The 144,179-nt window shown below is 44.8% G+C and overlaps 4 protein-coding genes and 1 pseudogene across 5 annotated transcripts; 2 read left to right on the forward strand and 3 right to left on the reverse strand.

The window, feature by feature from the left end:
- Positions 1-8,345: 8,345 nt before the first annotated feature.
- On the forward strand, positions 8,346-16,251 carry LOC311181652 (intelectin-1-like; the record flags this gene model as incomplete). Its single annotated transcript, XM_084250095.1, has 6 exons — positions 8,346-8,403; positions 10,550-10,797; positions 11,108-11,266; positions 12,807-12,927; positions 14,887-14,990; positions 16,099-16,251. The coding sequence occupies 6 exons, from the start codon at positions 8,346-8,348 to the stop codon at positions 16,249-16,251; spliced, it is 843 nt and encodes a 280-aa protein (XP_084106221.1).
- LOC311180581 (protein kish-A-like) lies at positions 12,284-12,610 on the reverse strand (the record flags this gene model as incomplete). The annotated part of the gene is made up of 1 exon (XM_084248501.1): positions 12,284-12,610. One exon carries the CDS (start codon positions 12,608-12,610, stop codon positions 12,284-12,286), a length of 327 nt encoding a protein of 108 aa, XP_084104627.1.
- Positions 16,252-45,106: 28,855 nt separating the features above from the next.
- LOC311181653 (protein DEK-like) lies at positions 45,107-46,464 on the reverse strand (annotated as a pseudogene). The gene is made up of 2 exons: positions 45,866-46,464; positions 45,107-45,619 (listed from the first exon to the last, which is right to left on the reverse strand). The product of its transcript is annotated as a protein DEK-like (transcript).
- A 3,800-nt stretch (positions 46,465-50,264) lies between these two features.
- On the forward strand, positions 50,265-50,924 carry LOC311181654 (natural killer cell receptor 2B4-like; the record flags this gene model as incomplete). Its single annotated transcript, XM_084250096.1, has 2 exons — positions 50,265-50,514; positions 50,602-50,924. The coding sequence occupies 2 exons, from the start codon at positions 50,265-50,267 to the stop codon at positions 50,922-50,924; spliced, it is 573 nt and encodes a 190-aa protein (XP_084106222.1).
- A 1,267-nt stretch (positions 50,925-52,191) lies between these two features.
- On the reverse strand, positions 52,192-90,719 carry LY9 (lymphocyte antigen 9; the record flags this gene model as incomplete). The annotated part of the gene is made up of 7 exons (XM_084250097.1): positions 52,192-52,280; positions 80,535-80,801; positions 81,907-82,089; positions 82,710-82,791; positions 83,741-83,865; positions 86,082-86,411; positions 90,605-90,719. The coding sequence occupies 7 exons, from the start codon at positions 90,717-90,719 to the stop codon at positions 52,192-52,194; spliced, it is 1,191 nt and encodes a 396-aa protein (XP_084106223.1).
- Between the last annotated feature and the right edge of the window lie 53,460 nt (positions 90,720-144,179).

Raw genomic sequence — 144,179 nt, forward strand, 5'->3', positions numbered from 1 at the left:
AGTAATAAGATGCAGCTTTTTTGGCGTCCCCATAGTCATAGACCACTGGGACAGCTGGGCCGTTGTCATTGGAAGACCTCCCTATTCCATACTTCACTGGGTATCTCTGCAGGGACAGACAGAGGCTGTGTGAAGACCATGGTGACTTTGCACAGAGGGATGTGAGGGGTGGGGAACGAATCCCTCAGAGTCATGTTCAGAAGTCATAATATCAGTGATTTCTCTCTTCCCTGTACTTTGCCCCTCCCCCACTCTGCCTTGGGCCACTTTCCAGGCCTCACAGGGGTTCTTGAGGGAGGCAGCACATGAGGCCATCATGAAATAGCAGGGAGGAGAGATAGCCAGGTGCAGGGACCCTGTGGGACAGGGCCAGGCTGCCCCTTCTGCTTCTTTTATCTAGAGTCAGCAATGTGTCCCACAAGCGCCGGGTCCAGAGGTCAATGTTGGCAAGGTGGCCGCAGCTCTCAGGCCTGGTTTTAACAAGTCATGGTAGTGCTCGTGAAGTCTGCTGCCGTGGGGCTGCTCCGATGCCGAAGCTCTGTGTACTGCCCACGTCCTTAGCCCAATGTTGCATCTGTGAAATGGGTTCCTGGGTCTCTTTTTACCACCAGTGGATGTTTGTAGGCAGCACAAAGACTCATCAGTGCCACCAGAACTGCTTTCCTCTCTGGATAGGAGCAGGGTAGGCAGCCAGCAAGCGGAGGCAGTGTTGACACACGTGACAGCCTACTGCTGGGCATCAGGCCAGGGCTGGCCCAGTAATGTCCACCAGCCAGAGTGTCAGGGCACAGTCCTTGATCCGTGGAAGCAAAGGCTCTCTGGGGGTGGCCGCTAGAACAGACTGCATATTGTTTTCAAGCATTTTGGATTTTTTTTTCATGCTAGAGGTGAACCCTAGGCATGCGCAGTGGCCCACAAATTTTTTGGTCCTGCATGGAGTAAGTGCCTGTGAAGCCACCGAGCCACATTTTGTCCTGGGACTATCTCAAGACACAAGACCATTGTTAAGGAGTCTGCCTCATCGTTGCCTGGTGAGGCTAGTGGGGCTTGTCCTGTAACAGGGTAGACAGTTACCTGTTTTTTATGTCCTAGGTCCCACAGGTTTCTCCATGAGGCCTGTCTCTATAATGGCTGCATGACTCTCCACCTGTTCAGGTGTCAGGTATCAGGTGGAAATTTACAAAGTTAGGACCCTGTACACTACCCAACTGTCAGTGCAAACCACCAAAGGAAAGGTTTATTTAAAACATATATGTGCAGGGCCTCCCTGGTGGCGTAGGGGTTAAAGACAGCGCTATTAAGCTATCGCCAGCCCTTCAGCTCGAGTTCTTTCCCCGGCCAGGGAGCTAACCCACATGGCGCAGCAGACCTCTCCTGCCTCGCCCGCTGCTCTGCTCAGCAGTATATTTCAGTAGTTCTGCCTGTTCTGCTCCCCACTTTCTCTGGTGAAGCCTCTCACCCCCTGCACCTCTGGCTTACATCCCAGTTTTTGTATGCACAAATAAATAAATATTAAAAAAACCCCAAATATGCACAACACTCAGAGTTTATAAGGGTGCTGACCTTGTTTTGTCCCCGTCTTACACCAGATAGCGTTTGTCTTTAGGTGTTCAGCCACAGCTGTCCGAGATACTGGCTGGTCATGGCTGGAATCAGTGTCTGCCCCTCTTCATAAGGGCTGGTCTCCAGGATGGTTTTTTGTTGGCATATATTACAAAGCCAAGGATTTTGTGTAACTGCCTGCAGTGGGTTAATTGACACGTACTATAACAATGGAAAAGAAAGCACTAGCCAGACCAGTTACAAAGTGGTTTGTACCCAACTGTGGCTCAGAAGACCCATTTAGTCTGCCACTGAAGGCACTGCTGGACACAAACAGGGGACTACTGTGTTCAACTCATGGTAATCCACTGTCATATGCCAAGTGCCATCAGGCTTTTGCACTGGCCACACGGGCAAGTTGCAAAGGCTGTGGGCAGCATGCCCACCCTTTTTAACTCTGTTATTGTGCCTGTGATTTCTTTATGGCCACATGGCAGCTGATACTGCGGGCTCTTTGTCACTTGCCTACGGAATGGCAGCTGCATGTCTGGATGCTCAGCATGTCCTCAAAATGCTGTCTTTACCACGTGTACCCTAAGGGAGACTCTCTAGAGGGTCATGGTCTGCAGCCACAAGCCATGGAGTGCATGAGCTCTATCCAGCACATGCACCGCACTCTTTCTTGGGGTAATCATTTAAACTTCAGGGGTAGCTTTACCACCTTTACTTTGACACTGCTTTGTCTCAGTGGATGACTAGTTTCACGTGAGTCCTCTGGTCCCTGTCCATCCCTCCTGGACAGGACTTTTAGCCCCACTTTTAAAGCAAATAGAGCGTTTTTCCAGCTGGGTCAGGGTTTCTACCAAATGGTGCATGTGGCTGGAGGTTTTTACAACTTTCCTTCACAACAGTCTTCCCTTTAAGGAGTAAATCTTACTTCCCTTTAAGGGAGTAAATCTTGTTTCTCCCATCACTGTTGTCACAGATTTAATCGGTACACATTAGGCTTTCTGTTTACTTTAGCCTGGTCTATGACTGCCCCTAGCAAATTTACCCACCTCTGGTGCCTGTCACTTTAAGAGGTTTGCCGGCTTTTTTGGGTGTCCCTTTTTGGTTGCCTGGTAACTGCTTGAACACACTTGCCCTACTACAGTTTTTGGTCTTACCTAAACTGACTTTTTGATACATTTCCTGCATGGCTTTAGAGGGTCTGGTGGGGAATCCCTCCCTCACAGCACCCCAGGCGGCCCCACAGCTGTCTGTGGGGACGTCAACCTCCGGCCCAGCCTACCACGTCTCCCTGCTGCCTGAGGATGCTGCTCGCTGTGGTTACGAATGTCCCTTGACACACAAGGCTACTCCGGGGCACTGTGGACTGCTGGACACTCTTTGACCTCCGTCTCTTGGGGTGTGCAAAGGATCCCCTCCACTCCTAGGTCTCACAAATGTAACAGCCAAGCTTCTAAGATTCCTCTGTTTGTGATTCCAGTGTTTGTGCAGTGTCTCAGAGTTTACAGAATGCTACACATAAACCATCCTATTTGAACCTCACAATAGCCCTTTATAGTGCTGATAGCATTAACCTTAGATAAAAGAACAGCTGTGTTCATGCGCAGGCTGAAATGTGTTTATCTGGAAATAGCAGAGAAACACAGTTCAGGATACACAGATTTAGGCAGAACCTTAAGACTTGTCCCTAGAAGGGACCCAGGTTCGTGGCTCCTTATAGAAGGAGAGAGGATGAGGTAATAGATGAGATAAAAGTCAAATGAAATAGTCACTAAGTAAACTGGCAGGCGGAGGGATCACAAAATAAAACTAGGTAAAAGCCTTCTTGATCAGTCTTTCAAGTTGAATGTTCTTGCTCTTGATGGCTTCTTGGAATGTTGGCAGGTTGGTCCATTTCCAGGGTCAGATCCAATTTAAAGAAATCAAAAGTGATTTTCCACTCTGAGTTGCTTCCTCTGTTCATAATGCATTATGACTCCAGTGACATCATTTTTCACATTTCCCCCTTTTGTCAAGGTTTTTCTCTGAAAGCATCACTAAAATTTCAGATACTGGAAATAACTGTCGATTAGCATTGAGTCAAGTTTTCTTTTGTGTTTCATTTTCATCCCTTTACCATGAAGGATCATTTCTGTTATTCATATCCCACATCAGAGTGAAAGTGTTTTTTTTTTTTTCTGGTTGGGCCATGGGGGTGGGGGAGTAGGGGGGAAGGGCAGGGAGTAGGGGAAGGGAGCCTTTAGGCCACAGTTGTGCAACAAGAGCATTAGGGCAAAGAAAGACTTTACTGTCAAGTTCCTTTTAAGGGTCAGTATCTTCTGCATTTCCTTGAAGTTTCTCATGTGAAGGTTCATAAGCCTTGGTGATCATTTTAAAGCAAGGGATGATCACTGAATGATGTTCTTTTAACATTGAACTATGGGGTGGGGAAGGTAGGTAGTTGAACAACTACATTCCTGTAATAACAGCCAAAACGTTCAATCCTAATTAAAGAATAGATGTACACTTGAAGGCTGTGCCTGAGGATAGTCAGCCAAATAGATGAGAAACCAAATGAAGTCTCAGCAGATACCCTATTGCAACATTGGGTTTACTCCTGAATTTTGTCCAGTTCTGTCATATTTTGCCAGAGGCATTTAGCCAAGCACAACTAGAGGTATTTATAACAGAAATAACCTCACTGTTCAGCTAGGATATAATCAAGGGCATTTCTTTGATCTGTACTGCCAGATAAAGCCTGGTAGCTTCATTGGGTTGAACACCACCATGTGAGGAGCACTGTTGACAGTATTTGCAATCTGTTTATGAGGGTATTTTATTCTGTGGGGTAGAGTTAAGGATATGTCCCAAAGCTGAGTTTTTAACTGCTTGGAATAAACTAGTAATCCAGCTTTGCTAAGGGAATCTAGAAGAATTCATTGTCCATTCAGTTTAGACTAGTGGAAAATAAAGCCTTAAAGACAAGAACACTAGAATCTAATATCTACGAAAGTGCAAACATATTTTTTCCCTTTACAATTATTCTCACTTTTATCAATGATAATCATAGTAGAATTAATGAGTTGCTAAAATAAGTTTCAATAAACTTGTCTTGTTATTTGCATTAATATAGCAAGAGTAGTGATTAACCATACAGGCTGTTTTAAATCTACTGCTTATCATCAGATTTTACCTGTAATGTTCATACAAAGAGAACAGGTTTTATTGCTATGAAAGTAAGAATACAAGCTAAGTATTCCATATACTGGAGGAATTTCTGTTAGATCGGGAAAAAGTAAATGTTTCATCTTTGTTCACAAGTTATAGTTTACTGTATTGTTAAAAGCAAAAGAGGGCATCATTGCCATAGGGGTTAGGCAGACAAAAAAGAATCATGATCTAAAAATTTGAGATATGCAGTTTAGGAACAACTGGTTATAATTTTTATTGTAAAAGAAAGAATTTATGACATTCTGTAGCAAAATTGGGCAATTCTGATATTTATAAATTAATATACTTGTTTATCTTCAGTTGTATTCTATTCCAAATATTTTATTGCTGTGCGAACATTTGACATTTCAAAACAAAACCTTTTGGAATAAACTGTTGTTGTTAAACAGGTACTGCTTTTAAAAGAGTTTCTGAGTATATATACTTTGTATAAAAGCCAAGATACCTCTAAAAGTGGTAGATAATACTCATTAAGATAAGTAAATAAATTTACAAAGGAACACTATGACAACTAGATAACAAGAACCACCCTTTACTAGGGGATATGGAATAACATGCCCAAACAAAGATACTGTAGACTTTTATAATTTAAATAGTAAATAGCCTAATATAGATAACATTGATGTTCAATAACTTGTTTTTGACATAAATTGATGGTTTCCAATATATTATTTTAAAAAAGAATATGTCATTTTTCCAAGTATTAATTTGATTAGCTTTCTTTGACAAGACTTGAAATGTATGCAATGTGTACAACATTGGAAGAGTGTGTGCATGTGTGTACATTTATCTGTATGTCCATAAACAATAATCCCTGAAAAGGATCCAAATATCCTAGCTCAAGGAATTATGCTCAATGAAATAAGCCAGAAGGAAAAAGAAAAATATCAGATGGTTTCACTTATAACAGAAATATAGGGGAACCAAATAAGACATCAGTGTAAAAAAAATAATAACAGTACAAAGCACAACAAAGCAAAAACAGACAATTAGAAATCAGAGACTACTGCAGGGAGGAGGTGGGAGAGGGAGCAGAGGGAGGGAGGGAGGAGCACAGGGGACTGTGGTGATGGTGCACGGGTGACTTGGGGAGGGAAATTCTATGGGGACTCAATCTGAGGGGGTGGGGGAAGCAAATATTGTCTAAAAAAATTAAAAAATGATAAATGTTAAAGTAAAAAAAAAAGATTATATTCAGAAAACTGCTCAAGAAGCACTGAATGTTACCCATGGTGGGGCCATGACTCAAGTCTTGTTTTGAAGGGCTGAAGTTAGATGGGCAATAAATACTCTTCTCCAGAACAACAACAACAACAACAACAAATATCCTAGCTCAGATATCTCAAGGTCGTTTTGTATTTTAATAGTCATATATGATACTATTATGATCTCATTTTAGCTATGGTTCTGCTACACCTGATGTTATGAGAACCATGAATTCAAACTAGGAGGTAATTTCAAACTGAAAGCAAAGAAAATAATGAAATTTCAACAGTATTTAAAAAATTATAATCATTCTAGTTCATCTAGTTTCACATAATTAATTTTGTTCCATTTAAATCCAACTTTTCCTATACTCTGGAAATTCATACCCAGTTAGTTTCATTTCTGAGGTTATCATTTAGCATCACTTCCCACTCAACACACCAAATAAGTCTGATTTTTTTGGTCCTCTCTGTTTTATATATGCAGAGAGGGCAAATCCTTTTGCTGTGTTCTAGGCAAATGCAGAAAGAAACAGGGTTTAGTTCTCTTATTTTTAATATGTATGTATTTAATTTTTGATTTTACCTTTTTGTTGGAGGTTTTAGCTAACATTTTAATTTAGATCTTCGTTAACTTAGAATTGGGAACCAGACACCAGTCAGTGGCCAGCCTGTTAACACAAGATAGATCCTTTATAGGTCAAACCTCAGGTTTTTCTGGACACCTTGGCTTACCTGGGAATGCTGGAAACATGTGGTTAAAGGAATGCTGGTAGGGTGACAGGAATCTGGCAACAGTTGCCCTGTGGGCAATCATCTCTGTGCTTATCTCAGGATACACGCGCACAGTGATACTCTGTCCCCTTTGGGCTCCCTGCTATTGTGGCTGCACTTGCATTTTGCTCATCTCACTTTGGTCCTCATCAAACCCCTTCTCGAATGGACAGGTAGGAATAGTGCAGTGACCAGTCTAATTGCTAGTCAGCTAGAGGCAGGTGTGAGGAACTTCTCGGCTCCTCTTCCCAGTGCAACCAGCAAGTGGGGAGAGGGAACGAGCTGCAGTGATTCGTACCCTAGGGGAACAGAATGGGTTTTATTTCTTGAATTTGGGGGTCAATTTTGTAGTTTATTATAATTAGGATTTGCCACTTTTTGTCACAGATGAATAGATCAATCAGTAATCCTCGAATAGGATTGAAAACACATTTAGCAATAAATAGATTTGATTTAAACTTATTTGTATGCTTCAGGGCCTCCCCGGTGGCTCAGCTGTTGAGCGCTGGGTTGCGAAGCTGTCCAGCAGCCTCTGCAGCGCCGGTTCAATCCCCGGCTGCTCCCCGGCCACCGGAGGAGGGTCCCACATGGCACGCAGACCTCTCCTGCCGCCCGCTGCTCCCCTCAGCAGTGTACTTCTGTCCTTCTGCCTGCTCTGCTCCCCGCTCTGGCTCTGGTGAATTCTCTCACCCTCCCGTGCTTCTGACTGTACCCAGTCCTTGTATAAATTAAAAAAAAAAAATCTTTTAAAAGAAAAGAAAAGAAAAATCTTTTAAAAAATAAACTTATTTGTATGCTTCATTAATATGTTTTACTTCTTTTTCATGCTGCTATCACTTTAAGTTTAAGAAATATTTATAGTGTAGGGCAGCTCTATGAAATTGAATCCTGTTAAACGCTTTTGTTATAGAGAAGTTTCTCGAATATTGCATGTACTGACCATGATGTTGACAATGGTTGGAGGGAAACCACCTAAGGAACCAGTTGGTCATACCTGGAAGTGGGTGTTTGTGACATGCAAAGTAAATCTTGATTCAGAGCGGCTTCTCCAGATCCCATGTGATTTGGATCTGCTTTCATCCACCTCACCACCATTTGACACAAAAGGGATATTCAGGAGGGTTTCTTTGGGGTTCCTTTGATGTCATGTTATCTGGGGAGCAGGCAACATGGAGCAGATGGTACAACCCTATAAAGTCTTAGCGCTTCACATCTTCAGTACCCTCTGCAGAGGCGGCCACTCTGAGTCTGCACCTGCAGGGAACCCTCAGCTTCTGGCATCTGTGGGGAAGGAAGGAGAGAGTCTCTGGGCTGGTGAGAAGGACTTTCTGAGTCTGCACATGATCCCTGTGTATCTGGGGGGAGCACAGATGCCAGCTCAAGTCTGGTGGGGTCTTAGGGATGGGAGAGTCAGAGAAGGAACCCAGACCGCAGGTATTTGTAAAGTTGGACAGTGGTGGGTTGTTCCAGGAGGTTCCAGAATGCCCAGAGGCCCATCACTTTCCCTTGAGGTTTTCTGAGTCAGAAAGGTTGGGGGTAAGGATGGGAGAAGAGAAAGGAAGTTCATCCTGTGACCTTGTGCTTCTCATTTGCCCTTGGAGGACAATGGCCAGAATACGCTTCCTGCTGTTTCTCTCTGTGGCCACCAGAGGGTGGAGCACAGGTGAGTCCCTGGGGCAACAGCACCTTCAGCTCACCTGTGTGTGCAGTGCGGTTGGGGCAGAGAGGGGCAGGATGCCCAAGTCTTGGTCAGAGGGGAGTCAGGAGCTGTACGAGCCACACTGGCAGCTGCTAGAGCTGTGGCCTGGTGCTGACCCAGGTCTCCTGGGTTGGAGCTGAGGCAACAAGGGAGCCCTGGGGCTACTCTGGGACTCTGAGTGACTGGGAGGGGTTAAGGAGAGGGAAGGAGGGACTGTTTCCCCTGCCCGCTGCTGCTGCTTCTGTGTCCTAGGCCTCAGGACATCCGGGGGAGCTGTGGTCAGTCTGTACCAGGGGGCATCTAGTGCCCTTCCTTGCAGAAGCCACAAATGGTGATTGTGATTAGTTAGTGGAGAGGAGGAATCAGCCTGTACTGGCCAGTGGGTCAGACCCTGTAGCAGAGAGAATCCAGACCCTGAACCACAAGTCTGCTGAGCTGGTGAAGTAGATAGGACTGGGCGCTGCCAGCAGGAAGGATGGTGCCAAGTCACTAGATATTCATGAAAATACTCTCGTTGCTCTAGCAGCGGCCCCATTTCATGAGAACAAGACCTCTCCCCGGCACTCTTCCTACCCTAGAAGCTGCAAGGAAATCAGGCAGCGCTCCCCTGCAGCGCGAGGTGAGTCACAAACTGGTGCAGATTTGCTCCTTGAAGCCACTTTTTAAAAAAGATTTATTTTATTTATTTATGCATATAAGAACTGGGGTCTAGGCTAGAGGTGCAGGGGGGTGAGGGGACTCACCAGAGTCAGAGTGGGGAGCAGAACAGGCAGATTAACTGAATATACTGCTGAGGGGAGCAGCGGGTGAGATTAGTGAGGTCTACTGTGCCATGTGGGTAGCTCCTTGGCCGGGGATCGAACTCCTGTTGCAGCGGCTGCAGATAGCTTCATAGTGTTGATCTTAACCACTTGCGCCACCAGTGAAGCCACTTTTAACCAGACAGACCTGCATGGACATGAGAAAGGGCACTGGCACCAACAGTTCAGATTCAGCTCCCACATGTGAACACACCAGGGGAAATTCAGGGTGTGTGTATCTATCACCAGTCACAGCAGACTTGGCCTCTGCACCTGGGACACTCAGTTTTCCCGTGATATTTAAGGTGGTTTCGAGCGTTACGAGCTGTACAAGGTGTCCCAAATGTAAGCAGTGAGCCGCTGGCTCATGGATGAACACAGAGAGGCTCTGAACCTGAAACAAGAACTTTATATCCGGACAAATTCCAACAGGCTGATGTGAGAAGGCCAGGTTGCACCTGCTCATGCACTGGGCTTGACACACAGGCTGGCGGCGGACTAGACAGAAAGAGTTTTTAATATGCAGACAGTTTATTACATACACAGGTTTTAATTTATTGATCCCTTAAGTGACAGCTTAAAACAAAGGGTCAAGAGACAGGGCTAAATGCTGGAGGCTCTGTGTTGGGGACACACCGTGTCAACTGCGCAGTTTGGTCACTGCAGTTGCCTCCTCAGAGGTGAGGGAGGGGTCGGGGCTCAGCTCAGACCTCAGCCGAGCTGGGGCAGGGTCACACACCATCCTGACAGCTGAGTCAGCAGCTCCTGGAAGGGAGGGCAGGGATGAGAATGACCTGGCAGTGGCCGCACAACCTCCTATTTCCACGACTCGGGAGCACACGGCATCCCGAGGCTGAGGCAGTGTGATGGGTCAGCCTAGCCTCTGTGCCCATGTGGGGACATGCAGGGACCAGGGTGCTTTGAGAAGACTCTCCCCAGGCTGAGTACAGGGAAGAGCGTGGACAGAGGGAGCTGGCCCTGAGTGACAGCAGTGAGTGAGCCTACCCTGGGCTCTGATGCCACTCCAGATGTGGGCCACAGATGTGTGGCCTCTCCTGGCCACAGAGAAGCCCTAGCCAGGGGAGACACACAGCATCTCTGCCTCTCAGGCTGTTTGCTCTCCAAACTCTTGAGAGAACAGCCTGGAACCAGGGCACTCGCCTCTGCTCCCAGGTGAACCCTGGAGACTCCTCCTGACACGTGGCCAGGTGAGGGGCCCCAGCATCTACCAGGCCTCCCACGCCTTTCTGGTCGTAGGGTTGGATGGTCATGGCTCTCAGACAGGGCCTCTGGGCTGCCTCCCCCTGCAGATGGCCTCTATTTCCTCCGCACCGAGGATGGGGTTGTCTACCAGACCTTCTGTGACATGACCACTGATGGGGGCGGCTGGACCCTGGTGGCCAGTGTGCATGAGAACCACTTGGCCGGGAAGTGCACGGCGGGTGATCGCTGGTCCAGCCAGCAGGGCAACAGGAATGACTACCCAGAGGGCGATGGCAACTGGGCCAATTACAACACCTTTGGGTCAGCAGCAGGGGCCACCAGCGATGACTACAAGGTTGGTGCCACCCACCGCCCCCTGAGAGAGAGCAGAGGAGCGTGTTTGGCCCTTATCATGGCGAAGAGAGGGAGGGGGATGGGTTTTGGAGATCAGGCTGGAGAGAAGACTTACCTCCATGTCTTGTGTGATGGCTCCTCCAAACTAGGCTGCTAGGGACCCGACGATGGGGGTCCTCACCTGCGGGCTTTAGCTCTGAGCACTGCTTCCTCTGCCTCCTGAAGCTCAGGTCTCCCGCCCACTGCGGGCTGCATGTGGGGGTTTGCTTGTGGGAATCCTGCCTGGTGAGCCCCGTGTCTGTCCCTCCCAGAACCCCGGCTACTACGATATCCGGGCCAAGGACCTGGGCATCTGGCACGTGCCCAACAAGTCCCCACTTAAGAGATGGAGGAGCAGGGCCCTGCTCAGGTACCACACCAACACCGGCTTCTTCCAGAACCTGGGAAATAATCTGTTTGGCCTCTACCAGGTACGCAGGGTCTGTCTGGGGGGCATTTTCTTCAGGGAACAGGGAGGCAGTCCTGGGGCGGGGAGGAGTGGGCTCTGGTCCCTGTCCTGCAGGGCTGCTCTGGGCTGCTGCTCTTCTCTCTGCTTCATGGTGACCTGGTGCGCCGCCTCCCTCAGAGAAGCTGAGCCAGAAGGGAGAGAAAGTTGGGGAGGGAAATGGAGAAGGACTCGGTAGAGAGACGCCTCCAGGGGAGACAGGAATTACCGATATTATTATTTTTTTTGGGGTGGCCAATGAAGGTAAGTGTTTCATTTTTAAAACCTATCATTAAAAAGAATGACAAACACATATAGAATTATACTATAATTGTTTTATTTTGCTGTTTCATTCTAAGAATGTAATCTTTTTTCAGAGAACAGTTAGCTGGTCAAATTTTTACTTAAAACATTTGTTCATACTTGACCAGAGGTGTTTCATAGGCTACCATGTGAATTGGTAATTCTAAAGTCTTTTGTTAAATATAAACGTTTTCCTAATACTACTCTTAAAGTACATCTCATCTATCTTCCTCCTTAAGAACTGCACTGTTTTACTGTAAACAGTTTAAACACCTGCAGTAAAGTAGGAAGTTTGCTAAGCGTAGAGGTGCTGTGGTTAATGCTCAAAATAGTGTGGCCAGAAAAAAAAGCAAGCATTACATTAAATATGAATGCGATCCTTACAAACACAAATTGAAACTTTTTTCCAATTAAAAAACCTAGTCCAAAAAGTCTCATTCTATAAAGATTTATCATTTCCAAATCACAGTGAATGAAACTTGAGCTATTTACCAATTTTGTTTCTACTACGCGCTCTGAGATGCCTTACCAAAAGCTGGTATCTGACACAACAGAACGACATTTGCAGAAGGCAGTATTGTGGTGACAGTACTGAGGTTGTTACAGACATATTAAACTCTTCCGTATTAAATGGTTACATCCTAATTATTTATATAGATCATTGGTCCAATAACAAAAAATAGCTGGAAATTTATCTCATTCAGTGTTCCGAGATAAAAGGGTAAACCATTCTTTCCATTATTTTCTGTTGATAAATCCCTTTGTATATTGAAATCTGATCGCTATTAAAGTCTGGCATTTTGCCAGGCTGCTGTATGAAGAGGATGCTGAAGGCCGTCACTGTACAGCACACTGCTACATAAGGGCTCTTCCGTTCACCAATTCTGGCACACTTCCAAAATATACCCAACAATCCAGTTTTATTTCTGTCTAGGATGCTGGGTGCCAAAGATCGGATGTAAGCACAGGTACATATAAGCAGCAAGATTACAGTCAGAAGACTCTGAAAATTGAAAATGGTAGACATAGAGAGGCCGGCCAAGCCCCAGCTACATCACCCTTCCAGGCCTGGGGTGGAAGGAGCGTTCAAACCACCCCCTCGCAATCACCGATATTATGATGATTTCTGAATATGACTCTGGGGGATCCCCGCCCCCCAACCCTTACACCCCTCTGTGGCAAAGTCACCACCATCCTCACACAGCTTCTGTGTGTCCTTGCAGAGATACCCAGTGAAGTATGGAATAGGCAAGTGCTGGACGGACAACGGCCCTGCTATCCCCGTGGTCTATGACTATGGTGACGCCAAGAAAGCTGCATCTTATTACTCCCCACTTGGTCAGGGTGAGTGTTTGATCCTTAAGCTTGTTCCCCAACACTTCCACACATTCTTGGGGGAGGTGGTAAAGAACAACAATCATTACTGTGAACATATATGTGTTCATATTCAAACATTGTAAATGTGCTGAATTCTTTTCTAGGAACTTGAATATTTGTGTCACTTAATCACCATGGCTAAATGCAGTTAGAGGGGGCTTCCCCGGTGGCGCAGCGGTTGAGCGCTGGGTTGCGAAGCTGCCCGCGGCCTCTGCGGCGCCGGTTCGATCCCCGGCTGCTCCCGGCCACCTGGGGAGGGTCCCACATGGCGCGCAGACCTCTCCTGCCGCCCGCTGCTCCCCTCAGCAGTGTATTTCGGTCCTTCTGCCTGCTCTGCTCCCTGCTCTGGCTCTGGTGAATTCTCTCACCCTCCCGTGCTTCTGACTGTACCCGGTGCTTGTATGAAAAAACAAACAAACAAATAAATAAATAAAACATGCCTCTATTTAAAAAAAAAAAATAAATGCAGTTAGAAATATGATTATGTCCTTTTTATTTATTTATTTATTAAAGATTTATTTATTTATTCATACAACCATTGGGTACAGTCACAAGTGCGGGAGGGTGAAAGAGTTCACCAGAGCCAGAGAGGGGAACAGAACAGACAGAACGATGAGATACAATGCTAAGAGGAGCAGCAGGCACGGCAGGAGAGGTCTGAGCGCCATGTGGGACCCTCGCCGGGGGCCGGGGATTGAACTGGCGCTGCAGAGGCTGAGGGCAGCTTTGCAGCCCAGCGCTCAACTGCTGCGCCACCAGGGGAGGCCCTGATTATGTCCATTTTATAATATAGAAAGCCAGGCTGCTTCATCACTGTTTTGTTTGGTTTCATATAGTTATTTAGCTCACATAGGCTAATGTTCACAGGAAAGAACAACTAGCAAGACAATGAGAAAATTTCATTTCTTATGAATGAAATTTTAGCAAAAGAAAGTCACAGAAGTGGTCTTTTTTTAAGAAAATAAAATCTGGGGGCCTCCCTGGTGGTGCAAGGGGTTAAGTCTCAGCACTATGAAGTTATCTTGAGCCACTGCAGAACAAGTTCGAGCCCCATCCAGGGAGGTGACGCAGATGGCGCAACCGACCTCTCCTGTCTCACCCGTTGTTCTGCTCAGCAGTGTATTTCAGTAAATCCGCCTGTTCTGTTCCCACTGTCTCTGGTGAGTCCTCTCAAGCCCCGCCCCCCACCCCGGCACCTCTGGCCTGTACCCCAGTTCTTGTATGCATAAATAAATAAATCATCTATCGCTATTAACCCTTGATATTTTGTGGAAAACAGGTAATGATAGACAGGTGAGAAATGATAGACGGGGGTGGATAGCTGCACCCCCTGCTGGACCTTTGTGGGTCTTCTTTTATTATTTTTAAAGATTTATTTTATTTACTTATGCATACAAGAGCTGGGGTGTAGGCTACCGGTGTGGGGGGTGAGAGGATTCACCAGAGACAGAATGGGGAGCAGAACCAGCAAAATGACTGAAATACACTGCTGAAGGGAGCAGTGGGCAAGACAGAAGAGGTCTGCTGCACCTTGTGGGTTGGCTCCCTGGCAGGGGAGCCACTCCCAAGCTGCAGTGGCTGAGGATAGCTTGATAGTGCTGAGACTTAACCCCTTGTGCCACCAGGGAGGCCCCTCTGTGTCTTCTTGGTGATCTTTCTGAGTCTACTTTCCCGTGTAAGCCTTGGGCAGACAAGTGTTCTCTGTGAGCTCAGCCTTGACTTCTTGCCCCAGTAGGAGAGAGATGCCCCCCAAGCCCAGGTGAAGGCCAGGGGCACCAGCCACAGGCCCAGAGGTGCTGGCCCTCCCCTATGCTGCAGTGCTGGCTGCAGCCAGAACTGCCTGTCAGGGAATCCCTGCTAGGCACAGAAAGGTGGTTCTAGCTCCTTCTTTGACCTCCTGACCCTTTCTCTCTTCTTCCTTTCCAGAGGAATTTGTTGCTGGATTTGTCCAGTTCAGGGTGATTAATAGAGAGAGAGCAGCCAATGCCCTGTGTCCTGGGATGAGAGTTACTGGCTGCAACACTGAACATGTAGGTTTTGTGGACAGTGGCATTGTCTGTGTGTGTGTGTGTGTGTACTAGTCTTTTTATTCTCTTGATGGGCTCTTATTCATATTAACAAAAATCAGTTTGTCAACATTTTCCTGTATGATTCGTACATCAGTTTTGTTCATGAGGGCTTTCTCTTTCCTTCTGTTGAGATCATGAAGATATTCTCTAATGTTCATGTAACTTTCAGAAGTTTTATGTGTTGGCTTTTCAAGTCTTGTAGGAGAAAGTGGCATGGCTGGGTGACTGGACACTGCCCCGGGGGACATCTGAGGATGGGCTAGGAGGAGAGGGAGTCAGCCTCACAGAACAAGGGCATCTTCCACTCACCTGACTGTCCTTGACCTGATGTCACAGCTACATATTTTTTTAAAATATTTATTTATTTTTGCATACAAGGGCATAGGCCAGAGGTGCAGGGTGGTGAGATAATTCACCAGAGACAGAATGGGGAGGGCTGAACAGGAGGATTGACTGATATACACTGCTGAGGGGAGCAGTGGGTGAGACAGGAGAGGTCTGCTGTGCCACATGGGTTAGCTCCCTGGCCAGGGATCAAACTCAGGCTGTAGAGGTGATAGTGCTGAGATTTAACCCTTAGGTCACTGGGAAGTTCAGAGATCAGTGTTCTTAACAGGTTGAAAGAGCTTGCATGGACCAGGGACAGGAAGATGATGGGTCAACAATTCTTGACAACAGATGAACATGGGGGTTGGAAAGTGAAGGGGACCTTCAATTGTTTAGGGACTGGTGCCATCCATTTAGAAGTGATGAGGAACAGCTTAGGGGCATCAAGAGAGATGAATCTTTTGTTTGGGTCTGCAGAGGTGAGAAGGCTGGGAGGTATTGAGGTGGAGGCATCCAGGGAGGCTGTGAAGGGAGGTGAGTGGGGGCCCGGAATGGGAATGCTAATGAAAAGATCAAAAGGAACTCAGGACAGAGAATGACTTGTCTGTACCGGGCGAGGAGACTTTATGGGAGGGGGTGGTAAAGACAAGTATGACCAGGACCAAAGATTCCAGGATTCGCCCAAGAAGAGCTCACAGGCGTGGGCTGCAAATCTCTTACCATGTGTCTCCCTGCTTCCCAGCACTGCATCGGTGGAGGAGGCTTCTTCCCAGAGGACAGTCCCAGACAATGTGGGGACTTCTCCTCCTATGATTGGAGTGGATATGGAACCCAAGTTCACTGGAGCAGCAGCCGGAGCATAACGGAGGCGGCCGTGCTCCTGTTCTACCGGTGAGGGCTCTGTGCTGGGAGACTGACCCAGCTCCTCACCCCAGATGCTCAGAGATGGGAAAACTGAGTGTTAGCAAGGAGGAGAGGAGAATAAATTGCATCAGCATGTGACTCTGGATTTGTTTGAATTCTTCTCAAAATTGGGTGAGACCTTAAAGCACATTTTTATTTTATTTTTTAAAAGATTTTTTATTTATGCATACAAGAACTGGGGTATAGGCCAGAGGTGTGGGGGGTGAGAGGATTCACCAGAGACAGAGTGGGGAGTAGAACAGGTGGATCTACTGAATTACACTGCTGAGGGGAGCAGCGGGTGAGACAGGAGAGGTCTGCTGTGCCATGTGAAGTATTTCTCTTACCTATCTAATCAGGTCATAGTGCTACTGCTCAGAAAGGCAAACTCTGACACAGGATTAGTTCCTAAAAGGAGGCATTTATTAACCAGTGGTGCCATGTCAGGAGGACAACATAGACAGGGTTCAAGAAAAGGTTGCCCGCCGTAATGAGTTATATATTAGGTATGCAGGTATGTGGAGGAACAGATCAGTTCTATGATAGATGAAGGAAGGGCTTGAGAACTGAATATGACATTGGGACAGAAATGAGGGACCTCCTTGGTGGCGCAAGTGTTAAGATGCAATCTATGAAGCTGTCCACAGCCACTGAAGCACGAGTTCGATCCCCGGTCAGCCATGGAGCAACCCACATGGCGCAGGAGACGTCTCCTGTCTCTCCCTCTGCTCCCCTCAGCAGTGTATTTCAGTCAGTCTGCCTGTTCTGCTCCCCACTCTGTCTCTGGTGAATCCTCTCACCCCCACACATCTCTGGACTGTACCCCAGTTCTTGTATGCATAAATAAACAAATCTTTTAAAAAAAAGAAATGATAGGCTGTCCGAAGTATTCGAGGGGCTTTGTACATACTTCTTCTCAAATAGTTTCTGGACTGGTCAGTAATAAATTTTCAATAATTTGTGGTAAAGTGAGGAAATTTAGGATAAAGTAGTATTTTTGTATGAAACTAATTTATTTAAGGTAAAGATTTATATCCTGAGATGACCACCTTCTTATTTTGTTGTTCAAATTTCCTTTTTCTGTAAAATGAGGATAGTGGTAGATATTTACTTTTCAAAAAGTGTCTTAACTTTGCGAGAAAGAGACATACACAAAAATGCTAACAACACCCCTTATTGGTCTTCTGCTCATCTATTTTCTCTTTGGAAAGTGCATAGGTCCATGAAATCCACAATATGGGAACAATGCTAGTAGATGGCTTCTAAGATCTGTCTTTTAAAGCCTTTAATGTATTTATAGAGAATCTGCTCTTCGGCTTCCAAGGCTTTACTTCCTTTGGGCTGGGTTCCCACTGGCCTTTCTGCATAAAAGGTGTTCTCACCCCACATCAGGAGCCTCTGCAGCGAAAGCTCAGCTCCTGGCCCCCAGTGCCTGAGGAAGTCTGTGATGGAGAGCCAAAAGAAGTGTGGGGTTTAAGGCAAGGGGTCCTTGGCTTTTGAGTCTTTGTAGAACTGATAATGACGTGGGTGGGGCAGGGATGGTGATAACCTGCCCAACCGCTTCCTGCTGCTCCTCTTTGTGGCCACCAGTGGGCGCAGTGCAGGAGAGTTCCTTGTGGTTTCAGTCCCTCCTCCCACCTCGTGGGATCAGTAAGCAGAAGCAGGCTAGGGGTGGTGTCTCCTGCATCAGAGGGGATGTCTAAGGACAGAGGCCTTGTCTTGCTGAAAGCTGATTTCTGATCTCAGGTAGTATTTGGTCTGTACCAGTTAGGGTGTTTGGCTGAGGCATGTCCAGTGGCATGAGGGGCTTTGTGAAAAGTGTGTTCCCTCTGAGCCATGACCTGCTCCTGAGACCTTGGCCCTGGGATTTTCAGAGGAATTGCTTGGTCTGTTTTGTGCCCTCTTATAGTCTTCCTCACCACTACAAGAGTAAAAATGGCATTTAAGATCTATATTTCTTTCTTGTCTAGTTAAACAAAAACCATGTATTCCTAAATATCTCATGAAATCTTCATGAAATCACTCTTTGCTAGCTTCATTTTAGGTGTGAGGAAACCTAGGCTCGGATGTCAGTAATAATTCCAAGGGTACTCAAAGAGTAAGCGTTGAACTACTTATAATTTAATGCCTACAGCAACGCCTGGTATTTTCTCCATTGTTCTAGACTTTCAGAATTGTTTGCAAACTCCCGAAAGTTTGCAGCATTATACAGAGTTTTTCATTTTGTACCTACCCTACACCTTGGTTTTTTAGCCACATGATTCCCCTTACATTTCTTCAGCAGGGTGTGCTGTGCTCTATTTTTTTCCCCATCCTTTTGTACATGGTGGTCTCTCTATCTTGAGTTCTTTGTTTCTATTCATACGTTATTTTTATTCTCTCACAATAAACTAGGATGTCACACAACTCTCACACAACTAATGTCTAGTACCTAGAACATTAATGCCAGAGTTCAAGACTTGGTGTTTCCGTGAATGCGTTTCCTGAAGGAGGTGAAGCATCAAAAGAATGTCTTGTTCTGGTTGATTCTGTGTTAACAACTTCTATGCATGAAATGTTAGGCTTAGGAATATAGATAGAGAAACACCTATTCTCCTTCCTGGTAACTCTGAAAATAGCCAAAGGAATTAGGAGCACAGGGAAAGCATTTTATTCAAACATTTCCTAACATGCACAGGGATGGATACATTTGCATATCCTTAACCTGAGGACACTTTTCAAAAAATTGAAAAGGAAGAAACACTCCTTAACTTATTCTAGGAGGGCAGCACTGCTCTGATATCAGTCAGACAAAGGCACCACAAGAAAAGAAAGCTACCAATATCCCTAGTGAACATTGCTACAAAAATTCTCAACAAAATAATAGAAAATCAAATATATCAGCATATTAAAATAATTATGCAGGGCTTTCCTGGTGGTGCAGGGGTTAAAGTCTCAGTGCTATCAAGCTGTCACTAGCTGCTGTGGCCTGAGTTCTATCTGCTGAAGACCAGCTCTGGCAAAATGTAGGGTCAGATGTCCCTGGAAGGATGAGATGGCCTAGGCCAGTCCTGAGGGCTGAGGGGAAGGGGAGTGAGACAGACGCAGACACTCTTATATTGGTGCAAGTATCTCCTCCTGAGGGTCTCAGTGGGTCTTTATTTATACATTAAGGCAAGCGGTGGGATTACATCATTGTATGCATAGAAGCAAAACAGAAACAATCAGTGCATTCCTTTCCCATAGACATTTTGGTGCCTAGGTGTTTTGAGAAAAGAAGTAACCTTAAAAGTTAATAGATAATTAAAACGTAGGCTCATTAATTCAGCCTATACAACTACCTAGGACAACTAATAGTCCTTGGTATATCCCTATTGCCAAGGATACAATATCAGGAGACTCCTCTATCTATATGGCCTGCAGCAAGAGACCAGTTGCTTCCCAGTAATCAGTTATTGGAAATTTTTTCTGCCTAGAAACTCCTAGCATAATCAACTTTATGATTCATTACAAGGCTTCTTTATGGAACTTCCATGTAAGGAATATTGCGGCCAGCTCTGGGTTGCTTATCAGGCATGCCCTTGCACAATAATTATTTCCCATTGTCAAGTGGGCCAAATTATTCAGTGTTTAATTTTTAAGTAGGTAATTCTCCGTGCCATGTATTTACAATATTCTTATATGTATAATTTATTGCCCAATGTATTTACTGAGAAGTTCTTTCTTATTATGAACAAGAACAAAAAACAAAGGGATGTTTAATCTTTAGCCCCATGGTGTGAGGCACAAGGAATCTTCAGCCCCCCAGTGTGAGGCTCTTTGAGCTTTGGCCCCATGGTGTGAGGATTTTTTTCTTCAGCCCCACAGTGTGAGGCTCTTTGAGCTTTGGCCCCACGGTGTGAGGCCCTTTTCTGAGCTGCTTGCCAGTGTCTTACCTGGCTGGGGCAGCAAGGCCCCCTGCAGGATTTCCCCCCCCTTTTATTTTTGGCCATCATTTGCATAATTCTTAACTCAATTTGTAGTTGTCTAATAGCACCGAAAAGTAATTTGATAAACAATGGGAAGAGAAGTAGCATATGCATGGTGACAAGCAATATGATATCAATAGTAATAAATGATGGGAACCAGGCGGCCTTAGTGGTGTAGTGCTGCAAAGAAGCCAGGAAGGAATCAGCAACTTCGGCAGGAGTAGAAGAGGAGACATGAGATAAACTAATTGCCTTAATATCTACCTTCAAAGCAGTAAGGTCCAGGGAAACATATGTGTTATTCTAAATACCCAGCAAATGATTTTTGACATTATTCTAAGAAACAGAAGATGAGAGTAACACAAATTCATTTATAATCAGAGTGACATTTAGTGGTCAAGTGAGTTTTGATATGCTGAGTTTGATTACCAATATGCAAAAGTGTTTCCTTGAGAACATTTAAACAAGTCTTAAAATTTTTTTGTCTAAGAGCATAAATACCAAAATCATCATACCATGTTCTTCTAGATCTACAGGCAGTATAACATAAGGAGGTTGATAAACAATTACAAAGGCATTTGGTCCAATACAATTAGTTCATAAACATTCTGAACATGAGATGATCGCAAGCATAGTCATAAACATGTTTTCAGGGGTCACCGCAACACCTTGCCCCTCCACGATTCACTGTACTTGATTGGAGAGTTGTTTTAATTGTCCCCAAGTTGGCAGGTTGCTGCGCAGCGTGGCAGTAGTTGAAGATGCAGCAGGACTTGTTGGTGACTCCTCCAACCGCAGTTGGTGAAAAGGAGGAACCAAGGTGTCAGTGGCTTCTGGAGAATGGGTGGGACTATGCTTAAGAGGAATAGTTAGAGGAGGTAAAGGCCTATGTGATGGCGGGAGAGGAGGGAGCCTGTGAGACATGGTGTTGAATTCAGCATCCTGTGGAAAAACACAAGCATAGCCTCTCCCACAAGTTAAATGAATTAAAAAAAATTTTTTTGAAGGCAGAGGAGGTGTAAGCTCCTGTCTTATAGCCTTGGCTATAAGACATTATCTGTCTTAATAGCCTTGGCTTTTCTGCATAAGCAAAACAAAACATTAAATGTTGAGACACACCTTTAAAGGCTTCTCCCGTTCTAGCTATAGCCATAATCAAATGGGAGAAGGTGTCTACAGAGACATGCACATAACTTAATTTTTTAAAGCTGGGAACATAAAGTTTTAGGAGGAGCTGCAGCGTTAGGAGAATTAGTTTCTCTTGAAGCAATTTCTGATTTCTGAGGGCAATTTTTACTGAAATGGCCTGTGTGGCCACACGAAAGCAGGCTTCAGTATTAATTAGTCTTTTTTCCATCATATGAACAAATTGATCAAATAATGTAATACTGTCAAATTTCCAACACATATCATTGTTTCTCTTCAAACCCATTATTTGCAGGTTGTATAAACCAAGGCAAATAAAATTTACTTTCCCTCAAACCTTCTACAACTTACTACATATCCTCAATTTTAGCTTTTTCTCTATTTTTCCACATTCTGGCACAACCAGACATTTTAATTTTAATACAAAACTAGTCTCCCTTTCCTTCTTTTTTACTTACTATCAGTCATCAATTGCTTTTCCTCTTTTCTTCAGACACCACTAAAACTTTCAAAAAATCATGATGGTGGTTTCCTTTCAGTAGTCCAGAACACAAGGAGGTGCTTTGTGTGTTCGCCACCGCAAAATGCTACTTTAAACATTGCAGTTTTTAAAATTGGCTTAAAAACAGTGTGGCTTGGTTTCACTTGGTAAAGTTAATATGATAAAAAATTTACATATATAAGTATTAATATATACACACATTTTTAGTCAAGAAAGAAAAATACTTTAAAGATACATTTAAACAGAGTAGATTTTTTTTTTTTAAAGATTTATTTATCTATTTGATACAAGCACTGGGTATAGTCAGAAGTGCAGGAGGGTGAGAGAATTCACCAGAGCCAGAGCAGGGAGCAGAGCAGGCAGAAGGACCGAAATACACTGCTGAGGGGAGCAGCGGGCGGCAGGAGAGGTCTGCGTGCCATGTGGGACCCTCCTCTGGTGGCCGGGGAGCAGCATTGAACAGGCGCTGCAGAGGCTGCGGGCAGCTTCGCAACCCAGCACTCAACTGCTGCGCCACCAGGGAGGCCCCAGATTAGATTATTAATATTTAACATTATAACTTTAAGGCATATATGCTTTGAATTATATCATAAAATTTGAACTAGTTTCTGTATATCAAAAATTTTGGATCATGATCTCAAAATTTGTTTTTATGAGAACTTATATAGGCGCCATTTATAATTAATTTTCCGGAGATAAAAAACAAAACAAAAACACAAAAACAGATACAAACAGACACAGAGATCTCTTGATAGACATTTAAAATTTTGGCCATGTGTATATATTTTAAGAGGTAGTTATTTCACCAATATGTGTGAAGATACTGAGCTTTTTTAATGAGTTAAAGGCTAACATCTGTACAGAGAATAAGTGTCTAATCTTAATTATTACCAAAGACCTTGGGCTTGAGACCACAACAATCATGGCAGTTTTTACTAACTTTTTTAGGTAAGAAAATATTTTTCAAGTTTATATATTTTTAAGAAATGATTTTTTGGCTTTAGGTTGTCAACACTTGATCTCACTGAGAACGAGCATATTTTAAAACAAAAAAGAGCATTGTTATTTTGAGAACAGGAGAAGAGGTAAATTTTTACAGTCTGCCTGTTTTAGGCTTTTATCAAAACCTGAGGTTTAGAATTTAGCTCAAAAAAGTCTGTATTATTACTTTATATTCTACCAGGTAAATTAATTTTAACAAGAAACTTAACCTGTTACAGGTCCAATAAGTAAATTTATTTATTTATTTATTTTTTAAAAAGGAAAATTCTTTCTTTTTTTTTTAAAAGATTATTTATTTATTTATTTATACAAGCACTGGGTACAGTCAGAAGCGCGGGAGGGCGAGAGAATTCACCAGAGCCAGAGCGGGGAGCAGAGCAGGCAGAAGGACCGAAGTACACTGCTGAGAGGAGCAGCGGGCAGCAGGAGAGGTCTGCGCGCCATGTGGGAGCCTCGCCCGGTGGGTGGCTGGGGATCGAGCCGGCACTGCAGAGGCTGTGGACAGCTTCGCAACCCAGAGCTCAACCGCTGCGCCACCGGGGAGGCCCCCAATAAGTAAATTTAAAAGCTTTTATTTAACCAATAAGCATTTTGTATAGCTTGTTAATAAGTCCAAAGTAACTCATCAGTTTTTACCTCAGACAACTAGACTTTAAAATCAGAAAAACACAGGGAAATAGAACTTTTTAAAGTTTTTTAAGGTGGACAAAAGAAGAGTCCAATCCCCCACAGCAGGAAGGCAGTAGAGACCTGCCAGTGATCTCTACACCGTAGAAAAAAATCCAGGCAGCTGTTTGTTGAGACCAGGGGCAGCTCCCACCTATCTGCTGCAGTGGGTTTATGCTATTTTAATAAAAACCTTTTAGTCATATTATGGTCTTATAGTCTCATATAGTCATATTTAACCATTTTTTAAATCACTTTAACAATTGTGAATGAACTTTGAATACTATTATTTAGAAATACATTTTTTATTATATATATATTTTCTTAAAAAGAACAAATGGCAAAACTCTAGTGGGGGGAATCACTAGAGGGGGGAGCCTAGCTTCCTCCCCAAATAATTAACAGGAAAAGCTTGAAGCATTTCTTCTTCCATTTATAAGATCATGTTGCATTATCTCTTACTTGTTTTTGAGTTTTTATTTTTATCTCCTAGCAATTTTAGCCAAGTCCGGGATGGAAATTTGGGCTGGAAATTAGTTTGGATTTTGGAATGGTTTCATAATTAGGAGCTGATGCCCCCGCAAGGAGGTCAGTACTGGCTCTGGAATCAATTTTGACTTTTGAAAAACAATCATGTCATCTGAAGAATTCTGATCACTTTTCCTAACACTGCAGGCTATTTTTTTTTTTTTTTTTTACTTTCTCTTTCGCATCTTTTGTTTCGCCTCCAGCCAGGTTAAAACGATCTATCTGTTCAGGCAATTGTTTTGTTAGTATGGGGCTGTCAGCTGAGGACTCTTTGATGTCTTTTAAGGATACAGACAGCTGTGATTCTCTGAGTTTTTTATTTATCTTTTCTAATTCAGACCCTTGATCTAGAATGTCTTGTAGCAGCCCCCACAGTGAAAAGGCATCTATGGGGACCTTTTCAGGTCCATGGAGAGTGTAATAGGTTGTCATTTCCTCTCCCACTCTGGCCCAAGTTCTCACATCCAGAGTTCTGTCCCTCGAAAACCAAGGAGAATATATCTCAACAAAATTTAGAAAGCTAGCCAATTGTGCATGAGAGGTCTTAAGCCCTCTCTTAGCAAGTGTATACTTAACTATATCAATAAAAGAGTCCTCTTTCCCTAGACTTGATATGGCCCATAACTTCCCAAAATAAGACACCCACTCTCCTTATTGTTCTGAATTACTGCTCCTCTCTACCCTGCCTTCTCTACAGGGGGGCATGTGCCTTATCCACGAGCAGATCCTAGCCATCCCCAAAAGGAAAGAAAGATTACCTTTCAGGTCCCTGTTCCAGGAGCCACTTGCCGAAGACCAGCTTTCAGCAGAATGTTGGGTCAGGTGTCCCTGGAAGGATGAGACGGCCTAAGCCAAACCTGAGGGCTGAGGGGAAGGGGAGTGAGGCAGACACAGACACTCTTTTTTTTTTTTTTAAAGATTTATTTATTTATTTATACAAGATTGATTGATTGATTTATACAAGCACTGGGTACAGTCAGAAGCGCGGGAGGGTGAGAGAATTCACCAGAGCCAGAGCGGGGAGCAGAGCAGGCAGAAGGACCGAAGTACACTGCTGAGGGGAGCAGCGGGCGGCAGGAGAGGTCTGCGCGCCATGCGGGACCCTCCTCCGGTGGCCAGGGAGCAGCCAGGGATCGAACCGGCGCTGCAGAGGCAGCGGGCAGCTTCGCAACCCAGTGCTCAACCACTGCGCCACCAGGGAGGTCCAGACACAGACACTCTTATATTGGTGCAAGTATCTCCTCCTGAGGGTCTCAGCGGGTCTTTATTTATACATTTTTTTAATTTTTAAAATTTTATTTATTTATTTATTTATTTATTTATTTATTTTTTAAGGTAAATTACTTTATTAAAGAGAAAAATGGCTTCATGAACTTACTGTACATTCCAGTTTAGTAAAAGGCACTAACCCTAGGCACAGAGGAAAATACAAATGAAAGAAGACTCATGTCTTTTCTTGCCTTTCCTACCACAGTGGATATACAAGAATACAAACTACTTTTCAAGGCAGTTTTTTCCCTTTTAAAATACCATGTTTTCTTTATTTATATATTAAGGCAACAGTGGGATTACATCATTGTATGCATAGAAGCAAAACAGAAACAATCAGTACATCCTTTCCCATAGACATTTTGGTGCTTACGTGTTTTGAGAAAAGAAGCAACCTTAAAAGTTAATAGATAATTAAAACTTAGACTCATTATTTCAGCCTAAACAACTACCTACGACAGCTAATAGTCCTTGGTATATCCCTATTGCCAAGGCTACAATATCAGGAGACTCCTCTATCTATATGGCCTGCAGCAAGAGACCAGTTGCTTCCCGGTAATCAGTTATTAGAACATTTTTCTACCTAGAAACTCCTAGCATAATCAACTTTATGATTCATTACAAGGCTTCTTTACGGAACTTCCATATAAGGAATATTGTGGCCAGCTCTGGGTTGCTTATCAGGCATGCCCTTGCACAATAATTATTTTCCATTGTCAAGTGGGCCAAATTAGTCAGTGTTTAATTTTTTTTAAAGATTTATTTATTTATTTATACAAGCACTGGGTACAGTCAGAAGCATGGGAGGGTGAGAGAATTCACCAGAGCCAAAGTAGGGAACAGAACAGACAGGCTGACGAAATACACTGCTGAGGGGAGCAGTGGACACAGCAGGAGAGGTCTGTCGAGCCATGTGGAACCCTTGCTGGTGGCTGGGGATCAAACTGGTGGAACCCTTGTCGGTGGCTGGGGATCAAACTGGTGCGAAGCGGGCAGCTTCGCAGCCTGGTGCTCAACTGCTGTGCCACCAGGGGAGGTCCCAGTGTGTAATTTTTAAGTAGGTAATTCTCCGTGCCATGTATTTACAATATTCTTATACCTATAATTTATTGCCCAATGTATTTACTGAGTTCTTTCTTATTATGAACAAGAACAAAAAACAAAGGGATGTTTAATCTTCAGCCCCACGGTGTGAGGCACAAGGAATCTTCAGCCCTCTGGTGTGAGGCTCTTTAAAAGTCTTCAACCCCATGGTGTGAGGCCCTTTTCTTAGCTGCTTGCCAGTGTCTTACCTGGCTGGGGCAGCAAGGCCCCCTGCAGCATCTATCCTGGGCCAGGGAGCTAACCCACACTGTACAACAGACCTCTCCTGTCTTAATCGCTGATTCCCCTCAGCAGTGTATTTCAGTATATCTGCCTATTCTGCTCCCCACTCTGTCTGGTAAATCCTCTCACCCCTACACCTCTGGCCTACACCCCAGTTCTTTCATGCATAAATAAATACATTATTCACCATATCCAAGTGAACATTTCTAGATTGCAAATTTGATCAGTATAATACACCACATTAACAGAATAAAAGATAAAAACTACATTCTTCTCTCAATACAGATGATGTTCTGTAACACCCTTTCATGATAAAAACAAAATAGAAATAGAAAGAAATAACTTCAACATATATAAATCATGTTTGAAAAACCCAGAGTGAACATTCTATTCAGTGGTGAAAGATTGAAAACTTTTCCTCTAAGATCAGGAACAAGGCAAGGATGTCTGTTTTTGTATTTCTTTTCAGCAAAGTATAGGAAGTTCTAACCAGAAACTAAGCAAGCAAAAGAAAAAGAAGACATATGAGTTGGAAAGGAAGAAGTAAAATTTCTGTTCACAGATTATATGATCATATATGTATCATAAATGTAAAAGATTCCACAAAATATTGTCAGTAAGAAATGATTTTAGCAGAGAAACAAGATACAAAGTCAATACACAAAAATCAGTTGCAATTCTGTAGCTAACAATGAATAATCCAAAAGGAAAATTAAGTTATATTGTTAAGATATTAATAATTTCTCAAAATGATGTATAGATTCAATACAATCCCAACCAAAACTCTGATGATGTTTTATTCCCCTCAGAAATGAAAAAAACCCATCCTAAAATTCCTATAGACTCTCCAGGGACCCTGAGAAGCTAAAGCTGTTTAGAAGAGGAAAAAGCTGGAGAACTAACATTTACTGATTTCAGAACTTAACTACAAACTCATAGTAATCAAAGCAGTGTGGTTCTGGCATGAAGACAGCTATATACATATATATATATTCCATATATATGGAATAGACCAGGGAACCTAGAAATAAACCCTTGCAAATATGGTCAAATGATTTTTGACAAGGATAGCAAGACTATTCAGTTGGGAAAGAATAGTATTTTCAACAAGTGGTGTTGGGAAAGTGATATCCACTTGAACAAGAATGAACTCTCACCTTAATCCAAGTAAATAAAAATGAAACATTACCTAAATTTAAGACCTAAATCTATAAAACTCAGAAGAAGTCATAGGGCAAAAAGTTCTTGACTTTGGATTTGGTGAAGATTTTTTGGATATGACACCAAAGGCATAGACAACAAAAGAAAAAAGCATACTTCATGAACATTAAAAAAGATTGTACATCAAAAACTACCTACAGAATGGGAAAAAATATTTGCAAATCATTTATCTGATATGGGATTAAGATTCTATATATAGAATACTCCTAAAACTCAACATCAGCAATACAAGCCATTTCAAAAACTGGCAAAGGACTTGAATAGCCATTTCTCCAAAGAAGATATAATAATACCAATAAACACATGAAAAGATGTACAACACCACTAATCACTACTGAAATGCAAATTCAAATGACAGACTCTCTCATGCTCATTAGGATGGCCGTCATCAAAAACACAAAAAATAACAAGTGTTGGGTATGAAGAAAGTAGAACCCTTGTGCTCTCTTGGTGGGAATGTAAAAACGGCACAGCTGCTGTGGAAATAGTATAGCAATTCTTTTTTTTTTTTTAAGATTTATTTATTTATACAAGAACTGAGGTACAAGCCAGATGTGGGGGGGTGAGAGGATTCACCCGAGACAGAGTGGGGAACAGAAGAGGCAGACTGATGAAATACACTGCTGAGGGGAGCAGCAGGCGAGACAGGAGAGGTCTGCTGCACCATGTGTGATCCTTGTTGGCTGGCCGGGATTGAACCTGTACTGCAGAGGCTGCAGACAACTCCACAGTGCGGCACTCAACCTCTTGCACCACCCGGGAGGTCCAACAGTATTGCAATTCTTAAAAAAAACAAAAAACAAAAACAACAAATAGCATTACTTTATCATTCAGCATTTCTACTCTTGGGTGTAAACCCTAAAGAATAGAATTCATTTTTTTTTTCTTTTTTTTTTTTTTTTTTTTTAGGTATTTTGTTTTCCTCCATCAGGTTTATTATTTCATATTATACTTCACTCAGACTAAAATTTTTAAAATGTAACAGTTAAAGAATGAAGGGGTTCTGAAAGGTTTATAATGACAGCCCTGCCTCCCCATTCTTAACCCTCAGTTCTACTACTTAGAGGCTGCTGTTTTGAATTTCTTTTCTTTTTTTTAAAGATTTATTTATTTATTTATACAAGCACTGGGTACAGTCAGAAGCGTGGGAGGATGAGAGAATTCACCAAAGCCAGAGCAGGGAGCAGAGCAGGCAGAAGGACCGAAGTACTCTGCTGAGGGGAGCAGCGGGCGGCAGGAGAGGTCTGCGCGCCATGTGGGACCCTCCTCCGGGGGTCGGGAGCAGCTGGGGATCGAACCGGCGCTGCAGAGGCTGGGGGCAGCTTCGCAACCCAGCGCTCATGTGCTGCGCCACTGGGGAGGCCCTGGAAATGTAATTCTTAAAGAGATATTTGTATACATTGTTCATAGCAGCATTAGCTAAAAAGTGGAAAAGACCTGAGTGTGCATGGAAAAATAGATCAGCAAAATGTGATCTATATACAAGATGGAATAGTATGCAACTGTTAAAAAGGGAAAATTTTGACTTGTCATAACATAGATGAAACTTGAAGACATAAGTGAAATAAGTCAGTCACAAAAAGATAAATACAATATAATTCCACTCACATGAGGTATTTATAGCATTCAAAGTGAAAAGGCTTTCTCTGAGACATTTATTCAGTCCTTCAGCATCAACAATTTATAGCCCCATGAAGACCCAGCCAGGCTCTGGAACACTATGTTAAGGAGAGCGTGGACTTCTGTGTGAGCTCGGGGTCAGGTAGGGCAGCATGCAGAGCAAATTGCAGTTAGTGTGTGGAGAATCTGTGAAGGACTGCAGGACCTAGTGGAATGGCTGCTCCCAGGGGAGGGCAGATCCTCCGCATGCCCGGTGGGGAGAGAATGGAGCTGGCATTGGGAAAAAGAGGGTCCGGAAGCCAGGGCCTAATTCCTGTTGTTCTTTATTTACTTTCAACCTAGTTGGTCCTAGTTAGGAAATAGAAGTCCGTTGGACCTTATTTTCATCTTTTCAGGAGGACAGTCACCTTTCCTTTTTGCATTGTGTTGTGAGTTCCTCTTCTCAAGGTCGAGATTGTGGCCAGATCAATTCTGAGAAAACAGCCAGAGGTGAGGGCTTCCTCTTGGGAGGACACAAGGCAGAGGAGGGAAGACAACCTTTAGCTCAGCCGGAGAAAAGGGATGCAGGGCTAGGTAATAAACCAGAACAAGCCTCACCCCAGGCTCCCAGTGTTTTTCACGCATGCTCTCAGGGATTTTTTTAAAATTTGGTTCTGAAAACTGCCTGGTGTGGATGGGGTGCTGAGTACTGCTGACTCCACAGGCTCAGAAAGTAACTTGGTTAGGATCACACACATCCAGCGGAACAAGGACTCGGTCTGCAATTTTACCTCCTAATCTAGGCCCTGTGCAGAACAGCATGCCATCTCCACGGGTAACAGGGCAATCGGCTTCTTCCTCTGTGCAGCTTTGCTTAGGGTGACTGGAAACAGATCAAGGCTGGAGGAAGTCAAGCAGGGCTGACTGAGGGAACTGAAAGTATCTGCTGCAAAGGGGAAGATGAAAGAAAATGGCAGGGACCCCAGATGTGTGTTGTGAGGTAGGAGTCAGCATTTCTGCCCTTCCCGGGGCGAGGTGGATGGAGGAGGTCTGGCCTTCCAGGAGCTTGGAGTCAAAGTAGAGAGTACAGCAAAAATAGATCTCATCCTGCCTGGGTGAGAGAAGGCAAGAGTAGGAAGTTCCATAGGAAAGTTGAAAAAGAAAAAGCAGTAGAGATAGGAAGTTGGAGCAAAAGCAAATTCTGATGAAAATATTTTAATTTGCACCTGCTTCTACTTTGGAGTTAACTTCAACTTGCAAAAAATTCCCCAGCCTGTTGGGTTTTTTAGAGTCCCCAATCCTTGGGTGTCTTCCCTAGTGCCTCCTAGCTGCTCCATCCATCACCACCTATCCCACTAATCCAGGCACCACTTTCCAGTCCGCACACCTCACTCCTCTTCCCTCCACCCCACAATGTCTGCTGGGAGGGACAGTCCAGTATGAAGACTATTTGGTTCCCATGTAAGATTTTCCCTATTGTCAATAGGATGGAGAGAACTGGAAAATTCCTTGAATAAAGCTGCTTCCTTGAATAAAGGGGTAGAGGGAAGGACCAGACCTTGAAATGGTTTTATGAGTCAGTGAACCCGAAGCACACGCCTACTTACAACAGCTAGTGGTATTGTCAGATCAAGTTAGGGGGCCTGGTTTCCTCAGCTACCTCAAGTGAAGGAAGCTGTGACACTGAAATTTTGTTCTGGCCTCCTCACAACTGGTGGCTCTGTGCTGTGCATGTGTATTCCTGCCCTGTGAGGATGTTGGGCCAGGCCCTCCTCCTCAATATCCTCCTGTTCCTCAAGGCGGCCCAGAGCAGAGGTAAGGAGCCTGTGTGTAGTGGGACTGCTTGGACTGGGTCATGTGCTCTGGGCGGTCAGGACCCAGGATCCCAGATAGTGCTGCTTGAATTGTCAGACATGTGACTTCCACAGCTGATGACTCTGGACAGGCCAGCTGGGATGGGCAGCCTCGGGCAGAGTCCTCTCCAGGAACTTCAATCTGGCTTTCTGTGTCTTGAGGAGAATGTGTCCTCTCTGCTGACTGCAAGGAGGGCAAAGGAAGGGGCCTCAGACGGTGGTGTGACTGTGAGCAAGGAGGAGGAACAGGCCTGCGCTGGGAATCCCCAGGGAAGTCAGGTGGCTCTGAAGCTCACGGACAGCTCCCGGAGTCAGCCAGGCTGTGAGGGAAGCAGGGTCAACCCAATAGCAGAGGACACCCGACCGCCTCATCCCTCAGCAGCTCGGGTGGCCCAGGGACATGTTCGCTTTGGGAGGGTCCAGCAAGGAGACAAGACCAGGGAGCTCCACAGCAAACTGGAAAGGTGGTGCCGGGTCAGCCAAGGTTTACTTGAGCAGGTTCCCACTCTTTCTCAGACTCTGGAGTGTAGGGAACTGTGGCAATGAGAGCAGAGAACTCTGCGAGGCTGTGAGCCTGTGCTGGGAGGATCATGCCCCTCTCTCCCCCATCCCCCCGCCTGCCTGGCAGAATCACAGGGAGGGACAGACTTGGGAAATTTTCTCCCTCTAGCTAAGTCCTGTGTCTATGTAAACTGACCAAAACTGCTTTGCATGTCTTAGTTTGAAATGTCTTAGTGTGAAATAACTTCAGAGTTCCAGAGAAGTTGTAAGAAAAGTACAAATAATTCTTGTATTTCCTTCACAAGATTCGCCTTATTTCTCTTTCTTTCCATATAGACTATGTGTGTATAAATGTATAATAAGAATTGTTATTTTAAAATATTTTATTTTATATAATTCTCATGTCTTTTTTCATCTTTGCACAATGTATGCATTTTCATTTTGGTTATATTCCCCATACAATTGCATCTCCCCCCTTATTTTGACTCTAGTCCTTCCTTTCCCCGCCCCTCCCTCACCCTCCCAGTAATGTGTCTCTGGTTTATAGTTGCTTGTTGATTTCAATTTTTACTTTGTATTGATTAGTCTTTTTCCTGGTCTCTTATTTAGGTTTTCTAACCTGCTATGAGTGAGACCATCCAGTATTTTTCTTTTTCTTTCTGACTTATTTCGCTGAGCATGATCCCTTCCAGCTCCATCCATGTTGCTGCAAACTGCATGTGCTTATCTTTTTTGATTGCTGAGTAATATTCCATGGTGTATATGTACCACATCTTCTTGATCCAGTCATCTATTTTTGGGCATTTAGGTTGTTTCCAAAGCTTAGCTATTGTAAATAGTGCTGCTATAAACATAGGCATGCAGGGGTCCTTTGGAATTACTGTTTCTGTGTCATTTGGGTAAATACCTAAGAGTGGAATTGCTGGATCATATGGAAGCTCTATGTTTAGTAGGTCCAGAAATCGCCACACAGCTCTCCATAGTGGTTGGACCAGTTTGCACTCCCACCAACAGTGCAGGAGAGTTCCTTTTTCTCCACACCCTCGCCAACATTTGTTGTTGCTAGTTTTTTTAATATGTGCCATTCTCTCTGGTGTGAGATGGTATCTCATGGTAGTTTTGATTTGCATTTCCCTGATGACAAGTGATGTTGAGCATTTTTCATATGGCATTTTTTCAAATGCCATTTGCATTTCTTCTTCAGAGAAGTTTCTTTTTGGCTCTTCTGCCCATTTTTTGACTGGATTATTTTCTTTGTTTTTGTTGAGTCTCATCAGCTCTTTGTAGATTTTTGTGATCAGTCCTTTATCATTAGTGTTATGTGCAAAAATGTTCTCCCAGTTGGTGGGGTTTCTCTTTGTTTGGTTATTGTCTCTTTTGCTGTGCAGAAGCTCTTTAATTTGATGTAGTCCCAGCTGTTTATCTTTGCCTTCACTATCACTGCTTTGGGTGATGTGTCTGTAAAGATGTCTTTGATGTGCATATCATGTAGTGCTTCACCTATATTTCCTTCTATGTATTTTATGTTTTCAGGTCTTATGTCTAGTTCTTTAATCCGTTTTGAGTTGGTTTTTGTGCATGGTGTGTCGTAGTAGTCAAGCTTCATTCTTTTGCATGTAGCGACCCAGTTTTCCCAGCACCATTTATTGAACAAACTTTCTTTGCTCCAGCGTATTATAATAAGAATTGTTTTGCTGAACTATTTGAGAGTAAGTTGCAGACTCCATGTCCCTTTCCTCCTAAATTTTTTAGCACAAACCTAAGAACAAGGACATTCCTATATCATATGTCATATCATATCAGCACGATATTTAAACTTAGTAAATTCAATATTGACAGTTAAAAAACAGGAAGGACAGAACCAAATGGAATCCTTTGTTCATGCTACCCCCTCTTCCAGACTGAACACCTAACCTCATTGCAGTTTTAATCTCTCCCAAAAGTGTCATCATAAACTAAACAGTCTTTAAGGTCATCCATATTAAAAGATCCTCCCCAAACATTTTCTCCCACCCAAAGGAAGGTGGCATTACCTGAAGCAATCTTTTCTTTGAATAATAACCTTGTTCCATGCTTTTTCTCTCTATACATAGCCTCCATTTTGTGTAACCCTTTTCAGTATCTAGATGGCATGCTGCCCTAATTGTGAATCTTTTAAAAAAGCTGATTAGATCTCTAAATTTGTGAGTGTTGTTTTATAGCAATACAATCAAAAGTCCAGTTCATATTCAAGCTATCCGCAGCCTCTGCAGCATGAGTTCGATTCCCAGCCCACTGGCCAGGGAGCTACCCACATGATGCAGCAGACCTCTCCTCTCTTTCCCGCTGCTCCCCTCAGCAGTGTATTTCAGTTGATCTGCCTGTTCTGCTCCCCACTCTGTCTCTGGTGAATCCTCTCACCCCCCCCATCTCTGGCCTGTAGTCCAGTTATTGCATGCACAAATAAATAAATCTTAAAAAAAAGTCTAGTTCATATTCAAATGTTAATTGTCCCGATAATGGGCTGTAAGGCATTTCTCCCTAATTTAGAATCCAAGCTGGATGATGTCCAATACATCCAGTTGTCAGGTCTTCTTAGCCCCTTTCATGTACAACTATCCCTCACCTCCACCATCTTTCATAAGTTACAGTTTTTTTAAAAAAAGATTTATTTATTTATGCATGTAAGACTGGGGTACAGGTCAGAGGTGGAGGGGGTGAGAGGATTCACCAGAGACAGAGTGGGGAGCAGAACATGTGGATTGACTGAAATACACTGCTGAGGGGAGAAGCAGGCAAGTCAGAAGAGGTCTGCTGCACCGTGTGTGTACCTCCCTGGCTGGGGATCAAACTTGTGCTGCAGTGGCTGTGGATAGCTTCATAGGTTGCGTCTTAATGCTTGCGCCACCAGGGAGGCCCAAGAGTGACAGTTTTTTTTTTTTTTTTACATTTAAGGATGCAGTTTATTTACATGTTCCTGAGGAGGGTTAGTTTTTCTTCTTCTTTTTTTTTAATCATTTATTTTTATTTTTTACATCATTGTTCATTTTTAAACAATATTTGCTTCCCCACCCCCTCAGGTGTAGTCCCCATAGAGTTTCCTTCCCCAATGCACCCGTGCACCATCACCTCAGTCCCCTGTGCTCCTCCCTCCCTCCGATTCCTCTTCCTCCTCCTCCCCTGCAGTATGTCTCTGATTTATAATTGTCCGTTTTTGCTTTGTTGTGTTTTGTACTGTTATTATTTTTTTTACAATGTTGTCTTATTTGGTTCCCCTATATTCCTGCTATAAGTGAAATCACCTGATATTTTTCTTTTTCCTTCTGGCTTATTTCACTGAGCATTATTCCTTCTAGCTCCATCCATGTTGCTGTGAATGGCATGAGTTTATTTATTTTTTTGATTGCTGAATAATATTCCATTGTGTATATATGCCACATCTTCTTTTTCCAGTCATCTATTTTTGGGCATTTGGGGTATTTCCACGTTTTACCTATTGTAAATAGTGCTGCAATAAACATAGGGGCACAGGTGGTCTTTTGAATCAATGTTTTTGTGTCCTTTGGGTAGATCCCTAGTAGTGGAATTGCCAGGTCATATGGTAGCTCCATTTTTAGTAGACTGAGAAAACTCCAGACAGCTTTCTGTAGTGGTTGGATCAGTTTGCACTCCCGCCAGCAGTGTAGGAGAGTTCATTTTTCACCACATCCTCTCCAACATATGTTGTAGCTTGTTTTATTTTTGTTTTTGTTTTTTTTTTTTGATATACGCCATTCTCACTGGTGTAAAGTGGTATCTCAATGTGGTTTTGATTTGCTTTTCCCTGATGATAAGGGCTATTGAACATTTTTTCATATGCCTGTTGGCCATTTGCATTTCCTCTTTGGAGCAATGTCTTTTAAGTTCTTCTGCCCATTTCTTGACTGGATTGTTTATTTTGTTTTTGTTGAGTCATGTGAGTTCTTTGTTTATCTTTGTGATCAGTCCCTTATCAGTTGACTGGGGTGCAAAGATTTTTTCCCAATCAATCTCTCTGTTTTTGTTAATGTCTCTTTTGCTGTGCAGAAGCTTTTCAGTTTGATGTAATCCCAGGTTTTTATCTTTTCCTTGACTTTCTTTCCTTTGGGTGATGAGTTTTAAAGCTGTTATTGTGATGCATGTCTTGTAGTGCTTTACCTATATTTTCTTCTATATATTTTATAGTTTCAGGTCTTATGTCCAATTCTTTGATCCATTTTGAGTTGATTTTTGTGCACAGTGAAAGGTAGTGGTCTAGTTTCATTTTTTTGCATGAAGTGGTCCAGTTTTCCCAGCACCATTTATTGAACAAACTGTCCATGTTCCATTGCATGTTCTTTGCTCCTTTGTCACCGAGAGTGACAGTTTTGAAGAGAATATGTCAGTCATTTTGTGCAGGCTCTTCAACCTGGGTTTGCCTAATGTTTCCACCTACGATTCAAGCCATATATTTTTGGCAGGAATACCAAAAAATACTATGTATCTTACAGTGCATTCCATCAGCAGACAGGACATCAGCAGGGCATTTCTTTAAAAGCTTGGATTCTTGAAGAATTTAATATGTTAGAAGGTCATATCACTCTTCAACTTTGCAAAGTCCCCCAAAGTATTCTCACTTTTACCCTGAGCACAAACTATCATTTCACTACATCCCACATGACCTGCACTTCTGACCCCCTCTTCCTGTTTCTTGCTCCCTACCTGTTAGCTATACCAACCTGCAGACCTCCAGTGCTTCCACCTCAGGGCTTTGCATTCAGTTTTCTCCACCTGAAATGCTCCCCCACTTGCCACAAGTTGCTCCTTCAACCTTTCACTTCCAAGTGGTTCTTTTCCACTACAAATGTAAATTCTACCATCTTGCAGCTCTTGATCTCTCTCTCTCCACTTATGTTCGCCATCGAATTCACCTCCATTTTACATCATATACTGTTTTCCTATTTGTTTTCTCTCTTCTCAGTCTCTTTACCTCACTAGAATGTAGGGTCCTTGAAACTGGGGCTTTTATCTGTTTTGTTCACTATTGTGTCTTCAGCATCTAGAACAGTATTTGGCAGACAGTTACCCTCAAAAATAAATGCTTATTGAATGAATGAGTATTTTAAATAATGCATGTAATAAAGTGAGAACTTACTGTTTAATAGAGTTTCATGGGAGAAGAGGTAGTAGCCTGCTCTATTTCTTTGGCTTTGAGGAAGTTAACTTACCTCTTGCTTTTTTCTTTTCTTTTTTTCCTTTTTCTTTTTTTAGATTTATTTATTTATTTATACAAGCACTGGGTACAGTCAGAAGCGCGGGAGGGTGAGAGTACTCACCAGAGTCAGAGCGGAAAGCAGAGCAGGCAGACTGACAAAGTACACTGCTGAGGGGAGCAGCGGGCGGCAGGAGAGGTCTGCGCTCCATGTGGGACCCTTGCCCGGTGGCCGGGGATTGAACCAGTGCTGCAGAGGCTGCGGGCAGCTTCACAGCCCAGCGCCCAACCGCTGCGCCACCAGGGAGGCCCAACCTTTTACTTTTTTTCATCTGTAAAATGAAGTTAACAGTGTCATAGGGATGTGTGAAGAATGGGTGAGATAGAGTGTATGAAGTGCTCAGAAATGTTGAGCTGTAATCAGTGCTCCACATGGACCATCAAGTTACTCATCTCTGGAGGCAGGGCTTGTTTTGTGCTGGTTTCAAGCTGTCGATAACCAGTGTTGTGGTTGGACTTGCTTTTGTGGCTTTGATTATAGTTGCCGTATACTCTTTAGCAATAACCATCAGGAAATTTTGGAAAACTAAAGGCTTGTAACTCATAGAACTTGGAAATTACACACAGCACACCAGGGCCGCACAAGGTCATAGGGAGAGAAAGAGGAAAGGAGAGCAGAGAGAGAGGGAGGGTAGAAGGGAGGGAGAGTAGGAGAATGAGAGAGAGAGAAAGAATGGACCGTGGATACGAGGGTAAAAACCTAGTTTCAGGAGCTCATTCTTTATTGTTGAATGAGTAGTAAGAGTCAGAATTTAAAGGACTGGGAGAGAAAAAAACCCAAGAGGCTTAAATGGTCAGTTATTGAATCAACCAAGACCTCTAAAACAAAGGAGTCTTCATGGTGGGGAGGCTTGGGAAGGAGCCTGGCTCTGCTGAGTGTGCTGGCAAAGTGTTAATTCTTAATAGGATCTATCTTTGCATGAAAGCCTGGTCAATCAAAGCTTAATCAAAGTCAGGCACTTGCATTACAAAAAGAAAAAAAAATCAACTCTTGGGCTTATACTCCAAGCATATATTTCACTTTGCTTTGTAATCAGAGTCTAGAAAAGAGACTGTTCAGCAATCCCTTGTGGGTTTTAATTGAGTAGAAAGTGAGTTTGAGACTCCTGGCTAAAATTTAAAGTACAACCCTTTTTGAGTATTTCTCATTGTCATGAGGATCTTAGTGAGAACTCCATATTTCTTAACTTACAAGAACAATGTGGCATGTATACAGAAACGTGCTCAATATCACAGATGTACGTCTCAAAGAATTATTATTAAATGAATGTACATTCATATCTATCTAATGGTCTCTCCCTCTCATTACCCTCTTTCTGTTTCACATATACAACCCCTATTTTGACTTAGAGCATCGTAGGTTAGTTTTTTCTATAAATGTTAGAATAATAAGACATGTAATTTGTGTTTGACTTCTGTCGCTCAACATCCAGTGAGTTTTATCTGTGTTATTACTTGTAGTTGATCATTTTCATGCTGTCTATTATTTCACTTTAAGGCTATATAATAGTTAATTCTTCCATTTTACTATTGATAAACCTTTGAGATGTTTCTAGGGGTTTCTAATTTTGTTATAATGAAACTGCTGAGTTTTTGTACAAGCTTTTGGTTCACACATATCTTTAGGGGTAGAATCAAGAGGTGGGTGTATCCAGTGTGTCACCAGATAATGGGGATGCATTCTGAGAAATGTGTTCTTAGGTGATTTATTGTTGTATAAATGTCATAGAGTGTAGTAACACAAACCTAGATGGTATAGCCTTCGAGACACCTGAGCTACATGGTATAGCCTATTGGGACCACCATCGTACATGTGTCTGTCATTAGCTGAAACATCATTCATCAATGTGTGACTGTTGAATCTAGCAGTGCATTTGAGTTTTCTGTTCCTTCAGGGCCACTGGCTTTTTAATGTGAAAGATTATAAATGGAAAATGAAAGTCTAGATGGGTAGCCTACAAAGTCAAGGCCATAGGCAAGGAAACCACATGTCTGTGGCTTCTCTGGTGTTCTTCACAAAATTCCTACATTAGAACCATTTATGGAGTGAAGAGATGCATTTTTTATTTCAACTGATCAATTAATTGGTTAAGCAGCTTCATTAAGCCTTTACTATGTTCAAGGACCAAGCAAGATTTTGTGGGGGAAATAGATGAAAAAGATGTTGATTCTATCCTTAGGAATCTTTCAGAGGGCCTCCCTGGTGGCACAAGGGATTAAAACACAACCTATGGAGCTGTCGTAGCCACTGCAGCATGTATTTGATCCCCAGCTGGCCAGGGAGGTACCCACATGGCACAACAGACCTCTCCTGACTTGCCCGCTACTCCCCTCAGCAGTGTATTTTGGTCATTCTGCTGTTCTGTTCCCCACTCTGTTTCTGGTGGATCCTCTCGCCCCCCACACCTCTGACCCGTACCCTAGTTCTTGTATGCATAAATAACTAAATCTTTAAGAACAAAAAAGAATCTTTCAGACACTTGGTGGAAAATAGGCATGCATAATAACAGTTAGAAGGAAGAAAGTGCTCAATGTTACTGACAGGCAAGACACATTTAGAGTAGGAATGTTAGTGGGCAGAATACGGGGCATCCTAGGACCCCCAAATCTGCCTGCTTTAAGTGGGTTCTGCCAACCATCATATAAAGATAAAATATAGTATTGGTGTATGAGACCTTCAGCAGAAAAGAACTTTAATGGAATGTATGCAATAGAGAGAAGAGAAGGAATATGGGGGGGTTCCCATCCCCTCATGGTTGAATGTCCAGTCAAACAGGGTTGGCCCAAAGCAGGGCCACTGAGGCTTGAAAGCTTTCCACAAGTCTAAGGCACCTTCTGTCAGGGAACCATAGGAAAGTGGCAGAAGGGGTCAGACAAGTCTGGAAGGAAAAGAACAAAATCAAAATATAAGTCAAGATTAAGGCTGCTGTTGTCAACTTCTCCAAGGGTCTCTCATCTCTTCATAGTGTCTTTTTAAATTTTTATTTCTTTTTAAAATAGATTTATTTATTTATGCATACAAGAACTGGGGTACAGGCCAGAGGTATGGGGTGGGGGAAAGGATTCACCAGAGACAGAGCGGGAAACAGAACAGGCAGACTGACTGAAATACACTGCTGAGGGGAGCAGCAGGCGAGTCAGGAGAGGTCTGCTATGCCATATGGGTAGCTCCCTGGCTGGGGATTGAACTCATGCTGCAGTTGCTGTGGACAGCTTCATAGGTTACATCTTAACCACTTGCGCCACCGGGGAGGCCCTCTTATTAGTGTCTTCTTCCATGTTCCTAAGGCCCTTGTGCAAGTCCAAGGCAGAGAAGCGAGCATGGCTTTTTCTTCACATGTTTCTCTGTTCCATGTGCCTCCCCCATGTCTTCTTCCTAGTCTTTTTCTTCTCTTCCAAGTCCTTTTTCCAGTCTTCTCTAGCCACTCCCCACTGCTCAGCTCCACCCTTCCCTAGGTGGGATAGGGAAACTGGAACCTCCTCTTTCTATGGAGATTGTACTGTTACAGGGAATGCTTAGAGGATGGAAGTTCTTTCTATGTGGAGGTTCTGGGGACATGACCTTGAGAGAGAAATTGGAGCTCAGGAGAGAAAGACAGATACTGTATAATACCACATGTAGGTGGAATCAAAAGATAAATATTTAAGAAATTGAACTGAGAGACGAGGAGGTCAGAAAACTTGTGGTTACCAGAGGGGCAGGAAGGTAGCATTGAAAGAAGGTAGTCAAAAGGTACAAACTTCAAGCTGTAGGGTTAGTAAGTGCTAGGGATATACATTTCAAATTCTGAGAGCAAGTTCTGCTTTTTTTTTTTTTTAAAGATTTATTTATTTATGCATACAAGAGTGGGGTACAGGCTAGAGGTGTGTGTGTGTGTGTGGGGGTGGGAATATTCACGAGAGACACAGTGGGGAACAGAACAGGCAGATTGACCGAAGTACACAGCTGAGGGGAGCAGTGGGCAAGGCAGGAGAGGTCTGCTGCGCCATGTGGGGTGTTCCCTGGCTGGCCGGGGATTGAACTTGTGATGCAGAGGCTGTGAACAGCTTCATAGGTTGTGTCTTAACCCCTTGCACCACCAGGGAAGCTCTCTGAGGGCAATTTCTAATGTGGGGGAAGAGTTCCCCAAACCATCAACAAAGGGTTCTGACACTCTACCTGGAGATAACATCTGGTTCCGTGGGTGAGGGGCTCAGTCGCATGAGATGTCACCACTTCAGACATCTGTCACAAGCCCAGGCTGTGCCCTGTACTCTGGCTGGCTATATATCAGAGATTTCCAAGATCCTCCCAATTAATTCGCTAGAGTGTCTCACAGAACTCAGAGAACTATTTTACCTACTAGATCAATTGTTGTTATAAAAGGATGGAACTCAGGAGCAGTCAGATGGATGAGAGGCACACAGGGGCATGGAGCTTCCAAGGCCTCTCTGAACACACCTGAATTAGCAGTTTACCAATCTGGAGTTTCTTTGAATCCAGTCTTTTTGGGTTTGGAGGCTCCATAGTCATGGTTGAGTAAATCACTGGTCATTGATTCTACCTCCAGCCCCTCTCCCCTCCCTGGAAATAAGAGGGGTAGAGGTGAAAGATCTAAACCTCTAATCCCCTGGCAGGACATGTGGCATAATCTTTGTCTCAAGTCTTCAAAAGTCTGCTTTCAGAAAGCTGCTACAAGGGGCGGGACTTGCTAGGTAAGTGTGGTGGAAGCAAGGGCTTTGCATTGCATGTGGTGGGGAATAGGCCCTGAAGGATACCCTATCTACTCTACTGCTTTGCCTTGACTAGGGCTGGCCCTGCCTCCATGTCCTCCCAGCCCCCTTTTGGGATCTCATCAGATTCTATTCGCTCAGTCCCAGCAGGAACCTCCTCTGTGCCCTTCCCCTCAAGCCTTGTGACACACCCTCAGCTGAGAAAATCTCAATATCCTTTTTCTCTGAGGCTCTCCCTTGACCACTTCTGGCACTTACGCCTCACCCCTGTTCCCATAAGCAGATCCAGATTAGTGGACACTTCCTGTCTGGGAACTTGCAGTGTCCACACAGCAGGGCTCGGGGCTGAGAAGACCCACATAGTCTCCTTGACCACCCCGCTTACTTCTTTCTGAGGAGCAGCAGTTCACTACTGGTCCTATGACCTCTTTCTGCAGTTGCTATCTCATCCTGTCTGCTCTTTACCACCGGAAGTAGGGCCCCAAAGCTGCCGAGAAGTAGCAACAGTAGTGACTGCAACCCTACACATCTTCTGACCACCGGAATCTGCTGTGGCCTCTCTGAAGAACTGGCACTCACAGGGGGGGCCTCCTCCCCTCTCATCAAGCACATGAGAACATGTGTGCAAATTGTCTTTTCACACTGGTATTTCTTGTCTCTACATTTGGAGTATAAACCCTTTTGGAACAGGGACTGAAGTCTCTTCCTATCAGATGCAATACCCCATGCATAGTGCCTTGTGTACTTGTACTGTATTGACACCTTTTTTTTTTTTAAATCAAGATATTACTTATAACAAGGTGCACAAAATTTAAGTGAACAGTTGGGTGAACCAAAGCTAGAGGTTTTATGTATGTGTGGTTACAAATATGTGCATGTAACCACAACCCACATTGAGATGTGAAATATCTCTGGTGCTCCCATAGGCTCCTTTGTTTCCACTGCAACTTAATAATTACTCCAAAGTTAATCGATATTCTAAGCAATCTCACCATAGATTAATTTTTCCTTATTTTGAAATTCATATAAAGAACATTCACTATATACTTTTTTTGGTCTGGCTTCTTTACTTATTGCCATGTTGGTAACATCCATCCATATTTTTGCTTATGTAAGTAGTTTGTTCTTTTTCATTGCTGTGTAATATTCCATCGGGTGAATTTAACACAATTTATTCTTCTAATGACATTAGATATTTGGGTTGGTTTGTTTCCCACCTTGAAATATTATAACTGAAACTATTGTGAACATTATCATATATGTTTTCATTAACATAAACACTGGATTTTCCTGACTGTACAAATTTACCTGGCTCATAGGGCATTTGTAAGTTTAGTTTTAGAAGATACCACTAGACAATTTTCCAAAGTGGTTTTATCAATTTATACTTCCTCCAGAAATTAATGAGAATCTTGGTTGCTCCCCATTCCTGCTAACACTTGGAATTTTCAGGTCTTTAAATGTTCGCCATCTTGACAAGGATGTAGATGAATTTCATTATTTCCTGATAACTAATGATGTTGGATATCTTTTTCGCATGCTCATTGGTCATTTTGGTGTTCTTTTTGGGAACTACCTGCCCAAGACTTTTGTCACTTTTTGTTGTTGTTGCGTTGTCAATCTATTTCCTCTTCATTTGTAGGAATTCTTTAAATAGTCTAGATATGAATACTTTATTAAATATATACATTGCAAACATTTTTTCCCAGTCTATGACTAGCTTTTTCATTCTCTTAACATGTTTTTTTTTGTCAAAGAAAAGTTCTAAGTTTAAATAAAGTACAATTTACCAATCTTTTTTTTTGATTTATTACTTTTATTGACAAGGTTTATAGGAACAAATTATGTATTTAAAATCATAGGCCAATTCCTAGTTCTTTCTTAGTTGCTTAGTCCATTCACCTGTAATATGTATAACTCTAAGGTCTTAACTTTAAATCAAGAAACAAGTCAAACCTGTGAAAATATCTAACAGTTAACATTTATATCTCATTCTTGTGTTTCTGTTCTATGATGCAAAGATATTTTAAGCACCCAACTGGTTTATCAAAGGCCTAATATTCTCATAAGCTGTATGTTTTATTTTAAAATTCAGATTATTTAATAAACTGATTAAGACAATGTAAAAGACAGAATTATGCTCAGGAAGGAGTGGTCTGTATGTTGATCACTTAGAGTCCTGATTGGCCGTAATTTAAACCCCAACAGCCCCGATTCCAGAAACACACTAAATTTCTTTAATGTTACAAGTATATTATCATTTTTGAGACATATTTTGTCAGAGATACCCATTATTGCCCACATATCTTCTGCAATTACACTGGCTACTTTTATCATTACAAAGGTGGCCAAGTTTTCTATAAACATCAGCATTTTACACTGGCAAAAGCAGTTAATAAAAATCAATTCACTTCTCATAAGCCAAATGTGCTTGTTTTTAATCCCACTACAAAAACATGTACTTTTTGATGTGTTGATTTTGGTCTACCTTAAATACAAAATGTTATCTACAGACACTGTTGCAGAGTTATCACTAAAACTATAGATTGACACTTTCGAAGCAAAGCAGAGAACTGTTCTGTCAGTGTTTCCTTCACTGAATCCTGACTTGGCTGCTCTGTCACACCTTCTGGCTGAACACTGATATGTCATGGTTTATAACTGTAAAGGTGATTCTAGCTGTGAGTTTAAAAATTGATCTGCACAAAAGAAATTAAAAACTTTATATACAACAAATTTGTTTTTAAAAATATAAAAATAACATCTGTCACTTTTGACATGCTGACAATTTGACGTATATACACATGCAGGAGAAAAGTTCCGATTTAGTCATCTGGGCAGCTGAAGCCTGGCTATTTTAAACATGATGAACACACCGCCATTGAGTTTTACACTGACAGAGATGTGTATTCAAAATATTTCATATACTAAATACTGTGATAATCTCGGCATGTATAAATGCCAGGTTACAATAGTTTGTGTACTACTTGATTAAAAGTATGTCTTTAGCTAATATTAAGTGCACTAAAAACCACAACAGTTCAATAATCTATGACCTTATATAAAGAAATCCGAAATGTACAAAATATGACTATAAAAGCAAGGAACATTTACTGCCATGCAAAATTTTAAACTAAAAACTGCATAGAAATGCAATTTTAAAAGGCAAACTCAAATTTACATAACACTCAAGATAAAAAGGTCCGCAGTAAGTTCGACCAACACAATGCTTGCAAAGATTTAAAAAAGTAAATACATTCTCTCTGCTGGTGTAACGGTATAAATCAGATCCTTAAATCCATGGAACAAGTCATCTGTCCTCTCTCTCAAGAAATTAGCTCTTTAACAGTTGTTTTTATGAAATCTTTTCTTTCAGTTAAATCGTAAGCAGGATAATTTTCATAAACCTCTTTGCAAATCTGCTTCATTGTGACTTCCTTCAAGTTAGCATTGGCCAGTAATTTCTTTACTGTTTCTTTCAACTCTTCATCTGTAGGAGGTTTCTTCAATTTTCTAATTAAAGGCTCGTCATCTGAACTATCCTCAGCTTCGCTTTCTTTTTTGGAACTGTTTTGATTCTTCTTGGTGGTGCTGCTATCCGCCTTCTTTACATTAGCACTTTTTACAGATTTTTTACTTTTCGGAGTGGCTTTCTGTTTAGGTTTCTCCTTTTTAGATGTCTTTTTTGGTGGCTCCTCTTCACTTTCTTCATCTTCGTCATCTGAAGACTCTTCCTTGGTTTTCTTTTCATCTTCATCACTGCTAGATTCATCTGACGGAATTTCAGGACATTAGGTTCGTTTAGTTTTCCTTGCCATTCCAGAACTGTTCCGTTCCATTTTTTTTTTTTACACAGTAAGTAAACAGTATTTAATTTGCAGAAATATTACTTAACGACATGTATCTTTCTTAGCACCACATAGTATAGTACTCTTTACTCTAGTTTTTTTCTTTTTCTTTATATAAGTGTTATTTTATTTTTATTTTTTTAAATAATAAATTTTATTTTTATATTCCCCATACAATTGCAACCCCCCCATTCTGACCCCAATCCCTCCCCTCCCGCCCCCCACCCCCCTGTTCCGTTCCTTTTTGTTGCTTTTGCTAGAAGTTTTTTTTTAGATTTTGGTAATGGTTTGCCAGAAGGCTTTGGATGCATTAAGAAATTCAAGATCTTCTTCACCAATTCACTATTTACACCTGATCGCTCCAAATCAAGAACTTCGCAGATGCTCTTTAACATGGCATTTCTAAATTTTTTCAACATTTCTTCCTTCTTTTTATACTGGATACTTCCTTTTTCAAATGGAAAGCCACTGAACTGACCCACATTCTTCTTTAATGAGGACATTGTGCCCGGTCTGTTGTAAAGCAGTTTATGCAGATTTCTAAGTTCATCTGTTTTCTTTTTACTGAGAGAGAAATGTATCCTTTCAATTTCACAAAGTTTTTGCCCCTTTCCTTGTGCAATTGTAAATGGCTCTCTTCGTAAAGAAGAGACTTGCATTGTCAACCTTTCTACTTTCTTCTTTTCCCTCTTGCCTTCCACAATGAGACTCTTTTCTTTTCCTTCCTCCTCGTCGTCCTCACTTTCCGCTTCTGGGTCCGGCATTTCGGGCTCCTTGTCGGACGCGGGCTTCGCGGGGGCGCCCTCGCCCTCGGCTGCGGGGCCGGCGGCGGACATGCTGGGGGCCTGCGGGCGGGAGGAAGTCAGCCGTCCCGGGCCTCGCGCCGGGCGGGCGGGCGGGCGGGACGGGGCGCCCCCCCAACCCCCCCCAACCCGGGACTCGGCGGACACCCCCGGGCCCGGGGCGCGGCGGGAAACCCCACCTCGCGCCCGTTTCCTCCCGGCGGCCCCGGCCCGGTGCCCCTCCGCTCCGCGCCGTCCTTACCAATCTTCTTTGTTGTCCTATTAATTATTTGTCTACCTCAAGATATAGAAGATACTTTCCTATGCTTTCTTCTAGAAGTTTTTATAGTTTTAGCTTTCATTTTAGAATCTATTTTCTATTCTGGGCCTCCCCTGGTGGCGCAGCTGCCCGCAGCCTCTGCAGCGCCGGTTCAATCCCCGGCTGGTCCCCGGCCACCAGAGGAGGGTCCCGCATGGCGCGCAGACCTCTCCTGCCGCCCGCTGCTCCCCTCAGCAGTGTACTTCGGTCCTTCTGCCTGCTCTGCTCCCCGCTCTGGCTCTGGTGAATTCTCTCACCCTCCCGCGCTTCTGACTGTACCCAGTGCTTGTATAAATAAATAAATAAATCTTTAAAAAAAAAAATCTATTTTCTATTCTGAAGTAATCTTGACATCTAAGGGACATGTCAAAGCTTATTTTTTTCTGATGGATATTCAATTGACTCAAAACTGTATTAAAAAGACTATATGTGTGGCTCAATTTTAGACTATTGTATTCTTTTGATTCTTTTTATATTCTTTCAATAATGGCGTATTGCTTTAAGTTCTGAAGGTTTGTATTCAGTCTCGATATTCGGTAGTAAAAGTGTCCTAACCTTGTTGATATTCAAGATTGCATTCACTATCTTAGGTCCTTTACATTTCCATACAAATTTTAGAATTAACTTGCTCATTTCTAAAAAAATTGCAAGGATTTTTATTAGGATTCTAATAACTATGCAGATTAAGAAGAATTGATATCTTAATGATATTGTGTTCTAATAAAAGGTATAATACATTCCTCCATCTACTTAGCTCTTTCATTTTTTTCTCAGGATTCCTTTGTTGCATTACATCTATACAGGTCTTAAACATTTCTTGTTGAATTTATTTCTAAATATTTGATATCTTTTTAAAAAATTGTTTATTTTTTCAATGGTAAAGTACTTTAATACAATTGGTGTGTAATATAGAGAAGAGAAAGAGAAAGAATATAGTTTCCAAATCAAGCACCCAAAATCCCTTGTGGGTAAATGCTCAGCCAAATGGGATTGGCCCAAAACAGGATCATTGAGCCCCAAAAACTTGTCAAAAATTTAATGCACCTTCTGGTGGGGACCCACAGGAAAGGGCAGAAGGGGCCAGGCAAGTCTAGAAGGAAATAAATATTTGATATCTTTGTGCTGTTCTAAACAGTATTATTTTCAATTTCTACTTGTTTGTACTAATATAAATACAAATGAGTTTCTAATATTGACCTTATTTCCAACAATTTATCAAACTGACTTATTCAAATAAGTTTTCTTTTTTTTTTTTTTTAAGATTTATTTATTTATTTATTTATACAAGCACTGGGTACAGTCAGAGGCATGGGAGGGTAAGAGAATTCACCAGAGCCAGAGCGGAGAGTAGAACAGACAGAGTGACGAAGTACACTGCTGAGGGGAGCAGCGGGCAGCAGGAGAGGTCTGAGGGCCATGTGGGACCCTCGCCTGGTGGCCGGGGATCGAACCGGCGCTGCAGAGGCTGCGGACAGCTTCGCAACCCGCGCTCAACTGCTGCGCCACCGGGGAGGCCCTCAAGTAAGTTTTCACATATTGCTCTGGGTCTCCTATTCATACAATTATATCATTTGTGAATAATGGTAGTTTATTTAATCATTTCCAGTTTTTATCTGTGTCACTTAATTTTCTTGCTTTGTTGAACTAGCCATGATAACTAGTTCAGTGGTGACTAAAAGAGGTGACTACAGAGTTTTTTTCTTGTTCCTAAACTCAGGGTGAAACATTCTATTTTTTATCACTGAATATGTTTTTAATTTTAGGTTTTCGGTAGATATTGTCATATTTAGAAAGTTACCTTCATTCCTTTTGGTTGAAAAAAGTCATGAATGTTTTCGATTTTATTTTCTATTTTTCAATTGTATCAATATTATTTTTATTGAGCTTATGTGTCTAAAAATTTTAGAAATAATTAGTGTTTTGATTGGTTTATTTTCTTCCATCTATAGTTTATATTTACCTCTAGTTCATATCCAGGTTAGAAATACTAGCATTTCCAGACATTCTGATCCAATTCAGGTTGAAATAATGATTCTTCAGGACTCTGGTTGGGTCTCAGTGAGGACTCAGTAAAGAATGAATAATTGATGATGATAGTGTATGTCCTTTTTTTGTAGTTTTGGTAATTACTTTTTTATTTATCTTTGTTCTCAGGATAATGCTTAGTAGATTGACGTGTTTTGGTATATACAGTGCTAGGACAGTGGGAGACAAAGACACAGAAATTCACGCTATAGTCTCTGTCTTTGGTTGGTAATGAATGGCAAAGCCAGTTTAAGTCAAAGGAATATGAGTAGGAACCCCATGTGTTTTACTCCTAGGACTGCCAAGATCAAGGAAACAGATTCTATTGACCAAAGAGTGATTATGGATCCTTTAATTATTCACTCATTCTCTGGAGGAAAATATCAGGGTGAAGTGTTTGGAAGAAGTGCACTTATAATGCACATGGACATCTGAAACACCCTCTCTCCATCACACTGCTGTCAGTGTCCTCCCTTTGAACACCTCTGTTCGCGTAACTACCCCATCTCCTATTCTTTCCTCTAAATTCTCCACAATCTTCCCAACGCACCCACAGACGTTTTCATTTCCTGCATCCACTGGACCACAGTGACTTTTATTTTGCTTCATCTCTACAGTGGACTGCTCTTGGGTGCAACAACTCTGTCATATCTCGCATTTATTAGCTCCCATCATAGTCCTTAGAGAGGAAAGTGCTGTTTTATGTCTACTGGCATAGTTTTATTTTTCTCTTTCTAGTTATTTTCTAGGGACAAATCATTTTGGATACTTCCTAATGACTAAAAGTCAGCAAACATTAATGAGTGATGACCACCATCAGATGTGCCAAGCGCCACAGGAAGGGGACTATGAGTCTAGCTTTACGGGAGGGTGAGGAGGGACCACAAGTTGAGCTGGCAGGGCCAGTCTTACTGGGTCTGACCAGGTTTCTCGTGGCCACCACTGGTCACTAGCGGTGGGCTCAGCACTGCAGGGAGGGAGTCACATCAGACATGGTGTTGATAACATCATGATGAAGAATTCATCCTCTGAGATCAAATTGACTGGATTTTAAGCTCATCTTTTCCACTGTGTAACTTGAACTACTCACTAAATCCTTTCTAACTCAGTTTCCTCACTTCTAAAATGGGTATAAGACTCTCATGGGGCCATCATGAAGTGAAATATGTTAAAACATGTAAAGTATTTAGAACTTGCCTCCCCCATTGGGAGTACTCAATATTTTAGATTTTATCACTGGTTTGTGGGCTTCTTCAGACTAGGAGTACTGAGCCTGTACAGGAGGGGACAGATGTATACTTTTGGGTTCTCTGAGGCTCTAGGGGTCTTCATAATATGCCCCAAACTCTTGGCTTAAGGGAGTCACATCAACTGCCCACAGTGTGCAGGCTTGACACGCTTCCTGGCACCTCTAACAGGGTTCTCTTTCCTAGAATGTCCAAAGTCTGAGACCCACAACGTGGTTGGATTCTCAGGAGAGTCTCTCCAGTTGCAGCCCAACTGCACAGAGATGGAGATAAACGTTAGATGGCAGATTCGCTGGCCACATCAAGACTGGAGAGTTATACTGACTTCGAGAAATAAAACCCTGCAATATTATGACACTTCCAAACATTTCAACAGTAGACTTGATTTTAGGCCTGAGGGCTTTGCTCTTCTCATCAACAAGACGCAGAAGCAGGACACTGGCCTCTACCAACTGGAACTCACCTCAAGAAATGGGGATAAGAAGAACATTGAGTTCCAGGTTTCCATATTCGGTGAGTTCCCTGGCAGCCTGCTCTGTCCCTCTGACTCCCTCAGGGTTTGTATGTCCATATCTTTCTGACTAGAATCTCTGCTTACAGACAAGGTGGAGAAGCCCCAGCTGCAGGCCCAGACAGAGATCCTGCCTGGAGGGAAGTGCCGAGTGTTTCTGAACTGCTTGGTTTCTGGGGCTGACAATGTGAACTTTACTTGGCATAGCGGGAGAGAGCAGATCCAGGGATGGATAAAACAGACCTACCAGGAGGAGGTGGCTATCAACAGCTCGCTGGTGTATACTTGCAATGTCAGCAACGCAGTCAGCTGGGCAACCAGCACCCTCAACCTCACGCAAGACTGTCTGAGTAAGCGGAGACCCAAGAACTCTACCGGGGTGGAGGAGTTGGAGCACAAACCAGGCTTGTGAGCAAGAGCCTTGGGTGTGATGTCCTTTGGCTGCCTCCCCCAGGGCCTTGTAACCTTTCCTGGGGGTTCCTGGCCTCTCAGCACACAGTTCCTATAAAGCCTGACCTGTTAGGAAGAATGTGAGTCTATGTAGATGTCCTGGGAGCTGTGCTTTCCCTTCTCATAGCGTGTTGGTGAGCCACGGCCCTGCCATGGCCCTCTGAGACACCTGCTTCTTCCTCTGAGTGACAGCTCCCCAAGCCAGGTAGCTCCCCAAGCCAGGTAGCTCCCCAATCCAGGCAGGCTCCCCACATAGCAGTTCATAGGAGAATCAGGATAATCACAGGGAAATCTAGGAGAGTCCTGATTTATTGTATCCCATCCTGACGGCTACCCTGAGCTGTGTTTCTACCACTTTTTATTAGATAAGCAAAGAATTCATGCGCCACCAACATGGGCATTACAGGGACATTCCTGTCCTTAAAGGTCCAACAGCCAAATGGGGGAAGCAAACTTAGTAATATGAGAAAAATGAAGCAAACAAGCGGAAGCCATATGGAGTGACAAGGACACTGATTCAGGGGTCACACCAGTCACGGCTTCTCCATTTATTAGCTCTGTGATCCCAGGCTGGCTCATTACCCTCTCTGAACCACAACTTTTCTTTTGGGGATGATGATAATAAGAACCTCACAACCTGTTAAGATTGGGGAGATGTTTGCCGAGAGCCCAGTCAGCCAGCACCTGGACACTGTGCTCTTTCTTCCTCCCCTGTGGGTGGGCTTATGTGTCAGGCCGCCCGGGACCCAATTGCTAAATGTGGAGGTTTACACAAGGAAGAGCAGGGAAGTGAAATGGAAGACTTGCCTGGCATGGTACAAGTACAACACGTGTTTGTTCAGCTAAAACAAGGACTGGATAGATGAGACATTGGCTGTGCCAAGTGCTTTATGCACTATGATCTGGGGATGCCTCCTGGCTTTACAGTAACATCATATCCTTTTTGCAAGTTTGAAGAGAGACTCACAGGCATTAAGGAAGGTGCCCAGGTACACAGAATTTAGAGACTGAGAAAGGGATCCACATCTGTCAATACTAACTGCCATGCTCTCAGCATCACCCAAGGGCGGTCACCCAGCTGAGTGGAGAGACAGCCTTGATGGTGAGCTCACGGGGTGTGAGGGGACCGGCACACACGGAAGAATAGTGCGGGTTTGGGGCAGCCTTACTGCAGACAGGTGGGAAGCGGGGAGTGGGCTGAGTGCTAGGTCTTGTGCCTTTCAGATCCCTCAGTATTTGGCTCCCTGCCCCTTCTGATAACCTCCACGGTTGTCCCAGCCATACTTGCCACCCTCGTCGTTGTCTTCACTGTCTGCTTCTGTGTGCGGAAGAAGAAGATGAAGCAGTCAGGTAAGTGGATGGTCCAAGCAGATGCTGCCTCCTGGCCTGACACCGCAGCTCATGGTCTGGCGCTTAGCCCCTGCTTTTCCTGGGAAGGGCTGAGGTGCTTGTGTGCACGGCAGGGGGAGGGGAAGCAGGGGCTGCAGGTCTTTCCGCCCAGCTCCTGCTTTTTGATCCCCAATTTACCTGAGAGGAGTAGGGTGTGGCTGGGTTGGTGGGGGGCTGCCCGCAGAGTAAGAAGTTCAGGTAGTTACTGCTCCTGCCCTTTCTAGTATCCTGGGAAGACAATTGGCTTCCAGGCTGGAGTCTTTCTCCCTCTGGGATGGAGGCGGGATGGTGAGCAGCTGAAGCAGAGGAAGGGTACTCCCTGGCAGTCCTATAGCTCTGTGCTTTGCTTCCTTCCTCTCACAGACACCAGCCAACAGCAACATTTGACACCTTATGAATGTGTGAACTCTGTGCATACCAGGAGAAATCAAGTATGGTGCTTGTGGTGCTGGGGTTTCTCCAACTTGTCTGGAAGAGGGTCTTGGGAGAACAGCCAGATGGGGACAAGAGAGGAAGACCTTCTCAAAGCTATCCTTCGTCTTGCCATCTATCTCCATAGAACACCCTTCCCTCCCCAAGCTCTAGCTGTGGAGGGAAAGAGAAGAAGGGGACGGAGGAGTTGGAAGGAGGCAGAAGGCACATCTTGTGCAGAACAGGGCCTGCTGGGAGTTGGTGGGCGCAGCTGGCATAGCTGGGCTCAGTGGCAGACAACAGGATGCTGCTTCACCCCAGATGGCACCTGGTGCCCTTGTCTCTACCCAATTTCACCAGCTGGGCTGATCCCCAAGAAGAGCCCAACCTTGTTGTATTTGGTGTCTGAACATGAGTTTTCATATCCCCATAAGACCAAGCTGACCTTCCAGGGTCCCTCTGCTGGGGAAGGCTACGGGCGTGCCAGCTTGAGCAGCCAGGTGCTGTGGTTCTGTGGCTGTCTCTGTGTCTGTGCTCACAATGCCAGGAGCCAGAGACCAATCTGACTGAGGTGCTAGCGAGTAAACAGGTTGGTGCCAGGTGATATGCCAGATTGGCTCCCCCGAAGCTCTCAGGCCAGCTCTGCCTATCGAGGGGCTGGGGAGGGGCAGCTGCAGAGGGGCCTCAGGGCACCCCCCACTGTTCTGCCCTGAGCAGGGCGGGACATGGTGACAGTCATAGGGAAGGGCCCTGATCTCTCAGTTGACTTGAGTTGCCCGGTGGGAAGGGTGGGGGTGGGCAGGAGGATCCCCATCTCCCCCAGACCCATCCCGTCCTGGCTCTTGGCCCGGGGAGGGAGGTAGAAGCCACAGTGGTCACAGTGGCCGGCTCTTCCGCCCATCACATGTGTGAAGCCGCGGGAGACCTCAGAATAGAGAAGCAGCTTCCTTTAGGTCTGGGCTCTGTGGGCAGTCCCCCTTGTTAAAGGGATTACTCTGTTAGCCCTCATCTCTTTCCTCCCCATAGCAGCAGACTTTTGGGGGTGAAAAACAAAAGGAAACTCTTTCCACAATCACTATCAGACTCTGGTACAAGGCTGAGAGCAAGTGCATCTCCCTATAGCCACTGAGCCCAAATGCTTCCTGAAAGCACCCCAGCCCCATGACGACTTTTTTAAAAAAAATATTTTATTTTATATAATTCTTACATCTTTTTTCATCTTTGCACAATGTATGCATTTTCATTTTGGTTATATTCCCCATACAATTGCACCCCCCCCTTATTTTGACTCTAGTTCTTCCTCTCCCCGCCCCTCCCTCCTCCCCCATCCCCCATCCCCCCTGTAGTGTGTCTCTGGTGTCTAGTTGCTTGTTGATTTTGATTTTTACTTTGTATTGATTAGTCTTTTTCCTGGCATCTTATTTGGGTTTTCTAAATTCCTGCTATAAGTGAGACCATCCGGTATTTTTCTTTTTCTCTCTGGCTTATTTCGCTGAGCATGATCCCTTCCAGCGCCATCCATGTTGCTGCAAATTGCATGTGTTTATCTTTTTTGAATGCTGAGTAATATTCCATGGCGTATATGTACCACATCTTCTTGATCCAGTCATCTATTTTTGGGCATTTGGGTTGTTTCCATAGCTTAGCTGTTGTAAATAGTGCTGCTATAAATGTAGGTGTGCAGATGCTCTTTGGAATTACTGTTTCTGTGTCACTTGGGTAAATACCTAGGAGTGGAATTGCTGGATCATATGGAATCTCTATGTTTAGTAGGTCAAGAAATCTCCACACAGCTCTCCATAGTGGTTGGACCAGTTTGCACTCCCACCAACAGTGCAGAAGAGTTCCTTTTTCTCCACACCCTCGCCAACATTTGTTGTTGCTAGTTTTTTTAATATGTGCCATTCTCACTGGTGTAAGATGGTATCTCATGGTAGTTTTGATTTGCATTTCCCTGATTACAAGTGATGTTGAACATTTTTTCATATGTCTGTTGGCCATTTGCATTTCTTCTTTAGAGAAGTTTCTTTTTAGCTCTTCTGCCCATTTTTTGACTGGATTATTTTCTTTGTTTTTGTTGAGTCTCATCAGCTCTTTGAAGATTTTTGTGATCAGTCCTTTATCTTTAGTGTTATGTGCAAAAATGTTCTCTCAGTCGGTGGGGTTTCTCTTTGTTTTGGTTATTGTCTCTTTTGCTGTGCAGAAGCTCTGCCTTCACTATCACTGCTTTGGGTGATGTGTCTGTAAAGATGTCTTTGATATGCATAACATGTAGTGTTTCACCTATATTTCCTCCTATGTATTTTATGGTTTCAGATCTTATGTCTAGTTCTTTAATCCATTTTGAGTTGGTTTTGTGCATGGTGTTAGGTAGTAGTCAAGCTTCATTGTTTTGCATGTAGCGACCCAGTTTTCCCAGCACCATTTATTGAACAAACTTTCTTTGCTCCAGTGCATATTCTTTGCTCCTTTGTCAAAGATTAGTTGACCATAAATCTGTGGGTTTATTTCTGGATTTTCTATTCTATTTCATTGGTCTGTGTGTCTGTTCTTGTTCCAATACCATGCAGTTTTGATGATTATGGCATTGTAGTATAGTTTGAATTCTGGGAGTGTGATACCTCCATTCCCTTCTTTTTTTTCAGGAAAGCTTTGGCTATTTGGGGTTTTTGGTGCTTCCATATGAATTTCATCAATAATTGTTCTATCTCTTTGAAGAATGTCATTGAAATTTTTTTATTTAAATTTTTAATAAAATTTTATTTTTATATTCCCCATACAATTACAACCCCATTATTTTGACCCCAATCCCTTCTTTCCCCGCCCCTCATCCCCCATAGAGTGTCTCTGGTTCATAGTTGTTTGTTGATTTTGATATTTTTTTCCTTATAGTTATTCTTTTTCCTGGTCCCTTATTTAAGTTTTCTAGATTCCTGATATGAGTGAGACCATTCGGTATTTTTCTTTTTCTTTCTGGCTTATTTCGCTGAGCATGATCCCTTCTAGCTCCATCCATGTTGCTGCAAATTGCATGTGTTTATCTTTTTTGATTGCTGAGTAATATTCCATTGTGTGTATATACCACATCTTCTTGATCCAGTCATCTATTTTTTGGCATTTGGGTTGTTTCCAAAGCTTAGCTATTGTAAATAGTGCTGCTATAAACATAGGCATGCAGGGGCCCTTTGGAATTGATGTTTCTGTGTCATTTGGGTAAATACCTAGGAGAGGAATTGCTGGATCATATGGAAGCTCTATGTTTAGTAGGTCAAGAAATCTCCACACAGCTCTCCATAGTGGTTGGACCAGTTTGCACTCCCACCAACAGTGCAGGAGAGTTCCTTTTTCTCCACACCCTCACCAACATTTGTTGTTGCTAGTTTTTTTAATATGTGCCATTCTCACTGGTGTGAGATGGTATCTCATGGTAGTTTTGATTTGCATTTCCCTGATTACAAGTGATGTTGAACATTTTTTCATATGTCTGTTGGCCATTTGCATTTCCTCTTCAAAGAAGTTTCTTTTTAGCTCTTCTGCCCATTTTTTGACTGGATTATTTTCTTTGTTTTTGTTGAGTCTCATCGGCTCTTTGTAGATTTTTGTGATCAGTCCTTTATCTTTAGTGTTATGTGCAAAAATGTTCTTTCAGTCGGTGGGGCTTCTCTTTGTTTTGGTTATTGTCTGTTTTGCTGTGCTACTGGTTTTGGGGTTTTTTTTGTTGTTCTTTTTCTAGATCTTTGAGCTTCGAGATTAGGTTCTTTCTTTGAGTTCTTTCTTGTTTCTTGATGTGAGCCTCTATTGCTATATATTTTCCTCTTATTACTGCTTTTGCTGCATCCCATACATTTAGGAAATTGGCGTCCTCTTTGTCATTCAATTCAAAGAATTTTTTAATTTCTTCTTTGACCTCCTCATTAGTCCAGTGGTCTTCCAGTAGTGCGGGTTTCACCCATGACAACTCTTTTTGATTTGGTAAATAGAGGAGAATATAGAGAAAAATATCTATATTTAGAGCAACAGAATTCTCTTGGGGATTCAATCTGCTTTTGACTTTGGGGTGCCCCCTCACAGCCTCATCCCCCACCCCTGGTCTCTGCCTGCTATCTCCATGGTTCCCTTTGAAGGCTTAAATTTCAAGCCTCACATGGTCTCACTTTGGACCCAGCCTTGATCTTTCTGGAGAAACTTCACTCATGACTGGACAGGAGAGAAAAGCTACAGACTCCTGCTTCTTGACAGATGCTCATGACTCTCTAATGTCCAAGGATGCCAGGCCTTTCTCTGTTCCTCTTTATCTCTTTTTTGCTTTTGGGAGCTCAGTTTCTACCCTGCTGGACTCCACTGGCTCCTCCGACCAAGCCAACAGAGCCCTTTCCTGTGGTCAAGGTTAGGGTGGAGAGGCAGGAAGGGCATGTGCTCCTGCCTTTGGCCTTGCGTTCTGGGCTCTGCTCTGCACCACAGCTGCCCAGGGGTTGGCTTGAGGCTGACGACCAGCTGGCTCCTGAGGCCAGCTTTAAAGTGTTTAAAGTCTCTGAATGTCGGTGCCATGAGTTAAGGCTCAGTTCTCAGCCCATTATGAGTGATTAGGTGGTGCACGTAGCCTAGTAGTCAGCAAAGCAAGTGTCTAAGTTACCAAAGAGCAAGTGATGGGAGTCCCTGTGGGTGGGTCATGCCTGGGGAGCTTCTGCTATGGTGAGTTGGTTCTTTCTAGTGTCTCTCATCCTAGTGACCAGTGACCTCCTCCCTCTCTGCTTCTGGGAGTCTCTCTAGCTCTTGCTATCTCTCCCCACTCTGTCCAAGCCTGGGTAGGCACAGCTGTTGGAGCCTGTTGCCTCACATCCCTTTATTATTTCTCATGCAGAATCCAGAGCAGAGTCCTCCTGAAGATAGGAGCACCGTCTACTCAGTGGTCCAGCTCCAGGTACCTCTCAGGTTTCTCTCACCCATCCCATTCCTGTTTCTGGGGCTTCCATATGCACCCCAGAAACACATAACTTAAAGGTCCTGGTTGCTCCTGCAGTTTAGAGGGTGGCTTGGCTGCATCTGCTCTTAGTTGTTTGAAAAAGTCAGTATAGTTCTGGACTCACATTCCTGCTGAACAGAGCAGGAAAGTCGGGGGGTAGGCACCGTCCCCTTCCAGTCAGGCAGTGAGGCCAGGACAAGCTGTTGAAGGAGGAGATTTGCCGGGTACTCAACCTCTGTCCCTTCCCTGCTGCTTCCAGTCCAGGGGAACCTTGTGCTCTTATCCCCACACCCTATTATAATTGTTTTCAGAAAAGAATGGATCTGTGAGTCCTCTTACCTTACGGTGACCTAATGATAACACAGATGAAGTACTTATGTCCATTTTCTCAGTAAATCTCATATAACTGCTTCGAGTAGGTCCAAGAGAAACCCCACTTCACAATGAGCAAGCAGACTCAGAAGTGCTTGTGCTCCAGGTCACAGAACTGGGAGCTGGGAGAGCTGAGTACAGTGATCTTCTCTCCTCTTTCCCCACCAATCTCTAACATTCTGGGATTACAGAAATTCTCCCATGAACTGGAGAAGCTTCCTCTAGCACTGATGGCTAAGATGACAGTGTCGATGACTCAGGGTGAGACAGTTCTAAGGAAAATCTGTCTCCTGCTGTCCAGGGATGAAATTTTCCACAGAAATGACTTAAACCAAAACAAAACAAGAAAAGAATGATCAGCCACTTCAGCTTAGTGGTTGAACTGTGGGGCAAGAATATCCTTGGGGAAGAGTGATAGGCTTCAGAGAAAGATCAAGAAAAGGAGGAAGAGGTTGGCGCAAGGGCTTACGACTCACCTATAAATCAATCTGCAGCCACTGCAGCACAAGTTCGATCCCCAGCCAGGGAGGTGACCCACATGGTGCAGCAGACCTCTCCTCTCTCATCCGCTGCTCCCCTCAGCAGTGTCTTTCAGTCAGTCTGCCTGTTCTGTTCCCTGCTCTGTCTCTGGTGAATCCTCTTACCCCCTGCATCCTGGCCCATTCCCTAGCTCTAGCTCTTGTATGCATAAATAAATAAATAAATAAATATTTAAAAAAAAAAAAAGGAGCAGGAGGAGAAAGGAAGGGGAAGAGAAGAGAGAGGAAAGGTCGGGAAGGGAGGGAAGGCTAGTGGAGGAGAGGTGGGAAGTGATGGAAGAGGGTGCTCAACCACCCAGAGGTGCTCTGGATCCCCCGGTTGGGTGCCTCCCTTAAGACAGTGTGATAACTGATGGTGGGTCAAAGCCAAAGATTCCTGAAGATGCGGGAGTGACTACACCTGTCAGTTCTCTGGTTTAGCTACATTGAATTCCGAGGGGGATTTGTGTAAATGCAAGGAAGACCGCCCCTCAGAGTGGACTGTTGGTGAAATTGGCATTTCCCTTTGCGTCACCTTAAGAGGGGGTGGCTAGGGAAGGAGGGCATGCTGCCCTGGGAGGCACCAAGGTGTTGAGGAAAGAGCCCTGAAGAGTTTGGGGATTAAATTCTGCCTTCAACTGTGAACAGTCTGACTCAGGTTGTTTGCCTTTTTGGAGCCTCATCTGTAGAGTGGGGCAAATTACAGTCATCCCTATCTCACAGGAGCTGGGATTTGGGGGAGAACAAGTATACAGAATAAGTGCCCGAGAAAAGAGCAGCTTTTTAAATAAGAGCAGGATATCATTTAGATTTCTGGGTTCTTGTCACTGACTCATAAATCTGCAGTCTGGGCAGGTGAAAGGGGAGGGTTGGGTGGGGTAGAGGAGATGCCTCTCCCTTAGGGCTATTCTAGATCTCTGCTTCTAACATGGCTTTATCTCTTTTCTTACTAGTCTCCTGCTTCCAGACCACAAGAAAATGATAAAACTCTGTATTCAGTAGTGAACACTGGCCGGAAGGTGAGTCCCCTGGATGGGGTAGAGGAGATGCCTCTCCCTTAGGGCTATTCTTTTTTTTTTTTTTAAAGATTTTATTTTATTTTATTTATACAAGAACAGGGTACAGGCCAGATTTGAGGGAGGGTGAGAGGATTCACCAGAGACAGAGTGGGGAACAGAACAGGCAGACTGAGGAAATACACTGCTGAGGGGAGCAGCGGGCGAGACAGGAGAGGTCTGCCACGCCATATGGGACCCTCACCGGCCGGCTGGGATCGAACTGTCGCTGCAGAGGCTGCAAACAGCTTCACAGCACTGCACTCAACCACCTGCGTCACCAGGGGAGGCCCTCCCTAAGGGCTATTCCAGATTTCTGCTTCTAACATGGTTTTTTTTTTTTTTTAAAAGATTTATTTATTTATTTATACAAGCACTGGGTACAGTCAGAAGCGCGGGAGGGTGAGAGAATTCACCAGAGCCAGAGCGGGGAGCAGAGCAGGCAGACTGACGAAGTACACTGCTGAGGGGAGCAGCGGGCGGCAGGAGAGGTCTGCGCGCCATGCGGGACCCTCCTCCGGTGGCCGGGGAGCAGCCGGGAACTGAACTGGCGCTGCAGAGGCTGTGGGCAGCTTTGCAACCCAGCGCTCAACCGCTGTGCCACCGGGGAGGCCTTCTAACATGGTTTTATCTCTTTTCTTACTAGTCTTCTGCTTCCAGACCACAAGAAAATGATAAAACTCTGTATTCACTAGTGAACACTGGCCAGAAGGTGAGTCCCCTGGGGCGGAGGATGCAGATGTGTGTTTAGCATGTGCACGTACAGACACGCTTGCAGACTTGCATGCACTCTTCAGGTGTTGTCCTCCCCGTGTTAAATGGTTGCGTTTAAAAATTAACAGGTCAACTAGAAATGCCTTTCTGGTTCTGTTTGGAGAAAAACAACGTCTCTGAGACTAAGAGAACAGTGGATTAAAAAGGTTTGGGTCTGGGGGAGTTTCTGTGGAAGACGAGAGCAACCATGGAGTCCTTAGAAGGCCAGCAAGGTGATGACGGAGACCTGGGGAGGTTTCCAAAGCAGGGCCCACATCCCATACTGCAGGAGCGACTGGGTCTTTAGAGAAACAGTGTTCCCTTTCAGGAAGCCAGGCAAGGTTCGGGCCGGTAGCCTGCTGGTACGGCCTCCAGACTGCACAGCACCCCCTGGTCCCCTGAATCCTGCTCCAAGCTGAGCTCATAGCTCCCATGTGTACCTAGACTTGGGTATCCTGCTGCCTCTGTCATGTTGTCACCTTGCCTAAGAGGGGGTGGAACTATCACCAGACAAGGGGGCAGACCGGTGGCTCCCTCAGCTTGATCTCAACCTCCCCTGTAACAGGGGCCGATGAGCTGGGAGTGAATCAGCCACTATTCACTGCTTTACCTACTGGGAATCTGAGGGGTCCTGCTCCCGAGCTGGGAAAGGGATCTTGAGGTCCTCTGGTCAAGAATGCAAAGAGCCTCTATGTTTATAGCAGCACTATTTACAATAGCTAAGCTTTGGAAACAACCCAAATGCCCAAAAATGGATGACTGGATCAAGAAGATGTGGTACATATACACAATGGAATATTACTCAGCAATCAGAAAAGATAAACTCATGCCATTTGCAGCAATATGGATGGAGCTGGAAGGGATCATGCTCAGTGAAATAAGCCAGAAAGAAAAAGAAAAATATTGGATGCCTTCACCTCTATGAGGAATATAGAGGATCCAAATAAGGGATCAGGGAAAAAAAAGTAATTATAAAAAAAAAATCAAAATCAACAGCAACTATAAACCAGAGACATTCTGAAGGGAGGAGAAGGAAGTAGGATTAAAACAGGGGTGGGAAGGGCACAAGGAACTATGGTGATGGTACCCGGGTGATGGGGGAGTGGGAATTTCACCGGGTCTGTAACTGAGATGAAAAATGCATACATTGTACAAAAATGAATAATGATGTAAAAATATATATAAAATAAATAAATAATAATAAAAACGTTGCAAAGAGCACTCCACAGACACTGGCGAGGACAGACGAGCAGTCAGCATTTATTGATTAGCAAAAGACCAAGAGAAGAGGGCTCCAGCGAGATCTCTGGGCATGAGAGAATGCCCAGAGGTGCAGGGCTAGGGGCCTATAGAGCTTTTAAGACTGGGGCTTAAGAAAAGGAATTAAGCTTATTTTGGCTGAGGAAGCAAGGAGAGTGGACTTGGCTAACGTCCATATATTGTTGCTAGTTGTGGGCACCCATCAGCTACAGCTCGGGGGTTGTGCAGGCTTGTGGCCACCTCCAAGGTGAGCATCTCACGGATGCTGTGTACCTGCAGCTCCAGTGTGAACTGGTCTGGTCTCAAGGGCTGTGGTTCCCTTTCCTTCCGGGTCTGTAAGCCCCTTTCCTTCCCATAACGGCCAATTCGGTAAGCTCTGGAAGGATAGCTCAGAAGTGGCAAAGCAAAAACAAACAAACAAAAAAACCCCAATGAGCCAGGAGAATCATGGCAGCAGGTGTCTGGACCTGGAGCCCAGAGGTTTTTAACCTCTTGTTTACCAGTCCATGGGAACAGCAAAATTCTTGCACAATTTTTGCCTGAGTCTAGCCCTGTTCTTGTCCCAGGGAGAACAGCAGTTCCACAGCTGGAGCTGTCATCTGAAGATATAACCTTGGCTAAGAGGGCGGTGTGGGAAGCTGGGAGTCTACCACACCGTGCAAGTGTTGAGTGCATGCAGGTCAGCGATCACATGGACAGAGGGTTAGTCAGGATAGATTTTCAGATTTTTCATTCACCCTCTTACTAATAAGGCATTCAATCAACTTTAATTCCACCACAAGAGAGTTTTAAATTTAAATTATATGCAACAATATGTGGACATGTAGGTGGTCAGAGACACCAGGGACCCACATTTTGGTTTCTGTTATGAAGAGCCTGCAGATTACTGAGGGTGCTCCTGGACTTTAGTGTCTGCAGTTTCTCATCGTGTTCAGGGGGTGTGCGGGGTTGCTTCTCATGTGGGTGCCAGAAATGGGCTAAGAGCATGTGCTATGTGATAAAGAGGTGCATGGTTTGAGGCACTATTTGTATTAGGTTTGCATGTGTGCTGCAGGGAGTGTGTGCTTACGTGACTTGGCAGTTATGTGGTTGTGGGATTTTAAACTCTGACTTTGGTTCAGAAATGTGAAATTGTAGGCACGTATGCATCATGCCTTTTCTGGAAACTGTAAATGCAATCTTTTTCTCCTGGGGTAGGAGATTCAGTTCTTTTTTGTCTGGGGATACTCAGGGAACTTTTGGGCCCTGAATCTTTTTGGGGACCTCTCACATCACTTAGGCATAAGACATTTTTTGAGTTGAAGCTAAGCACTCTTTACCTCTGAATTTCCGGTCTGGATTCAGAAGAGGAACCACGACCCTTCTTACAACTGCACTGTCTACGAAGAGGTAAGAGCTCAACAAAACAAAAGCAGACAATTATAAACCAGAGACATCCTGCAGGGGAGGTGGAGGGAGAGGGATGAGAGGGAGGGAGGGAGGAGCACGGGGGACTGAGATGATGGTGCGCGGGTGCATTGGTGAAGGAAATTCTATGGGGACTACTCCTGGGTGGGGAAGGGGAATCAAATATTGTTTAAAAATGAACAATGATGTAAAAAATAAATCATTAAAAAAATAAAAAAATGCACAAATAAATTTAATAAACAAATAACAGTTACAATTTCATCCTACTGAAAACACTGTTTTCCATAAAATGCAATTAAAAAAAATTGAAGTTGATAAAAATTTAATATATTTGGTTATTCCAATAAAAATTTGAAAACCTTAAAAAATAAAAGAGGTAAGATTCTGGAACTCCTCCTGAATGGGTTTAGTGCCCATAACATTACCCCAAAGTCTTATGCTTGTGAAAAGTCATCCAGAGTCTCTCAGCATTGTAGGGAAGGTTAGGGACCTTCCAATCCAAATCTTCATTTTAGAGACCCAAAAACTGAGGCCCAAGGAGAGTGAGAGTCACACCAAGGTCATATCATGTATTGGGTTTGCTTCTTATTGGGGAGCTTGAGTTATACATTGGTGGGTCTCCCTGCTGTGGGTCACACAATGGACATCTCTTTCTTCTAATGGGTGTGTGCATGGTAGGGGGAGAGAGCTAGAGGGCAAAGAGGGGAGGACAAGTGAATCTAAATAATTTTCCAAAGTTAGCAAGTAATTGCAAGTAATTCCAGAACATAGGTGATGTTAGGTTGCTACTGTGATGGACACTGTACCAAGGTGACCTGAGGCTGGGGGCTGAATTGATTCCCCTCAGGTCACTTAGGGTGTGGAAAGTAGGGACAGGATTTATTGAGATTTATTATGTAAACAGTAGCTTGCCGGTGGCTTCAGGTGAATATCCCATTTAATCCCTGCAGAACAACAACATGAGGTGGGTATAATTGTGTTAGCTTATGACCGAGGGGTATCCAGGGATCCCACACTGTTAAGGGGTGCATGCTCTAAAAGGGTTCTGTCTATCTGCATGCACAAGGCAAAGAAAGCATACTCTTAGTATGCTTTAAATTTTTTTTTTCAAATATAATTGGTGTGTGGCAAGAGAGAGAAGAAAGGATATTCCTCATAAAACTCCAGAAATTACCCATCACCTCATGGGCAAATTCCCAAACAAGCTCAGCCTGAGAAAGCCACTGTGGCTTGAAATCTTCTTACAAGTGCCTTCTGTCAAAGAACCACAAACAAGGGGTTAGGCAGAAGGAGAGCTTGGGCTAGGACAGCAGGAGAGATTCAAAATTCAAAATATACGCCATAATAATCCACCACGAGATTAAGATAATAGTTACCATTGTCTCTGCCAAGCACAGGAGCAGCCTCCCCATGTGTCACCCACGTGTCTCTTCTCCAGAGACTCTCCAAGAGTCTCTGTGTGTCTCTCTTCCACATCTCTGCCCATCTCTGAATCTCCTCTGTGTCTCCCCTTTTTGCTTTACTCCCCCTCTCTTCATAATCCATCTTGCGATTTCCCATCTGCATCTCCCCCCCACCCCTACCCCACCCCCACTCCAGGAAGTCTTGTTCAGGGCATACTGGGACTTGCAACCCAACACAGTCAAATGTGAGTGGGGACAGGGACAATGGTACCCGTCCAGTCCTCCTCCCCCTTTTCATGGAGGTGTATCTGTAACAGTTATGCTTTCAGTTTATACCCCAAATGATTGAGGCATGGAGAACCCCTCTCCATGCATATTGCCATTGGACACAGGGAGAGAGTGGGTGGGCATTGCTGGGATTCCTGCCCTTTAGCTGGTACCCCACATGAAAGCCAGTGGACAGTGCAGGGTTGTAGAGAGCACTGTGGGCCAAAGGAATCTTGGGGAGTCATGAAGAAGAATGGTTAAAAAACATGAGAACTGGAACCAGACCTGAATTCAAACCGTCTCCCACTTTTACTTTTTCTAATTGTTGATCCCAAGTTATTTGTTGAGCTTTATTTTCTTAATCTGTAAATTGAGGATAATAATTCATACCCCCAGGTTGGTTATGATCTCCTAGTGGTAAGAGCTAAAGTTCTCCTTTTCTTCCACAGGTTGGAAACAGACAGCCCAAAGCCCACAACCCACTGAGCCGCAAGGAGCTGGAGAACTTTCGTATTTATTCCTAAGGGTGCAGCCCATCTCACTTCTTATGTGTCAGTGTCTGCGTTGGGAGTCTGCTTGGACATCACATGAGTCTCTACATGGTTCCCAGTCTCTAGAAGATTCCTAGTTTGGAGACGACATGGGTGTTCACTCGTGTTGTACTGTTGGTATTGGCAATGATTTTTAACAGCCATTATAAGAACAAAGCTCTTAAACGGTGTCTCTCGCTTACAGACCAAACAAGAGTGGTGGAGAAATTGGGTATTTCATGAAAGACCACACAGTAAATCCAAGTGCTGGAACTTTATTAAGTGCTGTGTAAATGTAGCGGTTGGGGGTGGGGGGCGGTTTATTAGCACCAAGGTTCCCATCCCCCGGTTCTCTAATCTATTCTTGTGTCCTCTCCTCTTTCACCTGGAGTGACTCCATTTCTGGACCCTCCCCTTGCCCAGACCATCTTCCAAAAAGGAAGGAAAGATAAAGGTGACCCCAAGGGAGGGAAACTGCTCCCTCTGTGCTTGTGGATCCATTAGTTGTGTCTCCAGTGGGGCAGACATGGACTTTACAGGACCCCTCCCCTCCCCATGTTAAACTCATAACTTCTGGCCTGTTGGTCGCGAGGCAGAGTTAGCAGAAGTAAAAGTAGTTGCTGTGAAGCAGCCCCATCTCTGAGTGGAAAAGTCGCCGGGAGCCCAGGCCCTACTGATCATAGGCCCAAGAGAGCAGTATTGTCTACAGATTCATGTTTAATTGACAACACAGCATTAGAGATCTGCTTTGACTTCTTCGAAAATTCTTCAAATTAGAAACGGCGTCTGAACCTGAGTCCTAGTGAGTTCTCCCCAGACACACACTGGAGGGTGGACTCAGGCCTCTGAGCACTTGGGAACTGAACCCCATGCTGGGCACCCACAGATCTCAGGCCAGCCCCTTCAGTAAGACTGTGAAGACCAAGCTGAGACTCTGGCTGAACCCAGGAAAGAGACACGGGTGAATGGAAGAGGCCCTACTCAGGGGGAACTGGTTCTTCAATGGCCCCGCCCTCTATTTAACTTGGAAATTAATATAAAGCTGTGGTTTTATTCAGAGTGTGTCTAATTTTTTTCCTGAATAAAATTTATGTCTTTTCCATAGTCTGTAATTTTCCCCTCTGTTACACCAAAGGGAATTTGGGGGCCACCAATAAACCCCTGCTGGAGGAGGTCTGGCCTGATGAGCTGTCAGTATCTCACACTGCAACAGCAGATTCCAGGCTTCCCAGACCCCAGGGTCATTTGGTCTAGTGTTGGGGGGCAGTGTGGATACTGCATGCACTTGCTTGTGCCCCACCCGATCCCTCTACCCCAGGGGCTGTGTGGTCAGGCAAACCTCCTGGGGACAAGTGTGGACAGACAACAGCCTGGGGAAAGCACCAAGAGTGAAAACCAGGGAAATACACGCACAGGGTCTCTGGGGGCCAGGGCACCTTCTGGGAGCTGAGCTGCAGAGCCAAGGAGTTTGGTGAGCAAAGGGAACAGGAAATGATGGGGGTTGGGAGAGCCCAGGCAAACAGAGAGCCACTGACCATTGGGTGTTGCTGGCCTCTCATGTGTCCTGGGTTGTGCAGATCTTGAAGAGACCAGATCTTCGTAAGGAGCAGAGGAGACCTTAAAGGCCTCGGGCTTGGGGGTGGGGGGGGCGGGCGGGATGGTCTATTCTGGAGTGGATTAAGGTAATTTTACAATGAGCACCAGTGAACAGGCAGTAATAAAGGTCCTGGTGGTTGTAGCATGGCCTGCCCCCTGGGGGTCCCTGCTGCAGGCCAAGAGTCACACTGACCTAGGGCCCACTTGCAGGAGAGCATCAGAGCAGAACAACTTTAAAGGACATCAAAGGGCTGCAAGGCAGGGAAGGACAGGGTGGTCAGAGCAGTCCAGGGGAATGCTGGAGAAACTGACCCATGCTGTGGCCTTTCACGTGGCGCTTGTCCTGGAACTTAAATACAGTGAATGTCATGAAGATCATCAGAGGCGGTGCAGGGACAGAGCTAAAGCTGCACTTTGGGGAAGAGGGGAGATACTTTGGCCATTCTGCCTCCAGACTAGATGAGGAGGAGGGATGTTCTTTTGAGTGAATAGAGGAAATTCAAATGAAGGAGGCATTTGAAGCACTTTGAAAAATATATCAAGAGAGTAATACACATTTAAAGGATATCAAAAGAGTGATATGTACATGTGGTCAAAAGAATTCAGCAGTGAAAAAAAGTATGCAGTAGAACAAAGCAACCTTCTCAATTGAGAGTACCGCTCCTTCCCTAGAACTGACAACTTTTTTGTATTGTATTTCCATTCAGAACTTTTCTTTTTTTTTTTTTTTTGATTTTGCTAATTATTATTATTATTATTTTTTTTTTATAAATTTTATTGTTATATTCCCCATACAATTGCAGCCCCCCATTCTGACCCCAATCCCTCCCCTCCCGCCCCCGCCCCCCTAAAAGTGTCTCTGGTTCATAGTTTTTTGTTGATTTTGATTTTCACTTTCTTATAGTTATTCATTTTCCTGGTCCCTTATTTAAGTTTTCTAGATTCCTGCTATGAGTGAGACCATCCGGTATTTTTCTTTTTCTTTTTGGCTTATTTCGCTGAGCATGATCCCTTCCAGCGCCATCCATGTTGCAGCAAATTGCATGTGTTTATCTTTTTTGAATGCTGAGTAATATTCCATGGTATATATGTACCACATCTTCTTGATCCAGTCATCTATTTTTGGGCATTTGGGTTGTTTCCAAAGCTTAGCTATTGTAAACAGTGCTGCTATAAACATAGGGGTGCAGGTGTTCTTTGGAATTGATGTTTCTGTGTCCTTTGGGTAAATACCTAGGAGTGGAATTGCTGGGTCATATGGAAGCTCTATGTTTAGTAGGTCCAGAAATCTCCACACAGCTTTCCACAGTGGTTGGACCAGTTTGCACTCCCACCAACAGTGCAGAAGAGTTCCTTTTTCTCCACACCCTCGCCAACATTTGTTGTTGCTAGTTTTTTTAATATGTGCCATTCTCACTGGTGTAAGATGGTATCTCATGGTAGTTTTGATTTGCATTTCCCTGATGACAAGTGATATTGAACATTTTTTCATATGCCTGTTGGCCATTTGCATTTCCTCTTCAGAGAAGTTTCTTTTAAGCTCTTCTGCCCATTTTTTGACTGGATTATTTTCTTTGTTGTTGTTGAGACTCATCAGCTCTTTGCAGATTTTTGTGATCAGTCCTTTATCATTAGTGTTGGGTGCAAAAATGTTCTCCCAGTTGGTGGGGTTTCTCTTTGTTTTTGTTATTGTCTCTTTTGCTGTGCAAAAGCTCTTTAATTTGATATAGTCCCAGCTGTTTATCTTTGCCTTCACTATCACTGCTTTGGGTGATGTGTCTGTAAAGATGTCTTTGATGTGCAAATCATGTAGTGTTTCGCCTATATTTCCTTCTATATATTTTATGGTTTCAGGTCTTATGTCTAGTTCTTTAATCCATTTTGAGTTGATTTTTGTGTATGGTGTGAGGTGGTGGTCAAGCTTCATTCTTTTGCATGTAGCGACCCAGTTTTCCCAGCACCATTTATTGAACAAACTTTCTTTGGTCCAATGCATATTCTTTGCTCCTTTGTCAAAGATTAGTTGACCATAAATCTGTGGGTTTATTTCTGGATTTTCTATTCGATTCCATTGGTCTGTATGTCTGTTCTTGTTCCAATACCATGCAGTTTTGATGATTATGGCTTTGTAGTATAGTTTGAAGTCTGGGAGTCTGATGCCTCCATTCCCTTCTTTTTTTTTCAGGAGAGCTTTGGCTATTCGGGGTTTTTTGTGATTCCATATGAATTTCATCAATAATTGTTCTATTTCTTTGAAGAATGACATTGAAATTTTGATTGGAATAGCATTGAATCTGTATATTGCTTTTGGAAGGATGGCCATTTTAATAATGTTTATTCTTCCAATCCATGAGCAGGGGATGTCTCTCCATTTCTTTGTGTCTTCTTCTATTTCTTTTAACAGTGTTTTATAGTTTTCTTTGTATAGGTCCTTTACCTCTTTTGTTAGATTTATTCCCAAATATTTGATTTTTTTTGTTTCAATAACAAAAGGGATGGTCTTTTTGATTTCTTCTTCTTCAGATTTATTGTTTGTGTATAGGAAGGCTACTGACTTTTGCGTGTTGATTTTGTATCCTGCCACTTTACTGAACTGATTGATGAGTTGAATTAGCTTTTCTGTGGAGTTTTTGGGGTTCTCTATGTATAATATCATATCGTCTGCAAATAGTGATAGTTTGACTTCTTCTTTTCCTATTTGGATTCCTTGGATGTCTTTCTCTTGTCTTATTGCCCTGGCTAGGACTTCCAGTATTATATTGAAAAGCAATGGTGAGAGTGGACATCCTTGTCTTGTTCCAGATCTTAATGGAATTGCTTTCAGCTTTTCACCATTGAGAATGATACTGGCTGTTGGCTTGTCATAGATGGCCTTTATGATGTTGAGGTATGTTCCTTGTATCCCAAGAATTTCAAGGGCTTTTATCATGAATGGGTGTTGCACTTTGTCGAAAGCTTTCTCAGCATCTATTGATATTATCATATGGTTTTTATATTTCTTTTTGTTGATGTGTTGGATAACGTTGATTGATTTTCGGATGTTAAACCATCCTTGTGCCCCTGGAATGAATCCAACTTGGTCGTGGTGAATTATCTTATGGATACATTGTTGGATTCTGATAGCTAAAATTTTATTCAGGATTTTTGCATCAGTGTTCATTAGGGAGATTGGCCTGTAGTTTTCCTTTTTTGTGTTGTCCTTGTTCGGTTTTGGTATTAGTGTAATGTTGGCTTCATAGAACGTGTTTGGTATTGTCCCTTCCTTCTCAATTTTTTGGAAGAGTTTGTGAAGGATAGGCACTAATTCGTCTCTGAATGTTTGGTAGAATTCATTTGTAAATCCATCAGGTCCTGGGCTTTTGTTTTTGGGGAGGTTTTTGATTACCATTTCAATTTCGCTAATTGTAATTGGTCTGTTTAGGTGTTCTATTTCTTCTTTATCTAGCTTTGGGTGATTGTAGAGTTGTAGGAATTTGTCCATCTCCTCTAGATTGTTAAACTTGTTTCCATATAACTGTTCATAGTAGTTACTGATTATTCTTTTGATTTCTGCTGTGTCCGTTGTGATTTCTCCTCTTTCATTGATGATCCTGTTTATTTGTGCTTTCTCCCTTTTTTCCTTTGTGAGCCTGGCTAGGGGTTTGTCTATTTTATTGATTTTTTCAAAGAACCAGCTCTTGGTTTCATTGATCTTTTGGATTGTTTTTTTAGTTTCAATTTCATTTATTTCTGCTTTGGTTTTTATTATTTCTTTTCTTCTACTGGTTTTGGGGTTTTTTTGTTGTTCTTTTTCTAGATCTTTGAGCTTCGAGATTAGGTTGTTTCTTTGCGTTCTTTCTTGTTTCTTGATGTGAGCTTCTATTGCTATATATTTTCCTCTTATTACTGCTTTTGCTGCATCCCATACATTTAGGCTATTGGTGTCCTCCTTGTCGTTCAATTCAAAAAATTTTTTAATTTCTTCTTTGATCTCCTCATTAGTCCAATGGTCTTCCAGTAGTGTGGTTTTTAATCTCCATGAGGTAGGAAAGTTCCTTGCCTTCTTTTTATGGTTTATTTCTAGTTTGATGCCTTCATGGTCAGAAAAGATGGTTGATATGATTTCAATCTTGGTGTATCTGTTGATGTTTGTCTTGTGCCCCAGTATGTGATCGATCCTGGAGAATGATCCGTGTGCGCTTGAGAAAAATGTGTACTCCATTTTTTTGGGGTTTAGTGTTCTATAGATGTCTGTTAAGCCCAATTGCTCTAGGTCTTTATTTAGAGCTTTGGTTTCTTTACTTATTTTTTGTCTTGTTGATCTATCCATTGTTGATAGTGGTGTGTTGAAGTCTCCCACTACGTATGTGTTTTCTCTGATGTCTGTTTTCAGAGAGGACAACAGTTGTCTGATATATTTTGGTGCTCCTTCGTTTGGTGAGTATATGTTAATGAGTGTTATTTCTTCTTGAAGTATTGTCCCCTTGATCATAATGTAGTGACCATTGGGGTCTCTTTTTATCTTTTTGAGTTTGAAATCTGTTTTATCTGATATAAGTATAGCTGTTCCTGCTTTCTTTTTTGGTCCATTTGCTTGTAGGATTGTTTTCCATCCTTTAACTTTGAGCCTATTTTTATCTTTTGTAGCTAAATGTGTTTCCTGGAGACAGCAAAAGGTTGGGTTTTGTTTCTTAATCCAGGCTGCAACTCTGTGTCTTTTTATTGAAGAGTTTAGTCCATTTACATTTAGAGTTAATATTGATATGTTAACATCTGTATTTGCCATTGTGTTTGTCTTTCCTTTGATTTTATTTATTTATTCTTTTAATAACTTTTTTTTTTTTTTGGCCTTCTTTCATTGTTATTCGTCGCTCTGAGGTTCTGGCTTTAGGACTCCTTGTAGTATTTTTTGGAGTGGGGGTTTAGTTGCAATGAAATTCCGGAGTTTCTGTTTGTCTGGGAAGGTCCATATTCTTTCTTCAAAGAGGAAGGAGAGCTTTGCGGGATAGAGTATTCTTGGTTGGCATCTGTTTTCTTGGAGTCTGTTGACTATGTCCCTCCACTCTCTCCTTGCCCGTAGTGTTTCTTCGGAGTAGTCTGATGTCAGCCTGATTGGTTTTCCTTTGAATGTTATCTGTTTCTTCCCTCTTGCCAGCTTCATTATTTTTTCCTTGTCCTGGATTCTTGGGAGCTTTACTATTATGTGTCTTGCTGTATTTTTCCTTTCGTCGTGGAAGTTTGGTGTTCTTCTTGCTTCTTGTATATCAATTTTCAGCTCCTTCTTCACATTTGGGAAGTTCTCTTCAATTATCTCTTTGAATATTTTCTCTGTTCCTACATCTCTCTCCTCTCCTTCTGGTATTCCTATAACTCTTATATTTCCTTTCCTCATGGAGTCAGATAGTTCCCGAAGTCTTTCTTCATTCTTTTTCCTTCGTACTTCTCTTTCCTTTTCTGTTTTGGTTCTTTTTATTTCTGTGTCTTCAAGATTACTTATTCGTTCTTCCATTTCATCTATTCTGCTTTCATTGCTTTTCCCAGAATTCTTTAGTTCTTCCATTAATTCTTTGATCTCCTGCATTTCTTTTACTTCCCTCTTTAGGGACTCAATTTCTTTCTTCTGACCATTGTTTTCCCTCTCTAGGGACTCAATTGCATTCTTCTGATCGTTGATTATTTTTCCCTTATCATTGTTTTCCTTTATGACTTCTGTCAGTTTTTTAATCACGGCAATTTTAAATTCTCTTTCTGGAAGGCTCAGAAATTCTTCCAAGTTATTGTCGTTGCAATCTGGGGGCTGGCTTTCTTTTTGTGGTGTGCTTTTTCTCTGGAGAGTTGCTAGGTTGCGTGTGGTTCTTCTCCTCCCTACTGTCTGTTTTCTAATTTGCCGTATGCGTTGGGACACTGTGTTGTTGGGACTTGCCGGCATCTTGGGTGGGCTTCTCTGTTCCCCTCTGGTTCTTCCAGGAGTCATCTGTCAGTTTCAAGCAGCCTTTACTGGAGAAAGGTCCCTGTTCTAAAATGCCGATGTGGGGACACACTCCCCTGTGCGCCTGGTCTGCCCCGGCGGTGGGTTCCTGCTCCCCCTCTGGGCTTGGACTGCAGGCCAGAGGGGGTCTGGCGTGGGCGAACTTCCCCCGCTCACCTCTGGCTCCTGAGGAAGCCTTCTGCAGGTAGTCTTTACTGAAGAAATGTCCCTGTTCTAAAATGGTGATGTGGGACACACTCCCTGCGCTTCTGGTCTCAGGCACACTCTTCTGCGCGCCTGGTCTGCCCCGGCTGTGGGTGCTCGCTCTCCCTGTGGGCTCAGTCTACTTGTTCAGAAGGGGCCCGGTGTGGGCTAACTCCCCAGCTGGCCACTAGCTCCTTCAGTAGCCTGTGCTGGGGTCAAGTCGCTAGGTGGCACCAGAGATCTCTCCTAGAGCCCTTGGGGAGCTGATTTTCCACCCCGTGGGACAGGGAGCAGAGCGGGGATGGTAGGGTACACCTCAACGGCTTTGGGGTGCTGTGTCTGCCTTGTGCCCCACCGTCGTGGGGAACCCACGCCCCTAATTTCGTGCCCCGGGTCTCAGTTCCAAAGCCCTCAGTTCCAGGACGCGGGCTGTAGCCCAGATCAGTGGCGCGGGAATGGCGCCTTTTGAATCCCGCTCCCCTGCCTGGGCGCCTTGTTCCTGCTCACTCAGGGAGGGTCTCTGCCCGGGTCTCAGTTCCAAAGCCCTCAGTTCCAGGACGCGGGCTGTAGCCCAGATCAGTGGCGCGGGAATGGCGCCTTTTGAATCCCGCTCCCCTGCCTGGGCGCCTTGTTCCTGCTCACTCAGGGAGGGCCTCCGCCCGGGTCTCAGTTCCAAAGCCCTCAGTTCCAGGACGCGGGCTGTAGCCCAGATCAGTGGCGCGGGAATGGCGCCTTTTGAATCCCGCTCCCCTGCCTGGGCACCTTGTTCCTGCTCACTCAGGGAGGGCCTCCGCCGTCTCCCCGCAAGCCTAGGTCGCAGGCGCAGGGGCCTGGGCAGCTGCAATCCGAGCGCTGCTTTAGCGCAAGCTTACCGGGCGGGCGGCCGGGGCTGTGTGCTGGTGCTGGTCTCCTCCTGGTGGGCGGGGCGCTCTTTAATGGCGCGTGGAGCTCACCTCCGCGGCGGATCCTGCAGGGTTCGCCTCAGCTCCCGTTCACGGGGTGTGGTGGCTGAAATAGTTCCTTTCCACTCACAGTCCCACTTGCTGCATCCGTTTTTCTTGTTGGGCGTTTTGGTTTGTTGTTTCCCTCGTCTCTGCCGGTCGGAGAGTGCCGCCTCTGTGGGCGGGGGAGGGGAGCAGGGTTCTGCGCTTCCCTCCCTTCTCGTCCTCTTTTATGGCAACTTTCTTCTTCGGGCAGTTTGCTGGAGTCGTCCTTTTATCTTCCGTGTCCCAGTTCTCACTGGGACCTGCCGCTTTTCCTCCCTATTAACTTTTTTTAATGGGAGATCTTACTCGCAGCGTCTCCTCGCCGCCATGTTGCTCCGCCCCCTCTCCCATTCAGAACTTTTCTATCTACATAAGCTCTCAGATATACCTTTTTCCCTTTGTATATTTTATTTATTTATTTATTTTAAAGACTTATTTACTTATGCATACAAGAGCTGGGGTACAGGCCAGAGGTGTGGGGGGTGAGAGGATTCACCAGAGACATAGTGGGGAAGAGAAGAGGTGGATCTACTGAAATCCACTGCTGAGGGGAGTAGTAGGTGAGACCTGAGAGGTCTGCAGCACCATGTGGGTAGCTCCCTGGACCAGGATCAAACTTGTGCTGCAGTGGTTGCAGACAGCTTCATAGGTTGCATCTTAACCCCTTGTGCCACCAGAGGTTCACTTGTATACAGTGTGATTTCTCCTCTGAGGTGTTGTGCCCATAAAATTGCCACCACCAAGACACCCATGAACGGTCACCATGGACTCTTGTGCTCTTTCCTCCTGTTTTGCTCTCTCCCCACCTCCCCTGCGATTGTCTCTGATTTACAGTTTGCCTGCTGGCTCTGTCTTTTTTTTTTTTTTTCTGACCCCTTGTCTGGTTTCCCTATGTTCCTTCAATAAGTGAAATCACCTGATATTTCTCTTATTCCTTCTGACTTATTTCACTGAGCATAATCCCTTCCAGCTCCATCCACGTTGCTGCGAGTGGCATGAGTTTATCAGATATACATTTTAAAAAACCCACCTGGCAGTGAACAGTGCACACTGGCCTGCACTGTCTCTCCACCTTCCAGTGGAGTCCATCTCAGAGACTCAGAGCCCATCTCCATGAGCACATGTCAGGCTTTCTGTCCTTCACAAAGGAACAAGCATTCTGCTCTCATGTATTTAGCTGGATTCTCGCTAAATGGACATTTGGGTTATTCCTGGCCCTAAAAATTGCTGCAGAGGACATGATTTTACCAAGACCTCTGTCTTCACGTGGGGATTTTCTTGAGTGACTGTTTAGTAGATGGTGTGACGGCAGCTCCAACCAGGTGCTTTCAACCGTGTTGACTTGAGGTGCAGAGATAAGGAGGTGGGGGGTGCATCTGAGCTGAGAGAGGGGAGCTGTGTTGTGCAAGGAGTCAGTTGCAGAAACACATCTTAAAGTCCAGGGCCCTAAATGGAGCTGGTGTCTGGATCTTCCATGGGCTGGGGAAAGTGCAGGGGGTGAGGAGAGGCTCAAATCCAAGCAGCTCTGAGACATGAAGGGAAATTCCTTAGTCCTGCCATCTGCAGGAAGCTCAGGCAATGATGGCAGGGAGGGAGACAGCACTGCGTTTCTTTTTAAGTGAAATTTTCATAGGTGGTTATTTCAGAAGACTTTGGGCTATTCTGCAGTGGTGGCGCCACCTGTGAGCCAAGAGACACACCAGGATATTGTTAGTAAGACTGGAAGGCTCCGATTTCCTCTGTATGGCTGAGAGGAAGGGGAGGCCAGGCTAGCACAGCCCCAGCCTTAGATAGAAATAGGGCCCATGGCTGACTGAGGGACAGTGCACGCAGCAGGCAGTAATGATCTCCTAACAGTATGGGCCATGGGTTAGGCTCTGTAACAGAGACACAAGACAGTTGAGTGCAGAAAGTTGGGGGATTCAAAATGACCATTAAAGATGTTGCTCTTAAGAAGGTACTATCTCATGTCCCTAGTCTCTGTCCTAGCTGGAACAACGAGATAAGCATTTATATAAGATAATTTAGGAGGGAACGTTTATGTTCCAGAGTAATGGTCTAGTCTGTCAGATCCATGTCCAAGAGTTCTGAGCATCTTGTGTCTAAGTTGCTCAGAGAAAGTTCTAGGGAGCAGACAGGCCCTGATAAGGTATCATCAATGCCTGGAGAGCAGCATAAGCCTTTGAGATGCCCTGCAGTGATGGGTCAGAAAGCAATAAGTAAGGTAGGTTTGGGAATTTCTGATCAAGTAGGCAATAATGACTGAAGGAAACCCAACACCAGAATTCCTGGTCCTGAAAATTCTGAGGCAGAGGATAAATGCTGTCATGTGTGTGACTGAGGAGATGCATGGATTCCTACTTGCTCTGTGGGTGGGGGAGGTCTAGGGTTCTTCAGTCCCTGGGTTGGGATGGAGCCATGCAGGTTGGCCTAGACTAGTGGTGTCTCATAACCTTTGAGATACAGAGCAGGGACTGATGTCTGTGACTTTTAAATTGACCTGTACTGACCCAACACCATGGGCTGGCCCAGAGGGGAAAGCAGTTTTGGGAGGACAGTAAAAAGGGCAGAGGTGGCCTCAATGATAAGGTGGAGTCCCTAAATGGCTAAGCTTTCCACCGTGCTCTAGAAATAAGGACCAGAGGCAGATGATGGTTCAGTGGAACCAAAATTCCATACAAGACAAGTGTTCACTGAACAAATTCTATCCATCTTTTAAGGTCCAATCCAATTACTTTTTCATGAAATCTTCCTGTCTACCTCAGGGCAGCGATATCTCCAGTCAGAATGAAACCCCCCACTTCCAATGTCTGAAAACCCATGAGGGCTAAACACATAGTTAAGTAGTCATGTAGAACATTTTCTACAGTCACTTAAACAAACCAGAATCCTCCTGGCACTCAATACAGTTCTGGACAAACAAAAGGTGTTCAATAAATGTCTGTTGAGGATGGAGCTGGAAGGGATCATGCTCAGCGAAATAAGCTAGAAAAACAAAAGAAAAATACCGGATGGTCTCACTCATAGCAGGAATCTAGAAAACTTAAATAAGGGACCAGGAAAAAGAATAACTATAAGAAAGAAAATATCAAAATCAACAAATAATTATGAACAATAGACACTCTATGGGAGGGTGGGGGTTGGGGAAAGGAAGGATTGGGGTCAAAATAAGGGGGTTGTAATTGTATGGGGAATATAAAAATAAAATTTAAATTAAAAAAATAAATGTCTAATGATTGATTATCAGTCACAGAGAAGTAATGTAATTGAACAACTTTGAGTTTTTTTAAAAACATTTTTTGCATTTCCAACAAGCTCCTGAATGAGCCCACGTTGCTGGTCGGCCAACCACACATTGAGTGGCAGCTTCCATCTGGCTTAGGGACCCAGAGCCTGCGTCATTGGTGACTTTACCTGGTGGGACAGCTGAAGTCCTCTCTTGGTTGAGGGCGGAGACTGAAGATGAACCTGAAAACCAAGCAAGAGAAGGTTTATCAGTAGACTGAGGTAGAGAGAGGTTTCTGATTGAGTGAGAGTCAAAGGAGAAGGGGAGATTTCCAGGAAGTGGGCAGGACAAAGCCTTTAGGGAAAGGTGAACCCCGATGTGGCACATGCTGTGGGAGAAGGTGACCAGAGTCCGGGGCCATCTTCAGCTGGGGGAGCACTCTGGAGAGGTTTGCTGACTTCCAGAGCTTCTTCCAGTGCCCCACCATGTGCTCTAACCCACCTGCTCTTGCCGGGCCCTCTTCCCTTTACCATTCTGAGATTCTGAGGGAGCTGCCCATCAAAACAGCTCATCCACTTGGCCACAATGACTGGTCCAAGCAATGGTCACATGACCCATAGCTGCACCAATCGGAGATATTGCTGAGATTGTTTAAATTGGAATTGGAGGGAAATATTTTTTTTCTGTTCCTGTTGTTGATGCTACTGGCAAGCGTGAGAGTGGAGCTACCAGCTGCTGTGCTGTCACGCTCCATGCCTCTGCCCCTGCCCCTCTCCTGGTGGCTCAAAGGAACAAGCAGGGATGAGAAATGAGTGCTCTGGCCACATTTGTCTCTAATGCCATCTCCTACCCTACCTTCCCCAAAGATTGGTTATATGAGTCCCAAGTAACACATCACTTCCTGTGTACCCCTATCCTACTTTTACCTAAGCTAGTTTGAGCTGCATTTCAACGATCTGCAGCAGAGTCCCAAACCACACCCTCCCCACATCACTTGAGAAGAGATGAGAGCTTGGGAAAGAAAGGATGGGAAGGGAGGAGGAGAGGACAGAGAAGTCATCAAAGGCCCCAGGGAAGTAGCCCAGTGCTGACAGATGCCATTGATCTCAGAAACCCACTCTTTATCTTTGCCTCCAAGTGCACCATCCAGGTATCCCAAAGCAGACAAGGATGGAAACCATCACGGAGAGAACAATCAAACGTTCCCCGCTTGTCCCAGGTCCTGGGAAGAGGAAATGAGTGGTGTTAACATACATAACGATAAGGGTCACTGGTGCAAATAATGGACAGAACATAATGGACTTCCTCCCTGCCTCCCAGGCTATTGTAGAAAATATTTCCTTTCATTCACTTATTCTGCAACCCTTATGGGCCAGGTCTTGTTCTCGGCAGGAAGATATAACATAGGGACTCCCTGGTGGCGCGAGGGGTTAAGCACCACACTAGGAAGCAATCTGCAGCCTCTGCAGCACCAGTTTGATCCTCGCCCCTCCATGTATTTCAGTCAGTCTGCCTGTTCTGTTACCTGCTCTGTCTCTGGTGAATCCTCTCACCCCCCCGCACCTCTGACCTGTACTCCAGCTCTTGTATGCATAAATAAATAAATCTTTAAAAAAAGTTATAGCAGAACATCAGGTAGACACCAACCCTGGGTAGAGAGGTTCATGGCTGGCTCAGCATCACAGTTTTAAGTGCATGAGCTGGGATTTTAATGCAGGCTGCCGGGTCCGGAAATGCCTTATCCATCACCCTACACTCCTCTCTGCAAATGGTATCAAGGGAATTCTGGGCTCCAGATAGAAAGATTACAAGTTTCTACTAAACACAGTTCTAAAGCCACCTGCCAGCCACAGCCTGACCTAGCATTGCCACATCCTGGGCAGACCTTCCTATTTCTCTTCTTCCTCCCCAAGATGAGCAGAGCACAGGGTTCCCACCTGTTTTTATTGTATGACTTTGGGCAAGTCCCTTCTCCTTTGTGAGTCTGTTTCATTCTCCTCATATTAAGAATCTGCAGCACAGAATTATTGTTTTTTTTTTTAAGATTTATTTTTTATTTATACAATAGCTGGGGTACAGGCCAGAAAGGCTGTAGGGTGAGAAGATTCACTAGAGGGCAGCAGCGGGCACAACAGGAGAGGTTGACCATGTCACCTGGCTTTCTCCTTGGCTGGATGGGAATCGAATTCGTGCTGCACAGGCTGCGGACAGCTTCACAGTGCTGCGCTCAACCCGCTGCTCCACTGGGGAGGCCCCACAGAGAGTTATTGTAAAGATGGATTGTGTCACGATTGCATTCTTGCATTCAGCCTGGCATTTAGTAAGAGCCCCCAGCCCTCCTTTCTAGTCACTAGCCACGCACACAGCCTGCATTCCTGTGGCTGCACCCCTTCCCATGTCATCTTCTCATCCACTCTGCTCCCCAAACCTCTAACGCAGCACTGCCCAATACCATAGCTAAGACTCATGGTATGAGCCTCTGAAATGTGGAACGAAATCACTTCATTAAAAACTTTTTAGGGCCTCCCCTGCTGGCGCAGCAGTTGAGCGCTGGGCTAAGAAGCTGCCCGCAGCCTCTGCAGCGCTGCTTCGATCTCGGCCGCCAGTGAGCGTCCCACATGGCACGCAACCTCTCCTGCCGTGCCTGCTGCTCCCCTCAGCAGTGTATTTCGTCGGTCTGCCTGTTTTGTTCCCCCCTCTGTCTCTGGTGAATTCTCTCACCCTCCCGCGCTTCTGACTGTACCCAGTGCTTTGTATAAATAAATAAGTAAATCTTTAAATTTTTTTTTTAATTTTAAAATGGTTACTCAAATCCTCATTGAAAGATTGATAAATATGTTTGGAATAACTTGGATATGTAAATCTATTTTTCACTTGTAATTTTATAAAATCTGAATAGAGATCCAGCACTTCCCATGAACATTTTGCATCTGTTGTCAGTGTGAAATACATACTGGATTTTAAAGACAGTGAAAAATAAAATATACACTATTTCATCAATAATATTTTTTGCATTGGATGCATGTCAAAATGATGACATTTTGGGTTAAATTAAAATATATTATTAGAACTAATTTCACTTTTTTTGTTTTTGCTTTTACTCCAGGGACCAAGAGAGGTTAAGCAAAGTGTGTGCACTCCACTGTGTTCGATTGGAAGGTGCTGCCTTAAAGGATGCCACTCACATTCCTTCCCTCAGTTCCATAAAGAACCACTCAGAACGCAGACCCATGGATCCAAGGCCCTGTGGCCCCAAGGCCCGACTGAGCAGAGATAGACAGTGACCTGGACAGATGTCCCCAGAAACAAACATCTGGGAGCTGTTGCTGACAGGGTTGCTGGCCGTGCAGTTGAAGATGGGGTGATTTTCCCCAAGCCTCCAGGAAGCCTGGAAGTTCGATCCCTTGTGGACAGTTCCTTTCTGCAGAGACGAGGTCCAGCGGTATTTCACATTGGGTGCATTATCCTCCACTGAGCACGCCAGCTGGACCGTGCAGGAGCCATTCTCTGTGATTGTCTGGTTATGGGTGACTTTTGGCTTCTTCAGCCTCCCTGTGTGAGGAGAAAGGCAGAGCTGTTCAGAGCCACGTCCATGGGCGGTCACCACCCCTTCACTCACTCTAAATAGATTCAAGAGCTTGTGTGTTGACACTGCACCAGGGCTGGGAAAGCGCCTCTGGGAGCCACGGGCATTTTGGAAGGCACCTGCCTTTCCCTCGTAGCTATGAAATCTCAGACATATCACATCACCTTCTTTGGGCCTTTGATGCTCAGATGTGAAATAAAGGGATTAATGAAATGAGACAAAAAGAAAGATACCATGCTATTCGTAGAGCCTTTGCAAAGAACCAGCAAATTGGTAACACCAATAAGCATAACTCTTGCACGTGCTTGGAGGGCCCTACAAGGCTCACGCTTTGAGCATGATCCATCATCCACCTAGTTAGTGATATGAGATGAGGATGGAGAGATGAGCACAGTGCTGATGCAGGGTCAGCGCTCAATAAATGTTGGCAATTTTATATTTGCGTCACAGTGTGCAAGAGATGTGGACAGGCTGAACAGCTGCCTATTTTGACAGGACCAATGGTGGTGAAAATTTTCGTAGGTTCTTAGATCCTTCTCTTTCCCCAAACCCGAGGGAAGTCAGTTTATTGTTTCTCAATGCATAGATGAAGGAACTGGTTCACATAAACCATGCAAACCATCAAAATGAGCTGGGTGGAGCTCACAGTCGGGGGAGCTGAGCAGCCCTCCCTCTTGGAAAGTCACAGGGTCTTTAGACACCAAAGTCTTTTATCTCTGATTCTACCCTAGCCAGCTCTACCATTATTCCAAATGGTAACGCCTATAAAATGCAGGTTGGTGAGTTACTGTTGACACCTGATCCCAGCGCAGGATGGGAGGAAGTAGTGGAAGCTGGTCACTGAAGCCTAACTGGAAACCCACAGAAGAGGGCATTGGCAGGCAGGTTTTGCCTGGATGCTGGTTGTAATTTTTCTTCCTGTGAATTGGTTGTTGTGAACAGAATAGCAGTCCTGACAGTCTGAGGCATTTTGGTAGGAGGAGAGGCCCGAGGCAAGAGGCTGGTGGGCAAGAAAGCATAGGAGAACCTTTTCAGGGATTATCTACGCTGGGTGCCCTGTTCAGAACTCACCATAGACGAACAGGGTGACATGCTTCATACTGGTGACTCTGGAGTCCTTTGAGCACACGTAGGCGTGATAGCGGCCGGCATCCTCCATCCTCAGTTGCTTAATCTCCAGGGAGTGGTCCTGGTCGGAGACACTTACCTCATTCTTGTCAGGAACCTTGGACTGAGTGTCGGGGTCGACTGTGGCTATTTCTCCCCATGTGCTGATAACAGATGTGTTAAAATCCAGAGAACTCTCTTTATGTCCTGACTGGCTGGGAGTGATAGGGGCAGGATGATGGACTCCCCCAGGAGTCCCACTGTCTCCTCCACTGGTCCTCCTACATCTGCAGTCAGAGGTAAGACAGTGTCACTCCAGTCACTGGCACTGTCCCTTGACCTTCAGTCTACCTGAAGGGGATGGGAGCCCCATGGCACCTCCTGCCCAGACCCTACTTCCCTCCCATGAGGCAGCCCTGCTGGTCTCCCTTGACCACAGGTCATGAAGAGGTATGAACCTAGATCTGCCTGGGGCACACCTTGGCCTCATCTGCCCTCTCTGATCTTTTGAGAAGACTGCAGGGGACATTCCTCATCAAGAGAAGAACAATTTGGATCTCTTCAACCATACCCTTCTCCCCTGCCTTGTTGTACCCAGAGTTTCACAGTGCCTGGGGAATTCCCAAGTCTCCTGGTAGTCTCTTGTAGGCTCCTGAGGATAGAGAAGGAGGGAGTTGTTCTCACCCCACCCTATCTGTGTCCTGCCAGAACTTTGAGGGTTAGACTGTGTCTGTAATCCCCTGAAGGGCCAAAGTAGAGTCAGCTACCTGTACAGAACTGCCGGGCAAAGACAGGGTCGGAGCTTCTCTTGCTGACTGGGTTCCGGGCTGTGCAGGTATAGGACCTGTGCTGGTCTTGGCCACAGGGTACCCAGGAGATGGTGAGTGCTGCAGGAGGCCTTGTTGCCCCAGCCAGATAGGATACTGACAAGCAGCTAAGAGAAAGGGCCTCACACCGTGGGGCTGAAGATCTGACATCCCTTTGCTTTTTGTTCATGGACATAGAGAAAAATTTATCACAAAGTATATTAGGCAATAAATTATATGTATCAGCATACTGTAAGTAAATAGCATGGAAAATTGTCTGTTTAGAAATTAGTTGTTGGGCAGTTTGGCCCACTTGACAATGGGAGATGGTTTATTTAACATGCCTGACAAGCATTACAATACAATAATTATAATAGGTCCTTCCTTTGCCTTCTCTTGAAGTTTCTTGGGAAAGTTTTTAAATAAAGCTATTTGAGTTAAGGAATTTCTAGGTAGAAAAAAGTTCTGATAGCTGAACAGCAGCTGGTCTCCGGCTGAAGGTCATGTGAATAGAATAGTCCTTTGATGCTTAGACTTTAGCTGATAGGGATGCACTGGCGGTTATTCACTGTTTTTAATAATTGTCTAAATGAAAAAATAAGTAGCTTTAATGTTAGGTTTGGTTTATTATCTGTTAACCTTGAGAGCTGCCATCTAGCTGAGACCTGTAGGGGCCAGTAGTCTATGGGAAATATAATATACTAATTGTTTTTGCTTTACACATGATAATGTATTTCCTTATTATTATTACTAATAATGAATAAAAAAAGACCTGCTGAGTCTCTCGGCAGAAGATACTAGCACCTCACCAAGTGTCAGTGTCTCCTCATTCTACCTCATCCCCTTCCCCTCAGCCCTTAAGTTTTCAGTTCTTTCGTTTTCGCCTAGGCCGTCTCATCCTTTCAGGAACCCCTGACACGACATTTTGCCGGAGGCTGGTCCCCGGCAGGTGAGAGTGGAACTCATGGAGGATTCAGAATCATGGGGGCCACAGGGGTCCAGCTGTAGTCAATGTTTTTCCCTTCCCCCTGCACAAAGCAGATCAAAGTGATGGTACATGAGGCATCCTCAGACACAGCCACAGACTTCAGGGTTACTAGGGGCTCCCGTAGCAGCTCTGTAGAGAAAAATATCAATGGGGAGACTTCTCAGAGCCTGTCCCAACAGGGAAAGACCCAGAGAAGGTGGAAATAGCACCTGGGAGCAGGAGGGAGAAGTCAGCATCACCTGTTCCAGGGGGCGTTGGCTATTAGTCCCACGCAGACGAGGTGCCTCCATTTCTGGAGGTGAGAACTGTTATGAATTTCTTATTATCTTTCCAGAGATTAGACACACATGATATCACATACACTGTCCGTGTGTCATTATATATATTGCTATTTCTATTAGCTGTCTAGAATTCCATTTCCTTAGTGTATATAGGCACCTACAAATCAATAAAAAAAATGTCAAACTACCTGATAGGGAGATGGTGTTGAGGGCTGAATAATGTCCTCTTCAAAGTTCATGTGTTCAGTCCTAATCCCCCAAACTTCAGAATGTTAATACATTTAGAGACAAAACTATAGAGATAGAAGTAATTAAGTTAAAATGGGATTATTTGGGTGGTCCCTAATCCATCAAGGCTGGTGTCCTTATGTCCTGATAAGAAGAGGAATTTAGCAAAACAAAGAGACAAGCCACTGATTGTGAGAAAATTTTTGCACACAATACAAATGATAAGGGACTGATCACAAAGATCTACAAAGAACTGAGACTCAACAAAAACAAAGTAAACAATCCAATCAAAAAATGTGCAGAGGAGCGAAAAAGACGATTCTCCAAAGAGAAAATGCAACTGGACAACAGGCATATGAAGAAATGTTCACTATCACTCGTAATCAGGGAAATGTAAGTCAAAACCACAATGAGATACCATCTCACACCCCTGAGAATTGTACATATTAAAATAACTAGCTACAACAATTGTTGGCGAGGAACTCTCCTACACTGCTGTTGGGAGTGCAAACTGGTCCAACCACTATGGAAAGCTGTGTGGAGATTCCTCAAACTGCTAAAAAAGGAACTTCCATATAATCCAGCAATTCCACTTGTAGGGGTCTAGTCAAAGGGCAGAAAAACATTAATTCAAAAGGGCACCTGCACCTCTATGTTTATAGCAGCACTGTTTACAATAGGTAAGATATGGAAACAACCCAAATGCCCAAAAATAGATGACTGGATTAAGACAATGTGGTACATATACAGAATGGAATATAACTCAGCAATCAAAAACGATAAACTCATGCCATTAGCAGCAACATGGATGGAGCTGGAAGGGATCATGCACAGTGAAATAAGCCAGAAAGAAAAAGAAAAATACCTGATGCCTTTACTTTCAGGAGGAATGTGAAGGATCCAAATAAGGGATCAGGAAAAAAAATTATAAAAAGTCAAAATTAAAATCAACCGGCAACACTAAACCAGAGACATTCTGCAGGGGAGAGGAGGGAGTAGCATCAAAACAGGGGTGGGGAGAACACAAGGGAATATAGTGATGTTACACTGGTGATGGGTGGTGGGAATTCCCCGGGGACTATACCTGATGAGAAAGCAGACACTGTACAAAATGAAGAATGATGTAAAAAAATATAAAACAAAACAAAACAAACGAACAAACAAAATCAAGAAAAGAGGCAAAAAAAAAAAAAAAAGAAAAGGAAGTTAGGACGCAGCACAGAGGGCCCACTGAACAAGGACATAATGAGGAGGTGGCTATCTGCAAGTCAGGGAGAGAAGCCTCTGAAGGAACCAAACCTGATGACATTTTGATTTTGGACTCCTAGCCTCTAGAACAGTGAGAAAATTAATTTCTGATTGTTTTTTGTTATTTTAAAACTGAGGTGTAGGTCAGAGGTGCAGGGAGTGAGCGGTTTCACCAGAGACAGAGTCGGAAGAAGAATGGGTGGATTCACTGAAATTCACTGCTGAGGGGAGCAGTGGGTGAGACAGGAGAGGTCTGCTCTGCCATGTGGGTAGCTCCCTGGCTGGGGATCCAACTCAGGTGGTAGTGGTGATAATATTGCTGAGACTTAATCCCTAGGCCACCAGGGAGGCACAGTTTCTGTTCTTTAAGTCCCCCATCTGTGGTAATCCCAACAGACTAATTGTGATGGGTCAAGTATACCTACAGAGAGTTGTTGAAAAGAATACAAATGATTCAACTGCACTGGGTTATGCTTTCCGCTTAACTTCTGTATATTATGGTGTTGGGTAAAAATTACCAAAGTGCTAATCCTATTATCCTAGAGAGAAAAATTCCTGGAGAGAAAAAAAATTGACAGCAGAACTCACCGTAGACACCTAGGGTAAATTCTTCATAAGTGGTGACTGTAGAACCATCTCGGTTTATCTGGGCTTCGTAGGATCCTGCATCTTTCAGGGTCAGGTTGTAGAGAGACAAGGAATAGCCAGGGCGGAGGATCTTTATTCGGCCCTTGTAGCTTTTGTCCATGAGGTTAACATCTCCTTTTGATGCCAAACAAAGACTACCACGAGGACCATTCCAGACGACATTCTCAATCTGTGTGTCCACCGAGATGTTGAGGCGGAAAGTTGCCGAACCCCCTGGCGTTCCTGCCACTCTCTGTCTTTGAGCTGAGTCCTCTCCAGAGGCTCCAGGTCCTGCAGATACAGAGAGAGATGGAAAAGCAGCCGCACTCTTTTTTTTTTTAATTTTTTTTTTTATAGAGGCATGTTTTATTTATTTGTTTATTTGTTTGTTTTGTTTATACATGCACTGGGTACAGTCAGAAGCGCGGGAGGGTGAGAGAATTCACCAGAGCCAGAGCGGGGAGCAGAGCAGGCAGAAGGACCTAAGTACACTGCTGAGGGGAGCAGCGGGCGGCAGGAGAGGTCTGTGCGCCATGCGAGACCTTCCTCCGGTGGCCGGGGAGCAGCCGGGGATCGAACCGGCGTTGCAGAGGCCGCGGGCAGCTTCGCAACCCAGCGCTCAACCGCTGCGCCAACGGGGAGGCCCAGCAGCCGCACTCTTCATGACAGCCTTCAGTCGCTCATTTGTCCATTCAATAGATGTGTATTGAGAATGTCAGATGCTGAGAAATGAAATGTGATCCCGCCCTCCTGTCTTGAGGTCTCTTGCCTAACAAAGTCATTCATTCATTCACTCATTCATTCACTTACAAAACCCTCTCCCACAAATAGCAATGATCAAATAAAATAGACCTTCTAGGTTTCTGTTAGGGGGGAATTAGTAACTCTGGGTGAATTTTTGAATTTCTCTAAGGATCAGTTTTGAAGGACGAGCCTGAGCGAGATGTGCAGAACAGGCCTCTCAACATGTGTCACTTTGGCAGGTGGATTATTTTGAGTTGAGCTCAATTGAGACTCTGAAGTCTCACAAGAAACTTTTACCACTTCCTTACCTATATAGAAGAAGGAAAATAGGGGCTATTAACCCAGATTACTTTGCTTTATTTTTGAACCAGAAACATATCTTCCGACAAGGAAATCTCTCTATTTGGGTGAGCAAACATCTAATTACATTTAATCTTATCATATGATTATATCTTATCTTTATCATATGACTCGCCTCTCATCATGTGAGTCTTCTGCTCTCTCCTTAAAGCTCTAGCTCCTGACCCTATTCCTTGGCACAAGATATACATGCCCATTTTCATATGTGCATTCCCCAAATATACATAATTAAATTTGTTCATTTCTCCTACTAATCTGCCTGATGTTAATTTGGTTGTTTGTGCAGCTTGAGAAGAACCTAGTGGAGTGGGAGAAATTTCTTCTCCATTCCTACAGTTTACTTGTCAATAAGAAGGAAATCTTCACACTTGTGCCATCTTCCTCAAGGGATATGGCAAAGATGAAATGAAAACAGGTTGCTGTGAATCATCAGAAATGAATAGAGCAAAAAGGAGCATCTTTTCAAAATAAGATGGACTGGTGGATGGCTGGAGAGGTGGAGAGGTGTGCAGTAAGGCAAATAAAAGAAAACATTGAGGGTAGAGCCCAGTGGAGGTATCTGAGTACCCACGGCAAAATTCCTTCAAGTTTTCTGAATGTTTGAGAATTTAATAGTTCAATTTAATGTAACACCTAATAAAATGTTTTGACAAAGAAGAGCTCTCATTACCACCTCATCCTGCATTTTCATCATTGTCCAGGGCTCTCAGACTGACTTAGGCTTGGCCAGAAATCTGATCTGTCCTTAGGAGCAGGTTTGGTTTGGGGAACATTGATTGAGCTCCAGATATCCTCATCTCTGGAAAGACCAGATCCCCGATGAACTTTGTAACCAAGGTTTCCAGGACACCCTGGAAAGGACATCCCTGTCTCCTGCCAGGACATCTCATTTCCTTATAAGGACTCCAAGCATCTGCTGGGTGGCTCCAGCCTGGATCCCCAGATTCTTGGGCACGTGAGGTCCTAGAGAAGCTCTGAAAATCCTAGACCAAATCAGATGGGTTCAAGACCTGACTACTCTAGGAATTCTGGGTGGAAAAATAAGTACAGAATGTTTGGGAGAGGGGAGAGGTCAAATTACAGATTGGGAGATGCAGCCAGACTTGGGAGCACTCAAAGCCCAGATCCAGCCCTTGCAGAGAGTGAGGAGGCTCCTGATTGGTGCACACTAGGGCTTCTCTGCACACACCCCCATTAGCTAAGCACTAGGGCCTTGGGGGGAGCAGTTAGGAGAGACACAGGGCTGGGCACCCTGGATATGAGAAGGTCGGTTCAGATGGACTCTGGGGGCAGATTCAGAAGGCACACGCTGAGTTGGCACAGCGTTGGTCCGGGACGGCCAGAAACGAGTTCTTCCCAACCGGGAGACATCTTACGACTGCTATGTGCATCATTAGGCACTTCGTAGAAATCACCTCGTTCAATCAAAATTATCCAATAATTAGCCCATTTTACAGATGGGGAGGTGAAATGTACAGTTTGAACCACTTGACTGAGATGACAGGTTGGTCAGTTGTTGGGCGTGGATTCCATGTGCTTGATGCCCCACAGAGTGGACAATGTCTCATGTTCTGGACACCCAGAGGTGCAGAGTCCTGCCTGGGTGCATCTGTTTTTCGACCTCATCTCTCCTCACATCAGAGTAAATAAAGTGCTTGACACTCACAGAATGCCAGTAGGAGAGCAGGCTATGGTTTTGATGGGGAGGATCCTGATGGTGCTACCCAGCTCCCAGTGTAGACAGGAGGCCAGGTATCATCCATCTCACACTAAACTATGCCCTCTGACAAGTAATCAAAGGAGCTGAAAGATTGTGTTAACTGAATTTGACTTGCCCATCCGTTAATGGTTGCTAAATAATATTCTTAACTGTGATTATATTAACTATCATGGCCCCATCGACTGGGTGCAAGCACTTTATAGGCATCATCTTGAATCTAGAACAATCTTGCTCACTGCATTCCACAGTTAAGGAATAGAGGCTCACACAGCTAGTAAATGAACGAACCAGGACTTAACTCAAACGTTCCTGATATCACAGCAGGGGGACTTTCTGCCACTGTCTCCTGTGTTCCTGAAACAATTCCTTAGAGCCACAAAAGCATCAAAGAAACTCCCTTCTAGCCCTACACAGTGAGGCTGAGGTCACCTTGCTCAGGGGAGCCAGCTAGGGAAACAGCTTTACCTTGAACTATTTGAAATTCACTGTCACTCCTCTGGGGCTAGGCTGACAATGGATGAAGTTAACTCAGATTCAGCTAACAAAAGGAAGAAACACCCCAAAGTCTTCTTTTTTGTTTTTTTTTTAAGATTTATTTATTTATGCCCATAAGAACTGAGGTGCAGATCAAAAATGCAGGAGTGAGAGGATTCACCAGAGACAGAGTAGGGAGAACAGGCAGATTGACTGGAATATACTGTTGAGGGGAGCAGCGGGCCAGTCAGAAGGCTGCGTCACATAGGTCAGCTCCCCGTCCAGGAACAGAACTTGTGCTGCAGTGGCTGCGGATAGCCTCTTAGTGGTGAGACTCAAGCCCTTGCGCCACCAGGGAGGCCCCTGCTTCTTATATTTCTTTAGTGAGCAAAGATGAAATTGAAGTGACTGGAACTAGGCTCTGAGGTTTCTCTTCCACATATCCAGAAGCTTTTCTAGAAATCACCCCACTGCACCCCACTCTGGCCCACCCGACCTGCTCTCAGGACCCTTGTGCTATCTGTTTCTTCTACCCAGAGGCCTTGGGGAAAGAAGCTGCCACTCCCACAGATGGATTTCCCGAATCTTTCTGTGGAAACACATTGTACAAGGAGCAAAGTCATCACTTGACATTTATTAGCAGGAGAACATGAGTTAAGAGGAACAGTCTAAGCCCAGCTGTTTGAGGGCCTTCCCAGGTGGCGCAGCGGTTGAGTGCTGGGCTGCTAAGCTGCCCGCAGCCTCTGCAGTGCCGGTTCGATCCCCAGCTACAGGTGAGGGTCCCACATGGCGTGATAGACCTCTCCTGCCATGCCTGCTGCTCCCCTCAGCTGTGTATTTCAGTCAGTCAGTCTGTTCTGTTCCCTGCTCTGGCTCTGGTGAATTCTCTCATCCTTTTGCGCTTCTCACTTACCCAGTGCATGTGTAAATAAATAAATAAATAAATAAATAAATAAATAAATCTTTAAAAAAAAAAAAAAGCCCAGCTATTTGAGACCAGGCTACAATGTCACCTGTTCACACTGTGTGTCCACAAGCTCACACACACACACACAGACACACACACAGAGCTCAGGATAAAGAGGAACCATCGTAATAATTACTGCAAAGAGACAAGTTACCAGCAGCGAATGTGAGCAGCACCAGAGAACACTGCAGTAAGGGGACGTGATCAGTGTGGACTTACCCATGAACAGGAGGAGGACAGGGGTCCACAGGAAGGGGGAGAAGATGTGTGGCTGACCCGTCCGTGGCTTGAATGGCCACACGGTCCAGGCTTCTGTGTGTCTTCTTGGCGCCATTGCGATGATGTACTTTCAGATCAGCCTGAAGGAGGAAGTACTTACACTGTGTGTGTGTTTGTGTGTGTGTGTGTATGTGCACAAGTGTGCGCACACATGTGTGTCTGCATCTGTTGCTGGCACCACACACTCCTCTTATGTGCTCAGTGTGTTGGAAATCACAGTTCTCAAGTTTATCCAGAGCCTTCATGGGATTTGCAGACTGATCTTGGCGACCGCTGGCTTCAGCATCAGGCGTCTTGGTTTCTAAATGAGTCCCTAAAAAGGGTCCCTAGAGAGCTCTACTTCCTGGTACTCCTGTTCCTGTGTCATCACCTCTTCTTGGCTGGGGTTGGTTTTAGTGACCTCCAATGCGGCAGGGGAGATGTGATGTGAGTAGAACGTGGCAGGAGGGATGAGATTCGGTTAGAGGCTGCGAATTTCACCTCGGGCTCTCTCTGCCTCTCCATCTCCTCGTCTTTCTGTCTGTCTCTCATCTCCATTTTATAGAGGGGGGAATTGCAGTTAAGTAGCTTCTGTCAAGTTTATAGTGACAGAGGATGTGTACGCAGAAAGTCTGGGAGCGGACATGGGCTGTGTCCACAGGGAGCCTCTTCAGAGGCTGGTCGTGATCTGAAGTCACGGGACCCTGAGAGCGAGTCCTCTGTGTGTTGGGAGCAGGGCGTCTAGAGGGAACTGCGGGACGTGTGGTCAGGAGAGGTTGGCACAGCCCAGCAAAGGGCCTTGTCACCCGGCTGCCATGGACTGAACACTTGTGTCCTCCCCCAAATTCGTATGTTGAAACTCTGACCTCCAGTGTGACAGAATTAGGATGTGGGGCCTTTGGGAGGTGACTAGGCTATAGGGGAGCCATGTGAATGGGGATAATGCCCTTTTCAGAGATACCACCCCCTGAGCTTTCTACCCCACCCTCTGTGTGAGGACACAGGAGTCGCTTATGTGCCAGGGAGCAAGTCCTCACCAGACACCAGATTTGCCGGTAACCTGATCCTCAACTTCCCAGTCTGTGTAAGTGTGAGAAGTAATTTTGGTCATTGATAAGGCATCCAGCACGCGGACTTTTGTGAATAGACTAAGACATCAGACTAAAGGCAGCAAGGACACAGAGGTGTTTGGAAGCAGAGCTGCGGCGGGATTCGGGCCTCTGGGAAGCTCACCCAGCAGCAGAGTGGGCGGTGGAGGGCTGGACAGAGCAGAGGAGAAAAGTAGGGAACTTCAAAGAGCACCTCTGTGAGCATGAGGACGGGGCGGCCTGGATGGGAGGAGGAGTCAGAGATGCTGATAATAATGAAATAATCACTAACACTTAAAAAATTACTTTCTGTGGGGTTTTGTGCTCTTTTTTACAACGTCAATCAACCTTGTTGGATACTCTTATTCTCCCCATTTTAGAAATGAGGAAAGTGAGGCTCAGCAAAGAAACTATCCCTGGAATGTCCTTTGAGGTTGTGACCATAGATGAACACAGATTCAACTTAAATCCATTAAGTGCAGTAAGAACTTGGAATGACATGAGTTTGAGGTGATGCACTTGGCACAAACACACACACACATTCCTAGGCAGACAGTTCAGGGAAAATTGCCCGAGAGTGGAGAGTTGATAGAGAGAGAGGGTGCCTTGGGCTGGGGGTGGGGCAGCCTTACCCAGGAAAAAGCCAAGGAGGAGCAAGGACCAGTGTAGAGAAGTGCCCATCGCTGTCACCGACACCGGCCTGCCTCAGGGCGCATGTGTGATATCCAGACGCTTCCTGTTTTAATAGTCACCACTTGAATCACAGTCATTCCAAGCCACAAGGCATGCACATTAAGGGACATAAGAAAGAAAAGAGTGAGGGGCAGCAGAGTGAGTTACTTCAAAACCAAAGCTCACCTGTCACAGCCTTGCTTTCAACGCTGGGAGCGCCCCACCCTTATCGGTAATGGTCAGGGTGGCAGTCGGGATGGATGAGGTCCTTTGGGCTCTGATACATCCGGCCAACCTTTTAACTTCATTTTCCATCTGCAGGTTTCACATTTGGGATTCCATTCACCGCAGACCACATCAGGAGTCTCCCCACGCACACCATAGTATATCTGAATTGCTCTCATCCCTACCTCACCTGACATCCTCCCATACCCTGAAGTCATCACCACCCTAAGAAAGGTTCCCCAAACCCCAGACTGGGACAGGTGCCTTCTCTGGTCTCTTGCTCCCTGGTAATCCCTCTGAGTCCTAACACTCTCCCAGCCCTCTTGGCCCGTCAAGGGCACGGTCTTCCTTTCCCCCCCTCCAGTTCCTAGTGCAATGACAGCACATAGTAGGGCCTGGTTTTTGTATAGTTGATGAGTGTGTGGGGGGACTCAGTCACAGGCAGAGAAGATGAAGCCCAGACTGACCCAAGGACAAAAGTATCAAAGGCAGGAACTGTTGGCTGCAGCTCATTTAGCAGAGAAACGGGCCTGGAAGCACCAGGGGGGAAGGCCTTTGGCAGCAACTCTCCCTCCAGCCACGAAGGACTAGGTCGCGTTTTGCGATCTGACTCTGTTGGTGATGTGGGTGCCTGAATTGTGTGGAAAGCACCTGAACCATGAGCGGATGGAGGAGAGTCAAGGTGGACAGGCCTGAGCTCCCTTAACCACCCACCTCCCCAAACCACACAGCCCCGATGTCCTTGCTGAGACGTGCAGACCACTGGCACCTCCATGAAGCTCTTACCATGACCAGTGCTTCCTGTAGGCCCCCTTCCAGCTCCCACTTTGACAGAAATCTCCCTGCACTGCCCAGGTCTTCAATGTGGGTTTCTTTCCTCTCACTGAATCCACAACAGGATTCAAGCAGGAATTTCTACACGCACCCCACTTCTCCTAACCATGGGCTCCACAGCTTTACTTTGCTTTGTTCCTCAGATATTAATCCCCTCCCTGGCCAGTTGGTCGTGAGGCAGAGTTGGCAGAAGTAGAAGTAGTCGCTGTGAAGCAGCCCCATCTCTGAGTGGAAAAGTCACCTGGAGTCCAGGCCCTCCTGATCATAGGCCCAAGAGAGCAGTATTGTCTACAGACTGATGTTTAATTGACAACACAGCATTAGCGTTCTGCATTGGCTTCTTTGAAAATTCTTCAAATTAGAAATGGCGTCTGAACCTGAGTCCTAGTGAGTTGTCCCCAGACACACACTGGAGGGCGGACTCCGGCCTCTGAGCACTTGGGATCTGAACCCCATGCCGGGCACCCACAGATCTCAGGCCAGACCCTTCAGAAAGGCTGTGATGACCAAGCTGAACCCAGGAAAGAGACATGGGTGAATGGAAGAGGCCCTACTCAGAGGAAACTGGTTCTTCCATGCCCCCACCCTCTATTTAATTTGGAAATTAATATAAAGCTGTGGTTTTATTCAGAGTGTGTCTAATTTTTTTCCTGAATAAAATTTGTCTTTTCCGTAGTCTGTAATTTTCCTCTCTATTACAGCCAAATGGTATTTGGGGAACACCAATAAACCCCTGCTGAAGGGGGTCTGGCCTGATGAGCTGTCAGTATCTCACACTGGAACAGCAGATTCCAGGCTCCTCAGACCCCAGGGCCATTTAGTCTAGTGTTGGGGGCGGTGTGCCTACTGCATGAACTTCCTTGTGTCTCACCTGATCCCTGTACCCCAGGGGCTGTGTGGTCAGGCAAACCTCCTCCTGGGGACAAGTGTGGACACCACAGCCTGGGGAAAGCACCAAGGGTGAAAAGCAGGGAAATACATGCACAGGGACTCTGGGGGCCGGGCACCTACTGGCAGCTGAGTTGCAGAGCCAAGGAGTTTGGTGAGCAAAGGGAACAGGAAATGATGGTTTTGGGAGATCCCAGGCAAACAGAGAGCCACGGACCATTGAGTGTTGCTGGCCTCTCATGTGTCCTGGGTTGTGTAGATCTTGAAATGACCAGATCTTCGTAAAGAGCAGAGGAGAATTTATAGGCCTTGGGCTTGGTGGGGAGGGGATGGTCTATTCTGGAGTGGATTAAGGTAATTATACAATGAACACCCGTGAACAGGCAGTAATAAATGTCCTGGTGGTTGTAGCATGGCCTGCCCCCTGGGGGTCCCTGCTGCAGGCCACAGAGTCACACTGACCCAGGGCCCACTTGCAGGAGAGCATCAGAGCAGAACAACTTTAAAGGACATCAAAGGGCTGCAAGGCAGGGAAGGACAGGGTGGTCAGAGCAGTCCAGGGGAATGCTGGAGACACTGACCCATGCTGTGGCCTTTCACGTGGGGCTTGTCCTGGAACTTAAATACAGTGAATGTCAATGAAGATCATCAGAGGCGGTGCAGGGACAGAGCTAAAGCTGCACTTTGAGGAAGAGGGGAGATAGTATGGACCATCTGCCTCCAGACTAGATCAGGAGGAGGGATGTTCTTTTGAGTGTATAGAGGAAATTCAAATGAAGAAGACATTTGAAGCACTTTGAAAAATATATCAAAAGAGTAATACACATTTAAAGGATATTGAAAGAGTGATATGTACATGTGGTCAAAAGAATTCAGCAGTGCAATAAAGCACGCAGTAGAACAAAACAACCTTCTCAATTGAGATTACAGCTCCTTCCCTAGAAGTGGCCACTGACAAATTTTATTTATTGTATTTCCATTCAGAACTTTCTATCTACATCAGCTCTCAGATATACTTTTTTCTTTTTTCTTTGTATATTTTTACACATTTATTTATTTATTTTAAAGGTTTATTTATTTATGCATACAAGACCCGGGGTACAGGCCAGAGATGTGGAGGGTGAGAGGATTCCCAGAGACATAGTGGGGAACAGAAGAGGTGGATCTACTGAAATCCACTGCTGAGGGGGACAGTGGGTGAGACCGGAGAGGTCTGCAGCACCATGTGGGTATCTCCCTGGACCTGGATCGAACTGGTGCTGCAGTGGCTGCGGAAAGCTTCATAGGTTGCATCTTAACCCCTTGCACCACCAGAGGTTCATTTGTATACAGTGTGATTTCTCCTCTGAGGTGTTGTGCCCATAAAATTGCCACCACCAAGACACCCGTGAACGGTCACCATGGACTCTTGTGCTCTTTCCTCCTGTTTTGCTCTCTCCCCACCTCCCCTGCGATTGTCTCTGATTTACAGTTTGCCTGCTGGCTCTGTCTTTTTTTTTTTTTTTCTGACCCCTTGTCTGGTTTCCCTATGTTCCTTCAATAAGTGAAATCACCTGATATTTCTCTTATTCCTTCTGACTTATTTCACTGAGCATAATCCCTTCCAGCTCCATCCACGTTGCTGCGAGTGGCATGAGTTTATGAGATATACATTTTAAAAAACCCACCTGGCAGTGAACAGTGCACACTGGCCTGCACTGTCTCTCCACCTTCCAGTGGAGTCCATCTCAGAGCCTCAGAGCCCGTCTCCATCAGCGCACATCAGGCTTTCTGTCCTTCATAAAGGAGCAAGCATTCTGCTCTCATGTATTTAACTGGATTCTCGCTAAATGGACATTTGGGTTATTCCTGGCCCTAAAAATTGCTGCAGAGGACATGATTTTACCAAGACCTCTGTCTTCACATGGGGATTTTCTTGAGTGACTGTTTAAAGATGGTGTGAAGGCAGCTCCAACCAGGTGCATTCCACCGTGTTGACTTGAGTGCAGAGATATGGAGGTGGGGGCTGCATCTGACCTGAGAGAGGGGAGCTGTGTATGTGCAAGGAGTCAGTTGCAGAAACACATCTTAAAGTCCAGGGCCCTAAATGGAGCTGGTGTCTCGCTCTTCCATGGGCTGGGGAAAGTGCAGGGGGTGAGGAGAGGCTCAAATCCAAGCAGCTGTGAGACATGGAGGGAAAACCATTTCCTTCCGTCTGCAATGAAAAAAAAAAAAAAAGCTCAGGCAATGATGGCAGGGAGGGAGACAGCACTGTGTTTCTTTTTAAGTGAAATTTTCATGGGTGCATATTTCAGAAGACTCTGTGCTATTCTGCAGTGGTGGCGCCACCTGTGAGCCAAGAGACACACCAGGATATCGTTAGTAAGACTGGAAGGCTCCGATTTCCTCTGTGTGGCTGAGAGGAAGGGGAGGCCAGGCTACCACAGGCCCAGCCTTCGATAGAAATAGGGCCCATGGCTGACTGAGGGACGGCGCACGCAGCAGGCAGAAGCCAGGCAGTAACGGAGGATCTCCTAATAGTACGGGCCATGGGTTAGGCTCTGTAACAGAGACACAAGACAGTTGAGCATAGAAAGTTGGGGGATTCAAAATGACCATAAAAGATGTTGCTCTCAAGATGCTACTATCTCATGATCCTATTCTCTGTCCTAGGTGAAAGAACAAGATAAGCATTTATTTATTTATTTTTTTTTTAATAGAGGCATATTTATGTATTTATTTTTGTTTTGTTTGTTTGTTTATACATGCACTGGGTACAGTCAGAAGCGCGGGAGGGTGAGAGAATTCACCAGAGCCAGAGCGGGGAGCAGAGCAGGCAGAAGGACCGAAGTACACTGCTGAGGGGAGCAGCGGGCGGCAGGAGAGGTCTGCGCGCCATGTGAGACCCTCCTCTGGTGGCCGGGGAGCAGCCGGGGATCGAACTGGTGCCGCAGAGGCCGCGGGCAGCTTCGCAACCTAGCGCTCAACCGCTGCGCCACCGGGGAGGCCCCAAGATAAGCATTTATATAAGCATTTATATAAGGTAATTTAGGAGGGAAAGTTTATGTTCCAGAGTAATGGTCTAGTCTGTCAGATCCATGTTCCAAGAGTTCTGAGCATCTAGTGTCTAAGTTGCTCAGAGAAAGTTCTAGGGAGCAGACAGGCCCTGATAAGGTATCATCAATGCCTGGAGAGCAGCATAAGCCTTTGAGATGCCATGCAGTGATGGGTCAGAAAGCAATAAGTAAGGTAGGTTTGGGAATTTCTGATCAAGTAGGCAATAATGGCTGAAGGAGACCCAGAACCAGAATTCCTGGTCCTGAAAATTCTGAGGCAGAGGATAAATGCCGTCATATGTGTGACTGAGGAGATGCATGGATTCCTACTTGCACTGTGGGTGGGGGAGGTCTAGGGTTCTTAAGTCCCTGGGTTGGGATGGAGCCATGCAGGGTGGCCTAGACTAGTGATGTCTCATAACCTTTGAGATACAGAACAGGGACTGATGACTGTGACTTTTAAATTGACCCGTATTGACCCAACACCATGGGCTGGCCCAGAGGGGAAAGCAGCTTTGGGAGGACAGTAAAAAGGGCAGAGATGGCCTCAGGCTAAGGTGAAGTCCCTAAATGGCTAAGCTTTCCAGCATGCTCTAGAAATAAGGACCAGAGGCAGTTGATGGTTCAGTGGAACCTAAAATCCATACAAGACAAGTGTTCACTGAACAAATTCTATCCATCTTTTAAGGCCCAATCCAATTACTTTTTCATGAAATCTTCCTGTCTACCTCAGGGCAGTGAAATCTCCAGTAGGAATGAAACCCCCCACGTCCAATGTCTGAAAACCCACGAGGGCTGAACACATATTTAAGTAGTCATGTAGAACATTTTCTCTCTATCTTGGTGACTGAATCAGCTCCATTCTCCTTCTACCAAAAGATGGATAAGAGAGCAATCTTCAAGGTCCAGGACAGTCACTTAAACAAACCAGAATCTTCCTGGCACTCAGTTCAGTTCTGGACAAAGAAAAGATGTTCAATAAATATCTATTGATTGATTCATCAGTCACAGAGAAGTAGTATAATTGAAAAACTTTGAATGTTTCAAAAACATCTTTTGGAGCATGTTATAGGGAAGGGATTCTGTGGGAGACTTGAAAGCAAAGCATGAATGGATGCAATGTTTTTGGAAAAATGAAAGGAGAGTAGACAGTCAAATTTAGATCAAGGTGAATTGTTTCAGAGGATTCATGATTTTTTTTAAAACTCCTTGATTCTTAATACCCAAACTCCAACTACTCTGTGTGACCTTAGGCAAAATGAACTTCTCTGAATATCAGCCTCTTTGGCTATAAAATGAGGCTGACAACATGTTTCTTGAGGTGTAATTTTAAGAGTGTAAGCCCCAGAGAAAGGGGAGGTTCCAGGTTCTTGCCCCACCCTAAGTGTAACAGGGTAATCCCCAGAGGATGGGTTGATTCCCTGCCCCACTCCAAGGAAGGGTGGAGCTGGGCTGGGAGGAGATTCAAGAAAAGACTGGGAGAAAAAGAGAGGAAGGAGCTGAAGAAAAGCCTGGAGGAGGCGTATGGAGCAGAGAGATGTGTGAAGAACAGCCACACTTGCTTCTCAGGCTTGGACTTGGGGGATGTGATAAGAGTTGAAAGAGAGGGAATTGTATGGGGACTATAACCAAGATGAAAATGCATATATTGTCCAAAAATGAAAAATGATGTAAAAATATATATAAAATAAAATAAAAAAAGAAATATATGTGGCAATAAAAATATTCCTATTGGGGACACAGAAACATCAGTTCCAAAGAACACCTGCACCCCTATGTTTGTAGCAGCACTACTTACAATAGCTAAGCTTTGGAAACAACCCAAATGCCCAAAAATAGATGACTGGATCAAGAAGATGTGGTCCATATACACCATGGAATATTACTCAGCATTCAAAAAAGATAAACACATGCAATTTGCAGCAACATGGATGGTGCTGGAAGGGATCATGCTCAGCAAAATAAGCCAGAAAGAAAAAGAAAAATTCCGGATGGTCTCACTCATAGCAGGAATCTAGAAAAATTAAATAAGGGACCAGGAAAATGAATAACTATAAGAAAGTGAAAATCAAAATCAACAAACAACTATGAACCAGAGACACTCTATGGGGTGAGTGGGGGGCAGGGTGGGGAGGGATTGGGGTCAAAATAAGGGAGTTGCAATTGTATGGGGAATATAAAAATAAAATTTATTTAAAAAAATTAAAAAAATAAAGAAAATATTATAAAAAAATACATTCCTATTGGGAAAATAAAAAAGAGAGTTGAAAGAGATGTGGGTGAGAGACCAGTGTGAAGGCTGTAAATGGCTTCCTATATCTCGATTTTGATTTTGTTCTTTTCCTTCCGACTTGCCTGGTCCCTTCTGCCCTGTTCTTCTGGGTCCCCATCAGAGGGTGCCTGAAACTTGTGACAAACTTTGGGGCTTCAGTGGCTCTGCTTTGGCCAACCGTGTTAGGTTGGGTATTTACCCATGAAGGGATGGATAACATTGGGCGCTTGATTTGGAAACTATATTCTTTCTTTCTCTCTTCTCTCTATCACACTCTAATTGTATTAAAGTTCTTTTCCATTGAAAATCTTACACACTAAGTGTAATTTTTGTCTTTATGTGGTCGATGGCAAAACCCTTTTAGAGTAGGCAGGTTAGAAGGTCCTGGGATGCCCCACACTCTGCCCGTTAACATTCTTCAACCTGCTGAAGATGGAGCTTCCATATGACCCGGCAATTCCACTCCTAGGTATTTACCCAAAGGACACAGAAACATTAATTCCAAAGGGCACCTGCACCCCTATGCTTATTCCAGCACTATTTACAATAGCTAAGCTATGGAAACAACACAAATGCCCCAAAATAGATGACTGGATCAAGAAGATGTGGTACAAATACAATGGAATATTACTCAGCAATCAAAAAAGATAAACTCGGAGGGGGGCGGAGCAACATGGCGGCGAGGAGACGCTGCGAGTAAGATCTCCCATTAAAAAAAGTTAATAGGGAGGAAAAGCGGCAGGTCCCAGTGAGAACTGGGACACGGAAGATAAACGGACGACTCCAGCAAACTGCCCAAAGAAGAAAGTTGCCATAAAAGAGGACGAGAAGGGAGGGAAGCGCAGAACCCTGCTCCCCTCCCCCGCCCACAGAGGCGGCACTCTCCGACCTGCAGAGAGGAGGAAAACAACAAACCAAAACGCCCAACAAGAAAAACGGACGCAGCAAGTGGGACTGTGAGTGGAAAGGAACTATTTCAGCCACCACACCCCGTGAACGGGAGCTGAGGCAAACCCTGCAGGATCCACCGTGGAGGTGAGCTCCAGGCGCCATTAAAGAGAGCCCCGCCCCCCAGGAGGAGACCAGCACCAGCACACAGCCCCGGCCGCCCGGTAAGCTTGCGCGAAAGCGGCGCTCGGATTGCAGCTGCCCAGGTCCCCGCGCCTGCGACCTAGGCTTGCGGGGAGACGGCGGAGGCCCTCCCTGAGTGAGCAGGAACAAGGCGCCCAGGCAGGGGAGCGGGATTCAAAAGGCGCCATTCCCGCGCCACTGATCTGGGCTACAGCCCGCATCCTGGAACTGAGGGCTTTGGAACTGAGACCCGGGGCACGAAATTAGGGGCGTGGGTTCCCCACGACGGTGGGGCACAAGGCAGACACAGCACCCCAAAGCCGTTGAGGTGTACCCTACCATCCCCGCTCTGCTCCCTGTCCCACGGGGTGGAAAATCAGCTCCCCAAGGGCTCTAGGAGAGATCTCTGGCGCCACCTAGCGACTTGACCCCAGCACAGGCTACTGAAGGAGCTAGTGGCCAGCTGGGGAGTTAGCCCACACCGGGCCCCTTCCGAACAAGTAGTCTGAGCGCACAGGGAGAGCGAGCACCCACAGCCGGGGCAGACCAGGCGCGCAGAAGAGTGTGCCTGAGACCAGAAGCGCAGGGAGTGTGTCCCACATCACCATTTTAGAACAGGGACATTTCTTCAGTAAAGACTACCTGCAGAAGGCTTCCTCAGGAGCCAGAGGTGAGCGGGGGAAGTTCGCCCACGCCAGACCCCCTGCAGTCCAAGCCCAGAGGGGGAGCAGGAACCCACCGCCGGGGCAGACCAGGCGCACAGGGGAGTGTGTCCCCACATCGACATTTTAGGACAGGGACCTTTCTCCAATAAAGACTGCTTGAAACTGACAGATGACTCCTGGAGGAACCAGAGGGGAGAAGAGAAGCCCACCCAAGATGCCGGCCAGTCCCAACAACACAGTGTCCCAACGCATACGGCAAATTAGAAAACAGACAGTAGGGAGGAGAAGAACCACACGCAACCTAGCAACTCTCCAGAGAAAAAGCACACCACAAAAAGAAAGCCAGCCCCCAGATTGCAACGACAATAACTTGGAAGAATTTCTGAGCCTTCCAGAAAGAGAATTTAAAATTGCCGTGATTAAAAAACTGACAGAAGTCATAAAGGAAAACAATGATAAGGGAAAAATAATCAACGATCAGAAGAATGCAATTGAGTCCCTAGAGTGGGAAAACAATGGTCAGAAGAAAGAAATTGAGTCCCTAAAGAGGGAAGTAAAAGAAATGCAGGAGATCAAAGAATTAATGGAAGAACTAAAGAATTCTGGGAAAAGCAATGAAAGCAGAATAGATGAAATGGAAGAACGAATAAGTAATCTTGAAGACACAGAAATAAAAAGAACCAAAACAGAAAAGGAAAGAGAAGTACGAAGGAAAAAGAACGAAGAAAGACTTCGGGAACTATCTGACTCCATGAGGAAAGGAAATATAAGAGTTATAGGAATACCAGAAGGAGAGGAGAGAGATGTAGGAACAGAGAAAATATTCAAAGAGATAATTGAAGAGAACTTCCCAAATGTGAAGAAGGAGCTGAAAATTGATATACAAGAAGCAAGAAGAACACCAAACTTCCACGACGAAAGAAAAAATACAGCAAGACACATAATAGTAAAGCTCCCAAGAATCCAGGACAAGGAAAAAATAATGAAGCTGGCAAGAGGGAAGAAACAGATAACATTCAAAGGAAAACCAATCAGGCTGACATCAGACTTCTCCGAAGAAACACTACGGGCAAGGAGAGAGTGGAGGGACATAGTCAACAGACTCCAAGAAAACAGATGCCAACCAAGAATACTCTATCCCGCAAAGCTCTCCTTCCTCTTTGAAGAAAGAATATGGACCTTCCCAGACAAACAGAAACTCCGGAATTTCATTGCAACTAAACCCCCACTCCAAAAAATACTACAAGGAGTCCTAAAGCCAGAACCTCAGAGTGACGAATAACAATGAAAGAAGGACAAAAAAAAAAAAGTTATTAAAAGAATAAATAAATAAAATCAAAGGAAAGACAAACACAATGGCAAATACAGATGTTAACATATCAATATTAACTCTAAATGTAAATGGACTAAACTCTTCAATAAAAAGACACAGAGTTGCAGCCTGGATTAAGAAACAAAACCCAACCTTTTGCTGTCTCCAGGAAACACATTTAGCTACAAAAGATAAAAATAGGCTCAAAGTTAAAGGATGGAAAACAATCCTACAAGCAAATGGACCAAAAAAGAAAGCAGGAACAGCTATACTTATATCAGATAAAACAGATTTCAAACTCAAAAAGATAAAAAGAGACCCCAATGGTCACTACATTATGATCAAGGGGACAATACTTCAAGAAGAAATAACACTCATTAACATATACTCACCAAACGAAGGAGCACCAAAATATATCAGACAACTGTTGTCCTCTCTGAAAACAGACATCAGAGAAAACACATACATAGTGGGAGACTTCAACACACCACTATCAACAATGGATAGATCAACAAGACAAAAAATAAGTAAAGAAACCAAAGCTCTAAATAAAGACCTAGAGCAATTGGGCTTAACAGACATCTATAGAACACTAAACCCCCAAAAAACGGAGTACACATTTTTCTCAAGCACACACGGATCATTCTCCAGGATCGATCACATACTGGGGCACAAGACAAACATCAACAGATACACCAAGATTGAAATCATATCAACCATCTTTTCTGACCATGAAGGCATCAAACTAGAAATAAACCATAAAAAGAAGGCAAGGAACTTTCCTACCTCATGGAGATTAAAAACCACACTACTGGAAGACCATTGGACTAATGAGGAGATCAAAGAAGAAATTAAAAAATTTTTTGAATTGAACGACAAGGAGGACACCAATAGCCTAAATGTATGGGATGCAGCAAAAGCAGTAATAAGAGGAAAATATATAGCAATAGAAGCTCACATCAAGAAACAAGAAAGAACGCAAAGAAACAACCTAATCTCGAAGCTCAAAGATCTAGAAAAAGAACAACAAAAAAACCCCAAAACCAGTAGAAGAAAAGAAATAATAAAAACCAAAGCAGAAATAAATGAAATTGAAACTAAAAAAACAATCCAAAAGATCAATGAAACCAAGAGCTGGTTCTTTGAAAAAATCAATAAAATAGACAAACTCCTAGCCAGGCTCACAAAGGAAAAAAGGGAGAAAGCACAAATAAACAGGATCATCAATGAAAGAGGAGAAATCACAACGGACACAGCAGAAATCAAAAGAATAATCAGTAACTACTATGAACAGTTATATGGAAACAAGTTTAACAATCTAGAGGAGATGGACAAATTCCTACAACTCTACAATCACCCAAAGCTAGATAAAGAAGAAATAGAACACCTAAACAGACCAATTACAATTAGCGAAATTGAAATGGTAATCAAAAACCTCCCCAAAAACAAAAGCCCAGGACCTGATGGATTTACAAATGAATTCTACCAAACATTCAGAGACGAATTAGTGCCTATCCTTCACAAACTCTTCCAAAAAATTGAGAAGGAAGGGACAATACCAAACACGTTTTATGAAGCCAACATTACACTAATACCAAAACCGAACAAGGACAACACAAAAAAGGAAAACTACAGGCCAATCTCCCTAATGAACACTGATGCAAAAATCCTCAATAAAATTTTAGCTATCAGAATCCAACAATGTATCCATAAGATAATTCACCACGACCAAGTTGGATTCATTCCAGGGGCACAAGGATGGTTTAACATCCGAAAATCAATCAACGTTATCCAACACATCAACAAAAAGAAATATAAAAACCATATGATAATATCAATAGATGCTGAGAAAGCTTTCAACAAAGTACAACACCCATTCATGATAAAAGCCCTTGAAATTCTTGGGATACAAGGAACATACCTCAACATCATAAAGGCCATCTATGACAAGCCAACAGCCAGTATCATTCTCAATGGTGAAAAGCTGAAAGCAATTACATTAAGATCTGGAACAAGACAAGGATGTCCACTCTCACCATTGCTTTTCAATATAATACTGGAAGTCCTAGCCAGGGCAATAAGACAAGAGAAAGACATCCAAGGAATCCAAATAGGAAAAGAAGAAGTCAAACTATCACTATTTGCAGACGATATGATATTATACATAGAGAACCCCAAAAACTCCACAGAAAAGCTAATTCAACTCATCAATCAGTTCAGTAAAGTGGCAGGATACAAAATCAACACGCAAAAGTCAGTAGCCTTCCTATACACAAACAATAAATCTGAAGAAGAAGAAATCAAAAAGACCATCCCTTTTGTTATTGAAACAAAAAAAATCAAATATTTGGGAATAAATCTAACAAAAGAGGTAAAGGACCTATACAAAGAAAACTATAAAACACTGTTAAAAGAAATAGAAGAAGACACAAAGAAATGGAGAGACATCCCCTGCTCATGGATTGGAAGAATAAACATTATTAAAATGGCCATCCTTCCAAAAGCAATATACAGATTCAATGCTATTCCAATCAAAATTTCAATGTCATTCTTCAAAGAAATAGAACAATTATTGATGAAATTCATATGGAATCACAAAAAACCCCGAATAGCCAAAGCTCTCCTGAAAAAAAAAAGAAGGGAATGGAGGCATCAGACTCCCAGACTTCAAACTATACTACAAAGCCATAATCATCAAAACTGCATGGTATTGGAACAAGAACAGACATACAGACCAATGGAATCGAATAGAAAATCCAGAAATAAACCCACAGATTTATGGTCAACTAATCTTTGACAAAGGAGCAAAGACTATGCATTGGAGCAAAGAAAGTTTGTTCAATAAATGGTGCTGGGAAAACTGGGTCGCTACATGCAAAAGAATGAAGCTTGACCACCACCTCACACCATACACAAAAATCAACTCAAAATGGATTAAAGAACTAGACATAAGACCTGAAACCATAAAATATATAGAAGGAAATATAGGCGAAACACTACGTGATTTGCACATCAAAGACATCTTTACAGACACATCACCCAAAGCAGTGATAGTGAAGGCAAAGATAAACAGCTGGGACTACATCAAATTAAAGAGCTTTTGCACAGCAAAAGAGACAATAACAAAAACAAAGAGAAACCCCACCAACTGGGAGAACATTTTTGCACCCAACACTAATGATAAAGGACTGATCACAAAAATCTGCAAAGAGCTGATGAGACTCAACAACAACAAAGAAAATAATCCAGTCAAAAAATGGGCAGAAGAACTTAAAAGAAACTTCTCTGAAGAGGAAATGCAAATGGCCAACAGGCATATGAAAAAATATTCAACATCACTTGTCATCAGGGAAATGCAAATCAAAACTACCATGAGATACCATCTTACACCAGTGAGAATGGCACATATTAAAAAAACTAGCAACAACAAATGTTGGCGAGGGTGTGGAGAAAAAGGAACTCTTCTGCACTGTTGGTGGGAGTGCAAACTGGTCCAACCACTGTGGAAAGCTGTGTGGAGATTTCTGGACCTACTAAACATAGAGCTTCCATATGATCCAGCAATTCCACTCCTAGGTATTTACCCAAAGGACACAGAAACATCAATTCCAAAGAGCACCTGCACCCCTATGTTTATAGCAGCACTGTTTACAATAGCTAAGCTTTGGAAACAACCCAAATGCCCAAAAATAGATGACTGGATCAAGAAGATGTGGTACATATATACCATGGAATATTACTCAGCATTCAAAAAAGATAAACACATGCAATTTGCAGCAATATGGATGGCGCTGGAAGGGATCATGCTCAGCGAAATAAGCCAAAAAGAAAAAGAAAAATACCGGATGGTCTCACTCATAGCAGGAATCTAGAAAACTTAAATAAGGGACCAGGAAAATGAATAACTATAAGAAAGTGAAAATCAAAATCAACAAAAAACTATGAACCAGAGACACTTTTATGGGGGCGGGGGCGGGAGGGGAGGGATTGGGGTCAGAATGGGGGGCTGCAATTGTATGGGGAATATAACAATAAAATTTATAAAAAAAAAATAAAAAAATAAAGATACCTCAAAAAAAAAAAAAAAAGATAAACTCATGCCATTTGCAGCAACATGGATGGAGCTGGAAGGGATCAAGCCAGAAAGAAAAAGAAAAATACCAGATGGTCTCACTCATAGCAGCAATTTAGAAAACCTAAATAAGGAACCAGGAAAAAGACTAATTATAATAAAGTAAAAATCAAAACCAACAAGCAACTATATATAAGAGACACACTGTTGGGGGTGGGGGGAGGAAGAGGCGAGATTAAGATCAAAATAAGGGTGTTGAGAATTGTATGGGGGCAATAACCAAGATGAAAATGCATACATTGTGCAAAAATGAAAAACGATGTAAAAATATATAAAAGAATAGAAAGAAAAAAAAACATTATAAGGATCAGATGAGAATATTTGTGAATGTTTTGTAAACTGTAAAACTTTATATAAAATTTATTGATATTATTATCTAATGATAAAGTCTACCCTTAAGGGATTTTTTTAGTACTGTAATAAAACAATATGTTGCAGTTAATAACACATTTTCCTAAATACCTTGACATTAGACTGTCAGCTGCACAATCAGCTGATTGTTTTAGGGGATTAGCTATTTTGGCGGATTAGGATCTAATCCTCCTCATTAGGGTGATATAGCTATATCTCTCTCTATAAATATCTATCACTTTATATATAAGAGAGAGGAAAAAAAGAGAGGAAGGAGTTGAAGAAAAGGCTGGAGGAGGCATATGGAGCAGAGAGACATGTGAAAAAGAAATGCAGGGGGATATATATCTCCTCCATATATATATGGAGGATACAGGAGTACACAGGAGTAGGTAGAAATCAGTTCCTCAGCCCTAGGAATTTGGAGTTCAGTTAAAATGGTCTGAGCATTTTTTACCGGCTTTTTGGATGCACAGAAAATAGTTCTCACCTTTTGAGAACTCTGCACAGAGCTGTAGATTGTGGCTGAATTGTCATCCTTCTGAAGAATTTGGTCCATTGCCTGTAGCAGATGGAGATCAGACTTTCCTTAATCATCAAACCAGAACTTTCCAGCATTTCCTGTCACTCCTGGGGGACATCCCAGCGGGTTCCAGACTCACATAGGAGGTGGGAGTTGCCTTAGAGCTTTGGGGAGTGTACCTCTTTCCCCCAACACCCACTCATTAATGGCCCAAGAGTGGGAGCTTAGGGAGGAGTTCCTTCACGCAAGAGACCCCAGGTTTGGTAAACACGGATGGAGCCATGATTCTCTGTCCTACGATACTGTTTCTGTCCCCCAGCTTCTGCCCCCAGTTTGGAGGGACTAGTCACCCAGGACATAAAGGTGCAAGAAGTGAGAGGGAGGGAGGGTGTGGATCAAAATATCTCAACTTTGAGTTGTGTAACAAGTGAGCATACAGAGTGCCCCCGTTGACCACAGATGCAGGTGCCGTGCCACCTGGAATGACCAGGTGATACTCTGCTTTCCTCTCAGAGGCCGAGTGCAGTGCAGAGTCCTCTGAAGTGAACTGCACACACGCCTGGTCTTTGCCATGGACAGACAATTGCATCTCTGTCCTCTCCTCATCCTCATCAGAGGTGCTATCGCTGAAGGAGGTGCTCACTGTGGGGGGCTTTTGCTGATACCCGGTGGCCATCGAAGGATTATCCGTGTTCTCATATGCTTGGGAGAGCATGGGAGTAAGTGGTCAGTGGTGAGTCTGGAACATACCATGCAGCGTTGATTCCAGACCCACTTCCTAACCCTTCTCCTGGGGGATGCCCTCCCTGAAAATAATACAGATTTAAAGCAAGATTAGTCTGAGAGGTCAGAGTTTGGGGGTTCTGTGGAACTCAGAGTTCCAGAGTTCAGGCTTGGCACCCTGAGGCGAGGGAGTGGGAGAGGAAGGAGCAGGGACCTGGGCCTCCTGCCCCAACCCTCAGGACTGTTCCACTTTCATGGATTTTGAGCTGTATAATTCATTTAAAGACAGTAATCTTTAGTTTTTTCAAAGGTTTGAAAGCTGTTGTCCCAGGTGTGCTGATGGGTAACAAGTGTCTGGACGGGTTCATGAGTTTTGATTTTAATTAGACTCTGATATGTCTCTTCCCACAAACTTATTCCATCTGGCTTTGCCCCCTCTACTTTAGTTAGACAAAATAGCTCCACCCTCTGCGTGGCCACAGTGGGTGATGATGATCAATGTCTCTGGATGCCTACAGACCCCAGAAGGCAGATGGCCCTTCCTGGCTCAGGTGACCTTCCTGTGATCCATCCTGATTGTGGCTTTTGTTTCCCAAACTGCCTCCCTTTAGCATATCACTCCGCAAACTCTAACGGGAATGTGATTCACTATGGATCTTGTTAAAATGCATGTCTGAAAAATTCTGGGGTATCACTCCAGATTTGCATTTCCAACAAGCTCCTGGGTGATGCCACGTTGCTGGTCGGCTGACCACACATTGAGTGGCAGCTTCCATATGGCTTAGGGACCCAGAGCCTGAGTCATTGGTGACTTTACCTGATGGGACAGCTGAAGTCCTCTCTTGGTTGAGGGCGGAGACTGAAGATGAACCTGAAAACCAAGCAAGAGAAGGTTTATCAGTAGACTGAGGTAGAGAGAGGTTTCTGATTGAGTGAGAGTCAAAGGAGAAGGGGAGATTTCCAGGAAGTGGACAGGACAAAAGCTTTAGGGAAGGGGCGAACCCCGATGTGGCACATGCTGTGGGAGAAGGTGACCAGAGTCCGGGGCCATCTTCAGCTGGGGGAGCACTCTGGAGAGGTTTGCTGACTTCCAGAGCTTCTTCCAGTGCCCCACCATGTGCTCTAACCCACCTGCTCTTGCCGGGCCCTCTTCCCTTTGCCATTCTGAGATTCTGAGGGAGCTGCCCATCAAAATAGCTCACCTACTTGGCCACAATGACTGGTCCAAGCAATGGTCACATGACCCAAAGCTGCACCAATCAGAGATATTGCTGAGATGTTTAAATTGGAATTGGAGGGAAATATTTTTTCTTCTGTTCCTGGTGTCGATGCTACTGGCAAGCATGAGTGTGGAGCTACCAGCTGCTGTGCAATCACGCTCCATGCCCCTGGCCCTGCCCCTTGTCTGGTGGCTCAAAGGGACAATCAGGGATGAGAAATGAGTGCTCTGGCCACAATTGTCTCTAATGCCATCGCCTACCCTGCCTTCCCCAAAGATTGGTTATATGAGTCCCAAGTAACACATCACTTCCTGTGTACCCCTACCCTACTTTTACCTAAGCTAGTTTGAGCTGCATTTCAACGATCTGCAGCAGAGTCCCAAACCACAGCCTTCCCACATCACTTGAGAAGAGATGAGAGCTTGGGAAAGAAAGGATGGGAAGGGAAGAGGAGAGGACAGAGAAGTCATCAAAGGCCCCAGGGAGGTAGCCCAGTGCTGACAGATGCCATTAATCTCAGAAACCTACCCTTTTTTTTTTGCCTCCAAGTGCACCATCCAAGTATCCCAATACAGTTAAGGATGGAAACCACCACTGGGAGTACAATCAAAAGGTTCCCGCTTGTCCCAGGTCCTGGGAAGAGGAAATGAGTGGTGTTAACATTCGTAACGATAACGGTCACTGGTGCAAATAATGGACAAAACATAATTGTCTTCCTCCCTGCCTCCCAGGTATTGTAGAAAATATTTCCTTTCATTCACTTATCCTGCAACTCTTATGGGCCAGGTCTTGTTCTCGGCAAGAAGATATAGCAGAACATCATGTAGACACCATCGTTGGGTAGAGAGGTTCATGGCTTGCTCAGCGTCACAGTTTAAAGTGCATGAGCTGGGATTTTAATGCAGGCTTCCTGGTCCTGAAATGCCTTATCCATCACCCTACACTCCTCTCTGCAAATGGTACCACGGGAATTCTTGCTCCAGATCGTGGCAAGAGGTAAGACAGTGTCACTTCAATCACTGGCATTGTCCCTTGACCCTCAGTCTACCTGAAGGGGTCGGGAACCCCATAGCGTCTCCTGCCCAGACCCTACTTCCCTCCCATGAAGAGGTATGAACCTAGATCTGCCTTGGTACACCTAGTCCTCGTCTGCCCTCTCTGATCTTTTGAGACCACTGCAGGAGACATTCCCCATCAAGAGAAGAATAATCTGGATCTCTTCCACCATACCCTTCTCCCCTGTCTTGTTCTACCCAGAGGTTCACAGTGCCCGGGGGTTCCCAAGTACCCTGGAAGTCTCTTGCAGGCTCCTGAGGGTAGAGAAGAAGGGAGCTGTTCTCACCCCACCCTATCTGTGTCCTGCCAGAACTTTGAGGGTTAGACTGTGTCTGTAATCCCCTGAAGGACCAAAGTAGAGTCAGCTACCTGTACAGAACTGCCGGGCAAAGACAGGGTTGGAGCTTCTCTTGCTGACTGGGTTCCGGGCTGTGCAGGTATAGGACCTGTGCTGGTCTTGGCCACAGGGTACCCAAGAGATGGTGAGAGTGGAACTCATGGAGGATTCAGAATCATGGGGGCCCACAGGGGCCCAGCTGTAGTCAATGTCTTTCCCTTCCCCCTGCACAGAGCAGATCAAGGTGATGGTACATGAGGCGTCCTCAGACACAGCCACAGACTTCAGGGTGACTTGGGGCTCCTGCAGCTGCTCTGTAGAGAAAATATCAATGGAGAGACTTCTCAGAGCCCATCCCAACAGGGAAAGGCCCAAAGAAGGTGGTGATAGCAGAGGAGCTGGGAGCAGGAGGGAGAATCAGCGTCACCTGTTCCAGGGGGCCTTGGCTCTTAGCCCCATGCAGAAGAGGTGCCTTTTCTCCATGCATCTACATACCCCTACAGGAGTTTCCCCATGACCCAGGATGACAATGGCCTGATTTCTTCTCTCTTCCCCACCAGTAGGTGAACTCGTCGGGGTAGTGTTGACGCCTGTGTCTTAACATCTATCATCTGCCTGGCACTCAGGAGTGGTGAATAATGGATGAATGAATCAGTCCCTGGGGAGTGGGAGCTCTGCCTCTAAAATTTGGTTTGTCCTTGACTTTTAGTCTGAATTTAGGAGTCAATTCCTCTTCTGACCCTGTCTTTCCCTTGTGTTCCAATTCCTCTGTTCAGTGTGTGTGTGTATGTGTGTGTGTGTTTGAACAGGTAATATTGGAACTGAAAATACATAAGTCTACACAATGAAAAGCAACAACAACACAAGATTTCTTGCTCCCAAATAGCTGTTTCTTTTCCCTATGAAGCACCATTTCTGGAGGCAAGAACTGTTATGAATTTCTTATTGATCTTTCCAGAGATTAGACACACATGATATCACATACACTGTCCTGTGTGTCATTATATATATATAGCTATTTCTGTCAGCTGTCTAGAACTCCATTTCCTTAGTGTATATAGGCACCTACAAATCAATAAAAAATGTCAAGCTACCTGATAGGGAGATGGTGCTGTGGGCTGAATAGTGTTCTCTTCAAAGTTCATGTGTTAATTCCTAATCCCCCAAATTTCAGAATGTTAATACTTTTAGAGACAAAACTACAGAGATGGAAGTAATCAAGTTAAAATGGAATTATAAGGCTGGTCCCAAATCCATCAAGACTGGTGTCCTTATGTCCTGATAAGAAGAGGAGTTTAGCAAACAAAGAGACACCCCACTGATTGTGAGAAAATTTTTGCACACAATACAAATGATAAGGGACTGATCACAAAGATCTACAAAGAACTGAGACTCAACAAAAACAAAGTAAACTATCCAGTCAAAAAATGGGCAGAGGAGCGAAAAAGACAATTCTCCAATGAGAAAATGCAATTGGCCAACAGGCATATGAAAAATGTTCAATATCATTCGTAATAAGGGAAATGTAAATCAAAACCACAATGAGATACCATCTCACATGCATGAGGATGGTACATATTAAAATAACTAGCAACAACAATTGTTGGTGAGGAACTCTCCTACACTGCTGTTGGGAGTGCAAACTGGTCCAACCACTATGGAAAGCTGTGTGGAGATTCCTCAAACTGCTAAAAAAGGAGCTTCCACATAATCCAGCAATTCCATGAATAGGGATCTACCTAAAGGGCACAAAAACATTAATTCAAAAGGGCACCTGCACCCCTATGTTTATAGCAGCACTATTTACAATAGCTAAGCTATGGAAACAACCCAAATGCCCAAAAATAGATGACTGGATCAAGAAGATGTGGTACATATACACAAATGGAATATTACTCAGCAATCAAAAATGATAAACGAATGCCATTAGCAGCAACATGGATGGAGCTGGAAGGGATCATGTGCAGTGAAATAAGCCAGAAAGAAAAAATACCAGACGCTTTCACTTTTAGGAGGAATGTGAAGGATACAAATAAGGGATCAGGGAAAAAAAAGTAATTATAAAAAGTCAAAATCAAAATCAACAGGCAACACTAAACCAGAGACATTCTGCAGGGGAGAGGAGGGAGTAGCATCAAAACAGGGGTGGGAAGAGCACAAGGGACTATGGTGATGATACACTGGTGATGGGTGGTGGGAATTCCACGGGGACTATACCCGAGATGAGAAAGCACACATTGTACAAAAATGAAGAATGATGTAAAAAATATATAAAATAAAACAAACAACACACACACACACACAAAAAAAAAACAAGAAAAGAGGCCAAAAAAGAAGAGGAAGTTAGGACACAGCACAGAGGGCCTACTGTACAAGGACATAATGAGGAGGTGGCTATCTGCAAGTCAGGGAGAGAAGTCTCTGAAGGAACCAAACCTGATGACATTTCGATCTTGGACTTGCAGCCTCTAGAACTGTGAGAAAATAAATTTCTGTTTTTTTTTCTTTTTTCGAACTGAGGTGTAGGCCAGAGGTGCAGGGAGTGAGAGGATTCACCAGAAACAGAGTGGGGAGCAGAATGGGTGGATTCACTGAAATTCACGGCTGAGGGGAGCAGTGGGTGAGACAGGAGAGGTCTGCTCTGTCATGTGGATAGCTCCCTTCCCCAGGATTGAACTCCGGTGGTAGCGGTGATAGTGCTGAGACTTAATCCCTAGGCCACTGGGGAGGGCCAATTCCTGTGCTTTAAGTCACCCATCTGTGGTAATCCCAACAGACTAATTGTGATGGGTCAAGTATACCTACAGAGAGTTGTTGAAAAGAATACAAATGATTCAATTGCATTGGGTTATGCTTTTCACTTAACTTCTGTATTTTATGGGGTTGGGTGAAAGTTAACAAAGTGCTAATCCTATTTATCCTAGAGAGAAAAACTCCTGGAGAGAAAAAGAATTCACAGCAGAACTCACCGTAGATACCTAGGGTAAATTCTTCATAAGTGGTGACTGTAGAATCATCTCGGACTATCTTGGCTTTGTAGGATCCTGCATCTTTCAGGGTCAGGTTGTAGAGAGACAAGGAATAGCCAGGGTGGAGGATCTTTATTCGGCCCTCGTAGCTTTTGTTCATGAGGTAAACATCTCCTTTTGATGAGGCTAAACAAAGATGACCACGAGGACCATTCCAGACGACATTCTCAATCTGTGTGTCCACCGAGATGTTGAGGCGGAAAGTTGCCGAACCCCCTGGCATTCCTGCCACTTTTAGTCTTTGGGCTGAGTCCTCTCCAGAGGCTCCAGGTCCTGCAGATACAGAGAGAGATGGAAAAGCAGCCGCACTCTTCATGACAGCCTTCAGTCACTCATTTGTCCATTCAATAGATGTGTGTTGAGAATGTCAGATGCTGAGAAATGAAATGTGATCCCGCCCTCCTGTCTTGAGGTTTCTTGTCTAACAAAGTCGTTCATTCATTCACTCATTCATTCACTTACAAAACCCTCTCCCACAAATAGCAATGATCAAATAAAATAGACCTTCTAGGTTTCCGTTAGGGGGGAATTAGTAACTTGGAGTGAATTTTTGAATTTCTCTAAGGATCAGTTTTGAAGGACGAGCCTGAGCGAGATGTGCAGAACAGGCTTCTCAACATGTGTCACTTTGGCAGGTGGATTATTTTGAGTTGAGCTCAATTGAGACTCTGAAGTCTCACAAGAAACTTTTACCACTTCCTTACCTATATAGAAGAAGGAAAATAGGGGCTATTAACCCAGATTAGGTTGTTTTATTTTTTAACCAGAAACACATTTTCCAACTAGGAAATCTCTCTCTACGGCAGGGCAAATATCTAATTTAATCTTATATGATTATATTTAATTTAATCTTATCATATGATTATATCTTCTCTTTATCATGTAACTTGGCTCTCATTATGTGAGTTTCTGCTCTCTCCTTAGAGCTCCAGGTCCTGACCCTATTCCTTGGCACAAGACAATATGCCCATTTTCATATGTGCATTCCCCAAATATATATAATTATATTTGTTTTCTTCTCCTACTAATCTGCCTGATGTTAATTTGGTTGTTTGAGCAGCCTGAGAAGAACCTAGTGGGGTAGGGGGAAATTTCTTCTCCATCCCTACAGTTTACTCGTCAATAAGATGGAAATCTTCACACTTGTGTCATCTTCCTCAAGGGATATGGCAAAGATGAAATGAAACCGGTTGCTGTGAATCATCAGAAATGAATAGAACAAAAAGGTGCACCTTTTAAAAATAAGAGGGACTGGTGGATGGCTAGAGAGGTGGAGAGGTGTGCAGTAAGGCAAATAAAAGAAAACATTGAGGGTAGAGCCCAGTGGAGGTATCTGAGTACCCACGGCAAAATTCCTTCAAGTTTTCTCAATGTTTGAGAATTTAATAGTTCGATTTAATGTAACACTTAATAAAATGTTTTGACAAAGAAGAGATTCTCTCATTACCACCTCATCCTGCATTTTCATCATTGTCCAGGGCTCTCAGACTGATTTAGGCTTGGCCAGAAATCTGATCTGTCCTTAGGAGCAGGTTTGGTTTGGGGAACATTGACTGAGGTCCAGATTGCCTCATCTCTGGAAAGACCAGATCCCCGATGAACTTTGTAACCAAGGTTTCCAGAGCCCCTGTCAGGCCATCTCAAGCATCTGTTGCGTGACTCCATTCTGGATCCCCAGAATCTTGGGCTTGTGAGGCCCTAGTGAAGCTCTGAAAATCCTAGACCAAATCCGATGGGTTCAAGACCTGACTACTCTAGGAATTCTAGGTGGAATTAAGGAGAGGGGAGAGGTCAAGTTACAGCCTGGGAGATGCAGCCAGACTCCACAAAGCCCAGATACAGACCTTGTAGAGAGAGAGGGGTCTCCTGATTGGTGCCCACTAGGGCTTCTCTGCACACACCCCCACTAGCTAAGCACTTGGAACTTGGGGAGAGCAGTTAGGAGGGACACAGGGCTGGGAACCCTGGATATGAGAAGTTCAGTTCAGATGGACTCTGGGGGCAGATTCAGAAGGCACAAGGTGAGTTGGCACATTGCTGGTCTAGGGTGGCGAGAAAGGAGCTCTTCCTACCCAGGAAAGAGCTTGCAACTGCTATGTGCATCACTAGGCACTTCGTAGAAATCACCTCATTCAATCAAAATTATCCAATAATTAGGCCATTTTATAGATGCAGAGGTGAAATGTACAGTTTAAATCACTTGACTGGGATGACAGGTTTGTCAGTTGTCGGGCCTAGATTCCATGTGCTTGATGCCTCAGAGAGTGGACAATGTCCCATGTTCCGGACACCCAGAGGTTCAGAGTCCTGCCTGGGTGCATCTGTGTTTTGACCTCATCTCTCCTCACATCAAAGTAAGTAAAGTGCTTGACACTTACAGAATGCCAGTGGGAGAGCAGGCTATGGTTTTGATGGGGAGGATCCTGTTGCAGTGGATGGTGCTACCCAGCTCCCACTGTAGACAGGAGGCCAGGTATCATCCATCTCATGCTGAACCACACCCTCAGACAAGTAATCAAAGGAGCTGAAAGATTGTGTTAACGGAATTTGACTTGCCCATCCGTTAATGGTTGCTGAATAATATACTTAACTGTGATTATACTATCACGACTCCCATCAACTGGGTGCAAGCACTTTATAGGCATCATCTTGAATCTAGAACAATCTTGCTAACTGCATTCTACACTTAAGGAATAGAGGCTCACACAGCTAGTTAATGAAGGAACAAGGACTTAACTTCAAATGTTCCTGATACTGGGCCTCCCCAATGGTGCAGGGGTTGAGCGCTGTGTTGCAAAGCAGCCCGCAGCCTCTGTAGCACCGGTTCGAATCCCCAGCCACTGGGCGAAAGTCCCACACGGCGTGCAGACCTCTCCTGCCGCCTGCTGCTCCCCTCGGCAGTGTATTTTGTCAGTTTGCCTCTTCTGCTCTCCGCTCTGGCTCTGGTGAATTCTCTCACCCTCCTGCACTTCTGACTGTACCCAGTGCTTGTATAAATAAATGAATAAATAAATAAATAAATCTTTTTAAAAAAAACAAATGTTCCTGATACCACAGCAGGAGTTCTTTCTACCACTGTCTCCTGTGTTCCTGAGACAATTCCTTAGAGCCACAATAGTATCAAAGAAACTCCCTTCTAGCCCTACACGGTGAGGCTGAGGTCACCTTGCTTAGTGGAGCCAGCTAGGGAAACAGTTTTATCCTGAGCTGTTTGTATTCACTGTCAGTCCTCTGGGGCTAGGCTGACATTGGATGAAGTTAACTCAGATTCAGCCAACAAAATCAAGAAACACCTCCCAAATTGGACAGGTATATAAAAAGCCCTTCTTCTTTTTGTTTTTTTAAGATTTATTTAGTTATGCATACAAGAACTGAGGTATAGGCCAGAGACGCGGGGTGAGAGGATTCACCAGAGACAGAGCGGAGAGCAGAACAGGCAGATTGACTGAAACACAGTGCTGAGGTGAGCAGCGGGCCAGTCAGGCGCCTGTGTCAATGTTGGTCAGCTTCCTGGCAGGGATAGAACTTGTGCTGCAGTGGCTGGGGATAGCCTCAGTGCTAAGACTTAGTCCCTTGCACTGCCAGGGAGGCCCCTGCTTCTAACATTTCTTTAGTGAGCAAAGATGAAATTGAAGTGACTTGAACTATGCCCTGAGGTTTCCCTTCCACGTATCCAGAAGCTTTTCTAGAAATCACCCCACTGCACCCCACTCTGGCCCACCCCACCTGCTCTCAGGACCCTTGTGCTACATGTTTCTTCTACCCAGAGGCCTTGGGGAAAGAAGCTGCCAGTCCCGCAGAGGGAGACTGGGGCTGACAGCCTTCCTGGGTCAGGGTCAGTTCTGTCTGCTGAACAGAGGGAGGGGTGCAGGCCACGCTGCTGAGAGACATTTCTTAGAAACTGGCAGGTCTTGATGCGGGGAGACGTTGGGTAGAAAAAGACAGCCAGATGAAGGACACATAGCCCAGGGCACCAGATCACACCTCCACCTCCCCTTGCCCAACCCCAGCCCCAAGGAAGCCACCACCATCCAGGATAAGTGGAAAATGAGGCAAGAGTAGAAAGAAGCTCTTGCAGTTCTACCTCACTGCGGAATTACAGTCAAAGAAATTATCACTGGGGATTACCTGAATCTCTCTGCGGAAACACATTGTACAGGGAGCAAAGTCATCACCTGATATTTATTAGCAGGAAAACATGATTTAAGAGGAACAGTCTAAGCCCAGAAATTTGAGACTGGGCTATGATGTCACCTGCTCACACTGTGTGTCCACAAACACACACACACATACACACACACACACACACACACACAGAGCTCAGGATAAGGAGGAATTGGCATAAAAATTACTGCAAAGAGAGAAGTTACCAGCAGTGAATGTGAGCAGCACCAGAGAACACTGCAGTAAGGGGACGTGATCAGTGCGGACTTACCCACAGACAGTAAGAAGACGGGGGTCCACAGGAAGGGGGAGAAGATGTGTGGCTGACTCTTCCGTGGCATGAATGGCGATATGGTCCAGGATTCTGTGTGTCTTCTTGGCCCCGTTGCGATGATGTACTTTCAGATCAGCCTGAAGGAGGAAGTACTTACACTGTGTGTGTATGTGTGTGTGTGTGTGTCTGCATCTGTTGCTGGCACCACACACTCCTCTTACGTGCTCAGTTGCATTGGAAATCACAGTTCTCAAGTTTATCCAGAGCCTTCATGGGATTTGCAGACTGATCTTGGCGACCGCTGGCTTCAGCATCAGGCGTCTTGGTTTCTAAATGAGTCCCTAAAAATGGTCCCTAGAGAGCTCTACTTCCTGGTACTCGTGTTCCTGGGTCAAAACCTCTTCTTGGGTGTGGGGTGGTTTAGAGACTTCCGGTGAGCAGAACGTGACAGGAGAGATGAGATTCAGTTAGAGGCTGAGAATTTCACCTCGGGCTCTCTCTGCCTCTCCATCTCCTCGTCTTTCTGTCTGTCCCTCATCTCCATTTTATACAGGGGGGAATTGAAGTTAAGTAGCTTCTGTCGAGTTTATAGTGACTAAGGATGTGAATGCAGGAAGTCTGGGAGGGGACATGGGCTGTGTCCACAGGGAGCATCTTCAGAGGCTGGTCGTGATCTGAAGTCACAGGACCCTGAGAGCGAGTCTGCTGGACGTGTGGTCAGGAGAGGTTGGCACAGCCCAGACAAAGGGCCTTCTCACCCGGCTGCCATGGACTGAATGCTTGTGTCCTCCCCAAATTCGTATGTTGAAACTCTGACCTCCAGTGTGACAGAGTTAGGAGGTGGGTCCTTTGGGAGGTGACTAGGCTATAGGGGAGCCATGTGAATGGGGATAATGCCCTTTTCAAAGAGATACCAACCCCTGAGATTTCTACCCCACCCTCTGCGTGAGGACACAGGAGGAGCCTCTTATGTGCCAGGGAGCAAGTCCTCACCAGACACTGGATCTGCCGGTAACCTGATCCTCAACTTCCCAGTCTGTGTAAGTGTGAGAAGTAATTTTGGTCATTGATAAGGCATCCAGGACGCGGACTTTTGTGAATAGACTAAGACATCAGACTAAAGGCAGCAAGGACACAGAGGTGTTTGGAAGCAGAGCTGCGGCGGGATTCGGGCCTCTGGGAAGCTCACCCAGCAGCAGAGCGGGGGGTGGAGGGCTGGACAGAGCAGAGGAGAAAAATAGGGAACTTCAAAGAGCACCTCTGTGAGCATGAGGACCGGGCGGCCTGGATGGGAGGAGGAGTCAGAGATGCTGATAATAATGAAATAATCACTAACACTTAAAAATTTACTTTCCCTTGGCTTTTGTGCTCTCTTTTTCACAACGTCAATCAACCTTGTTGGATACTCTTATTCTCCCCATTTTACAAATGAGGAAATTGCAAATGAGGCTCAGCAAAGAAACTATCCCAAACTAAAACCAAGCTCAGATGTCCTTTGAGGTTATGACCATAGGTGAACAAAGATTCAACTTAAATCCATTAAGCACAGTAAGAACTTAGAAAGACATGAATTTGAGGTGATGCACTTGGCACACACACCACCTACCCACACACACACATTCCTAGGGAGACAGTTCAGGGAAAATTGCCCATGGGTGGAGAGTTGATAGAGAGAGAGGGTGTCTTGGGCTGGGGGTGGGGCAGCCTAACCCAAAAAAAGCCAAGGAGGAGCAAGGACCAGGGTAGAGAAGTGCCCATCGCTGTCACCGACACCGGCCTGCCTCACAGCGCCTGTGTGATATCCAGACGCTTCCTGTTTCAATAGTCACCACTTGAATCACATGTCATTCCAAGCCACAAGGCATGCACATTAAGGGACATAAGAAAGAAAAGAGTGAGGGGCAGCAGAGTGAGTTGCTTCGAAACCAAAGCTCACCTGTCACAGCCTTGCTTTCAACGCTGGGAGCTCCCCGCCCTTCCTCAGCAAAGATCAGAGTGGCAGTCCGGATGGATGAGATCCTTTGGGCTCTGCTGCATCCTGCCAACCTTTTAACTTCATTTTCCATCTGCAGGTTTCACATCTGGGATTCCATTCACGGCAGACCACATCAGGAGTCTCCCCACGCACACCATAGTATGTCTGAATTGCTCTCATCCCTACCTCACCTGACATCCTCCCATACCCTGAAGTCACCGCCACCCTAGGAAAGGTTCCCCAAAACCCCAGACTGGGACAGGTGCCTGCTCTGGTCTCTTGCTCCCCGGTAATCCCTCTGAGTCCTAACACTCTCCCAGCACTCTTGGCCCCAGCATGGTCTTCCTTTCCCCCCTCCAGTTCCTAGTGCAGTGACAGCACATAGTAGGGCCTGGTTTCTGTATAGTTGATGAGTGTGTGGAGGGGACACAGTCCACAGGCAGAGAAGGTTAAGCCCATATTTACCCAAGGACAAAAGAATCAAAGGCAAGAACTTTTGGCTGCAGCTCATTTAGCAGAGAAAGGGGGCTGGAAGCACCAGGGGCAAGGCCTTTGGGAGCAACTCTCCCTCCAGCCACAAAGGACTAGGTCATGTTTTGTGATCTGGCTCTGTTGGTGATGTGGGTGCCTGAATTGTGTGGAAAGCACCTGAACCATGAGCAGATGGAGGAAAGTCAAGCTAGACAGGCCTGAGCTCCCTTAGCCACCCACCTCCCCAAACCACACAGCCCTGGCTGCCTTGCTGAGACGTGCAGACCACTGGCACCTCCATGAAGCTGTCACCATGATCGTGTTTCCTGTCGGCCCCCTTCCAGCTCCCACTTTGACGGACATCTCCCTGCACTGCCCAGGTCTTCTATGAGGGGAGCCAGGTGCCCAGCAAGACTTGGAGAGAATCCATGTTTGCTTTAAGGTCTCCAGTGACCTCTCATTGAGACATCCTATGGGTCCTTTGGTCCTCATGTGACTGCCTGGGCAATTGGACACTGGCCCCCTCCCTACTTAAAATGGTCTCCTGTCCTGGACTCGCAGCACCACCCTCAGCAGCCCCTCCCCGCTCAGACTCAGCCTGCATCCGAGCATGCAGACGTGCAGCCATCCCTCCCCGCATCACCGGACAACCCCAGAGCCACAGAGGCCAATGTTGGGGACTGGGACTCAAGGACAAAGCATATTGTTCACAGGCCGGTGGAAGAGGAGGTCGTGGAGCTGCCGGGGCCACCGTGCTTCCTGCCCTTGACAGCAAAGGAGCCCTTACATCCCTGCCCGGGCACGACTTTAGCCCTGTGGAGAGAGAGAGACAGACAGACAGACAGACAGACAGGAGGCAGGCAAACATGCACTATTATCTCAGCCCAGGCAGGACCAGACTGTGATTATTACACTTACTTTTCCTTTCTCATGAATCACAAGGAGCATGCGTGTTTCTGGAGGCGGGTGGTGGGGCAGAGATAAAGCATCCACCACAGCCAGTTCTGAGATCCCATCTGCATCTTCCATCTCATACAGGGTCCCCTTGTTTCTGTCCCCTCCTGCTTCTCCTGCCAGGCCCTGAGGGCACCTTCATCCTGGGCCTTCCATGTCCCATGAGTAACTTCATTAGGGGACCTCAACATGGGTGGCCGTTCTTATAGCTCACTCCCTCACCCCCAAGGGCCTGAGGGGGGACAAATCTTGCAACTGAGGTCACACAGTAGACCTCTTCAGAAACGCTTTGGAGGGGCCACTGATGCTCTCAGCCTGCTGTTCAAGTTTCCCTGTCCATTCTCCTTCTTGGGGAGCCTGCTGGCATGGCTTGTCTGGGCTACTGCCTGGGGTTGTCCCTCTTCCTGCCTCAGTGTCCTCGAGCCTGCTGAAGCTCTTAGATATGTTTAAAACCCAGGAGTTTGTAAAGAATGTGCTTTCAATTAAAAAAAAAAATCAAATCCCACAGCAATGTTGGGCAATAGATGAGGCAGGTGATGGGCAGAGGCTGAGAGAGATTAGGCGGCTTCTTGGGGCACACGGCTGGCAATGCTGGCAATGTGAGAATGTGGCACAGATGACACTCTCACCACCCAGCTGTGGGGAGGTAGCAGAGCATCAGGAAATCCTCAAAAACTCGTGTTTCAAAGTTACAGAATTGAAACTGAAACGCCAGATTTCTGTCAAGTTGCCCCCATCCTCAAGTTCCTCTTCCCACACAGAGTAAGTGAATTTTCCTTCCTTCATGGGATCCCAGTCAGGGGGTCACTGTTGGTGAAGCCATCTCTTGGGCATACAACCAAAAATATAGGTAAGTTAGAACTTACTGTAAGAACTGTTCACACTTCCTCAGTTCAATTCTGGAAACATCCATTTGGCCTCCTGTTTGCTGAGGTGGGGTCAGTAGAACGCAGGGAGGTTTTCATGGCAGTGGGAGGAGTCAACCAAGTATAGCTTTGGGGACAGATGTTTTCATCAGGATGCTGCTGCTAGCTTTGGGCAAATTCCCTAAGCCTCTTCAGTCCCATGTTCTGCCTCTGTTAAGTGGGACTGAGAACACCTACCTTACAAACTTGTTGGGACAGGGAAATAAAGTCATGCACCTAACGCTCTGGCCATGGTGTCTGCCATTCAAGGTTCATGGTCTGGGTGATCTCTTTGGGTTTCTTTCCTCTCACTGAATCCACAACAGGATTCAAGCAGGAATTTCTACACGCACCCCACTTCTCCTAACCATGGGCTCCACGGCCTTACTTTGCTTTGTTCCCCAGATGCTAATCCCCTCCCTGGCCAGTTGGTCACAAGGCAGAGTTGGAAGAAGTAAAAGTAGTTGTTGTAAAGCAGCCCCATCTCTGAGTTGAAAAGACACCTGGAGTCCAGGCCTTCCTGATCATAGGCCCAAGAGAGCAGTATTGTCTACAGACTGATGTTTGATTTACAGCAAGCATTAGCCATCTGCTTTGGCTTCTTGAAAATTCTTATTTATTTATTTATTTTTATTATAAATTGTATTTTTATATTCCCCATACAAATGATACCCCCTTATTTTGACCCCAAACCCTCCCCTCCCCACCCCCCACCTCTTAGCCCCCATAGAGTGTCTCTGGTTCATAGTTGTTTGTTGATTTTGATATAATTGCATGTGTTTATCTTTTTTGAATGCTGAGTAATATTCCATGCTGTATATGTACCACATCTTCTTGATCCAGTCATCTATTTTTGGGCATTTGGGTTGTTTCCAAAGCTTAACTGTTGTAAATAGTGCTGCTATAAACATAGGGGTGCAGGTGCTCTTTGGAATTACTGTTTCTGTGTCACTTGGGTAAATACCTAGGAGTGGAATAGCTGGATCATATGGAAGCTCTATGTTTAGTAGGTCAAGAAATCTCCACACAGCTCTCCATAGTGGTTGCACCAGTTTGCACTCCCAAAAACAGTGCAGGAGAGTTCCTTTTTCTCCACATCCTTGCCAACATTTGTTGTACTTTTTTTAATATGTGCCATTCTCACTGGTGTAAGATGGTGTCTCATGGTAGTTTTGATTTGCATTTCCCTGATTACAAGTGATGTTGAACATTTTTTCATATGCCTGTTGGCCATTTGCATTTCCTCTTCAGAGAAGTTTCTTTGTAGCTCTTCTGCCCATTTTTTGACTGGATTATTTTCTTTGTTGTTGTTGAGTCTCATCAGCTCTTTGTAGATTTTTGTGATCAGTCCTTTATCATTAGTGTTGTGTGCAAAAATGTTCTCCCAGTCAGTGGGGTTTCTCTTTGTTTTGGTTATTGTCTCTTTTGCTTTGCAGAGGCTCTTTAATTTGATGTAGTCCCAGCTGTTGATTTTTGCCTTCACTATCACTGCTTTGGGTAATGTGTCTGTAAAGATGTCTTTGATGTGCATATCACGCAGTGTTTCTCCTATATTTCCTTCTATGTATTTTATGGTTTCAGATCTTATGTCTAGTTCTTTAATCCATTTTGAGTTGGTTTTTGTGTATGATGTGAGGTAGTAGTCAAGCTTCATTCTTTTGCATGTAGCGACCCAGTTTTCCCAGCACCATTTATTGAACAAATTTTCTTTGCTCCAATGCATATTCTTTGCTCCTTTGTCAAAGATTAGTTGACTATATAAATCTGTGGGTTTATTTCTGGATTTTCTATTCAATTTCATTGGTCTGTGTGTCTGTTCTTGTTCCAATACCATGCTGCTTTGATGATTATGGCTTTGTAGTATAGTTTGAAATCTGGGCATGTGATGCCTCCATTCCCTTCTCTTTTTTTCAGGAGAGCTTTGGCTATTCGGGGTTTTTGGTGCTTCAATATGTATTTCATCAATAATTGTTCTATTTCTTTGATGAATGACATTGAAATTTTAATTGGAATAGCATTGAATCATCTATATATTGCTTTTGGTAGGATGGCCATTTTCATAATGTTTATTCTTCCAATCCATGAGCAGGGGATATCTTTCCATTTTTTTGTGTCTTCTTCTATTTCTTTTAACAGTCTCTGAAAGTTTGGTAGAATTCATTTGTAAATCCATCAGGTCCTGGGCTTTTGTTATTGGGGAGGTTTTCCATTACCATTTCAATTTCGCTGCTTGTAATTGGTCTGTTTAGGTGTTCTATTTCTTCTTTATCTAGTTTTGGGTGATTGTAGAGTTGTAGGAATTTGTCCATCTCCTCTAGGTTGTTGAACTTGTTTTCATATAACTGTTCATATAGTTACTGATTATTCTTTTGATTTCTGCTGTGTCCATTGTGATTTCTCCTCTTTCATTTATGATCCTGTTTATTTGTGCTTCCTCCCTTTTTTCCTTTGTGAGCCTGGCTAGGGGTTTGTCTATTATATTTATTTTTTCGAAGGACCAGCTCTTGGTTTTATTGATCTTTTGGATTGTTTTTTTTAGTTTCGATTTCATTTATTTCTGCGATGGTTTTTATTATTTCTTTTCTTCTACTGGTTTTGTGGGTTTTTTGTTGTTCTTTTTCTAGATCTTTGAGCTTTGAGATTAGGTTGTTTTTTTGAGTTCTTTCTTGTTTCTTGATGTGAGCCTCTATTGCTATATATTTTCCTCTTATTACTGCTTTTGCTGCATCCCATACATTTAGGAAATTGGCGTCCTCCTTGTCATTCAATTCAAAGAATTTTTTAATTTCTTCTGTGATCTCCTCATTAGTCCAGTGGTATTCCAGTAGTGTGGTTTTCAATCTCCATGAGGTAGGAGAGTTCCTTGCCTTCTTTTTATGGTTTATTTCTAGTTTGATGCCTTCATGGTCAGAAAAGATGGTTGATATGAAATTCTTCAAATTAGAAACTGCGTCTGAACCTGAGTCCTAGTGAGTGCTCCCCAGACACACACTGGAGGGCGGACTCAGGCCTCTGAGCACTTGGGAACTGAACCCCATGCTGGGCACCCAAAGATCTCAGGCTAGCCCCTTCAGAAAGGCGGTGAAGACCAAGCTGAGACTCTGGCTGAACCCAGGAAAGAGACATGGGTGAATGGAAGAGGCCCTACTCAGAGGGAGCTGGTTTTTCAATGGCCCCACCCTCTATTTAATTTGGAAATTAATATAAAGCTGTGGTTTTATTCAGAGTGTGTCTAAATATTTTCCTGAATAAAATTAATGTGTCTGTTCCATAGTCTGTAATTTTCCTCTCTATAATAGCCAAAGGGAATTTGGGGGCCACCAATAAACCCCTGCTGGAGGGGGTCTGGCCTGATGAGCTGTCAGTATCTCACACTGGAACAGCAGATTCCAGGCTCCCCAGACCCCAGGGCCATTTGGTCTAGTGTTGGGGGCAGTGTGGCCACTGCATGAACTTCCTTGTGCCCCACCCGATCACTATACCCCAGGGACTGGGTGGTCAGGCAAACCTCCTCCTGGGGACAAGTGTGGACAGACAACAGCCTGGGGAAAGCACCAAGGGTGAAAACCAGGGAAATACATGCACAGGGTCTCTGGGGGCCAGGGCTCCTACTGGCAGCTGAGCTGCAGAGCCAAGGAGTTTGGTGAGCAAAGGGAACAGGAAATGGTGGGGCTTGGGAGAGCCCAGGCAAACAGAGAGCCACTGACCACTGAATGTTGCTGGCCTCTCATGTGTCCTGGGTTGGGCAGATCTTGAAGTGACCAGATTTTCGTAAGGAGCAGAGGAGACCTTAAAGGCCTCAGGCTTGGCGGGGGGTGGGATGGTCTATTCTGGAGTGGATTAGGGTGATTATACAATGAGCACCAGTGAACAGGCAGTAATAAAGGTCCTGGTGGTTGTAGCATGGCCTGCCCCTTGGGGGTCCCTGCTGCAGGCCATAGAGTCACACTGACCAAGGGCCCACATGCAGAAGAGCATCAGAGCAGAACAACTTTAAAGGACATCAAAGGGCTGCAAGGCAGGGAAGGACAGGGTGGTCAGAGCAGTCCAGGGGAATGCTGGAGACATTGACTGATGCTGTGGCCTTTCACGTGGCACTTGTCCTGGAACTTAAATACAGGGAATGTCATGAAGATCATCAGCGGCGGTGCAGGGACAGAGCTAAAGCTGCACTTTGGGGAAAGAGGGGAGATACTATGGCCATTCTGCCTCCAGACTAGACGAAGAGGAGGGATGTTCTTTTGAGTAAATAGAGGAATATCAAATGAAGGAGGGATTTGAAGCACTTTGAAAAATATATCAAGAGAGTAACACACATTTAAAGGATATCAAAAGAGTGATATGTACATGTTTTCAAAAGAATTCTGCAGTGCAAAAGGTATGCAGTAGAACAAAGCAACCTTCTCAATTGAGATTACAGCTCCTTCCCCAGAAGTGGCCACTGACAACTTTTTTGTATTGTATTTCCATTCAGAACTTTTCTATCTACATCAGCTCTCAGATATACTTTTTTTCTTTTTCTTTGCATATCTTTACACATTTATTTATCTATCTATCTATTTATTTATTTTAAAGACTTATTTATTTATGCATACAAGAACTGGGGTTCAGGTCAGAGGTGTGCGGGGGTGAGACGATTCACCATTGACAGAGTGGCGAGCAGAAGAGGTGGATCTACTGAAATCCACTGTTTAGGGGAGCAGTGGGTGAGACAGGAGAGGTCTGCAGTGTGTATCTACCTGGACCGGGATCGAACTTGTGCTGCAGTGGCTGCGGATAGCTTCATAGGTTGCATCTTAACCCCTTGCGCCACCAGAGGTTCATTTGCATACAGTGTGATTTTTCCTCTCAGGTGTTGTGCCCATAAAATTGCCACCACCAAGACACCCGTGAACGGTCACCATGGACTCTTGTGCTCTTTCCTCCTGTTTTGCTCTCTCTCTCTCCCCCTCCCCTGGTGAATGTCTCTGATTTACAGTTTGCCTGCTGGCTCTGTCTTTTTTTTTTTTCTGACCCCTTGTCTGGTTTCCCTATGTTCCTTCAATAAGTGAAATCACCTGATATTTCTCTTATTCCTTCTGACTTATTTCACTGAGCATAATCCCTTCCAGCTCCATCCACGTTGCTGCGAGTGGCATGAGTTTATGAGATATACATTTTAAAAAACCCACCTGGCAGTGAACAGTGCACACTGGCCTGCACTGTCTCTCCACCTTCCAGTGGAGTCCATCTCAGAGCCTCAGAGCCCACTCCATCAGCACACGTCAGGCTTTCTGTCCTTCACAAAGGAGCAGGCGTTCTGCTCTCATGTATTTAGCTGGATTCTCGCTAAATGGATATTTGGGTTATTCCTGGCCCTAAAAAATGCTACAGCAGACATGATTTTACCAAGACCTCTGTCTTCACATGGGGATTTTCTTGAGTGACTGTTTAGTAAATGGTGTGAAGGCAGCTCCAACCAGGTGCATTCAACCGTATTGACTTGAGGTTCAGAGATATGGAGGTGGGGAGTGCATCTGACCTGAGAGAGGGGAACTGTGTGTGTGCAAGGAGTCAGTTGCAGAAACACATCTTAAAGTCCAGGCCCCTAAATGGAGCTGGTGTCTGACTCTTCCATGGGCTGGGGAAAGTGCAGGGGGTGAGGAGAGGCTCAAATCCAAGCAGCTCTGAGACACGAAGGGAAATTCTAGTCCTTCCATCTGCAAGAAGCTCAGGCAATGATGGCAGGGAGGGAGACAGCACTGTGTTTCTTTTTAAGTGAAATTTTCATAGGTGCATATTTCAGAAGACTCTGTGCTATTCTGCAGTGGTGGCGCCACCTGTGAGCCAAGAGACACACCAGGATATCGTTAGTAAGACTGGAAGGCTCCGATTTCCTCTGTGTGGCTGAGAGGAAGAGGGGGGCCAGGCTAGCACAGGCCTAGTCTTAGATAGAAATAGGACCCATGGCTGACTGAGGGACAGTGCACGCAACAGGCAGTAATGGAGGATCTCCTAATAGTCCGGGCCATGGGTTAAGCTCTGTAACAGAGACACAAGACAGTTGAGCGCAGAAAGTTGGGGGATTCAAAATGAATTAAAGATGTTGCTCTTAAGAAGGTACTATCTCATGACACTAGTCTCTGTCCTAGCTGGAACAACGAGATAAGCATTTATATAAGATAATTTAGGAGGGAAAGTTTATGTTCCAGAGTAATGGTCTAGTCTGTCAGATCCATGTTCCAAGAGTTCTGAGCATCTTGTGTCTAAGTTGCTCAGAGAAAGTTCTAGGGAGCAGACAGGCCCTGATAAAGTATCATCAATGCCTGGAGAGCAGCATAAGCCTTTGAGATGCCATGCAGTGACGGCTCAGAAAGCAATAACTAAGGTAGGTTTGGGAATTTCTGATCAAGTAGGCAATAGGGGCTGAATAGACCCAGAACCAGAATTCCTGGTCCTGAAAATTCTGAAGTCAGAGGATAAATGCCATCATGAGTGTGACTGAGGAGATGCATGGATTCCTACTTGCACTGTGGGTGGAGGAGGTCTAGGGTTCTTAAGTCCCTGGGTTGGGATGGAGCCATGCAGGGTGGCCTAGACTAGTGGTGTCTCATAACCTTTGAGATACAGAGCAGGGACTGATGTCTGTGACTTTTAAATTGACCCGTATTGACCCAACACCATGGGCTGGCCCAGAGGGGAAAGCAGCTTTGGGAAGACAGTAAAAAGGGCAGAGGTGGCCTCAAGGCTAAGGCTAAGTTCCTAAATGGCTAAGCTTTCCAGCGTGCTCTAGAAATAAGGACCAGAGGCAGATGATGGTTCAGTGGAACCTAAAATCCATACAAGACAAGTGTTCACTGAACAAATTCTATCCATCTTTTAAGGCCCAATCCAATTACTTTTTCATGAAATCTTCCTGTCTACCTCAGGGCAGTGATATCTTCAGTAGGAATGAAACCGCCCACTTCCAATGTCTGAAAACCCATGAGGGCTGAACACATAGTTTTGTAGTCATGTAGAACAGTTTCTCTCTATCTAGGTGACTGAATCAGCTCCGTCCTTCTTCCACCAAAAGGTGGATAAGAGAGCAAATCTTCAAGGTCAAGAACAGTCACTTAAACAAACCAGAATTCTCCTGGCACTCAATACAGTTCTGGACAAACAAAAGGTGTTCAATAAATGTCTATTGAGGATGGAGCTGGAAGGGATCATGCTCAGCAAAATAAGCCAGAAAGAAAAAGAAAAATACCGATGGTCTCAGTCATAGCAGGAATCTAGAAAACTTAAACAAGGGACCAGGAAAAAGAATAACTATAAGAAAGAAAATATCAAAATCAACAAATAATTATGATCAATAGACACTCTATGGGAGGGTGGGGGGCGGGGAAAGGAAGGATTGGGGTCAAAATAAGGGGGTTGTAATTGTATGGGGAATATAAAAATAAAATTTAAATTAAAAAAATAAATGTCTATTGATTGATTATCAGTCACAGAGAAGTAATATAATTGAACAACTTTGAGTTTTTTTTAAAACATTTTTTGCATTTCCAACAAGCTCCTGAATGAGCCCACGTTGCTGGTCGGCCAACCACACATTGAGTGGCAGCTTCCATCTGGCTTAGGGACCCGGAGCCTGCGTCATTGGTGACTTTACCTGATGGGACAGCTGAAGCCCTTCCTTGGCCGAGGGCGGAGACTGAGGCTGAACCTGAAAACCAAGCAAGAGAAGGTTTATCAGTAGACTGAGGTAGAGAGAGGTTTCTGATTGAGTGAGAGTCAAAGGAGAAGGGGAGATTTCCAGGAAGTGGGCAGGACAAAGCCTTTAGGGAAGGGGCGAACCCCGATGTGGCACATGCTGTGGGAGAAGGTGACCAGAGTCCGGGGCCTCTTCAGCTGGGGGAGCACTCGGGAGTGGTTTGCTGGCTTCCAGAGCTTCTTCCAGTGCCCCACCAGCACGTGCTCTAACCCACCTGCTCTTGCCGAGCCCTCTTCCCTTTGCCATTCTGAGATTCTGAGGGAGCTGCCCATCAAAACAGCTCATCCACTTGGCCACAATGACTGGGCCAAGCAATGGTCACATGACCCAAAGCTGCACCCATCGGAGATATTGCTGAGATTGTTTAAATTGGAATTGGAAGGAAATTTTTTTTTTCTGTTCCTGGTGTCGATGCTACTGGCAAGCGTGAGTGTGGAGCTACCAGCCGCTGTGCTGTGCTGCTCCATGCCCCTGCCCCTGCCCCTCGCCTGGTGGCTCAAAGGGACAAGCAGGGATGAGAAATGAGTGCTCTGGCCATATTTCTCTCTAATGCCATCTCCTACCCTGCCTTCCCCAAAGATTGGTTATATGAGTCCCAAGTAACACATCACTTCCTGTGTACCCCTATCCTACTTTTACCTAAGCTAGTTTGAGCTGCATTTCAACGATCTGCAGCAGAGTCCCAAACCACACCCTCCCCACATCACTTGAGAAGAGATGAGAGCTTGGGAAAGAAAGGATGGGAAGGGAGGAGGAGAGGACAAAGAAGTCATCAAAGGCCCCAGGGAAGTATCCCAGTGCTGACAGATGCTATTGATCTCAGAAACGCACGCTTTATCTTTGCCTCCAAGTGCACCATCCAAGTATCCCAAAGCAGACAAGGATGGAAACCATCACGGAGAGAACAATCAAATGTTCCCCGCTTGTCCCAGGTCCTGGGAAAAGGAAATGAGTGGTGTTAACATCCGTAATGATAAGGGTCACTGGTGCAAATAATGGACAAAACATAATGGCCTTCCTCCCTGCCTCCCAGGCTATTGTAGAAAATATTTCCTTTCATTCACTTATTCTGCAACCCTTATGGGCCAGGTCTTGTTCTCGGCAGGAAGATATAACATAGGGACTCCCTGGTGGCGCGAGGGGTTAAGCACCACACTATGAAGCAATCTGCAGCCTCTGCAGCACGAGTTTGATCCTCGCCCCTCCATGTATTTCAGTCAGTCTGCCTGTTCTGTTACCTGCTCTGTCTCTGGTGAATCCTCTCACCCCCCCACACCTCTGACCTGTACACCAGCTCTTGTATGCATAAATAAATAAATCTTTAAAAAAAAGTTATAGCAGAACATCAGGTAGACACCAACCCTGGGTAGAGAGGTTCATGGCTGGCTCAGCATCACAGTTTTAAGTGCATGAGCTGGGATTTCAATGCAGGCTGCCTGGTCCGGAAATGCCTTATCCATCACCCTACACTCCTCTCTGCAAATGGTACCAGGGGAATTCTGGGCTCCAGAGAGAAAGACTACAGGTTTCTACTAAACACAGTTCTAAAGCCACCTGCCAGCCACAGCCTGACCTAGCATTGCCACATCCTGGGCAGACCTTCCTATTTCTCTTCTTCCTCCCCAAGATGACCAGAGCACAGTGTTCCCACCTGTTTTTATTGTATGACTTTGGGCAAGTCCCTTCTCCTTTGTGAGTCTGTTTCATTCTCCTCATATTAAGAATCTGCAGCACAGAATTATTTTTTTTTTAAGATTTATTTTTTATTTATACAATAGCTGTGGTATTTATACAATAGCTGTGGTATTTATATAATAGCTGTGGTCAACAGGAGAGGTTGACCATGTCACGCGGCTTTCTCCCTGGCTGGATGGGAATCGAATTTGTGCTGCACAGGGTGCGGACAGCTTCACAGAGCTGCGCTCAACCCACTGCTCCACTGGGGAGGCCCCACAGAGAGTTATTGTAAAGATGGATTGTATCACGATTGCATTCTTGCATTCAGCCTGGCATTTGGTAAGAGCCCCCAGCCCTCCTTTCTAGCCACTAGCCACGCACACAGCCTGCATTTCTGTGGCTGCACCCCTTCCTATGTCATCTTCTCATCCACTCTGCTCCCCAAACCTCTAACGCAGCACTGCACAATACCATAGCCAAGACTCATGGTATGAGCCTCTGAAATGTGGAACAAAATTACTTCATTAAAAACTTTTTAGGGCCTCCCCTGGTGGCGCAGCATTTGAGCGCTGGGCTAAGAAGCTGCCCGCAGCCTCTGCAGCGCTGGTTCGATCCTGGCCACCAGTGAGCGTCCCATATGGCACGCAGACCTCTCCTGCCGAGCCTGCTGCTCCCCTCAGCGGTGTATTTCGTCGGTCTGCCTGTTCTGCTCCCCCCTCTGTCTCTGGTGAATTCTCTCACCCTCCCACGCTTCTGACTGTACCCAGTGCTTTGTATAAATAAAGAAGTAAATCTTTAATTTTTTTTTTTAATTTTAAAATGGTTACTCAAATCCTCATTGAAAGATTGATAAATATGTTTGGAATGACTTGGATACGTAAATCTATTTTTCACTTGTAAATTTTATAAAATCTGAATAGAGATCCAGCACTTCCCATGAACATTTTGCATCTGTTGTCAGTGTGAAATACATACTGGATTTTAAAGACAGTGCAAAATAAAATATACACTATTTCATCAATAATATTTTTTGCATTGGATGCATGTCAAAATGATGACATTTTGGGTTAAATTAAAATATATTATTAAAACTAATTTCACTTTTTTTTGTTTTTGCTTTTACTCCTGGGACCAAGAGAGGTTAAGTGAAGTATGTGCACTCCACTATGTTCGATTGGAAGGTGCTGCCTTAAAGGACGCCACCCACATTCTTTCCCTCAGTTCCATAAAGAACCACTCAGAACGCAGACCCACGGATCCAAGGCCCTGCGGCCCCAAGGCCCGACTGAGCAGAGAAAGACAGTGACCTGGACAGATGTCCCCAGAAACAAGCATCTGGGAGCTGTTGCTGACAGGGTTGCTGGCCGTGCAGTTGAAGATGGGGTGATTTTCCCCAAGCCTCCAGGAAGCCTGGAAGTTCGATCCCTCGTGGACAGTTCCTTTCTGCAGAGACGAGGTCCAGTGGTACTTCACATTGGGTGCATTATCCTCCACTGAGCACGCCAGCTGGACCGTGCAGGAGCCATTCTCTGTGATTGCCTGGTTATGAGTGACTTTTGGCTTCTTCAGCCTCCCTGTGCGAGGAGTAAGGCAAAGCTGTTCAGAGCCACATCCATGGGCGGTCACCACACCTTCACTCACTCTAAGTAGATATAAGAGCTTGTGCATTGACACTGCACCAGGGCTGGGAAAGCGCCTCTGGGAGCCACGGGCATTTTGGAAGGCACCTGCCTTTCCCTCGTAGCTATGAAATCTCAGACATATCACATCACCTTCTTTGGGCCTTTGATGCTCAGATGTGAAATAAAGGGATTAATGAAATGAGACAAAAAGAAAGATACCATGCTATTCGTAGAGCCTTTGCAAAGAACCAGCAAATTGGTAACACCAATAAGCATAACTCTTGCACGTGCTTGGAGGGCCCTACAAGGCTCACGCTTTGAGCGTGATCCATCATCCACCTAGTTATTGACATGAGATAAGGAGGAAGGAGAGATGAGCACAGTGCTGATGCAGGGGCAGTGCTCAATAAATGCGGGCAATTTCATATTTGCGTCACAGTGTGCAAGAGATGTGGACAGGCTGAACAACTGCCTATTTTGACAGAACCAATTTTGGTGAAAATTTTCGTAGGTTCTTAGATCCTTCCATATCTCTTTCCCCAAACCCGAGGGAAGTCAGTTTATTGTTTCTCAATGCATAGATGAAGGAACTGGTTCACATAAACCATGCAAACCATCAAGATGAGCTTCGGTGGAGCTGGGACTGGGGAGGAATAACGTGACTTCTGTCCTTCACAGTCGGGGGAGCTGAGCAGCCCTCCCTCTTGGAAGGTCACAGGGTCTTTAGACACCGAAGTCTTTTATCTCTGATTCTACCCTAGCCAGCTCTACCCTTATTCCAAATGGTAACACCTATAAAATGCAGGTTGGTGAGTTATTGTTGCCACCTGATCCCAGCGCAGGACGGGAGGAAGTAGTGGAAGCTGGTCACTGAAGCCTAACTGGAAACCCACAGAAGAGGGCATTGGCAGGCAGGTTTTGCCTGGATGCTGGTTGTAATTTTTCTTCCTGTGAATTGGTTGTTGTGAACATAATAGCAGTCCTAGCAGTCTGAGGCATTTTGGTAGGAGGAGAGGCCCGAGGCAAGAGGCGGGTGGGGAAGAAATCAGATGAGAACCTTTCAGGGATTATCTAGTTCTGGGTGCCCTGTTCAGAACTCACCATAGATGAATAGGGTGACATGCTTTGTACTGGTGACTCTGGAGTCCTTTGAGCACACGTAGGCGTGATAGCGGCCGGCATTCTCCATCCTCAGTTGCTTAATCTCGAGGGAGTGATCCTGGTCGGAGACACTTACCTCATTCTTGTCAGGAACCTTGGACTGAGTGTCGGGGTCGACTGTGGCTATTTCTCCCCATGTGCTGATAACAGACGTGTTAAAAATCCAGAGAACTCTCTTTATGTCCTGACTGGCTGGGAGTGATAGGGGCAGGACGATGGACTCCCCCAGGAGTCCCACACTCTCCTCCACTGGTCCTCCTACATCTGCAGTCAGAGGTAAGACAGTGTCACTCCAGTCACTGGCACTGTCCCTTGACCCTCAGTCTACCTGAAGGGGATGGGAGCCCCATGGCGCCTCCTGCCCAGACCCTACTTCCCTCCCATGAGGCAGCCCTGCTGGTCTCCCTTGACCACAGGTCATGAAGAGGTATGAACCTAGATCTGCCTGGGGTACACCTAGGCCTCGTCTGCCCTCTCTGATCTTTTGAGAAGACTGCAGGGGACATTCCCCATCAAGAGAAGAACAATTTGGATCTCTTCAACCATACCCTTCTCCCCTGCCTTGTTCTACCCAGAGTTTCACAGTGCCTGGGGAATTCCCAAGTCTCCTGGTAGTCTCTTGCAGGCTCCTGAGGATAGAGAAGGAGGGAGTTGTTCTCACCCCACCCTATCTGTGTCCTGCCAGAACTTTGAGGGTTAGACTGTCTGTAATCCCCTGAAGGGCCAAAGTAGAGTCAGCTACCTGTACAGAACTGCCGGGCAAAGACAGGGTCGGAGCTTCTCTTGCTGACTGGGTTCCGGGCTGTGCAGGTATAGGACCTGTGCTGGTCTTGGCCACAGGGTACCCAGGAGATGGTGAGAGTGGAACTCATGGAGGATTCAGAATCATGGGGGCCCACAGGGGCCCAGCTGTAGTCAATGTCTTTCCCTTCCCCCTGCACAGAGCAGATCAAGGTGATGGTACATGAGGCATCCTCAGACACAGCCACAGACTTCAGGGTTACTAGGGGCTCCCGTAGCAGCTCTGTAGAGAAAAATATCAATGGGAAGACTTCTCAGAGCCTGTCCCAACAGGGAAAGACCCAGAGAAGGTGGAAATAGCACCTGGGAGCAGGAGGGAGAAGTCAGCATCACCTGTTCCAGGGGGCGTTGGCTATTAGTCCCATGCAGACAAGGTGCCTCCATTTCTGGAGGTGAGAACTGTTATGAATTTCTTATTGATCTTTCCAGAGATTAGACACACATGATATCACATACACTGTCCTGTGTGTCATTATATATATTGCTATTTCTATTAGCTGTCTAGAATTCCATTTCCTCAGTGTATATAGGCACCTACAAATCAATAAAAAAAATGTCAAACTACTTGATAGGGAGATGGTGTTGAGGGCTGAATAATGTCCTCTTCAAAGTTCATGTGTTTAGTCCTAATCCCCCAAACTTCAGAATGTTAATACATTTAGAGACAAAACTATAGAGATAGAAGTAATTAAGTTAAAATGGGATTATTTGGGTGGTCCCTAATCCATCAAGACTGTTGTCCTTATGTCCTGATAAGAAGAGGAATTTAGCAAAACAAAGAGACAAGCCACTGATTGTGAGAAAATTTTTGCACACAATACAAATGATAAGGGACTGATCACAAAGATCTACAAAGAACTGAGACTCAACAAAAACAAAGTAAACAATCCAATCAAAAAATGGGCAGAGGAGCGAAAAAGACGATTCTCCAAAGAGAAAATGCAACTGGACAACAGGCATATGAAGAAATGTTCACTATCACTCGTAATCAGGGAAATGTAAGTCAAAACCACAATGAGATACCATCTCACACCCCTGAGAATTGTACATATTAAAATAACTAGCTACAACAATTGTTGGCGAGGAACTCTCCTACACTGCTGTTGGGAGTGCAAACTGGTCCAACCACTATGGAAAGCTGTGTGGAGATTCCTCAAACTGCTAAAAAAGGAGCTTCCATATAATCCAGCAATTCTACTTGTAGGGGTCTAGTCAAAGGGCAGAAAAACATTAATTCAAAAGGGCACCTGCACCTGTATGTTTATAGCAGCACTGTTTACAATAGGTAAGGTATGGAAACAACCCAAATGCCCAAAAATAGATGACTGGATCAAGACAATGTGGTACATATACAGAATGGAATATAACTCAGCAATCAAAAACGATAAACTCATGCCATTAGCAGCAACATGGATGGAGCTGGAAGGGATCATGCTCAGTGAAATAAGCCAGAAAGAAAAAGAAAAATACCTGATGCCTTCACCTCTATGAGGAATATAGAGGATCCAAATAAGGGATCAGGGAAAAAAAATTATAAAAAGTCAAAATTAAAATCAACCGGCAACACTAAACCAGAGACATTCTGCAGGGGAGAGGAGGGAGTAGCATCAAAACAGGGGTGGGGAGAACACAAGGGAATATAGTGATGTTACACTGGTGATGGGTGGTGGGAATTCCCCGGGGACTATACCTGATGAGAAAGCAGACACTGTACAAAACGAAGAATGATGTAAAAAAATATAAAACAAAACAAAACAAACAAACAAACAAAATCAAGAAAAGAGGCAAAAAAAAAAAAAAAAAAGAAGAGGAAGTTAGGACGCAGCACAGAGGGCCCACTGAACAAGGACATAATGAGGAGGTGGCTATCTGCAAGTCAGGGAGAGAAGCCTCTGAAGGAACCAAACCTGATGACATTTTGATCTTGGACTCCTAGCCTCTAGAACAGTGAGAAAATGAATTTCTGATTGTTTTTTGTTATTTTAAAACTGAGGTGTAGGTCAGAGGTGCAGGGAGTGAGCGGTTTCACCAGAGACAGAGTCGGAAGAAGAATGGGTGGATTCACTGAAATTCACTGCTGAGGGGAGCAGTGGGTGAGACAGGAGAGGTCTGCTCTGCCATGTGGGTAGCTCCCTGGCTGGGGATCCAACTCAGGTGGTAGTGGTGATAATGTTGCTGAGACTTAATCCCTAGGCCACCAGGGAGGCACAGTTTCTGTTCTTTAAGTCCCCCATCTGTGGTAATCCCAACAGACTAATTGTGATGGGTCAAGTATACCTACAGGGAGTTGTTGAAAAGAATACAAATGATTCAACTGCACTGGGTTATGCTTTCCGCTTAACTTCTGTATATTATGGTGTTGGGTAAAAATTACCAAAGTGCTAATCCTATTATCCTAGAGAGAAAGATTCCTGGAGAGAAAAAAAATTCACAGCAGAACTCACCGTAGACACCTAGGGTAAATTCTTCATAAGTGGTGACTGTAGAATCATCTCGGTTGATCTGGGCTTCGTAGGATCCTGCATCTTTCAGGGTCAGGTTGTAGAGAGACAAGGAATAGCCAGGGCGGAGGATCTTTATTCGGCCCTTGTAGCTTTTGTCCATGAGGTTAACATCTCCTTTTGATGCCAAACAAAGATGACCACGAGGACCATTCCAGACGACATTCTCAATCTGTGTGTCCACCGAGATGTTGAGGCGGAAAGTTGCCGAACCCCCTGGCGTTCCTGCCACTCTCTGTCTTTGAGCTGAGTCCTCTCCAGAGGCTCCAGGTCCTGCAGATACAGAGAGAGATGGAAAAGCAGCCGCACTCTTTTTTTTTTTTTTAATTTTTTTTTTTATAGAGGCATGTTTTATTTATTTGTTTATTTGTTTGTTTTGTTTATACAAGCACTGGGTACAGTCAGAAGCGGGGGAGGGTGAGAGAATTCACCAGAGCCAGAGCGGGGAGCAGAGCAGGCAGAAGGACCTAAGTACACTGCTGAGGGGAGCAGCGGGCGGCAGGAGAGGTCTGTGCGCCATGCGAGACCTTCCTCCGGTGGCCGGGAAGCAGCCGGAGATCGAACCAGCGTCGCAGAGGCCGCGGGCAGCTTCGCAACCCAGCGCTCAACCGCTGCGCCAACGGGGAGGTCCAGCAGCCGCACTCTTCATGACAGCCTTCAGTCGCTCATTTGTCCATTCAATAGATGTGTATTGAGAATGTCAGATGCTGAGAAATGAAATGAGATCCCGCCCTCCTGTCTTGAGGTCTCTTGCCTAACAAAGTCATTCATTCATTCACTCATTCATTCACTTACAAAACCCTCTCCCACAAATAGCAATGATCAAATAAAATAGACCTTCTAGGTTTCTGTTAGGGGGGAATTAGTAACTCTGGGTGAATTTTTGAATTTCTCTAAGGATCAGTTTTGAAGGACGAGCCTGAGCGAGATGTGCAGAACAGGCCTCTCAACATGTGTCACTTTGGCAGGTGGATTATTTTGAGTTGAGCTCAATTGAGACTCTGAAGTCTCACAAGAAACTTTTACCACTTCCTTACCTATATAGAAGAAGGAAAATAGGGGCTATTAACCCAGATTACTTGCTTTATTTTTGAACCAGAAACATATCTTCCGACAAGGAAATCTCTCTATTTGGCTGAGCAAACATCTAATTACATTTAATCTTATCATATGATTATATCTTATCTTTATCATATGACTCGCCTCTCATCATGTGAGTCTTCTGCTCTCTCCTTAAAGCTCTAGCTCCTGACCCTATTCCTTGGCACAAGATATACATGCCCATTTTCATATGTGCATTCCCCAAATATACATAATTAAATTTGTTCATTTCTCCTACTAATCTGCCTGATGTTAATTTGGTTGTTTGTGCAGCTTGAGAAGAACCTAGTGGAGTGGGAGAAATTTCTTCTCCATTCCTACAGTTTACTTGTCAATAAGAAGGAAATCTTCACACTTGTGCCATCTTCCTCAAGGGATATGGCAAAGATGAAATGAAAACAGGTTGCTGTGAATCATCAGAAATGAATAGAGCAAAAAGGAGCATCTTTTCAAAATAAGATGGACTGGTGGATGGCTGGAGAGGTGGAGAGGTGTGCAGTAAGGCAAATAAAAGAAAACATTGAGGGTAGAGCCCAGTGGAGGTATCTGAGTACCCACGGCAAAATTCCTTCAAGTTTTCTGAATGTTTGAGAATTTAATAGTTCAATTTAATGTAACACCTAATAAAATGTTTTGACAAAGAAGAGCTCTCATTACCACCTCATCCTGCATTTTCATCATTGTCCAGGGCTCTCAGACTGACTTAGGCTTGGCCAGAAATCTGATCTGTCCTTAGGAGCAGGTTTGGTTTGGGGAACATTGATTGAGCTCCAGATATCCTCATCTCTGGAAAGACCAGATCCCCGATGAACTTTGTAACCAAGGTTTCCAGGACACCCTGGAAAGGACATCCCTGTCTCCTGCCAGGACATCTCATTTCCTTATAAGGACTCCAAGCATCTGCTGGGTGGCTCCAGCCTGGATCCCCAGATTCTTGGGCACGTGAGGTCCTAGAGAAGCTCTGAAAATCCTAGACCAAATCAGATGGGTTCAAGACCTGACTACTCTAGGAATTCTGGGTGGAAAAATAAGTACAGAATGTTTGGGAGAGGGGAGAGGTCAAATTACAGATTGGGAGATGCAGCCAGACTTGGGAGCACTCAAAGCCCAGATCCAGCCCTTGCAGAGAGTGAGGAGGCTCCTGATTGGTGCACACTAGGGCTTCTCTGCACACACCCCCATTAGCTAAGCACTAGGGCCTTGGGGGGAGCAGTTAGGAGAGACACAGGGCTGGGCACCCTGGATATGAGAAGGTCGGTTCAGATGGACTCTGGGGGCAGATTCAGAAGGCACACGCTGAGTTGGCACAGCGTTGGTCCGGGACGGCCAGAAACGAGTTCTTCCCAACCGGGAGACATCTTACGACTGCTATGTGCATCATTAGGCACTTCGTAGAAATCACCTCGTTCAATCAAAATTATCCAATAATTAGCCCATTTTACAGATGGGGAGGTGAAATGTACAGTTTGAACCACTTGACTGAGATGACAGGTTGGTCAGTTGTTGGGCGTGGATTCCATGTGCTTGATGCCCCACAGAGTGGACAATGTCTCATGTTCTGGACACCCAGAGGTGCAGAGTCCTGCCTGGGTGCATCTGTTTTTCGACCTCATCTCTCCTCACATCAGAGTAAATAAAGTGCTTGACACTCACAGAATGCCAGTAGGAGAGCAGGCTATGGTTTTGATGGGGAGGATCCTGATGGTGCTACCCAGCTCCCAGTGTAGACAGGAGGCCAGGTATCATCCATCTCACACTAAACTATGCCCTCTGACAAGTAATCAAAGGAGCTGAAAGATTGTGTTAACTGAATTTGACTTGCCCATCCGTTAATGGTTGCTAAATAATATTCTTAACTGTGATTATATTAACTATCATGGCCCCATCGACTGGGTGCAAGCACTTTATAGGCATCATCTTGAATCTAGAACAATCTTGCTCACTGCATTCCACAGTTAAGGAATAGAGGCTCACACAGCTAGTAAATGAACGAACCAGGACTTAACTCAAACGTTCCTGATATCACAGCAGGGGGACTTTCTGCCACTGTCTCCTGTGTTCCTGAAACAATTCCTTAGAGCCACAAAAGCATCAAAGAAACTCCCTTCTAGCCCTACACAGTGAGGCTGAGGTCACCTTGCTCAGGGGAGCCAGCTAGGGAAGCAGCTTTACCTTGAACTATTTGAAATTCACTGTCACTCCTCTGGGGCTAGGCTGACAATGGATGAAGTTAACTCAGATTCAGCTAACAAAAGGAAGAAACACCCCAAAGTCTTCTTTTTTGTTTTTTTTTTTTAAGATTTATTTATTTATGCCCATAAGAACTGGGGTGCAGATCAAAAATGCAGGAGTGAGAGGATTCACCAGAGACAGAGTAGGGAGAACAGGCAGATTGACTGGAATATACTGTTGAGAGGAGCAGCGGGCCAGTCAGAAGGCTGCGTCACATAGGTCAGCTCCCCGTCCAGGAACAGTACTTGTGCTGCAGTGGCTGCGGATAGCCTCATAGAGCTGAGACTCAAGCCCTTGCGCCACCAGGGAGGCCCCTGCTTCTTATATTTCTTTAGTGAGCAAAGATGAAATTGAAGTGACTGGAACTAGGCCCTGAGGTTTCTCTTTCACATTCCAGAAGCTTTTCTAGAAATCACCCCACTGCACCCCACTCTGGCCCACCCCACCTGCTCTCAGGACCCTTGTGCTATCTGTTTCTTCTACCCAGAGGCCTTGGGGAAAGAAGCTGCCACTCCCGCAGAAGCATTTCCCGAATCTTTCTGCGGAAACACATTGTACAAGGAGCAAAGTCATCACTTGACATTTATTAGCAGGAGAACATGAGTTAAGAGGAACAGTCTAAGCCCAGCTGTTTGAGGGCCTTCCCAGGTGGCGCAGCGGTTGAGTGCTGGGCTGCTAAGCTGCCCGCAGCCTCTGCAGTGCCGGTTCGATCCCCAGCTACAGGTGAGGGTCCTCTCCTGCCATGCCTGCTGCTCCCCTCAGCTGTGTATTTCAGTCAGTCTGTCTGTTCTGCTCCCTGCTCTGGCTTGGTGAATTCTCTCATCCTTTTGCGCTTCTGACTTACCCAGTGCATGTATAAATAAATAAATAAATAAATATTAAAAAAAAAAAAAAAAAGCCCAGCTATTTGAGACTGGGCTACAATGTCACCTGTTCACACTGTGTGTCCACAAGCTCACACACACACAAACAGAGCTCAGGATAAAGAGGAACCATCGTAATAATTACTGCAAAGAGACAAGTTACCAGCAGCGAATGTGAGCAGCACCAGAGAACACTGCAGTAAGGGGACGTGATCAGTGTGGACTTACCCATGAACAGGAGGAGGACAGGGGTCCACAGGAAGGGGGAGAAGATGTGTGGCTGACCCGTCCGTGGCTTGAATGGCCACACGGTCCAGGCTTCTGTGTGTCTTCTTGGCGCCATTGCGATGATGTACTTTCAGATCAGCCTGAAGGAGGAAGTACTTACACTGTGTGTGTGTTTGTGTGTGTGTGTGTATGTGCACACATGTGCGCACACATGTGTGTCTGCATCTGTTGCTGGCACCACACACTCCTCTTATGTGCTCACTTGTGTTGGAAATCACAGTTCTCAAGTTTATCCAGAGCCTTCATGGGATTTGCAGACTGATCTTGGCGACCACTGGCTTCAGCATCAGGCGTCTTGGTTTCTAAATGAGTCCCTAAAAAGGGTCCCTAGAGAGCTCTACTTCCTGGTACTCCTGTTCCTGTGTCATCACCTCTTCTTGGCTGGGGTTGGTTTTAGTGACCTCCAATGCGGCAGGGGAGATGTGAGTGAGTAGAACGTGGCAGGAGGGATGAGATTCGGTTAGAGGCTGAGAATTTCACCTCGGGCTCTCTCTGCCTCTCCATCTCCTCGTCTTTCTGTCTGTCTCTCATCTCCATTTTATAGAGGGGGGAATTGAAGTTAAGTAGCTTCTGTCGAGTTTATAGTGACTAAGGATGTGAACGCAGGAAGTCTGGGAGGGGACATGGGCTGTGTCCACAGGGAGCCTTTTCAGAGGCTGGTCGTGATCTGAAGTCACGGGACCCTGAGAGCGAGTCCTGTGTGTGCTGGGAGCAGGGCATCTAGAGGGAACTGCGGGGCGTGTGGTCAGGAGAGGTTGGCACAGCCCAGCAAAGGGCCTTGTCACCCGGCTGCCATGGACTGAACACTTGTGTCCTCCCCCAAATTCGTATGTTGAAACTCTGACCTCCAGTGTGACAGAATTAGGAGGTGGGGCCTTTGGGAGGTGACTAGGCTATAGGGGAGCCATGTGAATGGGGATAATGCCCTTTTCAAAGAGATACCACCTCCTGAGCTTTCTACCCCACCCACTGTGTGAGGACACAGGAGGAGCCGCTTATGTGCCAGGGAGCAAGTCCTCACCAGACACTGGATCTGCCGGTAACCTGATCCTCAACTTCCCAGTCTGTGTAAGTGTGAGAAGTAATTTTGGTCATTGATAAGGCATCCAGGACGCGGACTTTTGTGAATAGACTAAGACATCAGACTAAAGGCAGCAAGGACACAGAGGTGTTTGGAAGCAGAGCTGCGGCGGGATTCGGGCCTCTGGGAAGCTCACCCAGCAGCAGAGTGGGCGTTGGAGGGCTGGACAGAGCAGAGGAGAAAAATAGGGAACTTCAAAGAGCACCTCTGTGAGCATGAGGACGGGGCGGCCTGGATGGGAGGAGGAGTCAGAGATGCTGATACTAATGAAATAATCACTAACACTTAAATAATTACT

Source organism: Talpa europaea (genome assembly GCF_964194135.1).
Source record: "Talpa europaea genome assembly, chromosome: 12".
Classification (NCBI taxonomy): Eukaryota; Metazoa; Chordata; class Mammalia; order Eulipotyphla; family Talpidae; genus Talpa; species Talpa europaea.